This window comes from Pangasianodon hypophthalmus, chromosome 3, assembly GCF_027358585.1.
Source record: "Pangasianodon hypophthalmus isolate fPanHyp1 chromosome 3, fPanHyp1.pri, whole genome shotgun sequence".
Classification (NCBI taxonomy): Eukaryota; Metazoa; Chordata; class Actinopteri; order Siluriformes; family Pangasiidae; genus Pangasianodon; species Pangasianodon hypophthalmus.
Window position 1 is genome coordinate 12,907,440 of NC_069712.1, and position 119,549 is coordinate 13,026,988.

General features: G+C 37.8%; 8 protein-coding genes, 6 non-coding genes and 1 pseudogene across 17 annotated transcripts; 7 read left to right on the forward strand and 8 right to left on the reverse strand.

Moving 5' to 3' along the window:
- The first annotated feature begins 7,826 nt into the window (after positions 1-7,826).
- On the forward strand, positions 7,827-28,016 carry frmd6 (FERM domain containing 6). The gene is made up of 14 exons (XM_026943052.3): positions 7,827-8,068; positions 18,255-18,551; positions 19,717-19,807; positions 19,928-20,007; positions 20,204-20,280; positions 20,393-20,579; positions 20,739-20,894; positions 21,383-21,448; positions 21,787-21,855; positions 22,117-22,291; positions 23,749-24,057; positions 24,309-24,440; positions 24,903-24,994; positions 25,109-28,016. Exons 2-14 carry the CDS (start codon positions 18,453-18,455, stop codon positions 25,391-25,393), a joined length of 1,818 nt encoding a protein of 605 aa, XP_026798853.1. The 5' UTR covers positions 7,827-8,068; positions 18,255-18,452; the 3' UTR covers positions 25,394-28,016.
- A 2,416-nt stretch (positions 28,017-30,432) lies between these two features.
- LOC117596426 (uncharacterized) lies at positions 30,433-34,752 on the forward strand (annotated as a pseudogene).
- Positions 34,753-34,958: 206 nt separating this feature from the next.
- LOC113545271 (galactose-specific lectin nattectin) lies at positions 34,959-37,645 on the forward strand. The gene is made up of 9 exons (XM_026944537.3): positions 34,959-35,028; positions 35,894-35,974; positions 36,075-36,119; positions 36,383-36,424; positions 36,528-36,572; positions 36,697-36,788; positions 36,981-37,106; positions 37,285-37,384; positions 37,517-37,645. The coding sequence occupies exons 1-9, from the start codon at positions 34,959-34,961 to the stop codon at positions 37,585-37,587; spliced, it is 672 nt and encodes a 223-aa protein (XP_026800338.3). The 3' UTR covers positions 37,588-37,645.
- A 2,749-nt stretch (positions 37,646-40,394) lies between these two features.
- LOC113545096 (ladderlectin-like) lies at positions 40,395-43,748 on the forward strand. Its single transcript, XM_026944249.3, has 10 exons — positions 40,395-40,401; positions 41,492-41,503; positions 41,934-42,014; positions 42,115-42,159; positions 42,403-42,444; positions 42,552-42,596; positions 42,733-42,824; positions 42,998-43,123; positions 43,315-43,414; positions 43,571-43,748. The coding sequence occupies exons 1-10, from the start codon at positions 40,395-40,397 to the stop codon at positions 43,648-43,650; spliced, it is 630 nt and encodes a 209-aa protein (XP_026800050.3). The 3' UTR covers positions 43,651-43,748.
- Positions 43,749-45,890: 2,142 nt separating this feature from the next.
- LOC117596891 (ladderlectin) lies at positions 45,891-49,887 on the forward strand. Its single transcript, XM_034303040.2, has 10 exons — positions 45,891-45,897; positions 46,968-46,979; positions 47,213-47,293; positions 47,394-47,438; positions 47,761-47,802; positions 47,910-47,954; positions 48,090-48,181; positions 48,375-48,500; positions 48,719-48,818; positions 48,974-49,887. The coding sequence occupies exons 1-10, from the start codon at positions 45,891-45,893 to the stop codon at positions 49,051-49,053; spliced, it is 630 nt and encodes a 209-aa protein (XP_034158931.2). The 3' UTR covers positions 49,054-49,887.
- An 11,095-nt stretch (positions 49,888-60,982) lies between these two features.
- Positions 60,983-63,145, reverse strand: LOC117596888 (ladderlectin-like). 2 transcript variants are annotated; one of them, XM_053232825.1, is made up of 9 exons: positions 63,004-63,145; positions 62,690-62,767; positions 62,512-62,556; positions 62,288-62,329; positions 62,139-62,180; positions 61,928-62,019; positions 61,577-61,702; positions 61,289-61,388; positions 60,983-61,199 (listed from the first exon to the last, which is right to left on the reverse strand). In XM_053232825.1, the coding sequence occupies exons 2-9, from the start codon at positions 62,748-62,750 to the stop codon at positions 61,129-61,131; spliced, it is 579 nt and encodes a 192-aa protein (XP_053088800.1). In that variant the 5' UTR covers positions 62,751-62,767; positions 63,004-63,145; the 3' UTR covers positions 60,983-61,128. The 2 variants fall into 2 exon arrangements, with proteins under 2 accessions (XP_053088800.1, XP_053088801.1); XM_053232826.1 differs by having other exon boundaries at positions 62,690-62,758; positions 62,988-63,093.
- Positions 63,146-65,148: 2,003 nt separating this feature from the next.
- LOC113539135 (ladderlectin-like) lies at positions 65,149-67,346 on the reverse strand. Of its 2 annotated transcripts, none has more exons than XM_026934693.2 (9): positions 67,168-67,346; positions 66,854-66,931; positions 66,677-66,721; positions 66,453-66,494; positions 66,304-66,345; positions 66,094-66,185; positions 65,743-65,868; positions 65,455-65,554; positions 65,149-65,365 (listed from the first exon to the last, which is right to left on the reverse strand). In XM_026934693.2, exons 2-9 carry the CDS (start codon positions 66,912-66,914, stop codon positions 65,295-65,297), a joined length of 579 nt encoding a protein of 192 aa, XP_026790494.1. In that variant the 5' UTR covers positions 66,915-66,931; positions 67,168-67,346; the 3' UTR covers positions 65,149-65,294. The 2 variants fall into 2 exon arrangements, with proteins under 2 accessions (XP_026790494.1, XP_053088798.1); XM_053232823.1 differs by having other exon boundaries at positions 66,854-66,922; positions 67,152-67,257.
- A 2,886-nt stretch (positions 67,347-70,232) lies between these two features.
- On the forward strand, positions 70,233-70,319 carry trnay-gua (transfer RNA tyrosine (anticodon GUA)). Its single transcript is given in 2 exon segments — positions 70,233-70,269; positions 70,284-70,319. It is a non-coding gene; the product is annotated as a tRNA-Tyr (tRNA).
- A 2,843-nt stretch (positions 70,320-73,162) lies between these two features.
- On the reverse strand, positions 73,163-73,234 carry trnae-cuc (transfer RNA glutamic acid (anticodon CUC)). The gene has a single exon. It is a non-coding gene; the product is annotated as a tRNA-Glu (tRNA).
- Positions 73,235-73,440: 206 nt separating this feature from the next.
- On the reverse strand, positions 73,441-73,513 carry trnak-cuu (transfer RNA lysine (anticodon CUU)). Its single transcript has one exon. It is a non-coding gene; the product is annotated as a tRNA-Lys (tRNA).
- A 5,080-nt stretch (positions 73,514-78,593) lies between these two features.
- Positions 78,594-97,670, reverse strand: dtx4b (deltex 4, E3 ubiquitin ligase b). Of its 2 annotated transcripts, XM_053232713.1 has the most exons (9): positions 97,301-97,440; positions 96,858-97,072; positions 88,528-89,602; positions 83,563-83,624; positions 82,947-83,108; positions 82,668-82,729; positions 82,032-82,352; positions 81,842-81,931; positions 78,594-81,606 (listed from the first exon to the last, which is right to left on the reverse strand). In XM_053232713.1, coding segments are annotated over exons 1-9 (2,217 nt in total). In that variant the 5' UTR covers positions 97,303-97,440; the 3' UTR covers positions 78,594-81,378. The 2 variants fall into 2 exon arrangements, with proteins under 2 accessions (XP_053088688.1, XP_053088689.1); XM_053232714.1 differs by lacking the exon at positions 96,858-97,072 and having other exon boundaries at positions 97,301-97,670.
- A 4,328-nt stretch (positions 97,671-101,998) lies between these two features.
- Positions 101,999-102,071, forward strand: trnat-ugu (transfer RNA threonine (anticodon UGU)). The gene has a single exon. It is a non-coding gene; the product is annotated as a tRNA-Thr (tRNA).
- A 739-nt stretch (positions 102,072-102,810) lies between these two features.
- On the reverse strand, positions 102,811-102,883 carry trnak-cuu (transfer RNA lysine (anticodon CUU)). The gene has a single exon. It is a non-coding gene; the product is annotated as a tRNA-Lys (tRNA).
- Positions 102,884-103,137: 254 nt separating this feature from the next.
- On the reverse strand, positions 103,138-103,209 carry trnae-cuc (transfer RNA glutamic acid (anticodon CUC)). The gene has a single exon. It is a non-coding gene; the product is annotated as a tRNA-Glu (tRNA).
- Positions 103,210-109,416: 6,207 nt separating this feature from the next.
- Positions 109,417-118,117, reverse strand: zgc:66472 (uncharacterized protein LOC327494 homolog). Its single transcript, XM_026945490.3, has 7 exons — positions 117,978-118,117; positions 117,045-117,350; positions 115,432-115,534; positions 111,568-112,872; positions 111,357-111,424; positions 111,034-111,077; positions 109,417-110,859 (listed from the first exon to the last, which is right to left on the reverse strand). The coding sequence occupies exons 2-7, from the start codon at positions 117,339-117,341 to the stop codon at positions 110,760-110,762; spliced, it is 1,917 nt and encodes a 638-aa protein (XP_026801291.3). The 5' UTR covers positions 117,342-117,350; positions 117,978-118,117; the 3' UTR covers positions 109,417-110,759.
- Positions 118,118-119,549: the final 1,432 nt, after the last annotated feature.

Genomic DNA, 119,549 nt, shown 5'->3' on the forward strand with positions numbered 1-119,549 from the left:
GGGTCAGATCATCTCCAAAACAGCAGGTCTTGTGGGGTGGTCTTGATATGCAGTGGTTAGTACCTACCAAATGTGGTCCAAGTAAGGATGACCGGTAAAACAGCGGCTTGAGGAGCATGGGAAGTGAAGCCTAGCCCATCTGGTCTGATCCCTACTGTAGCACAAATTACTGAAAAAATTAATGCTGGCTATGTTACAATGGTGTCAGAACACGCAGTGCATCACAGCTTGCTGCATATGGAGCTGCGTAGCCACAGACTGGTCAGAGTGCCCATGCTGACCCCTGTCCACTGCCCAAAGTGCCTACAATGGGCCCGTGAACATCAGAACTGGACCATAAAGCAATTTTCCCTAAAATGTTTCTGATTGTTTTTCACTTCATTTTTATATTTTGTAATTTCACATTGATGGTGGAAAAAGTTCTGACATGATTTATCTTGGTTTCATTTTTTTACTTCACAAAAACCTCCCATTTTAACAGGTCTACACAGCAGAGAGTATAGCCCTATACACCTCAGAATTCATCTTGCTACTTCTGTCAGCAGTCACATCATCAATAAACACCAGTGAGCCCATTCCACTGGCAGCCATACATGCCCATGCCATAACACTTCCTCCACCATGTTTGACATGATGTGGTATACTTTGGATCATGAGCAGTTCCTTTCTTTCGCCATACTTTTCTCTTCCCATCATTCTGGTACAAGTTAATCTTGGTTTCATCAGTCCAAAGAATCTTATTCCAGAACATGGGAGGCTTTTTTAGATGTTTTGTGGCAAAGTCTAATCTGGCTTTCCTGTTGTAAACCCTCTGTATTTACATTCATGAAGGCATCTCTTGTAGAGTTTGACAATGATACGCCTACCTTCTCCAGAGTATTCTTGACTTCTGTTGATGTTGTGAAGGGGTTTTTCTTCACCAAGGAAAGGATTCTGTGATCCACCACTTTAGTTGTCTTCCATGGTCTTCCAGGCCTTTTGATGTCGTTGAACTCACCAGTGCTTTCTTTCTTTTTAAGAATGTTGATTTGGCCACACCTAAGGTTTTTGCTATCTCTCTTATAGATTTATGTTGTTTTTTCAGCCTAATGATGGCCTCCTTCACTTGCACTTGGACTTCATATTGGTAGCTAAAGTCAAACAGCTGCCAAATGCCATCTCAATACCTGATATCAACTCCAGACTTTTTATCTGCTTCATTTGTCTTGAAGTAACAAGGGAATGGACCCCACCTGGTCAATTAACTTCTTGTCAGTCAATTGTCCAAATACCTTTGAGTACCTGAAAATGGAAGTACTTTGCTTAAAATGGCTATAATTCCTAAATGGGAAATGCCATATTTTTGTGGAACCTCTTAATATAAAGCTGAAAGTCTACACTTCTATTACATCTTGATTGTTTTATTTCAAATCCATTGTGGTGGTGTATAAAGGCAAAATCACAAAAACTCTGTCATTGTCCAAATACTTCTGGATCTGACTGTATATATATATATATATATATATATATATGGGGAATTTGGAGGCCAAGTCAACACCTTGAACTCTTTGTCATGTTCCTCTAACCATTCTTGAACAATTTTTGCAGGGTGGCAGGGTGCATTATCCTGCTGAAAGAGACCACTGCCATTAGGGAATACCACTGCCATGAAGGGGTGTACTAGGTCTGCAACATTGTTTAAATAGGTTGTATGTGTCAGAGTAACATCCATATAAATGCCAGGACCCAAGGTTCCCAGGCAGAACATTGCCCAGAGCATCACGCTGCACCCACTGGCTTGCCTTCTTACCATAGTGCATGGTACCTGGTGCCATCTCTTCTCCAGGTAAGCGATGCACACACACCTGGACTTCCACATGATATAAAAGAAAACGTGATTCATCAGACCAGGCCAGTTTCTGCCATTGCTCCATGGTCCAGTTCTGATGCTCACGTGTCCACCGTAGGCACTTTCAGCAGTGGACGGGGTCAGCGTGGGCACTATGACTGGTCGGCAGCTACACAGCCTCATACGCAGCAGGCTGCAGTGCATTGTGTGTTCTGACGCCTTTCTATCATAGCCAGCATTAACTGTTTCAGCAATTTGTGCTACAGTAGCTCTTCTGTGGGATTGGATCAGATGGGCTAGCCTTCGCTCCCCATGTGCATCAGTGAGCCTTGGGCGCCCATGACCCTGTCACCGGTTCACTGGTTGTCCTTCCTTGGACCACTTTTGGTAGGTATTAACCAATGCATACCAGCAACACCCCACAAGACCTGCCGTTATGCTCTGACCCAGTCGTCTAGCCATCACAACTAGCCCTTGTCAAAGTCGCTCAGATATATATATATATATATATATATATATATATATACATATATAAATAAAATGACATGATTACTGAAAAATATTACATATTTACATATGTAAATAATTTGTTACATTGTTATATTTGATGTGGAATATTTCAAATATTGTGGCATATAATGCAAATTCTTTAATTTATACTTAAAGAATACCTCTCTCTCATATAGACACACACATATACTGTTCATACATATGCACACTTACAAACACTGAAATGAAGGATGTCATAAGACCTTTTTGTTTTGATGCTCATGCCTCACAGAATATATCATATGTGTGTCTGTCTTTGTGTTTGTACATGCAATACATTTTACATCTAGTTTTTAAAGCACAAATGCTTTTTGATTTGGGACCCACTGTCCCAGTGAGTAGGATATTTTACTTACTTGAATCCTATTTTCATTCTCTGCCCTCCCGTGCATTTTATAAATGCACATTGTATCACTCGGACTGGTAGTGCATTCATGTTGTGTACTCCTTTTCTCACACTTGTACACATGCATGCACACTGATACTCATGCTCCTGGCTGAAGTCTGGAATGAATGAAGGCTGTGCTTTAGTCATGCATCACTCACATAACAAAAAACATACTGCTGGAATCTAGATTGCACACACCATGTAATATGATCTATTAACCAGAAGTCTTCTAAGCAAACAGGAGTCTTCTAAGCTCTTTGCCTTTTCCTCTCTCTTTCTCCTTGTTTTGTATCTTTCTAGACAGTTACAGCACATATCACCTGTTTTTTTAAAAATGGGGTTTTATGTCCAGAGGATGCGTCAAGTGAGTCTATCTTTTACTCTCTGAACTCTGAACAACTGCATGTAGAAACTCAAACACAAATCCAACTGGGTCAAATATTTACTTTAGTTTTTTTTTTTTTTTTTTTTTTCACCTTTTTTACCCCATCATGTTTACATGATGACATCATACTCAATGATGATCCCACTGAAAAACTTCTCATTTTTAATTGTCTTCTTACTTTTACATATAACTTCTGTGCTGAATTTACCAATAACTGCAAAAGAATGAATTTTTGTTGATTCGTTAAGAGATTTCAGAATTTCTTTTTTCAGCTGTTTTCTTCTGGCCGATTCAATTTGGATGGTATTATATTAAGTATCTATCAGAATGATCCATCAGGTCTGCTCCCCCATACATTCCAGATGCAGAAATTAAAAGTGAAATGCATATAAACTTCAATCTTACATAATTTTGCCTCTTTCCATGAGCACTGTGATGATAGAAATAAGTATAAAATACACCTACTCATGCATGCAAAAACAAAACCACTGTGTAAGCTCCGCTCAGTCATTTCTACATGCTTTTCTAGCACTAGGACTTCACAAGTTGCTTACACTTCCATGGAGACATCAGTCATTCGGACCTGCCCACACAGTTCTTATAAGGCAGAAAAGAGTTTTTGTAGCTTTGTTATAATAGCTATAAATTGTAGTTAGGGATATAGTTCTTGAATGTACCATTGGAAAACAGCAGTATTTAGTATCACAATTTAGTTTTTAACATTTGAAATCATGTTGACAGGGGCTTCAATGATTGTCCTGCACAAGTCTGCCAAAGACTGGCAAATACTCACACTGGACTGAAGAAAACCGAAAGAATCTCACTGTTTATACGGATACTGTACATACACTATATAGCCAAAAGTTGGACACCTACAGTCCTCTCCAAATTTATTGTTTTCCAAAAAAAATCTTTTGTTTTTGCTATGCACTGAAGACATTTGGGTTTGAGATCAAAAGATGAATGTGAGACGATAGATCATAATTTCTGAATGAATGACTAAGTAATCACATTACTATACTGGCTTCATAGCTGCATAATTCCTACTTAGCAGCAATACAATGATGATATACTGTAATGTATAGTACATTGCTGGCTTCTCTGTATATCAGAGCTCTATGGATTAGTGTTTACTCTGTGTGGCTCTGTGGAGTCTCAGGCCTCTATCTGGCTGGCCTTACTGATAATTGCCATTGCTGATAACTGATGGAAGTTTTAAAAGCAGGAAGATCTAAACAGCAGCTGCATAACCCTGAGTCATGTGGCAAACAATTTTTTCTGTCTAGAAAGCTAATAGACATGTTCAGTGGCTGAATCCATTGTGTATGTTGTGTTTATCAGTTTTTCCTGTCTTTGCTGGTGCATGACAGGTTTATAATGCTGCTGCACAATACAGTGGAGGTCAAGCCAAATAAACACATGTGATGAGTGAGCTCAGTAAGCCCTGGGAATAGCTGCAGGGTTTGGCAAACAAGCAGCAGCCCTTGTTTTATTCGTCATGTCCCTCTACTCAAACCACATACACTGGTTGTAATAATTTGCATGCTTCTCTCTCAGTTCTCGAAGGTGTGCAAGTACTCCTCTTGCTACTGTGCAAAACAGACATGTGTACTTTCACAGGGTTGTGACCTGGAATTGTCTCATTTAGTTTGTTTATTTTTCATTAGTTCTTGTTTCCACCCCTCCTCCAACCTTCTACCTTTCCACCCCTCTACCCCTCTCTTCCCTCAGGGTGTAGGCTTAATCTTTCACCATCTGTCCTGCAGAAATGTCTGAGGACAACAGCAGAGCAGCAGACCCTGTGGCTGGGTGCAGTAGAGCCATGTTTAGTGATGTGTGCATGTGTGTTTGGGTACAGTGTATTTGCCAAGGTGTGAATTAGCACTATGAGGTTTGTGTGAATGAAGTTTTCTGGTGCCTCATATCTCTTCTGTGGTTACCTCCCTATGACCTTGCTGTTATTTGCACAGAGACTCTGATAGGCATTAGCAGATGTTCTACTACTGTACTAATGATGGTACCAGTTCTCTGACCTGGATCTGCAATATGGAGTTCAATATTGAGTGTCAGATTTAAAATAATCTATTTGTACCTGTAATACTGCATTTGTGTCTTACATAATTGATTGTGCTATGAATTTCCCTAATCTGTTACTGTATAGAGTATACAAAAGACTTTTAGCTTGAGATATAAATTGTTATTGATCAGATAATTTTTTTCCATTGTAAATTTTATGTTCTTGACAATAAAAAATTACAAAGAATTTTTGTACCTGTGTATGCTTACAGTCTAATACATTTATACAATTTTAAATTTAAGGTTGCATTCAATTTAGTCAACATTGTTAATGGCCTTCATCCATTTACATGTTCTCCTTCTAATGGTGGAGGCTGTGACCTCTAGGCTCCCTGAGCCTCAACACAGTTCTATACGTCATCACCAACACACAATTGATCAGATGTCCCCTGGTCTGCACGTCACACTCATTTGCTTTGCTTTGAAATGTGATCCACAATTTTAGCGGGTTCCCTTTGAACAACTAAAGTAACTACTACAGGGAAATATGCTTCATGCTATGTTACTAAAGCTTTTAGCTCTACACTTAAATAGAACTGCTCTCTAGGGTGTTTTCAAAGACTGAGGGATGGAGAGAGCAACCTCAGCAAGATCAGCAAGCACAGACTTCAGCAAAATTATTGAAGATTAACTTTCATGTACTGTATTGATGTTTTAGACCACATTCACATGCGTTCCACAACATAGGCTGGGGTAAGCCTCTGTTGGTCACAGGACAGTGATCTGCTTATTTATCTAAGGGAAATATAATATCCTCCACTAGGCATCAGTTGGTCACTATTCTGCCAATGGGGCAAATGTTTTTTGTAAAAAAATGGCTGCGTATCAACCAAATCCAGAGACAAAAGGATGTCAGCACAATGAATTTGTTGATCCCACTAAAACAACATGGTGTCACATTTTGAAATTTGCAATAATTTGCACAACAGAATTCATATAAAGTTAAGAAAGTTAAGGTTATCGGTTGGTATTAAGGTTCATATACAGGGTTTCTTTCAACTTCATGCAAAGTGAACTCCAACCACTTGGAGATTTCACACTCAAATCTGAGATAGGATCGCTCACACTTGCAAATTAATGAGAATTTACAAAAGTATTTGGGTTAGGTCTAGTATACTACATAATAAGTATACTAATATGCCTGTTTTAATTGGAAATTTGTTGCATGTAAACACCTTATTCAGAAAATCCACTGAAAGGAGATATATGCACATGCTCAGTCTGCTAGGAATTGTGGGTGCTAACAGATGCATACCTGTAGGCTAGGTATTTACGAATGGCAACTCTGGCATACTTACAACAACCATGTATACAGGAATATTCTGATGCCTGTATGCATATAAATATTGTATTCGGAATATGGCAGCAACCCAAATATAGATAAACGGAATTTGATGTGCATGTAAACATAGCCAATGATGCAAAAGTTGGAAACATTTTGTTGATGAGTGAGGTCAGAGGACAATGGCCAGACTGGTTTGAACTGACAGGAATGCTACAGTAACTCAAATAACTCTTACTCTGTGGTGAGCCATAGAGAATAGCATCTTAGAACACACAACATGCCAAACCTTGAGACAGATTGGCTACAAGAACAGAAGACCACACTGGGTTCCACACCCGTCAGCCAAGAACAGGAGTCTGAAGCTACAGTGGGCACAGGATTACAGAAATTGATCAGTTAAAGATTGGAAAAAGGCCAGGCGATGTTTTTCCAATCTTCGGCTGTTCAGTTTCAACTGTCTCCTCTTTCATCAAGAAGGCGGTTTTGCCCACAGGACTGCGGCTGATTGGATGTTTTTTATTTTACGCACCATTCTCAGTGTGTGAGCTCAAGAGACTGTTGTGTGTGAAAATCCCAGCAGTTTCTAAAACCCAACCTGTCTGGCACCAGCCACCATGCCACAGTCAAAGTCACTGAGATCACATTTTCCCCCTTTATTTTGTGAACATTAAGGGAAGCTCTTCACCTGTATATGAATAATTTTATAGATAGCTCTTCTTTCTCATAACTGGCTGATTAGACAACTGCATGAATAAGCAGGGGGGGGTATATGTGTTCCTATTAAAGTGGCCGATGAGTGTATACATTAGTGCATTATACTTAGATACTTGGTGCAACCTGACCCCATGAGACACTGGTATGAAACTGAACGAAATCCAAACACATAATCCTCACTAGGTTGCACTAAGAATATTGTTTAACGTCAGCAGTGTTTGGCGTTGAGAACTCCCCGAGAATCCAAGCCAACAGAACACAGGCTACTATTATGATGGCGACCTAAAAATATCAAAACTTTGCTTCTGTTTTTAAACAAACGGTCAAACGAAATCAACTGATCAATCCGTCTCTTTTTTCGCAGTTTTCCGAGCTTACACTGCTCCTGCACGGAGGGCGCCATGTCTCCCCAAAATCCGCGCTGCGCTGCTCCATTCGGGACGAATGGAATGACAAGCAGCCGTGGACTCTACCACACTGCGCTATTTGGGGGAGGATTGACGAGTACTCACATGATGTTGTTACCTTTTAACATGCTTAACGAAAGCAAAAACAAAACAGTCCCGCTGTTTGAAGACCACAAGTCGAAACATGGTCTAAGATTCCGTGCCGGTATTTCCGTCTGTATTTTGTCACCCTTCCCAGCGGAGTTGGCACATTCCGCTCAGCAGCTCCACATGTATCGTAACTTGTTACCTCTCCAGAGCTCACTGTGCCCTTCCTCACTCCGATGTGTTACTATTCTGCGTAAAGAAGAAGAGACAGAGTGTTTGGGCTCGCTTTGGATTATAGCGGATAAATCACTGTTACGGAATTGGTTAGCGCGTAGTAACAGAAAAAAGGGTGAGTTTTAACACTGCTGAATGTCTTTATATCTTTTATACTATCTGCTTCCACACTGTGCTGTTGCAGTATGTGTAATGGGGGGAGGGGGGGAACAGCCTGAGCGACGCTGGAACAGTTGTTTCCCCGCATCTGAGCATTCAACGTGGCAATGTTTAGACTTCACTGCGTACACGTTTATTAAAAGAGAAAAGGTTTGTTTGTTTGTTTGTTTGGCAGCGATGAACTGTTTAGTTGAGTCAGTCTGAGCATCATTCATGATGCAGTACCAAACCCAAGGCCAACTCTGCCTTGACGCCAGTCCGCGAGTGGGTTTGGACTGGATCAGTTAACCGACACTTTCCAGGCAAATGTTTCGCCACACAAATGTGGTCTTTAGAGCTGGCAGACTTGTGGGTTTCTCGTGAAACCGAGTACACTGGTTTTCACCGTGTACTCGAAAGTTGCATTGTTTGTGCCTGTTTAAGAAAACCAGTCTGTCTTCTCTTGGAAACGTGAGACGCGTCGTGTGCTATTGGCTCTCTACACCTGCGCGGCTCTTCTCCACATCCGCTATCAAACTCTCAGCTAATTCCTACCTGGATAAAATCAGAACATTCTCCAGCTCGCGCGCTCTCTGTGTGGGTCATTGATTGAATTTATTTATTTATTTTGGTATAGTAACCGGTTCAGATTTTGACCTTTACATTGTAGTTGTTATTATTATGTTAATTTCCTGTTAAAGCACAATTTCCTGGGCCTCCCAGCCAAAGAGGTTTAGTTCTTATTTGTTCTCTGATGATCAGATTTTAAAAGACTGTTCTACTACAACACTGGCACAAAACATCATTTCACCTTATCTCATTCTGGGTGTTTACGGTTCATAATTCAGCTTTAGATCTAATCTCTTGCCTGTGTCTCGTCCTGTGCAGCCGAATGGCTTCAGGATTCAGGAATGTTCACCACTTCCTCCTGAAATCCCAACACCAACACTTAACAAACAGCAAATCTCAACACTGCTCTCTGTAGGCCCTCATGTGAGTCATCCTAGTCATCTTTTTAAGGGTTTTAACTATAAACACATCACCATTTACATGTGGGCGAGTTTCTAAGAATGCCATAAAAGCTTTTTTTGAACAGATTCTTGGTTGCCTGGGACCAGCCCTTGCAGCTGTTTAATGATTACGTTTATTAGAATTAAACAGTCACATCCTCATCGTGTCAACATCCTCGATTTCCTGATTTTTTTTCCCTTCAAAGCTGGGACTGTCCTGTTGAACACTTGATTGGCTTTGCTGGATTGAAAATGTTATTCTCAACATTAACTGGAGATATCCTGAATTTAAGTTTGCAATTTGATTGCATAATGTAGTAATGATTTTATCTTGTTGGTCATCACAGCCTGATGGGGTTAGTGCTGATTGGGATTGGACATGCATTTGTTGTGCCTTAAGTAGCCTGAGACCACTGAGATCTTAGCTATAGCATGTGGAGGATCTGTCTGTTTCAGGGAGTCTTTGAGTGTGTTGTCTTTTTAGGAAACATTGGAGAAGTAGTGTGTAATTTTAGATTAACTGTGTAGACTAAAGAAGCAGTGTTATGTCTGTCATGGGAGAAATAGCATGAACCTTTGCTCAGTGATTTAACCTTGATATTACATTGCTGTGTGAGTGTAGTGCCCTCTGACATGGTTTTGAGAGGGAAAAAAAGGTTGATTGTATGTATGTTAGTTTGCAAGTGAATTGAAGTTGTTAGTATGGCTTCAATTCAGTACATGGCTATAGGTATAGTATATCCTGTGTATGTTTGTGTTCTCAAGTGGACGTGGTATCATACTTTGCCACCACGTTCAAGTGAAGTGAAGCTGGAATACCATATCTGTTATACTGTGTGAAAGTTTCAGTAATGCTAGACTGCCTCTGTGTGTGTGTGTGTGTGTGTGTGTGTGTGTGTGTGTGTGTGTGTGTGTGTGTGCATGCTATGATATCCACCTGTGTAAGAAACTATGCAGGAAGCGGGTCATTCCCTGTCCCTCCTCCTGTTTTCCTTTTTTTTTTCTCTGTTCCATTTTTTCAGCCACAGGATGTTTTTCTTTGTTGCACAGGCCTTCTTTTGTGTTTGAAAAAGCCTTGTGTGTATGTATGTGTGAGTAGGTATGTGTGCACATGGACGCATCATGTGTATTATATGTTTGGTCATTATGTCTCATCTGACAAGGCATCTTAAGCCCACCAGTGTTTAAAAGAAAACACATACAGATTTGGACCAATCAGGTGGCTTGTATGGGGTGATGGGGGATTTAAACCAACACAGGCTGTGTTTAGCTCAAATGGAGCGTAACAAAAGTGTTTTGTGACTGGTGTTTCAGAATGTGGCATTGGGGTGTGATTCACTATGATTTTCTAGATGTTGGAGTTCACTATGTAGATCCAAGTATTTTTCAAAGTTTTATCATACATAATCCTTTTAGGGGTCCTAATGGTTGTTAGTGTATGTATAATAAGATGAATTATTTTCACCTTTAGAATGGGATTTATCGTTGTTAAACAGTGTAACAGGATTTATATTTTCATACTGTTTAAATGAGTGGCAATAAATATGAACATATTATATAGCACTATTATTGCACTTTGGGCTTTAACTAAGCAGCCTCATTAGTAAGCACACAAAACACCTTTCATCTTTGTAAGTTGGATTATGAAGTTAAATCTCACTGTGGTCACTGATATTGTTTCTCAGCATCCATAAAATAATCAGTGTATATGAATGGCTAAATGATGCTGTTTAAAACAATACATTTAAGTTATGGCAGGATTCCTTCATCAAATAATCAATTTTGAGAAGAAGAAATAAGCATCTTTAGTGCCCTCTCATGAGCGCAGTTTAATGCTATTCCTGCCATAACTCACCTCTGTTTTCTAGTCATGCAGAGTCACCTGGGTTGAATTAAGTCTTACATTAGACATTGACTGTAACAAATTAATTCTCACTGTGTGATTGGTTAAGAGAGTCGTTTTGGTTGGTGGACTTAAGACTGGTGCCTAAGTTGCCACATTTGTTATTGCTAATTGCAATATCTGAATTGAATTGCATGTCTGAACTGAAAGCCAAACAGGAAGTCTTATGATCGCTTAACAAAAAAAGGAAGGCATGGCTGTTACTGCTATCCTGTTATCCTGCTGCATGACTGGAGAAACAACTCTATATCTTCCGAGTTGACTAAAGCTTATTTAACTAAATTAAAACCATGAGGAAAATAGTGCAAAGATATACAATACAAGCACAACCACTGCTTATTTCTCCAGCACTTTCTTGGTGTATTTATTAATATATTTATTTTTTACCTGCAGTTCCACACTTCATGACAGAAGTCTAGTGTACTGGCAAGGGTTTAGTACAATTACAGGTATATCTACTGTTTAACAGTAACTTGGGATGGGCCATATTATGATGTGTAATTGATGTAACGATAAACTATGCCACAATAGAAACAATGCTTTTCTTAGAATATTGCGGGTATCCTGACTCAGCCACACTGTTACTCATAGTAATGAGTAACAGTTTGGGTATTAAAGTCTGTTTTTATACAAATTATGAAATTTTCCTCAAATCCACTATTAAATAATTTGTTTTTTTAAATACATTTGTGTATCCTGTTTATGCATTTTGGTAGCACTTTTAAGGCTAATAGCCGTATCAGGGTGTAATTTACCAGGAAAAAAAGAAGTGCAGCTTGAAGCTGGTCTGTCTTGTTTCTTTTTAATCACAGGGTATTTACGGTTGTATCTTTTTATTGTTGATAACCTAAGTGCTGTAGTGTGAATGGCCAAAACAGTGTGTGTACATTTGTGGATTTTGGTGAGGGGGAAAAACTCCTCGGCTGCTTGGGAGGGGAACCACAGGGTGTCATTTATGGCTTGCTCGTTTTATCGAAGCATGTTGGGACGTGTTGATTCAACTTGCACGTTATTTCCATTTTTTTCCTCCTCCCTCTTTTTCTCTCACCCTCTCTCTCTTTGCTATCTACGCCACATGGTTGCCAGATGTCTTGGTATTAAGTCACATGTTCATACTTGGCTGCTTTATTGTTAGCAGAAGAGCAGAGAGAGCTGTGACTAAAATGTCCCAAATAGGCAGTCTCGTCTGTGGCACTGGTTTCCCTGTGTGTTCACTGTGGTTTGTTTTCTGTAACACATTTTAATCTAGCTTCTAACTGAAGAGGTAATATTCTTAAGTAAATAAGCAGAAAGTTAACTACGATGACAAAATTCACATTGCTGAATGCATATTCAGTATTGTGGGTATATACAGACCTGCAGTGAGTAAATGTTGTGTTCATTTGTGGATTTTTAGGCAAGAGTTTAAAATAAAGTCATCAGCGCTAAATTATGTTTTATTGAATCCATGTTGACACAACCTATGCGGTCTTTATGTAATGCACTGAACAATGCCTAACTACCCATTTTAAGGTGATTGTTCACATCATATGTTTGTCTGAATTTGCATTTTGCTCGCAGCCAATATGAGTCAGTCAGAAGTTTCCGCTTGAGATTTCATGGCTCCTGTCAGAGCTGAGACATAAACCTCACAAGTATTTGTCAGTGTGTAGTCACGAAAAAGCCAGCAAGGAATAGAGATGTGAACGTTTGTCCACTGATGTGACATTGGATACAAGGACAGGGACAAATATAATAGCTTTGTACATTATACATACAGTGCATTATAGGAAACCAGTGGAAGCTAAATGATTAGTTAATGCATGTTTTATTTTATTAATTCATTCATGTTCAGTAATTGTTTCATCCTGGTCAGGGTCATGGTGGATCCAAAGCCTATCCTCTGATCACTGGGCATGAGGTGGGAATACACCCTTGATGGGATGCCTGTCCACATTTATAGCCTAATTTTGTAACAGGAGTGAGATACGAAAGAGGCTCCCACACCATGCACATCAGAGATGGAAAGATTGAAAGATCGTATAGTTGCAGTGTAGTGGGAAGCTAAGCCAGCGGTAAACAGAGAATATACTGTGAGTGGGACATAAATCTGAGAAATACAGCCACGTCAGTAGCAGAATAAATATTAATAAAAGGTAAAACCTCAGTAACATGAAGAACTCCAGGAACCAGATGAAAAGAATACAGCTAGTTCTGAGTATTGGTTAAACCTAGTCTTATACTGACTTCCTTACAGTCACCAAGCCCCAAGTCACCAAGCAAGTTCAACTTATATATATATATTATATATATATATATATATATATATATATATATATATATATAGCAGCAAGTTTTAAGAAAATGTTTAGTGTAAGATTCATGTGTCTGCAAATCTCAGACCAAATACTGATCGGTGTCAGATTGGTGCATTCCTTGATAGTTCTTTATACAGATATAGTATCTCTTCTGGTGTCAAATCGCTCACTTTTCCACTGCAGAAGTGTTGATACTTGGCTCGCAACATTGGTTCAAAAGCTGTTGATCCAAAACTGAGGAACCAGTGATGGAACTAGGGAGTGAGGTCATTTCATTCGCAAGGCAGCTTAACACTACAGCTTTAAAGATGAGAGCAAGGTGGGGGTTTCAATATTTTCATTGGAAACCGTTAAATATTATTTTTGGGGAGAAAAATCACAATCTGGAATCAATAGCCTGCAGGGGTGGCTGGCCATCAGGAAGTTCAAGAATTTTCCCAGTGGGCCTCTCCAGTTTCCTCCATATAGGCCAGCCAGTTTTTGCTTGGTTTCATTTATTTTGATTGAGATAATGTGGAAAGGTGATGCAGAAAATTTGTGAGAAAAGAAGAAAAGCTTTATTAGCAGATTCTGCAAAATATTATTTTTTTTAAAATTTCACTTTTCAGTTCCAAATCGGGGAGAGCAGCATTGAGAAAGCAGGTTTTTTTTTTTTTTTTTTTTTTTTTAACATAAACAGCTTAAAAAGGTCAACAGATCCTACAATTTCCATTTTTTGTCTCTAATCATTGTTTTGGTGAGATGGTCCTTTCATACTACAAGTTTCTATAAATAAATATCCAAGTTTCTAATTAGCTAGACAAGCTTTTTTTTTAAATTTTAAATAAACCTTCACCTCCATGTGGTCACTCTGTGGCCCTCATATTGCCTACAGCACATGCATACTCTATATTGATGCCACACTTTTGTTAGTTCTGGTGTTAGTAATGGGAGCACTAGTGCCCCCTGATGAAATCTAATTTTGAACTCTGCATTAAATATAAAATAATTTATCGAAAGAACATTTCTTTACCAATCAGCCAAGTATATGTTTTATTAAAGAAGCTATTACACAAGTACACAAAAATGTTCTGAATACTTTATCTTTAGCATGTTGTTTGCTGGATTTCTGTCACCCTGTCTGAACACTTGATGCATTTGGTGCACATTCATTTATATTATTTAGGACACATATAGAAGCTCAGTCTAAAGCAAATTCCCATGCTGCTTTCTGTTCCCAGTCCATCTCAGGTCTGAGGAAGAAAATCACTTTACTGGAAATAGCAACAAACCAGGGGCTACATTCCTAATGCTTACAAAGCTTTCTTTATCCAGCTACATGTTCAAAATAAATAAAAACAATAAACGCATGTGGCTACCCATAATCTTGTGCATAATTATTAAACAATGTCTTTATGGTGGTATAGATGAAGAATTTGAATTTGAATTCACACTTGTGGACACAAAAATATGCTCTCAAAGCCAAAAGTAACACTTGTAATATTCTTTACAATTATTTTTACTTTTATGCTGAGTGGTACAAAACCCTTAGTTCTGATTATGTAATGATTAGGCCGTCAAACTGGTGGAAGCCTGGAACAATTCTTAAAGGTCGGTGGTTCCCAAAACCATCACTTTGGTACCAGCAGCAATGTTTGTGGAAAGGGCATAAAGCATAGCACACAGCCCAGAAATGTGAGTCAGTGATGGAATCACTTGGGCCATAGAGCAACAGAGGAAAAGACGAGATGAATGAGGCCAGTAGGAGGTGGAAGGAAACATAGTGAACCACAGGTCTGTAGATTGCTTACATAACCAAGTTGTGTGTCAGCTGCTTGGCTCTAAGAGCCTCTTTCCACTGCACAAAGTAGTGGATCCTTTTTCTGCAACAAATTGTATGGTCCAATTTTGATTTTGGTACCCATTTTTGAATGTGCAGTGGAAAAAATCTGAAGCCTATATGTGGTAGGCATGATCTGATAATGTAATAACACAACTGCTATCATGGATGCTTTAACCCATTGTTTCTAGCCCTTTGCTAGAAGGCTACCTAGCATCAGGACAGGTTTCTAGTAGGGTTCCTCATTTTGGACAAACTGAATGCAGCATTGCATGTCTCCATTCCGAATTAGATGCTGCCAAAGCTTCTCTTTTGGTAAAAATGTTGAGCCACGAGAACATGTAGCCTAGTGAAGTTACCGAGCGGAAGTGTGACAGTGTTTTGGAAAAGTGCTTTGTCTGTTTACTCAGTAAAATATCATACATTTGGGAGATTTACCTACATTAGGTGTATGTTCAGATCAGACAAACAGGTCGACTCTTTTAACCAATAGTTTTAGGTGAACAGTGGGATCTGACTCACACTTCTAAAGAGTTTTTGTTGGAAATGAGTAAAAAATAGATCCCTCAGTATTCTCTATTCATGAATCTTCATTGCCGTTAATCAGATAAAATGGAACCATGATTGAAAAGCATCCAGTGAAACTTATCTACATCTGTGTTACTGGCATAGCATCATGATTCAGTGTCAGTTCTAGTGACAGTTTTAAAAACCTGTGTTTGACTCTCATCTCAGACTGAGTGTCTGCCTGCCCCACTACTTGTTATAACATGTAGGGCATTGGCGAGGTTGACAGTTATCAGGACGAAGGTACGGGTATCTTCTTCAAATTGTGCAGACACAACAGGAGCAATATTATTAATGATGGAATGCTTACTGTATATGTTAATGCAAATACATGGCTGTTTTTATATTTCTTTTAACATTGCACAATGCTACATGAATGCTATTGTGTAAGTCAGATAGTAGAAGAAAATTTAACTGCACAATTTAGGCAACAGACAAAGATCAACAGATTTGGCTGGTTTAAAAAAAAAAAAACCTGGCAATGTTTGGGAGTTGAAAGAGCTGGCTCTTTTTGTGTTCTCTGACTCATTGAAAAAAGCTGCATTTCCCATTGCTAGAACACGCCCGGAATATCTGTGATTTATTAAGCTGCTTATTTTGGAGTAACAGAGATGGTCAGTGGTCAGAGTGCTTGTGGGAAACAACAGAAGCTTCACTGATCTGTCTGGCAACATACATTAGTTTGTTCTGGTTTAGCCAATTTGCATTGTGTATATGTCCTTGTACAACTGTGGCTGCTGAGTTTTGTTTTTTTTTTGACAGTAGTAAGTATTTCATTAAGCATTCATTATATTATTCTATGTATTATATGACAATTAACTTGTTAATTTTTTCGTATATGGCGAACGCGAACTTGGCTATTTGTTGGTCTTTAGTATTCAATGACAACTTGTTGTTCTTGTGTTCATACAATGAAATACAATGCAATCAAATTGTTCTCTGTCAATAAAGTTGCCAGCATGGTGGCGCAGCATATAGCATTGCCACCTTACAGCTCCAGGGTCCCCATTTTGATTCTGAACTTGGGTTACTGTCCATGTGGAGATCTGAATGGTCTCCTTGTGTCCATGTGAGTCTGTGTTACTAGTTTGCTTCCACCTCCTGAAAATATGCCAGTAGGTGGATGAGTCTGTAAATGTGAGAGTGCATGGTGCTCTGTGATGGACCAGTGTCTCATCCAGGGTGTATTCGTGCTTCATGTCACCAGGGTAGGCACTGGAACCACAGTGACCCTGAACAAGATAACGCTGTTCATACAAACATTTTCAATAACTGCTTTATCATAGCTGCATCTTACAATTTGTACTAATTTGCTGAGTGTATGAACAAATGTGGTGAACTAAGAAGACCCAGATGATGTACTATATTTGTGAACAAAGAAATTGTGCAGTGATTGGTGCTTTTTGTGTCAACCTGTGCTAAAACCATTAAGGAAGGAGAGGGCCTGTAGCAGACATAAACAACATGGCTGACGATCGCTAACAATGCAAGACACACTGCAAAAACTACAGGTGGCAGTTGGCTTAGTTTGTCGGCAGCCTTAAAAGTGTGAACATGTATTGCATTCAGTGAACAGAGAGAAATGAACCACTGGTACTATCTGTACATGCTGTCTGAGCAATACTGCCCAGATAAAACATAGTTAATTATTATTTCATAAGTTGATGTAAGCTAGCACAGTCACATGAAGCTACAGCATGTATTTGTATATGCATGTTGTGTGTTCAGAATCAAAGGCACACATTGTTGGAATGAGAAGCAGATGTGGGGTTGGAATTCTCCTGACTGCAGCAGTTCTCTCTCTCATTCACTCTCTTCCTCGCTTTCTCTCACGCAGCCTTCCCCACAATGACACTCATCTCAGTCATTTCTTCCATCTTTTATTTTCCTATTTTTTTACTGTTAACTGAAAAATAGGAGCTGTTACTGTTAACTATCAGTCATAGCTTTCCCAATATTCCAGCTTACCCGAAGCATCTAATTTGATTACGTATTATTCACACCTACTTAGTTTTTCAAGTAATACATCCTAGCTATGATGTCACGCAGATGTCGTGAACTTGTGAGAATATGTGTGTGTAATTTTCCTATTGAAGCTAAATGGGAAGAAGTAAAAGGACCATCTATGTATGTGTTTTGCCACGTTGTCAGAATGGCTGAATAGTAGGAAGTGGCTCAGGCTCAGTCCATTTCAGAACTGCGGCCCCTCTTTTTCTCAGTCTCTCTTTCACAATTTTTCTTTCATGCAGTGTGATGTCTTTTCCAAGAAAGTCATCTGCAATCAATTAAATAACATAGAACTTGCAGAATATCTTTTTTTGATGTGTATATAAATATGAAACTGTCTCTTACTGTGTATGTCAGTGAGGTTGGTGTCTGGGAAGGCAGATGTTCAGATTCTCCTAGCAAAACATTCTTTGCTGATGAGATCAGAGCAGTGGGACAAAAAGTGTGTGTCTGTGATGTTTGTAACAACAGTAATTTGGGCTGCATTTTTTTAAAAAAAAAATGGAAGTCACTTTATTTGTTTAATCTCTCTGTCTCTCTTTCTTTCTCTCTTTCTCTAGGGAGTGGACGTGTCGTGAAGCAATTGAGTGTGTGTGTGTGTGTGTGTGTGTGTGAGAGAGAGAGAGAGAGAGAGAGACTGTCTGTCTGTGTATGTGTGAATTTACCAGACCCAGTACAGTGAGAGTATAAGCGTGAGGGCGCTCTTGGGGGCGGAGCTCCACAAAGGGGCAGAGTTTCCAGGAGGAAGCCAGACAAACATGAGCAAATTGACGTTCCACAACAACAAGACCATGCAGGATCGCCGTTGTGTGTGTGTGTTTCTCCCAAACGATGAAACACTCAACGTCATTGTCAGTGTAAGTTAACCACAATTCCAAAGCACTCACTCATACAGTGATTTGCCACTTCCTGATGTTTTTCTGCTGGAATATTCCAGTTTTCCCCATTTCTAGCCATTATGATTATACTTGGGCAGGCTGCAATTTGCAGAGGAATCTGAACTGAACAAGAGTCAATGTTGATCTATAACTAAAATGAGTGGATAGTTCATATGACTTTACTGAAACGTAATAATTTATAAAATGATAAATGATATCATGGTAGAGGAACCAAAAGGGATGTATATAGCCCTTTTTCATTACGAGAATATCAAAGCTCTGAGTACTGCCTGATACTTACCACCTCTTAAAGCAACCTTGTACTTTAAATGACAAAATAACTAAACAAAATAGTATCACCTCAGAAAGCACAGTACTCCCAAAAGCTGTACTCCCTTGTTGAAACAGCTGTGAGCTGAACCAGTATCATGGCATCAAACGGAGATTGCAGCAGTGGCAATGGAGGTGTATGTTATTTGGATGTACTGCAGACAGGGCAGGTCTCAGCACAAAAGACGGGTTTAGGAATTCGCACACACCTCAGCATACAAACTCAAAGCACTGTGTCTTTTTTTTTTGTTTTTGCTTCATAGTGTTTTTTGTTTGATGTATGCTGCCAGCTTTATTAGCTGAACATCATCACTGTTAACATCTGTTGCTAAGTTATAGGACAAGTCATGGGTGTGATGGTGATGACACTTTAAGACAACCTGTGTCCGTTGTTCATCGAATACATTAGTTAATCCGGAATATATAATCTCAGATACCAAATACTCAGTATTGGATTGGTGCTTCCCCTATTGCTGGATTGTTGGTTGATTAAAAACCTCAATAACCATTAAGTTAATTACATTTCCAGTTAATCTGTCAGATTACATATTAATGGGAAATATGGTTTTGCAAAACATTTTGGATATTATGATTCAACTGTAACCAGCTCATTATGTAAAATCAGCACTGGGCTTTCCTATGTCACTGTTTCATGTTTTCAACCGTTTGTCAAAATCTTTGTTAAACAATGTCTGGACAGCCCTGATACAAAACTTGTAGCTTCCATATGGGTCATCACTTATTAACATGTGCTGCTTATACCCTAAGATGTTTTCCTGCACTGATTAATGGATGGTTTTCCTCTCTCCATCAGGTGAAGACTTTGTGTCAGGAATTGTTGGAGCAGGTGTGTGATCTGCTCCGACTGAAGGACTGTCACTTATTCGGCCTAAGCGTTGTTCAGAGTAAGACTTTCACATGTTCAGGCACTTCTCTGTGTGTATTTGAGTATTTTATTTGTACAAGTCTGTGTGTATGTGGGTAAGTTTAAAATTTATTTAACATATGATGTCCTCTTTTTTCAGATAATGAGCACATCTATATGGAACTGGGACAGAAGCTGTCCAAATACTGCCCGAAGGAGTGGAAACGAGAAGCCAGCAAGGTAATACGCAGAGCACACTTGCATAACACTCGCATGTGCCCTAAGGCTATATTCAGGTATCACTTTAGTAAAAGGCATATGGATTCACATTAACTGGTGCTTAAATAAGCGAAATCACTTTAGGGCACTTTGGAAAGTACCTTTAATTCTAAATATTGAGTAAAAGCTGATTCATGTCAATGTATGTTTAACTTAGGGAATCGATCAATTTGGGCCTCCGATGATTGTGCACTTCAGAGCTCAGTACTATGTGGAGAATGGCAGACTAATCAGGTATATTTTTACATATTTTTACCTATTAGTAATTTGTTTATAAATATGTTGTTTTATTTGTCTTCAACAATGCACACATCTTACACTAGCATTTAAATTCTATATTGCTCAGTGATCGCATGGCAAGGTATTATTATTACTGGCATTTGAGGAAGCAAGTGCTGCAGTCCCAATGTGTCCAGCGGGAAGAGGCCTATTTCTTGCTCGCTGCATTTGCTCTTCAGGCCGACCTGGGAAACTACAAACGGAACAAACACTTTAGCTCCTACTTCCAGCCTGAGTCCTACTTTCCTTCCTGGGTGAGCACTGAAGCCTTCCTTTACCCTAATGATAGGACTGCCTAGCGCTGCATGATGTGAACTAATTGAGAGGACCTCTCTCTCTCTCGCTCTCTCTCTCTCTCTCTCTCTCTCTCTGTCTATCTATCCATCTGTCTATCTCTCTCTCCTTCTCTCCAGGTGATCACTAAGAGGGGGAGAGACTACATTCTGCGGCATATTCCCAACATGCATAAGGAACAATTTGCTCTCACAGCATCAGAGGCTCAGTTGAAATACATCAAGCAAGCAGCACTCCTGGATGACGTCACTGTCCACTACTACCGCCTCTATAAGGTCAGGGCAAAAGTGTTAATGTGTGCATGTACATGTTTGTAGGTGAGTACAAGGTTTAAAAAAAAGTTTGAAGGGTCTCCAAATGGTTCAACAGAAAAGCACTGGCTATATCGTTGAGAGAGCCAGAGTTTGAATCCTGACACAGCTATCTGGGGCCTGGAGTCTGCAAGAGCATTTCTTTCCCTGCCCTCTCGGATGGTGTTTTTCTCTCCCCTGTCAGTCAGAGCGACACTAACCAATCGTGGGTGTCTATGAGCTCATGTTTATGGAATATAGAAGTTAGTGCCTTTCTCTGAGCAGTTTAGAAAGATGCAATGGCTGCCTTCATGTGTCTAGGAGGAAGCATGTGCTAGCATTCGCCCTCACTGGTTGTAGTCGTTTGATGGGGAGCGCTAGCCAGGAGGTGGGAATTGGCAAATGATCAGAATTGGGAGAAAATGGGATAAAATCCTAAAAAGTCAATAACTTGCTGAAAAATTCTTTTTCAGGATAAAAAAGAAGTGGAGGCATCTTTAACTCTGGGGCTTACACTGCGTGGCATCCAGGTCTTTCAGGTGTGTGTGTGTGTTTTGTTTACTGTCTCTTTGACCCCTGAAATGTGATGGATATAAAACGCAGAATCTTTTTAAATTAATTTTTATTACTAGCCCTTCTTGTTGCATTAAAGCCAAGCAGGCAGCACCAAGCAGTGCTCGTTGTAAATGAAGGCTTTACATTTCTGTCAATAACAGATATTTAGGCAGCCTAATTTACATGCAAATAGCAACTGTTCACATTTTGTTAATTGCATTTTTACTTTATTAAAAAGATGTTTGTGGAATAAACTGCATTGTTTCAAAGTTGAGAAAATGTATTAATTTGCTGACAGCCTGATCATTTTGTTGTTCTTCAGAATGTGGGCACTGTTCGGCAGCTTCTATATGATTTTCCCTGGACCAACGTGGGCAAACTTGTATTTGTGGTCAGTACTATAATAACAGCAGAACAATCCACAAAGTCTCTTAATTTGATATGGTATTTAACAAATAATTAAGCTTTATTTTATTTATTTATTTAACATTAAAACACACATAAGCTTCACAACCATTGCTACATGGTCTACTTCATACATAGTTATGCAAAATAACATACAGAAAATGGGGTTTGACATTAATCCTGCATTATATCATTGTATAAAATTCTATTGATGTGCTTTTTTTCTCTCTCACTCTCTTTCTCTCAGGGGAAGAGGTTTGAGATCCTGCCCGATGGCTTGCCCTCTGCCAGAAAGCTAACCTACTATACTGGCTGTCCGCTGCGTTCCCGCCATCTCCTACAGTTGCTTAGCAACAGCCACCGCCTATACATGAACCTTCAGCCTGTGCTTAAGCAAGTCCGACGCCTGGAGGAGAACGAAGGTATTTCTGTGTTTGTATATGTGTTAATGATTTTACAACACCATACCACATTATGTACTGTGATATTACACCTAAAACAATACTGTTGTAGGAAAAAAATTTATGATAAATAAAATACACTACAAAGCATAAAGCATTTATTTATAATATAAATAAAAACAATACAGAACATAAAACATGAATGTCTTCTGAATTTTTGTTTACAGTCAAATTATTTTGAATGGATTCAGATTTTTACATATATAACATCTAGTACATTATACCGTTTAACCAATTTATTGTGTGTGTCTTTAGACTATCTGTGGTATGTTTGTAGTCTTTACTGAATTTACTGAATCTAATTTTCATATTGGTAATGGCTGGTTTTCTTGGCTTTAACTAGGCTAACAATCATGTTGCTTCTGCATGCAGGTTTTTCTAACATACTAGCACAAAAACAAAACTACCATGTTTGTGCTGTTTCTAACTTAGGGCTAAGCTTAGTTTAGATAAGTTACAACCCTCACACCACTAAATGTCAGTGTTGCACTACAGAATAGAGTTACAGTATATAGTTCTCAGATCAAAGTGAACAGTGATTTATGGTACAAGGACAAATCAAATTTAACCAAAGTGAACTGTTTAGTTAAAGCACTAAGTTAAGCGCTTTTAATTAGCTTTTAGAGTGGTGGTCTCTATCTTTTATTCCATATAAAAGTCTATTTAGTCCAACATTGCCTTTTTTTTTTTTTTTTTTGCCTCAAAAGTTAAGGGAAGCATTAAAACTTGTGACTCATTTCTAGATTATATACAGTACTGTGCAAAAGTCTTAGGCACCCTATTTTTTTTAGTACAAATTTGTTATAGATTTATATTTTATGACATCTGCATTATTGATTCAGTACAAAAACTTTTTAGATTTCCAAACATTAGTTTTCCAGCACAAAATTAAATGTTACAGAAAAATGTTTGTATGTCAGTAAAGAAAGCAGCATATTACATAAAAGACACTTTTCAGACAAAAAAACATAATGAAGGCTGCTGGGTTTTGCTGCAAAAATAAGAAGCAAGTGCGATAGTCAAAGTCTCCAGAAGAGCTGTGGCTGGTTCTGCAAGATGCTCAGTAAAACTTACAGCTAATTTCCTTATAAAACTGCACAAATTGTACGTGAGACTAGTATTTTTTCACACCAAATATTGACTTTTCATTTATTACTGTTTACTGCTCTTTATAGTATTTTTTTTTAATGTAGAAACATTTAATTTCATTATTTTTGAAGGCATCTTTGCTCTCCAGCATTTCTTTGCATGTCCCTAAGACTTTAGCACAGTACTGTATATATCATTATGTATGTCACTACACTTTAATATAACTAAACTACTACTAACTACAACTAAATGACTCATATTATCCATAGCAAGTCTATCAAATTTCATGATCCTGAAAATTAGGATATGTTTATGTGCATGTTTTGTAGAGAAAAAGCAGTATCGGGAGTCATATATAAGTGATGCGCTGGAGTTGGACATGGAGCAGCTGGAGCAGCGATCTCGTGCTAGTGGCAGCAGCATGGGCAGTGTTTCACGCCAAAAACGTTTCTCGCGTCACTCCACCACCAGCCACAGCAGCTCACACACATCAGGCATTGAAACCGACAGCTTCCGAACTCCAGCACACACACCGCACCGGCCACTCCGCTCACACTCCTCCTCCAACACCAGCCACGCCAGCACACACACCTCCGGCATTGAGAGCAGTGGCAAGGAGCGAGGCCTGGATGATGATGGTATGAATCACACACCCACAGACTCAGTTTTCCTAGCTATTTATTATCCTATTCGTTTGTCCATCTTCCTATTTAAAAAAAAATCAATTAGTTCCTTGAATAGTGGTGTGTAAAGAAGAAAGATGACTGTCTGCCATCTGGCAGCCAAGTGGATATATATGTGGAGCACCACTGAATATTTAAAGCCACAGCTGTGTAATCTGCATGGTCGATGTAGTTTGTATATATGTTTACCATTTGTGTTTCTGCAGAGATTGAGATGTTGGTCGATGACCCTAAAGACTATGAAGAACTAACTGATTTAGCATTGGAGCTCAGTCAAGACCTCTGCATTCACATCACCGAGGACATGCTAACGTCTGCACAAAGCAATGGCTACTCAGGTACCAATAAACACATGCACAAGCCTGATTTCAAAAATTAAAATTGTGTTAAGATCTGAAACATTAGCTTTTAATTTAAGTGATGCTTGTGTGAATTTTCATGTTGTGGTGGCAGAGAAAACTGACACCTGGCACTAACATGCAGCAGACTGTCCACCCAGGCTGAATGTCTTAAAACACATTGTAATTATACTTTGGGTTAAGTTGCATCTTGAAATTGTGATTATTAAAAACACATCACACTAGTCTTGGAAATATAAAAACATAAGAGTCAAACTAAGGTGCCCCTGCAGCTGTTTGGCTGTTATTGTGATCTTAACCAGGTTAAAGATGGTAAAAGTAACCAAATTCATTATTCAAGTAAAGTACAGTGTATTATAGTCTTTATTTCTAAACAGAATTGTTTAGAAATAAACAATTGACTTGTACTTAATAATGTTGGTGGTGTTGATGTACACCCAGGCTTAGTTGTGAAGGAAGTAAGCTCATCAACATCGAGTTCATCTGAGACCGTGGTGAAGATGAAAGGCCAAAGCATTGAATCGCTCCCTCAGGTCACACTCACATTTACACTCTGACACACTTTTAGCATCTTGAAATATAGCACACTTTATTCTTTTTAACTAGATTCTTATTTGTTGTGCTTTTGTTGTGTATTTGCTATTCAGATGGTGTCTGGCAGAAAGTCTCAGAACTCCACAGACCGGCATAGCCAATCACTAGATGATGTCCGTCTATACCAGAGGAACTCCCTGGAGTGGGTGGAGCCCTGTCAGGACTCTGCCCACAGTTACACATTTGGTTGTGTGGAGGAGCTTAGCAACGGTTACCAGGGAGTTGCAGAACAGCGGGCTGGTATCTGTGATGACCAACACCCTTTTCCCATCAAAAGAACCAACAAGTACTTCTCCCTGGACCTGACCGCAGAGGAGGTGCCCGAGTTTGTGGTGTGAAGGGGGGAGGATGATCAGAACAAAGAAAAAAGATTAAAGACATGACTGAGGACATTTATTTGTGTGCGCACACTCGCTCGCGCATGTGTGTGTGTGTATGAGAGAGAGTGTGTAAGGATCATAATGTAATGAGGCTGCTGAATTTCGGAAGAGAAAGGGAAACTGCAGTCTGTCTCAGCTGCTTTAGCAAAACGTGAACTTCTCCACGTGTGTGTGTGTGTGTGTGTGTGTGTGTGTGTGAGTGTGTGTTTGAATACTATATGAGCTATTAACCAAAGATGAGCAGTCCTCAGTGTTCAATAAGCAACCGAACATACAAGCCATATCATAATACTTAATGGACAGGAATGGTACTAGTGTGTATTTTACATTACCAGGCAAAGTTTGGACACACTAGATGTATATTTTTCATTGTCTTAAAGATATTTTGATTAATGCTTATGGTTGAACCTGGTTTCTAAGACAAATGTAAATAGTGATGTTAATGCCCTTGCATAAATCTATTTCTGAATCAGAATATATTTTTAATAAGTATTTTTTGTTTGGAGTAAATTGCTTCCCCAAACAAGTAGTTTTCATTAAGAACATTGCAGAAGCAACCAACAAGTGCTTGGCTTATCTGGGAACTTTAAGAAACGCCTCCTGGGTGAGGCTTATACACAATGAAGCTGGTTGAGAAGATGCCAAGTGTGTGCAAAACATGATCAGGAATACAGTTAAGAATTATAAATATTTTGTTTCTTGGCCACTGCATAATTCCATATGTGTTATTTGTTAATGGTAACGTCATTTTTATTGCAAAATAGAACATATGAAGAAAACTCTCCTATGAGCAGGTGTGTCCAAACTGTTGACTGGTTGTTTGTATGATGTGTGGGTGATGTGTGTGTAATGTGTGCATTGTGGTGCTGGCTGCTCTAATTGAACCGCCTGTGCCTTTGTTACACTATGCAAGTTTGAGACCCTATTACTGGGAGTCTCCCAAGTCTTTCATCTGTGCACCAAGTACATTTTACCCCTATACCAAGGAAACAAGCAGAGACGGTTACTGTCTGGTCACACAGCTTTCAGTAACACTTGAGCAGTTTCTGCTCTAATGTTCAACCAAACCAAGTTGTGGTGAGTTGCACAGATGCAATCATAATTTTGTCTTCTTTAATCCTCTCCAGAATAACCAAACCACAGGTTTCTTGTGTTTTAAGCCTGAGATGGCAGAATATTGATGTCATACCCATAGAATAATGGACTGGTGAAGTCCTCGAAAAACAAACATGGCACACAAAGGTTGTTTTGACAATTACCATATTTTGGTGTTTATACTTGATCAGCTGTCAGGCAAAGCTGTAAAGTGGAAAAATATGGGGATAGAAAAATGGCCAGAGCTGGAGTTCTAGCTGCAGTGGTGTTAGAGTGGGAAGGATCATTAAAAAAGCCAAACTGGGGTTTTCCAAGACATTGCAGCCCATGTAGAAACCCACCAACCAGACCTTTCCTGCCAATCTATATTTACCATAAGACCATATGCTTTATGTTTGTCTTTTTTGCTAAGTTTTGGTGATGTTACTTTAATTATTTTTGCAAACTGGAACTTTTTATTTTATAAGTATTTTTGTTAAACTGTTGTTGACATAAAGGTGGGAGCCATGTCTTTTTTTACGTTTTTGTTTGCCACATTGTCAGTATTACTGGAGGTCAGTATTAGAAATACCCGTTCTCCCACTTTAACCAGTGTGCTTGTGTGTATGTGTTTATTCTTAATAAGGAATTATTCAGTAACCTATAATCAATAACATATCAATAACTAATGAAGATTTTTATATACTACAGGTGAATCATGTGAGATATCAAATGATAATGTCATAATTAAAGCTGCATTGTGCTCCCACCTGTGTGCTCAGAAAAAAATAACCTAGATTTCTTTCACAGTTTCTCTTTTTTTTGGGTCATCACCAGCACTTTTAAATTCTCTCATGCATGTGGGTAGCTATTCAGGTCCATCTGCAGTCTTTTCCATCATATTGCACCATGGTGATTTCCCTCAGACTTGTAATCGCATTAATACTTCACATTACTAAAGAGTAATTATACATGTCTCCCTCTTTGTATTTCTGACAACTAATAGTTGTTGACACAGCAATCAATATTGTAAATGTTTTGATAATATATATTGTCATATTATTTAGTTATTAGAACTGCAGTTCACAAGTTAATGACATATAAATGAAATGGAACAAAAACATCTCAAACTCAGTAGTGATTTTACAGGCAAACATCATTGGACTGAAACAGGCCTACCAATAATGTCCATCTTTATTCCAAACCTTTTTTAATTTGTCTGTCTGCAGTTATTAAAGTCCTTTCTATGAAAGGAAATGCCCTAAAAATATTATTTTTCATCTTCTTTTTGTAAACCCTTTTAATTGATGCTTCTGTTCCCATAATGAAGTGTGGTGCGTGTCTTGCAGGTACTGATGTCCTCTAATGTACGCAATAAAAGGTACCTTTGCAAGAAAATGTGGAGTTGTTTTATGTTTTGGTATTTCTTCTGGTTTAGCTATATTGTCATGTTTGTCAATTAATTTTCACCCTGACCTCAAATAAATGTCTTCTTACAGAAACTTTAGATCTTGGTACCAACAGTGAGGTATTCTCTCTTTAACATAACATTAAGTTTGTTGGGTCTACATATGAACTTTTGTCTAGTTCAAGAGGGCACAGTAAAGTAATTATATATATAATATATCATTTATTACAGTTGAGGTCAAAAGTTTACATATCCCTTTCAACATGTCCCTTAAAACTTTTTGAATTTGAAGATCAGGGTAAATTTAACTTATTTTGTCTTCTGGGAAACATTTAACTATCTTCTGTAGCCTCTGAAGGGCAGTACTAAATGAAAAAATACGATATTTAGGCAAAATAAGAAAAATCCCATTCTGTTCAAAAGTTTTCACCCCCTCGGCTCTTAATGCATGTTTTTTCCTTCTGGAGCATCTGTGAGCGTTTGAACCTTCTGTATTAGTTGCCTATGAGTCCCTCAGTTGTCCTCAGTGTGAAAAGATGGATCTCAAAATCATCATAAGAATCAAGGGGATGTAAACTTTTGAACAGGGTCATTTTTATAAATTCAACTATTATTTTCTCTTGTGGACTATATGTAAACATCTTTAATGTGAAATATCTTATTCGGGTCAGCACTAAATAAACAATAACATGCATTTTGTATGATCCCTCTTATTTTGGTAAAATAATAAACATTTTGCAGATTCTGAAAGGGATATGTAAACTTTTGACCTCAACTGTGTGTATATATATATATATATATATGTATATGTGTGGGTTTGAAACCCTTTCTAACAGTTTCAAATGCTTATTCAAAGATGGTTAAAATAACATACAGATAATGTACAGGTCAAATATCATTGTTCTGTGCAGTAATGATGCTGATAAAAGGTCAACAATGTCATTATGATTGGTATTGCCAACCTTTTTCTAAGTAAAGTAGCTACAGCACACTCAGAAAGTTGCTATATGGCATCATGGATTAATCTGCATATTGATTTATACATCAAATTTCAAATTTGAGTAAAATAATAGATAATAGTAGATTAGAATTTATTTCTTACAGAAACAAGTCATCTTTGGTCATGGCACCACAAACTAAACTAAATGCATGTACACAATACTATACTTTTTATCAAGAATGCAGACAAAAAGATGTGACAATGAGTATTCATAAAAGATGAATAGTAGGGAAACTTTTATTACTATAAATTAAAGAAGAAAGTTTAAAACGAAGAACACATAAGTGTGAGGGTGGGACAGAGAGTTGTGATCAGTGATAGGTCGTTGGGAGAGGGTGGTAATCAGTGACTGGTCATGGGGAATAACTGTGATCAGTGATTGGTTGCAAGCAGAGTACAGTTAGCTTTACACACAGATGGTGGGTCAGTCAAGCTGCACTTCACGTGCCCCATTTGGCATTTTTATTCATTCATTTTCAGTAACCACTTTATCCTTGTCAGAGTCATGGTGGATCTGGAGCCTATCCCTGGAACACTGGGCGTAAGGCGGAATATACATAAGATGCTTTAACATTTGCTTGGGTCAATAGGATGCATAAGGATCCACATCCATTTGCACAGTTAGTGTTAGACCAGCTAACTGGAAAAAAAAAAAGAAAACACAAACATTAGAATCACATTTAATCTGAATGAAAGTAGGCAACAATGTAAATCTGTAGAAGATTAATTTTACCAGTGTTCCTCATGAAAGAACATGGGTCTTGAAGAAAATGATTTTCACTCTATCTGACATCTGTTTACTGTACATTAGTAAACATTCAATACACAAATATATTTTTCCTCAAGTCTTGAGGAAAACAATTGGGATTGTGGTTGCATTGCAGGCTAAATAGCCTATGCTTTGTGCATTTATAATTGCATAAACAATTAATTACTACACATCACATAACATACTGCACGTGCTACACACACACTACAAAGGATCACTGTTTTGCACACTTGGATCCTTGTAACATTGTTCCACACATCTTCATGCTATAAACGTTTCATCTCTTTTCAGAACATATACATATGCATGCACATATCTGTTCTTACTGACATGCATATTACCAGACAGTTACAGAACATTCCTGTCTGTGCGGTAGATCTAATTGATAAATGTATCATACCCAAACACACAGGTAGGTTAAAGCTCATGCTACTGATCTTGAATAAAGGACTAAAAAAACTTTCACAGTATGCTCCAGTTTTTAGTGACTGTAAGTTGATTTCAGTGTGTGTTCATGTCTCTTTGGTTAGTCACAAAAAAAATTATATATATATAAATCCCAGAGTTTCAATGTGACTCCACTGTGTGTGTGTATATATATATATATATATATATATATATATATATATATATATATATATATATATATATATATATATATATATGTATATATATATATATACACACACACACACAGTGGAGTCACATTGAAACTCTGGGATTTTTTTTATATAAAACTGTAAATAAATAGACCATGTTAACTACTTTGTACAGAAGGTCAGATTTTTCATAAGTCTTATCACTTCCACTGAAGCACATGTTCAGATGACACACTGATTAATTTGATCTAACAATGATCATCAGGTTTTACACAAAAAAGAGGACATGCCAAATACTAAGAAATTCTGAATATTTTTAAGATTCTACTTTTGAGTCAACTGTTGCTGATAATATCATTTGTATTGAAATGCTTCATGTTAAATTGAAAAGAATGCCAAACAGAAGCGTTGTCACTAGTGGTCTCAGACTTTTGGACCCCACTGTATTTATAACACACATATTATATACACCAATCAACCATAACATTAAGACCACCTGCCTAATATTGTGTGGGTCCCCCTTGTGCCACCAAAACAGCTCCTCTGACCTGTGGAGGCATGGACTCCACAAGACCTCTGAAGGTGTGCTGTGGTATCTGGCACCAAGACTTTAGCAGCAGATCCTTTAAGTCCTGTAAGTTGCGATGTGGGGCCTCCTTGGATTGGTCTTGTTTGTTCAGCACATCCCACAGATGCTTGATCTGGCTGGAAAAAGGGATATTCACTGGTACCATGTCAGTGATTCTCTTTGCCTTGGCCGTGAACAGGCTGGTCACGTCAGCTGAGGTGGAATGCAGAGGCCCTTGACCAAGTCTGTAATTCAGCAGCCATCCATCAGAGCCTTTATGGACGACCTGATGTTAACAACAACTACAGTGCTCAGGAGCAGATGGAATCTCCGGGGCTTGGAGAGGCTCATCACATGGAATCGGATTAGATTCAATCCAGAGAAATCCAGGTCCTTGGTGCTGAAGAGAGGGTAGGTGACTGACCAGTTCCACTTTTGTCTGGGAGGCACCAAGATATTATCAGTCACTGAGAAGCTTATCCAGAGCTTCAGGAAGACCATTGACAGCACTCTGAATGATGCTGTGTCCATTAAGGCCACAAACCAGGAGTTGGAGGTGTGGTTGGTGGCAGTGGACAGTTCAGGGGTACCAAGAAATTTCAAGGGCTGGATTTATCAACACAGCATACTTCCCAGGATTTTGTGGCCACTACTGGTCCACGACATCTCCTTATTAACTGTCGAGGGATTTGAGAAGAGGATCAGTCATCACATCTGCAGGTGGCTGGGCCTGCCACAAAGCCTGAGTAGAATCATTCTGTAAGGGAACAACAAACTGAAGCTCCCCATGAGCAGTCTAACTGAGGAGTTCATTGTCACTCGTGCAAGATAGGTGCTGCAGTACAGGGAGTTAACTGACCCAAAAGTCTCTCAGACTGGCATCGAAGTTCTACCTGGGAGGAAATGGAAGGCACAGGACACAGTGGACCAGGTAGAGCTTTAAAACAACCTGGTACAACCGAGCCCAGGGCAAGGACAACTGGTCCAAGAGGAGGTGAGAGCGGGGTTGAGGAGCTACGTGGAAGCCAGATAGTGGGTATGTGTTAACATGGTGCATGGACAAGATGAGAACAGCCACTAGATCTCCTGGTCTGAGTTGTTGCATGCTGAGTCTTTCTGTTTCAACTTCTAATCCAGCCCATCTATGACATCCTATGAAGTCCATCCAACCTCTTCAGCTGAGAAAAAGTTGAATCACCAGCACGTCCTTTGATGAATACTGAAGCACACACTCAGCTGCTGCCCCAAGCACTGGGTGAATGTCACTACTGTTGGAGGCATGACCAGGTGCTGAAGGCAGTTGCTGACACCATCTGCAGTGCAAGTGCCTCCAACCAGAAAGGCAGGTAGTTGCCTTTGTCAGAGCAGGAAAGAAGCCCCAGCCCCAGGCGAAGGCAGCAGTAGGGCTCTTTGGAAAAGCACATGACTGGCACATGACTGTGGACCTGGAGAAGCAGCTCCAATTCCTTGAAAACATCAAAGAGAACACCATGAGGCCAGATATAGTGCTGGTTTCAGAAATATCAAAGCAGGTAGTCATGCTGGAGCTTATAGTGCCATGAGAGGAGAGGATGGATGAGGCTAATGGATGGAAGCCAAGTATGCAGACATGGCAGAAGAGTGCTGATTTCTGCAGTCAGGGGTGGACAGTGCGAGCCTATAGAGTTGGGCTAGAGAGGCTTTGCAGCTTAGTCCTTGTGTAAGGCTGACAGCCTCCTGGGCATTACGTGCGAAAGAGGAAGGCGATCAGAACCACCGCAGAGGGAGCAGAGAAGGCCTCTAGATGGCTGCGGATCAAAAGGACCAATTCTTGTATGCATGCTACTTATGGTCATCCTCCTTCAATTCTATGGTTTTATATCAGCAGCACACATCCCCTTCTCTTTGACATCTCTCTTTCACAAATATTTCTAAAAATGTATAAATTAACTCACATTGACTGTACAGGCAATATCTCAGGAAACCTATATAGAGAAATCCAGTCAGAGTTTGGCAAGAGAAAGTAGGCCAATCAGATTACTTGTTGGATGGTACAAATCCATCAAAATACACATATACATTCTACTGGAAAATTATTATTATTGTTGTTATAATTATTATTATAATAACTATTATTACTATTATAACTATTATAGCAGTATTTTTTATTATTTCTTTTTTTGTACACAAACCCATTAAAAACATGGAAAAATGCAAATATATTTAGTAATAAAGTATGCATGCATTCCTTCTAGCTAAAATAACACTGCACTCACAGGAACAGCGGAGAAAAACACTATTACACAATGTACAGTTTAGTCCAAAATGATCTGTTACTACATTGTATAGATTTAATCTGGATTAATGCACATTTTGCTTGTAAATACAATTATTTTAAGTTCATTTAATGTCCTGTGATACTCAACCTAACCGTTTTCTTACAGAAAAGTACCACATTAATAGGATATTATAGGCAATGCTGGTAACTATGACTACTGTGATACTGTTATGGATTAATTAAATAATCAAAACTTATAATTAGAAAAAATCTTAGCAATTATTCTTTTATTGTATAAATATGCCAAATTGCTATTATGGAATATCATGATAATTAAGTGAATTATGAATCATTAAATATATTTGTCTCAACTGAATTGCACTAAAGTAACATATAAACAGCATAAATAATAAGAATTATGAAAGCATATTCAGTAAATTGGTCTTGTTGGTGGATTATGTTGCATTTATTATTAAGTTGAAATAATGAGATAGTAAATCAAAAATAACAAGATACTAAGTCAAAATAATGAGATACTAAATTGAAATAATGACATAGCAATTGAAAAATAAATTTCACACCTTCTGAGCTCCGCTTCGCCCAGTCCTGCTTCGCATCCCCTGTGGCTCACAGACAGAGCGTCTGACTCTCACACCGCTGACCTAAGGTTGAGTCTTCCCCACACATCTCTACCCTCATTGTCCTTCAATAAAACCCATTTATCTTTCTGTCCTTGACTCTTTGTTCTGCTTCTGGGCCCAAAACTCTCGTCTGCTATAACAGAATGATCTGGCCAACATGGACCCAGTAGAACCAGATCCCCTGCACTCAGCTCTGTTGAGCCAAGGTGTTGTCCTCGGCCAGCGTGACCAACAGCTCTGAGACCTCACCGAGGACAGTCACACCATGGCAAGCCAGATCACGCTCATCAGCCTGCACCAGCACCTAACCCGTATCTCCTCCCAACTCACTCAGATGTCCCCCAGTCCCCAGCCCAGTGAGCCTGTACCTGTGGCTTCCTGTCCTTTGGTCCCCCATCGCCTGAAGCTCATTTTCCTGAACCTGAACCTTATGCAGGCGACCTAGGAAAATGTAAGTCTTTCCTACTTCAGTGTTCCCTCATGTTTGGCCAGCACCCACTGACGTATGCCACTGACGAGGCCAAAGTCTCCCATCTAATGGGGCTGCTAAGGGGAAATTCTTTGGCTTGGGCTACAGCCATCTGGGACAGGCAACAAGCTCTGTGGTCCTCCTTTTCCTCCTTCAGCGCCGAGTTACAGAGGGTTTTCAATCACCAGTCCAATGGAAGGAGGCCACCAAACACCTGTTCTCCCTGTGCACAAAGTTCAGACGGAGGTCTGCTCCACCCTGCTCCATTCAGCTGACCACAATCGCCACCTTGCTGATCACCATAGAACTCCTATACCCAACTACCAGCCAGGTCAGAAAATTCGGCTCTCTTCTAAGGATATTCCTTTGAAGATTAGTTCTTAAATACTCTCTCTTCCCTATCTGGATCCCTTTGTCATTGAGAGGTTTAAAACCTGCTTACGTCAGGAGGCTGCTGGATGTGCACTGTAGAGGACAGGGCCTGCAATACTTGGTGGACTGTGAGGGAAACGGACTGGAGGAGTGGACCTAGGTGCCCCAATCTTTCATCCTGGACCCCTTTCTTATCCGAGATTTTGAGAAGGGGGCACTGTCATGGTCTGTGGTTGTGTGTGTGTCTGTATGTCTCTGGGTGTGGCGCTCCATTTCACATCTCTTCCTAATTGATCAGCGAACGCACCTGTTTCCCATCTCTTCATCAGTCGGCAGCGCATATAAACCCCGGTTCTTCCAGTATAGATGTTAAGGCCTCTTTTGCGTTTATGCCCTGCCTTTTGTTTCCTTGTGGCTCATGTAACCACTCTTGGAGGTAAATGAATTAAAAATTCAACTAATTAATTATTTAATACACATAAAGATAAATAAGTTTATTTAAATATATAAATGTCTGTTTATTTGGAAAATGTATTTGTGTATTGAATGTTTAAGAATGAACAGCAAACAGATTTTGTACTGGAACCATAAAGATAGAGTGAGGATCATTAACGACAATATTAAACAACTTACAGGAATCTGATTAATGTTATTATAAAGGTGCCACAGCTTCCTGTAGGTGATTTACATTTAAACTCTGGCCAATTTCAGGCCAGTGTTATTGCACTTTAATAGCATGAAGCAATTCTTACCATTTTAGTGTGGGTGTTTTGGTGGCTTACTATAAATCATACTGTATCCTGGTGTACAGATGTCAATGTAGAAAATCTATCACTCTCATTATCTACACTATCACTTTCAAGCAGAAGCAGCAATCTATGATCAGGTTTTATAATAGAGATTACTGTAAACCATAAATAAGTCACAGGAACATGTTCCTGGAGTGACGTTTCCTAGTGAACTGTATGCAACTTATGGGATGGACTGGTATAAATGGCACACTGGGAACCTCATTTAACAGATTACTCACAACTTCTGCCAGACAGATACAACCTGAGACCTAAAAATCTGGTACATTCTCTCTTTCTTATTGACATTGAAATGCATTTTCATCCTAGCCTAATCCTAACAGAGAACTTAAAACACTATATTGTGAAGGTTCTATCTGGATTGAGAATGAATAGGAGGTATAACCTTATAATACTAAGATCTCAAGGAGAAACAGAGGATGGACATGTTGAACTGAAATTGTTTGATTTGGATCACATTTAGAATAATTTTATTTATTTTTCTTTTTGTAGTTACAGTCAACAACATCATCATGAAGGTTTGGACTGTGTGTTTGCTGGTGTGTGCTGCTTTTACTCTGAGGACTGCCACAGGTGAGCAGCAAGAAATACTAAATATAGTGTGATGATTTTTATTAATCATTGTGACTTGTGTAATGTTGTTTGTAATGTGACATTCATGTTGTTTCTGCAGCTGCAGCAAATGTGACTGAACCTGAGCAGGATCAGAAACTTCCAGGTTAGTGACCACCAACAGTGAGCAGTCTGGGATGTAATGAAACACTCTAATAAGTATTTCTTACATTTGGTTGTTGTTATTATTATTATAACAATGACAGGGGAAGCTCCTGCTATTACCTTGAATAATAAAGAATAAATAAATGTGTTTTCAAAAATATATTTATTTATTCATTTATACTTTTTTAAACATATGATATAATATGTTTAGCAAGATAATAATTTGTGGCTATGGTTATTTGGTAATTTGGTTAATTCCTCTAGGGGAAGCTACTGAACTGGCTGTTGAGGAGTTGACTGATGCAGGTCAGTATATTGGTATATTGGTTCTTCTTGCTGTAAGCACACCTGTGATATTGTGGGAGCCATAAACTAGAATGTAGTAATACATTGTCACTTGTGTATTCAGTTCAGGATAAGGAGGAAGCTCTCAAGACAGATGCTGTTGCTGAAGGTAATTTTATTAACCAAGTAAATTTAAAGGTCCGATCAAATAGAAAGGCTTTTTTACAGTAGATTCTATTAAACCATTAGAAATAGAGAATGCATGGAACAGAGATGTGTATTATTATCCACAGTTAAGTCAGGCTACTGTCCACATGGATGGATTCAATATGGATCACGCTGCTTTCGACTCATAAGGTCAAGTCAGACCTGGCTCAATGCTGAGGTAAATATCAGAATCATAAAACAAAAGATGGCAGGATAAAGAAAAGGAATTTTAAGATGCACTGGAAGTAGAGTAAGGAAGGAACTGACAAAGAAGGTTAAAATGTTTTATCAGGACAATCTCTGATTATTTATAGGGCTTTCTTTCTTTCTTTCTACCTCCTTCCTTCTTTCTTCCTAACTATGTCTTTAGGCACAGTGTGCAGCTGAACATGCAAGACTGGCATCTGTACGTAACCTTGGGGAACATAAATTCCTGCAGAGTTTGCTTGAAATGGCTGGTTTATCACAGGCTTGGATTGGTGCTTACTACTTCCAGGTAATACACTTATATATTACAATGGCCTCTGAATGGCATCTGAATTGATCTAGAAAGTGTACACATCTGAAACTATGTCATGGTCCATTAATAAAATTATATAAATCAAAAAAATTATTAAGCCATTTATGTTATTGATATTATTAGTCTGTAAGACACATGATTGTGTATTGTGTAGGGAGCATGGCTATGGGTTGACACAGCTCGGTTCTACTACACCAACTGGTACTCTCTGAGTGGTGTGTCCAGCTGCCCATGCGCCTTCATGAGGAACAATGGTAATGTTTAATTTCTTAGCATTTACATGCCTGCTTTCATTCAGATATACTGATATATGTCTTTCAGATAATCTGTCTGCTTTCATTCAAATTAAATGTGTTCCTAAAGTTTGTATTTTCACCTTTTTTCAGTTGGCTGGTCTAACGCTCACTGTGAAAGTGGATATGCATTCTTCTGTGCTATTGACCTTAATACATGTTAGAGGACATGAATGAGTATTTGTTTATCATTTTGAAGCTGATATCATTATGAGCAAAATAAATTGTCATTTGTTTTCAGAACAGTTCAATTCGTTTACATTCAATTCAATTTTTAACAACGGACATTCTCACAAAGCAGCTTTACAGAAATTAATACATTCTGGATATAAATTTTTAAATGTCTGAATTTATCCCTAATGAGCAAGTCAGAGGCGATGGTGGCAGAACATTTGACTAATGAACACTGTTTATGTCACCTAATTTAAAAAAAATCAAAAGAAGAAAAGAATGATCTTTTTTGCAATACTCAATACTAGTTTTTTTTGTAAAATGCAAAGAGCTCTTAATGATCCCTGTATTCCCACATTGGAACCATATTTAGCCTGAACCAGTTAGGAGGGAAAGTGGGCAAAGCTGGAAGTGCAAGCTAGAATTAGACACTGTTAGGAAACTATCACAGGTTATAGATGACTACCACAAGTTATTTATTTATCCTGATTATTGGCACCTCTGCCCCAGCATGAGATTTGGTATACCTTTATAGAGTCAACAGCAACACTCAAAGAACATATAAACTCAATAAAGAATATGTTTACTGTAGCCTGTATACTATGCTAATTGTGATCTTTTTAAATCCTGTAGTTCCGCACCCTAAATATACATATTTTAAGCATATTAGTGAAAGTACAATAATTAGAAGTAAGACAGGAAGTTGGCTACACATAAGAAAACAAAGAAAGGACAACCATAATACGAGACTGGTCACAAATGACAGGAAAAGTGTCTTAGAAAGGTGCTGGGCCACCATGAGCCACCAGAACCACTTTGATTAGCCTTGGCATAGATTTTATATGTCTCTGGAACTGTGCTGAAGGGATGATCACCATTCTTACAAAAGTTATTCTTCCACTGGTGTTTTGATGATGGTGGTGCTGAGCACTGTCTAACACAATATTAAATCTTCTATATGCATTCAAATGGTTTGAGATTTGGTGACTGTGTACATTTTTATCTCCAAACCATTCAGTGAGCCCTCATAACCCATGGATCAGGACACTGTAATCCAAGTTAAACTATAATGGCAGAGATAATCTGTTCTATTACCTTCTCTTTGGCTACAAGAGGTTTGATGTAAAGCAAGTTTTTCTGTAGGCCAAAAAATTTAGGAATTTAATTTATTTTATTATTAACCAAAGAGACATGAACACATCATGAAATCAGTTTACACTCACTAAAAACTGAAGCCTAGTGTGAATGTTATGTTTCATTCCTTATTTAAGTGTGAACGTCATTAGCATGATCTTTAGCGTAATTGTGTCTGTGGGTATGATATTTACATGTATAAGCAGCTCAACCACATAGAAAGGAATGTTGTGTAACTTTCTGGTAATGTGCATGTCTGTAAGTTAATACAACAATTTTCATTACATGTTATATTATTGACAACAACCTGAGTGAAAAGTAGAATCTGTGAAATGTATACAGAAATTTCAGAGTTTCTTAGTATTTCGTATGTCCCCTTTCACTTTAATGACAGTGTGACAATGACAGTCCACAAGGTCATGCAAAGCCTTATGATCTATGTTAGATCGAATTGATCGAAGTGTTGTCTCAACACATGCTTCAGTAGAAGAGATTAGGCATGAGGAAAATCTTGCCTTTTGTACAAAGCAGTTAATATGGTTAATATCACAAATTTGTTTACATTTAAATAGGAACCTAGAAATAATGCGGAAGCTTGAATATTAAATATTCCAATTTTAAATGAAAATGCATGTGTCCGTGCATGCGTGTTTGTGTGTGTGTGTGTGTGTGTGTGCACAATGTTATGATGTGCAGTAATTTATTGTTTATACATTTATAAATCCACAAAGCATAGGTTATGTAGCCTGTAATGCAAACACAATCAGATATGTTTTTGATCATGTTCCCTCTAAAGTTTAGATGGAAAAAAGCTTGAGAAAAATGTATTTGTGTAGGCCTACTGAATGTATAGCAGTGTGCAGGAAACAGATTTTAGTAGTAGATTTAGTAGTTAATGAAGATGTGGAACAGTGAAGTGAAACACATGGAAACTCATTACTAATGACTGGGGTGATACTGTGTTGTTCTTTAGTTGCTAATAGTGATGTGCAAGAGAATTACACATGGTAATTCATTGCTAATTTTTTTATTAATTTGTTTAAAAACAAAAGGATGTTAATGGAGAATATTTGTTACTCATTGCTACATTACAGCCTTGTACTTTTGTAGGTTGTTGTTGTCCATTTCTTTCTTCAGACCTTGACTGGCTAAATCAGGGTTCTCCAAGCTGTTTTCATCTGAGAGCTACTTTGAAAATATGAAAGTGGCCAAGAGCTACTTATGTCAAATATTATGTCCATTTTATTCACATATTGTATCAAAAAACTCATCCGTGAACCTTAAACAGATACTAGCTAAATAAAGAAAATTGTATGTATATAACTCCCATATATATATTTTTAAAACAACTTAAATTCACATCAAAAGCATGTCACATGTAGGCCTATTCAAATTTCAGTGTATTAAGCTCACATCAACCCAGCTTAGTTTTCTGAGTCTACCAAGCTCCAGAAACATTGTGAATGTTGTTAGAATTAAGTTGGACATCATTTTGGAGATTTATTTATCTCCCTGAAGGGGTAGGCAATGAATAGCACACAGGGCTCTAGCTTATCAAAATCATTAAACCTGTCCTCAAATTCCTGCCCAAGCTTACACAGCAGAACATAATACTTCTGTACATTCAATACACCAGCTGCCTCTGTATGGATTTTTATGGATTATCATGATAGGTACTATAAGAACACTGGTACATTTCACTATTTGTATCTTGCCACTTGTCTGCATCCGCTACATAAAATTCCAATTCTACTAATAGTATGTTACATATCCAGCTGTGGTTTCTTTGAGAACTTTTTCTGCTGATATAGAGAAAAATTATAAACAAAATATTTTGCTATATTGTGTTTAAAATGTCAGTGATTCATTATTAGATTCTTGTTTAAAGAACTGTTGTATAAAAGCAATTTTGCACTAGGCAATTGTGCTGTTGTAGTGAATATCAGCAAGGCTGTGATTACCTGCAGCCTCATGCCTACAGGCATGCTGATATTCACTACAACAGCACTCTTGCTTGTGTGACATTGCTTAAATAACAGCAGGGTCCATCATGTGTTATTCCTTACATAACAATTAATGGCTACAAGAGGATTGCAAAACATATTTTAAGTCACATCAGCATAATTTCAATGAAATCATCCATGAGAATTTAAATATTATGAAGTGTTATGGAAATTATGAATGAATAAAAACATGTAACAATTAAATTAATTAATTATTTAATGTACATGAATATAAATTAGTTTATTTAAATATATAAATGTTTGTTCATTTGGAAAAGGTATTTGTGTATTGAATGTTTAACAATGTGCAGTAAACAGATTTTGTACTGGAACCATAAAGATATAGTTAAGATCATTAAAGACAACATTATGCAGCTTACAGGAATCTGTTTATTGTTATTGTAAAGGTGCCGCAGCTTCCTGTAAGTGATTTACATTTAAACTCTAGCCAATTTCAGGCAAGTGTTGTTGCACATTAATAGCATGAACCAGTTCTTACTATTAGAGTGTGGGTGTTTTGGTGGCTTACTATAATTCATACTGTATCCTGGTGTTCAGAGGTCAACAGAAGCAGCAATCTGTGATAAGGATTTATAAATGACATTACTGTAAACCATAAATGAGTAGTAGGAACATGTTCCTGGAGTGATGTTTCCTGTTGTACTGAATGCAACTTATGGGATGGACTGGTATAAATGGCAGGCTGGGAGCCTCATTCAACAGATTACTCACAACTTCTGCCAGACAGATACAACCTGAGACCTAAAATCTGGTACAATCTCTCTTTCTTATTGACATTGAAATGCATTTTCATCCTAGCCTAATCCTAACAGAGAACTTAAAACACTATATCGTGAAGGTTCTATCTGGATTGAGAATGAATAGGAGGTAGAACCTTATAATACTAAGATCTCAAGGAGAGACAGAGGATGGACATGTTGAACTGAAATTGTTTGATTTGGATCACGTTTATCTTCACACTCACATGTGCCGTGAATGTCTGTAGTGTACATATTGTATTTTATTTATTTTATTGTATTTTTTTTATTACTTGTCTTGTTATGTTGGTTTCTCACACCATGGGTCTGGGGGAAACGAAATTTCAATCCTCTGTGTGTCCTGTACATATAGCAGTATTGACAATAAAGTTGACTTTGACTTTGACTTTAGAATAATTTTATTTATTTTTCTTTTCCATGTAGTTACAGTCATCAACATCATCATGAAGGTTTGGACTGTGTGTTTGCTGGTGTGTGCTGCTTTTACTCTGAGGACTGCCACAGGTGAGCAGCAAGAAATACTAAATATAGTGTGATGATTTTTATTAATCATTGTGACTTGTGTAATGTTGTTTGTAATGTGACATTCATGTTGTTTCTGCAGCTGCAGCAAATGTGACTGAACCTGAGCAGGATCAGAAACTTCCAGGTTAGTGACCACCAACAGTGAGCAGTCTGGGATGTAATGAAACACTCTAATAAGTATTTCTTACATTTGGTTATTATTATTATTATTATTATTATTATTATTATTATAGCAATGCCAATGGAAGATCATATTAATTCCTTCAAGAATAAAGAAGAAATAAATTATGTAAACATACGATATAATATTTTTAACACATAATGATTTGTGGCTATGTTTATTTGGTAACTTGGTTAATTCCTCTAGGGCAAGCTACTGAACTGGCTGGTGAGGAGTTGATTGATGCAGGTCAGTATATTGGTATATTGGTTCTTCTTGCTATAAGCATGTCTGTACTTGTGATGCTGTGGGAGCCATGTAGTAATGTAGTAATACATTGTCACTTGTGTTTTCAGCTGAGGATAAGGAGGAAGCTCTCAAAGCAGATGCTGCTGCTCAAGGTAAATTTATTATCCAACAAAAATTAAAAGGTCTGATAAAATAGAACGTTTTTGTTTGTTTTTTTTTACATAAAATTCTATTAAACCATTAGAAATAGAGAATGCATGGAACAGAGATGTGTATTGCTTTCCACAGTTAAGTCAGGCTACTGTCCATCTGGGTGGGTTAAATATGGATCACGCTGCTTTCGGCTCATAAGGTCAAGTCAGACCTGGCTCAATGCTGAGGTAAATATCAGAATCATAAAAGGAGAGATGACAGGATAAACAAAAGGAATTTTAAGATGCACTGGAAGTAAAGTAAGGAAAGAAGTGACAAAAAAAGTTTTAAAAGGAAATGTTTTCTCAGGACAGTCTCTGTTCATTTATATGGCTTTCTTTCTTTCTAATTATGTCTTTAGGCACAGTGTGCAGCTGAACAGGCAAGACTGGCATCTGTACACAGCTCTGGGGAATATAAATTCCTGCAGAGTTTGCTTGAAATGGCTGGTTTATCACAGGCTTGGATTGGTGCTTACTACTTCCAGGTAATACACTTATATATTACAATGGCCTCTGAATGGCATCTGAATTGATCTAGAAAGTGTACACATCTGAAACTATCTCAGTGTCCATTAATAAAATTATATAAATACAAATATATATATTAAAAAATTATTAAGCCATTTATGTTATTGATATTATTAGTCTGTAAGACACATGATTGTGTATTGTGTAGGGAGCATGGCTGTGGGTTGACACAGCTCGGTTCTACTACGCTAACTGGTATTCTCTGAGCAGTGTGGCCAGCTACCCATGTGCCTTCATGAGGAGCAATGGTAATGTTTATTTTCTGCTTATTTATATGTCTGATTTTATTTAAATATACTGATATACTTTATTCAGATCTACTCATATGCTTCTTTCAGATATAATATCTGCTTTCATTCAGATTAAATGTGCTTCTAAACTTTGTATTTTCACATTTTTTTCAGTTGGCTGGTCTAATGCTAACTGTGCAAGTGGATATGCATATTTCTGTGCTATTGACCTAAATACGTGTTATAGGACATAGATGAGTAATTGCCCATCATTTTGAAGTTGATATGATTATGTGCAAAATAAAGTCATTTGTTTTGAGAAAACTTGACTAATGAACACTGTTTATGTTGCTTAATAAAGAAAATCAAAAGAATAAAAGAATGATCTTTTTTGCAATACTCTTTTAATACTGATTTTACATAAAATGCAAAGACCTCTTAATGATCCTTGTATTCCCACACTGAAAAAATATGTAGCCTAAATCTACAGACATTTAGCCTGAACCTATTAGGAGGGAAAGTGGGCAAAGCTGGAAATGCAAGCTAGAATTAGACACTGTTAGGAAACTATCACAGGTTACAGGTTACTACCATGGGTTATTTAGTATTGTTTTACCAGGCAATAAGTCAGAAACAATTGACAGATTAATACAAAATCATTTCAGGTTGTCTACATTTTATATATTCCCACAATCTGTTTATTGCCACCACTGCCCTAGCTTGAGATTTAGTATACTTGTAAAGAGTCAACAGCAACACTCACAGAATACAATTTACACAAAAATCAATTTTCACTCCCTAAAAACTGAAACATAGTGTGAATGTTTTGTTTAGTTCCTTATTTAAGTGTGGATGTCATTAGCATGATCTTTAGCGTAACTGTGTGGGGATATGATGCTTGCATGCATCAACCAGCTCTACCACATAGAAAGGAATGTTGTGTAACTCTCTGGTAATGTGCATGTCTGTAAGTACAGATAAAGTGGGGTCCAAAAGTCTGAGACCACTAGTGAAAATGCTTCTATTTTGCATTCTTTTCTAAGTTAATACAACACTTTTCCTGACATATTATATCATTGACAATAACTTGAGTGAAAAGTTGAATTTTTTTAAAATCTCCACATGAATTTCAGAGTTTCTTATTATTTGGTATGTCCCCTTTCGCTTTAATGACAGTATGCACTCGAGCTGGAATAGACTCCACGAGTTTGTGCAAAACCTTGTGATCCATTTTAGATCAATTCCCTCAGAATGGCATCTCAACACATGCTTCAGTAGAAGAGATTAGGCATGAGGAAACTCTGACCTTTTGTACAAAACAGTTAGCATGGTAAATATCACAAATTTGCTTACATTTAAATAGGGAACTAGAAATAGTGCAAAATTTTGAATATTAAATATTCAAGATATTGAACATTTACTTTCTTTGTTTTAAATATTTCAAAAGTCTAAAACATTCTCTTTATTTCCAATTTTAAATGAAACCAGGTGCGTGTGTGTGCGTGCAATGTTATTATGATGTGCAGTGATTTATTGTTTATACATTTATAAATGCACAAAGCATAGGTTATGTAGCCTGTAATGCAAACATAATCAGATTCGTTTTTGATCATGTTCCCTCTAAAGTTTAGATGGAAAAAAGCTTGAGAAAAATGTATTTGTGTAGGCCTACTGAATGTATAGCAGTGTGCAGGAAACAGATTTTAGTAGTAGATTTAGTAATTAATGAAGATGTGGAACAGTGAAGTGAAACACATGGAAACTCATTACTAATGACTGGGGTGTTACTGTGTTGTTCTTTAGTTGCTAATGGTGATGTGGAATAGAATTACACATGGTAATTCATTGCTAATTTTTTTTATTAATTTGTTTAAAAACAAAAGGATGTTAATGGAGAATATTTGTTACTCATTGCTACATTACAGCCTTGTACTTTTGTAGGTTGTTGTTGTCCATTTCTTTCTTCAGACCTTGACTGGCTAAATCAGGGTTCTCCAAGCTGTTTTCATCTGAGAGCTACTTTGAAAATATGAAAGTGGCCAAGAGCTACTTATGTCAAATATTATGTCCACTTATTCACATATTGTATCAAAACACTTATCAGTGAACCTTAAACAGATACTAGCTGAATACAGCAAATGTTATGTATCTAACTCCCACATTTTTTTTTAAAACAACTTAAATTCACATCAAAAGCATGTCACATGTAGGCCTATTCAAATTTCAGTGTGTCAAGCTCACATCAACCCAGCTTAGTTTTCTGAGTCTACCAAGCTCCAGAAACATTGTGAATGTTGTTAGAATTTAGTTGGACATCATTTTGGAGATTTATTTATCTCCATGAAGGGGTTGGCAATGAATAGCACACAGGGCTCTAGCTTATCAAAATCATTAAACCTGTCCTCAAATTCCTGCCCAAGCTTACACAGCAGAACATAATACTTCTGTACATTCAATACACCAGCTGCCTCTGTATGGATTTTTATGGATTATCATGATAGGTACTATAAGAACACTGGTACATTTCACTATTTGTATCATGCCGCTTGTTCCAATTCTACTAATAATATGTTACATATCCAGCTGTGGTTTCTTTGGGAACTTTTTCTGCTGGTATAGAGAAAAATTATAAACAAAATATTTTGCTATATTGTGTTTAAAATGTCAGTGATTCATTATTAGATTCTTGTTTAAAGAACTGTTGTATAAAAGCAATTTTGCACTAGGCAATTGTGCTGTTGTAGTGAATATCAGCAAGGCTGTGATTACCTGCAGCCTCATGCCTACAGGCATGCTGATATTCACTACAACAGCACTCTTGCTTGTATGATGTTGCTTAAATAACAGCAGGGTCCATCATGTGTTATTCCTTACATAACAATTAATGGCTACAAGTGGATTGCAAAACAAATTTTAAGTCATATCAGCATAAGTTCAATGAAATCATCCATGAGAATTTAAATATTATGAAGTGTTATGGAAATTATGAATGAATAAAAAAATGTAACGATTAAATTAATTAATTAATTAATGTACATGAATATAAATTAGTTTATTTAAATATATAAATGTTTGTTCATTTGGAAAAGGTATTTGTGTATTGAATGTTTAACAATGTGCAGTAAACAGATTTTGTACTGGAACCATAAAGATATTGTTAAGATCATTAAAGACAACATTATGCAGCTTACAGGAATCTGTTTATTGTTATTGTAAAGGTGCCGCAGCTTCCTGTAAGTGATTTACATTTAAACTCTAGCCAATTTCAGGCAAGTGTTGTTGCACATTAATAGCATGAACCAGTTCTTACTATTTGAGTGTGGGTGTTTTGGTGGCTTACTATAATTCATACTGTATCCTGGTGTTCAGAGGTCAACAGAAGCAGCAATCTGTGATAAGGATTTATAAATGACATTACTGTAAACCATAAATGAGTAGTAGGAACATGTTCCTGGAGTGACGTTTCCTAGTGAACTGTATGCAACTTATGGGATGGACTGGTATAAATGGCAGGCTGGGAGCCTCATTCAACAGATTACTCACAACTTCTGCCAGACAGATACAACCTGAGACCTAAAATCTGGTACATTCTCTCTTTCTTACTGACATTGAAATGCATTTTCATCCTAGCCTAATCCTAACAGAGAACTTAAAACACTATATTGTGAAGGTTCTATCTGGATTGAGAATGAATAGGAGGTAGAACCTTATAATACTAAGATCTCAAGGAGAAACAGAGGATGGACATGTTGAACTGAAATTGTTTGATTTGGATCACATTTAGAATAATTTTATTTTATTTTTTTTTCCATGTAGTTACAGTCAACAACATCATCATGAAGGTTTGGACTGTGTGTTTGCTGGTGTGTGCTGCTTTTACTCTGAGGACTGCTACAGGTGAGCAGCAAGAAATACTAAATATAGTGTGATGATTTTTATTAATCATTGTGACTTGTGTAATGTTGTGTGTAATGTGACATTCATGTTGTTTCTGCAGCTGCAGCAAATGTGACTGAACCTGAGCAGGATCAGAATCTTCCAGGTTAGTGACCACCAACAGTGAGCAGTCTGGGATGTAATGAAACACTCTAATAAGTATTTCTTACATTTGGTTATTATTATTATTATTATTATTATTATTATTATTATTATTATTATTATTGTTATTATTATTATTATTATTATTAAAGCAATGCCAATGGAAGATCATATTAATTCCTTCAAGAATAAAGAAGAAATAAATAAGTTTTTCAAATTTTATTTATTTATTTATTTATTTATTTATGTAAACATCTGATATAATATTTTTTAACACATAATGATTTGTGGTTATGTTTATTTGGTAACTTGGTTAATTCCTCTAGGGGAAGCTACTGAACTGGCTGGTGAGGAGTTGATTGATGCAGGTCAGTATATTGGTATATTGGTTCTTCTTGCTATAAGCATGTCTGTACTTGTGATGCTGTGGGAGCCATGTAGTAATGTAGTAATACATTGTCACTTGTGTTTTCAGCTGAGGATAAGGAGGAAGTTCTCAAAGCAGATGCTGCTGCTCAAGGTAAATTTATTATCCAACAAAAATTAAAAGGTCTGATAAAATAGAACGTTTTTGTTGTTTTTTTTTACATAAAATTCTATTAAACCATTAGAAATAGAGAATGCATGGAACAGAGATGTGTATTGCTTTCCACAGTTAAGTCAGGCTACTGTCCATCTGGGTGGGTTAAATATGGATCACGCTGCTTTCGACTCATAAGGTCAAGTCAGACCTGGCTCAATGCTGAGGTAAATATCAGAATCATAAAAGGAGAGATGACAGGATAAAGAAAAGGAATTTTAAGATGCACTGGAAGTAAAGTAAGGAAAGAAGTGACAAAAAAAGTTTTAAAAGGAAATGTTTTCTCAGGACAGTCTCTGTTCATTTATATGGCTTTCTTTCTTTCTTTCTTTTTTTCTTTCTTTCTAACTATGTCTTTAGGCACAGTGTGTAGCTGAACATGCAAGACTGGCATCTGTACACAGCTCTGGGGAATATAAATTCCTGCAGAGTTTGCTTGAAATGGCTGGTTTATCACAGGCTTGGATTGGTGCTTACTACTTCCAGGTAATACACTTATATATTACAATGGCCTCTGAATGGCATCTGAATTGATCTAGAAAGTGTACACATCTGAAACTATCTCAGTGTCCATTAATAAAATTATATAAATACAAATATATATATATATATATATATTATATTATATATATAACATAAATTATTAAGCCATTTATGTTATTGATATTATTAGTCTGTAAGACACATGATTGTGTATTGTGTAGGGAGCATGGCTGTGGGTTGACACAGCTCGGTTCTACTACGCTAACTGGTACTCTCTGAGCAGTGCGTCCAGCTACCCATGTGCCTTTATGAGGAGCAATGGTAATGTTTATTTTCTGCTTATTTATATTTCTGATTTTATTTAAATATACTGATATACTTTTTCAGATCTACTCATATACTTCTTTCAGATATACTGTCTGTTTTCATTCAGATTAAATGTGCTTCTAAACTTTGTATTTTCACATTTTTTTCAGTTGGCTGGTCTAACACTAACTGCGGAAGTGGATATGCATACTTCTGTGCTATTGACCTAAATACGTGTTATAGTACATAGATGAGTAATTGCCCATCATTTTGAAGTTGATATGATTATGAGCAAAATAAATTGTCATTTGTTTTGAGAACACTTGACTAATGAACACTGTTTGTCATTTAATAAAAAAAATCAAAAGAATAAAAGAACAATCTTTTCTGCAATACCCATATAATACTAATTTATGTAAAATGCAAAGAGCTCTTAATGATCCTTGTATTCCCACACTGAAACAATATGTAGCCTAAATCTACAGACATTTAGCCTGAACCTATTAGGAGGGAAAGTGGGCAAAGCTGGAAATGCAAGCTAGAATTAGACACTGTTAGGAAACTATCACAGGTTACAGGTTACTACCATGGGTTATTTAGTATTGTTTTACCAGGCAATAAGTCAGAAACAATTGACAGATTAATACAAAATCATTTCAGGTTGTCTACATTTTATATATTCCCACAATCTGTTTATTGCCACCACTGCCCTAGCTTGAGATTTAGTATACTTGTAAAGAGTCAACAGCAACACTCACAGAATACAATTTACACAAAAATCAATTTTCACTCCCTAAAAACTGAAACATAGTGTGAATGTTTTGTTTAGTTCCTTATTTAAGTGTGGATGTCATTAGCATGATCTTTAGCGTAACTGTGTGGGGATATGATGCTTGCATGCATCAACCAGCTCTACCACATAGAAAGGAATGTTGTGTAACTCTCTGGTAATGTGCATGTCTGTAAGTACAGATAAAGTGGGGTCCAAAAGTCTGAGACCACTAGTGAAAATGCTTCTATTTTGCATTCTTTTCTAAGTTAATACAACAATTTTCCTGACATATTATATCATTGACAAGGTATGTGGAGCCAAATAAAGCAGATATTTTCAGGGCTACCTGGCAATGATTTTTGTAGTTTTCTGAGTCTACCAAGCTCCAGAAACATTGTGAATGTTGTTAGAATTTAGTTGGACATCACTTTGGAGATTTATTTATCTCCCTGAAGGGGTTGGCAATGAATAGCACACAGGGCTCTAGCTTATCAAAATCATTAAACCTGTCCTCAAATCCCTGCCCAAGCTTACACAGCAGAACATAATACTTCTGTACATTCACTACACCAGCTGCCTCTGTATGGATTTTTGTGGATTTTCATGATAGGTACTATAAGAACACTGGTACATTTCACTATTTGTATCTTGCCACTTGTCTGCGTCCGCTGCATAAAATTCCAATTCTACTAATAGTATGTTACATATCCAGCTGTGGTTTCTTTTGGAACTTTTTCTGCTGGTATAGAGAAAAATTATAAACAAAATATTTTGCTATAAAGCAATTTTGCACTAGGCAATTGTGCTGTTGTAGTGAATATCAGCAAGGCTGTAATTACCTGCAGCCTCATGCCTACAGGCATGCTGATATTCACTAAAACAGCACTCTTGCTTGTATGATGTTGCTTAAATAACAGCAGAGGCCATCATGCGTTACTCCTTACATAACAATTAATGGCTACTAGTGGATTGCAAAACAAATTTTAAGTCATATCAGCATAATTTCAATGAAATCATCCATGAGAATTTAAACATTAGAATCAAAATCAGAATCAGAATCACCTTTATTGCCAAGTACCATTGGTTTACATGTACAAGGAAGGGAGTGCCTCAAAACATTTGTTCCAGGGTGAGAGGGGTCAGCCACAATCTTAACTGCCTGGTTCAGGTTCCTGGAAGTGTACAGGTCCTGAAGAGGTGGCAGATTGCAGACAATCACCTTCTCAGCAGAGCAAATGACATGCTGCAATCTGCTTTTGTCCACAGTGGCAGCAGCGTACCAAACGGTGATGGAGGAGGTGAGTATGGACTCAGTAATGGAGGTGGAGAAGTGTACCATCATTGTCTTTGGTAGGTTGAACTTCTTTAGCTGCTGCAGGAAGTACATCCACTGGTGTGCTTTTTTGATCAGAGAGTTAAAGTTCAGCACCCACTTGAGGTGCTGGGTGATGATGGTTCCCAGGAAGTGGAAGGAGTCCACAGTATTAACTGCGGAGTCACACAGAAAGAATAAAAGAATGATTCTACTTGCAATACTCATAATACAGTAACACTCATTTTCTGTAAAATGCAAAGACCTCTTAATGATCCTAGCATTTACACCCTGGAACCAAATTTAGCTTAAATCTACAGACATTTAGTCTGAACATTTAGCCAGGAAAGTGGGCAAAGCTGGAAATGCAAGTTAGAATTAGACACTGTTAGGAAAGTACCACAGGTTACCGGTTACTACCATGGGATAATTAGTATTGTTTTACCAGGCAATAAATCAAAAACAATTGACAGATTAAATCAAAATTCAATTCAATTTTATTTGTATAGCACTTTTAATAACGGACATTGTCACAAAGCAGTTTAAGGAAATAAATACATTCAAAGTAAATTAAATCAAAATAAATTGTCCATATGTGAATTTATCCCTAACGAGCAAGCCAGAGGCAACAGTGGCAAGGAAGAACTCCCTGAGATGAAATGAGGAAGAAACCTTGAGAGGAACCAGACTCAAAAGGGAACCCATCTTCATCTGGGTGATAACTGAGAGTGAAATTATAAATAAATCCCTTCTATAACTGTGTACTACATGGACAAATAGTGCAATTGTGCAACCAGTAAATTCATTACAGTTTTCACATGAAGTCTGATTTGTTGAACCTATCCACTGTCCACAGACATGAGGGCACCTTGGCACATAAAGCAGCCAGCCCCTCCACCGTCAATAAAACTGAGTGAACGCATGAGAGTGGGGGGCAACAGTACCCAAATATCCCAGTTCACCACGACACTCTATGCTTGTGAACCCTCCAGATCTGCTCCTTTACCTAAGAAAAAAACTATTCACAAAAGGCTTAACTAAACAAATATGTTTTCAGTCTAGACTTAAACACTAAGTCTGTGTCTGAGCCCCGAACACTAATTGGAAGGCTGTTCCATAACTGTGGGGCTTTGTAAGAGAAAGCTCTACCTCCTGCTGTAGCCTTCATTATTCGAGGTACCAACAAATAGCCTGCACCTTTTGCTTGAAGTAAGTGTGGCGGATCACAAAAAACCAAAAGTTTGTTCAGGTACTGCGGCGCGAGACCATTCAGTGCTTTACAGGTCAATAGTAGTGTTTCATAATCAATAGAAAATTTGATTGGGAGCCAATGCAGTGTGGATAAGATAGGGGTGATGTGGTCATATCTTCTGGTTCTAGTAAGGACTCTCGCTGCTGCATTCTGGACTAACTGTAGCTTGTTTATTCACCTACTGGAATATCCAGCGAGCAAGACATTACAGTAATCCAACCTAGATGTAGCGCTAGTAGTCCTGGACCAGTAAAATAAAGCACTAAACATCTACCTAGGCTCAGGAGAGAGGTATGCTTATGAGTAGTGAGAATGAGTTGAACAGTTGACAAATTTATTGCTTTGCAACCGTCATGAACATATACAGCATTCGAATTCGTATAAAAAATGAAACAAAAAGAAAAAGCTCTTCAAAAAAAATAAACATGTGAATTAGTGAAAACCCCCTTTTCAGCTCCTTAGACATGTAAGTGCTTATTGATCCCAAAAATTCAGTTCCTTGAGAGTGTGTGCATATTGTTTCCAAACAAATTCAGTTCCTTGAACATGTGTGCACTAGATGTACTACTATTAATATATCCATCTGTGTAGAAGAACGATGTGGAAGCTCTTATCTGGTGTTTCGATGAATGAATCAAGCAAAGCAGGTTTCTTCTGGGACAGATCTCGCGGCTGGCCACATCACTTTCACGATCGTCCGCAGTCTCACTGGGCTGGGCTCACCATCTCAAGTCCAGATTCCTTTCTGGTAATTCAAAAAACCAATCAGAGTTATTAAACTCGACAAAACCGTCTCTGTTCCAGATTGAAAGTTCAGATTTTGACAGGAGGTAAGCTTAGTAGTATAGCTAGATGAAGATATTCAATATTTCAAGACTGTTCTGTACTATTTCACAACAAAAATCGGGAGCTCATTCAACCTCACTTTTCCAGTAAAAGTCTTGGGTAGAAAAGAAAAAATGCTTGCTTATTCTATGCTCCACTCTACTGAGACGCACACTGGGATGCACACCCTCTGTAGGAATTTACATGCTACTACATCTGTATTAGTAACCCTATTTTCATAGGGATTACATAGAGGTACCAAAAGCATGAACTGCTTTTTCTGCATCGTGTAGTAGCATTATGTTTCTTATCTTAGCAATATTTCTGAGATGAACGAAAGCTATCCTAGTAATATTATTTACATGAGCTTCAAATGAAAGACTGGAGTCAGTAAGACTTGGAGTCACACCAAGGTTTTTACTGCTGAACATGATGAAACAGAAAAGACATCCAGAGTTATTATGTAATCAGAAAGCTTACTTTTAGCTGCATGTGGTCCTAGTACAAGTACTTCTGTCTTGTCAGAATTAAGTAAAAGAAATAAGCATCCAGTTTCTAAAGTCTTTTACACATTCCTCAACTTTATTAAGCTGGTGTCTGTCATCTGGCTTTGCTGAAACATACAACTGTGTGTCATCAGCATAACAGTGGAAGCTAATATCATGTTTATGAATAATTTTGCCCAGAGGTAGCATATATAAAGAAAAGAGCAGTGGGCCTAAAACAGAGCCTTGCGGAACACCAAACTTTACCTTAGTATGCGTAGAGAAGTCACCATTTACATCTACAAACTGATAACAATTAGTCAAATAAGATCTGAGCCAGGAGAGGGTCATTCCCTTAATGCCTACTACATTTTCTAGTCTATCAAGGAGAATAGCATGATCAATGGTATCAAAAGCTGTACTAAGGTCAAGCAACACAAGGAAAGAGACACAAGCCTCATCAGAGGCCAGTAGTAGGTCATTTACCACTTTAACCAGCACTGTCTCTGTGCTATGATGAGGCCTAAATTCTGACTGATACATTTCATGAATGTTATTCATATTTAGGTGTGAGTATAAATGCTGTGCTACAATCTTTTCTAGGATCTTGGAGATAAAGGGGAAGTTTGCTATTGGCCTATAGTTAGACAGTTAACAGAGGTTGAGGTTAGGTTTTTTTAACCAGGGGTTTGATAACTCCTAGTTTAAAAGATTTAGGTACATAGCCAGTGCTATAAGATTTGATTATTTTTAGAAGTGGTTTGATTGTTTCTGGAATTATCTGTTTGAAGAAACATGTACATAATGAATCTAGTACATGTACATGTTGATGATTTTGATGAAGAAATTAGTGAAATTAGTTTGGTCTCTTGAAGGGGAGTAAAACATTCTAATCCTTGATCTGATATCATTATAATATTATCTACAGGTTCAGTTATAAAACTGGTTTTAAATTTATAGTCTGAATTTTTTCCTGATGTTTTCAATTTTACCACTGAGGAAATTCATGAAGTCATCACTGCTATAATTACTGCTAATGATTGTTTCCATGTTTCTATTGGGGTTTTAACCTTAGTTAATTTTGCTACAGTATTAAATAAGAATCTAGGATCATTTTTTATCTTCAATTAGGGTGGAGAGATACATTGATCTAGCAGCACTAAGGGCTTTTCTATAGCTCAGAATGCTCTCCTTCCATGCTATATGAAATACTACCAATTTAGTTTGACACCATTTACATTCTAATTTTCAAGTGGTCTCTTTTAAGGTGCGTGTGTGATTGTTATACCAGGGTGCTAGATTTTTCTCTCTAATTATTTTTCTTTAAGTGGAGCTACCTTATCTAGCGTGTAGCGGAACGTTGATTCTAAGCATTCAGTTCCCTGGTCAAGGTCCTAGGGATCAGACGGTGATCTATTTATGGTTGGTAACTCTGGAAGATTACTGATAAAACTCTGTGCAGTTACTGACATGAATGTACGTTTGATGCGGTAGCCTGGCAAGGTGCATATATTATGATTAAGACACATTTCTGAGATAGAAATGTGACTATATTTTCTATATTAAATCCAAATGTTAGTATTAAATCAAGAGTGTGACCACCACTATGAGTGGGTCCTATTACATTCTGATTAACCCCTACTGAATCTAGAATGGACACAACCGGTGTTCTCAGAGGGTCTTCTGGGGTATCAAAATGAATATTAAAGTCTACAACAATTAATGCTTTGTCTAAATAAACAACCAGGATAGCGATGAAATCCACAAATTCACAAAGGAATTCAGAATATGACCCTGGGAGTCTGTAAATAATAATTAGTGGAATCGTCTGGGTAGACTTATTTTTTGTGGTTATGTATATTATGTTGGTATAAAGAACTTCAAACGCATTGAATTTATGACTAGGTTTTTGTGATACCTAGATTATCATTATAAATAACTGAGACACCTCCTCCTCTGCCAGTTAGACGGGGCTGATGTATATAACTGTATCCCGAAGGACTAGCTTCATTAAATGCTATATACTCATTTGGTTTAATCTACGTTTCTGTTAAACACAGTACATTAAACTCCTGTTCAGTAATAGTTTCATTAACAATAAGTGCTTTGGATGTAAGAGCTCTAATATTTAATAGTCCTAGCTTCAGATCAAAGGTGCTGGCTGTGCATTCAGTATGATTTAATTTTATGTTAAATAGGTTACTAAAATAAACTTTCTGAGTATTTCTACATTTTTGTTTAGCTCAGGGAACAGACACAGCCTCAATATGTTGGAACCTGAGTGAAGACTCAGTGTAGCTAGCAGACGGTCAGTTTAGCCTTCTTGTCTGCTCCCTGGCCTTGGCTCTGGATTGTCACTGATTAACTAGACCTGTTTTGAGACTATGTGCTATGCTACAAGAAATGAGAGCATCACCATCCCGAGTGGAATGGACACCCTCCCGCCCAACAGGCTAGCCTTGCCCTCAAAACTACTCCAATTATCTATAAAGCCCCCATTGTTTTTGAAGCACCACTTGGACTTCCAGCAGTTCAGCGACCATAACCTGCTGTAAGCTACATCGCCACACAGCATTGGGATGGGGCCAGAGCATACTACAGCATCGGACATCACATTCGCTAATTTACACACCTTTAGTAACCTCTGACTGATGAACAAGTATATCATTAGCTCATACATGAAAGTCTATCTTTGAAAACCTATTCTTGCCTAAGACCCTAAGATTACCTGCTATTTCCGGCGGCCTGGCTCCCGGTATACACCTAACTAGTGCTGCTGGTGCCCCTAAAGGCCTAGATTATTTCATGTGCCCTAGGTTAGAGTTTCCTATAACCAGAGCTCTTTCACTTTTCTCAGTGGGTGCTTCACTGAGGAGAGCAAACCTGTTGGACACGTGAAGCAGAGAGGAGTGGTGCTCCTGTGGGTGAGCCTTAGCGTTAGCTTTGGCTTTGTGATTATGCCACCGAGTCATCACCCATTCGCCCGCTGTGAAGGCTCTAATGCCAGAGTTGGGGGATTGCTAACTCTGCCTAAGGCATCCAGAATTTCCCCTACAGAAACTACACTGCTCTTACTCTCACTAACCTTCTCTAGAGTCTGGATGCACACCTCTAAAGCTGCAATCTTCTCCATAAGAGAGTTAACTAATATACAGCTAGCACAAATAAAGTTATTACTAACAACAGAGGAAGAATGACAAAAGATCCTACACTCAACACACTGAACAAGCTGAATGTTGGTTAGGGTACCTCAGTCGAAGATTAGTTGATATTATTTTAGATGGCATAGATCCAGTGTGAATGGCCTCTGCTCACTGTCTTTAGACAAAAAAACAAAAACGTTCTTCAAAAAAAAGGAAAATACGGCAGAAAGGCAACTGAAAGTTAAGTGTGGCCAAGTATGGTGACCCATACTCGGAATTTGTGCTCTGCATTTAACTCATCCAAGTGCACACACACAGTAATGAACATTTTTTGATGATGGCTCCAGGACACACGCACCTGGAGCAGTGGGCAGCCTTTTTTGCTGCGGCGCCCGGGGAGCAGTTGGGGGTTCGGTGCCTCGCTCAAGGGTCTCACCTCAGTCGTGGTATTGAGGGTGGGAGAGAGCGCTGGTCATTCACTCCCCCCACCTACAATCCCTGCCAGACCTGAGACTCGAACCCACGACCTTCAGGTTCACCTTTGGGTTACAAAATTATCGATAAAAAAGAAAGAAACAGTATAGTTTAAATGCCGACACAGGAAAGAAACTCCCTGCAAATGATTTGAAACCAGGCAAATCATTTCAGTTTGTCTACTTTCTATACATACTCACAACCTGATTATTGCCACCACTGCCCCCACTTGAGATTTAGTATACTTGTAAAGATTCAACAGCAACACTCACAGACTACATAAACTCAATAAAGAAGTTTACTGTACACTGTATACTATACTAATTGTGAGCTTTATTAATACTGTGGTTCCACACACTAACTATACACGTTTTAATTATATTAATGAAATTACAATAATTAGAAGAAAGACAGGAATTTGGCTACACACAAGAAAACAAATGAAGGACAACCATAATACAAGACTGGTCACAAATGACAGGGAAAGTGTCTTAGTAAATTGTTGGGCCACCATGAGCCAGTAGAACCGCTTTGATTAGCCTTGGCATAGATTCTACAAGTGTCTGGAACTGTGCTGGGATGATCACCATTCTTACAAAAGTTATTCTTCCACTGGTGTTTTGATGATGGTGGTGCTGAGTGCTGTCTAACACAATATTAAATCTTCTATATGCATTCAAATGGCTTGAGATTTGGTGTCTGTGTACATTATTTAAACCATTTTTATCTCCAAACCATTCAGTGAGCCCTCATAACCCATGGATCGGGACACTGTAATCCAAGTTAAACTATAATGGTAGGCATCTAGTTCCTTACCTTCTCTTTGGCTACAAGAGATTGGATGTAAGGCAAGTTTATCTGTAGGCCAAAAATTTAGCAATTTAATTTTTTTTGTTATTAACCAAAGAGATATGCATACACCCTGAAATCTCTTTTGAAACTACTCTTTTGTCATAAATTCATCAAACACCATCTAAATCAACACAGCCAACCGGGCAGTGTCACTTGAGTCCACTCACATTCGAGTCAAATCATCACATTGGCTTGAAAACCATTTGCACCTAGCCAGGTCCCATTCCAACTGTCTCGTTGTGTCTGCAGACTGCTCAGACACTCTCCTTGCCACAGTGTTAGCACAAAGCTGTATATTTGCAATGGCCGACATAATTTCTGTCTTATTTTTGTGGTCCTTTTCAGTTCAGTTTAGTGAAAAGAGATTGCTGTCTTGTATATGTTGCACAAGAAAGTCTCATGCAAAGTTGGTGCAAACTTTAGGAAAATTTGGCTCCACATAACATTTTTTCCATGTGAGATACTAGTACCACAGATGAAGCACATGCACTTGTCACTGACATTGCACTGAAAAAAAATAATTTTCTCATTATTTATGGAAATGTTTTCTGCCTTTTCTTGATCTATCTGTTTTCTTTGTTCATGCAGATTTTATTTGCTATATTTGCTATGCTCGTTACTACCACCATCGCTTTACATTACCTCAGGTTCTGTAATTCAGCGTAACTGACATGCATATGTATTTGACAAATTTGATGGTAACCTATTTCATTTGACTGAAAGCTGAAGTGACAAATAATAATTTTGTTTTAAAGAGGAGGTGGCGTGGGAATGGGAAGGGGTTTCCAGGGTGAGTTTGTTTAATTAATTGATTGTTGGATTTTTTTTTCTCCATCACCTTTTGGTGACTTACTCAAATACAGGCAGGGAGCTACTGGTAGCTCATGAGCATCTTCTTGGAGATGCCTGAGATAAACAAGAACACTCAACCTGGTGCTGCTCTGAGGAGACCTATAATAACTAATATAAGCATTTGCATTTTAGACACTGCAGTATTGGAATAGTTTGAGGTATATTAAGGTAGTAGGTCTCGAGGAGGAAGGTGAGACCTAGCTGCTGGGAATTAATGGCGGTGTGATCAGTAATTAATCAGTAGTTATTATAAAGAGCCTTATTTAGCTAGGAGTTCTGCAGAAGAAATGTAAGGCTCAGTAATTACTGCTTAATACTCAGAAATTACTGCATAGTTAATAGTGAACTTCTACTAACATACTTACTGAGGAATTAACTAGTAGTTCTTAGTAGTTAACATAAATAAGATATGGTATGGATTAAGGAAGGTCTACTCATTTGTTCCTGAATAGTTCCCTATGAGTTATTGAACAGTATTGTAAAGAGTTACCAGAAAAAATAAGTTTAAAAAATTACATAGTGCTTTATAATATTTAAAACTTCAAAGATGAGATCATTAAAATGATGCTAATGGGACTGATACAAAAAAAAATTTTATTATTCACTAATAGCCATTTATTATTATGGGAAAATAATCAGTGACAAGGGGGTGTGATTTACAGAGAACCACAAAGTTGATTATTAGAGTAGAACCAAAGTATTTTATTCCCCTTACCACAGCTATGATTAAAAGTTTTTTTTATTTATTAAAGAACAACGTCATATATTTTATCCATTTATAGTTACACTTAATGTTATGGAACCTCGATGAGAGTTATGTTTTATGTTTACAGCAGTTTTTATGTTTAAAGCATGTTTAGATTTATATCATGCTGCTTGTGTTTTGTTTTTTTTATATATTTTAAATTAATGGACATTGTTTGTGATAGCAGTAAAGTTGTATTTCATCAATTCTGTGCACAGGTTTCTGCTTGTTTTAAAATAACATAAAGTGCCAAGATTTGCATGATTCTTCTTGTTCTTTTTAACAGATTAAAGCATTAGCCTACCCACCTTGTTCAAGATAGAAATGTTATTGATCTTTATCAGTTTACACTATTTTGATTGAGTAGTTTACATGAAGGTTTTTTATTATTAATGAACTATTAGTGAGATACAGTCCACTCTGAAAGTACTGATCTCAAACCCAAATGCCTTAAGTAAAAGAAAAAAAGCAAAAGAATTGGCCTTGCCATTCCAATACTTTTGGAGGGGACTGTAATTAGGATTATTAGGCAGCATGTCAACAGTGACACTTTTTCTCTTTCTTGAAGAGCAAAAAATGTTTTATATGTAAATCAATTACAGGAAGTTGCAGCACATTTACTTTAACCATAAATAGATTCCTGTAAACTGTATAGTATTGTCAATAATGATCTACACTCAATATTTTCGGTTAGATAGAGTATGATAGACAGTGATCTCCATCATCATCATGAAGACACACATTGAGGGAATATCTTTTGGATGAACGGTGTTCATCTCTCCAATACAGTTCCAGAGACTTGTAGAATCTAAGCCAAGGCACACTGAAGCTGTTCTGGCGGCTCATGCTGGCCCAACACCTTACTAAGACACTTTATGTTGTTTTTTTATTTTACTTTCTCATCATTTTTGCATTATTGTTGTCATTTATTTGTTTTCTTAGGTGCCATCAACTCCCCACTTTCTTCTAATTCTTCTGATTTAATTCATGTATTTCAAATGTTTATGTTTACTGTATGGAAACACAGCATCTAGAAAGATCACAATCAGCATAGAATCCATTTTTCATATCAGTAAACATTCTTTGTTGAGTTTCTGTGAATGCTTCTGTTAACTACTTTCTAGAATACTAAATCTCAAGCAGGGCCAGTGGTGGAAGTGATCGGGTTGCAGGTACAATACGTGCAGAAAGTAGTAAAATGAAACGATTCTGAAGTAATCTGTCAAGTGTTTCTGATTTATTGCTAGGTACAATCAATACCAGGTAACCTGTGTAGTTAGTTTTAACCTGTGGTAGTTTCCTAAGTGTGTAATTCTATTTTGCATGTCTAGCGTTGTCCACTTTTCTAACTAACTTTTTCATGCTGAATATGATTTTAGGCTAAATATGCTTCTAATGCAAAAACACAAGGATCATTAAGAGCCCTTTCCATTTCACACAAAATGAGCATTACACAATTATTTCAAGTAGGAAAATGGTTGTTTTATTTATTAAGCAACATAAAAACAATGTTCATCAATCAAGGGCTCCCAAAACAAATAAGAATTTGTGTTTCACATAATGATATCAAATGATCTTTGATTTACCTATATACATTTACTCATTTATGTACATTAGCATATGCTTGGGTCAATAGAACAGAAGTATGCATATCCATTTGCACAGTTAGTGTTAGACCAGCCAACTGAAACAAGAGAAAACACAAACATTAGAATCACTTTTAATGTGAATGAAAGCATGCAACAACGTGAATCAGTAGAAGATGAACTTTACCATTGCTCCTCATGAAACCACATGGGTAGCTGGTCACACTGCTCACTGTGTACCAGTTAGTGTAGGAGAACCGAGCTCTGTCAATCCACCACCATGTTCCCTACACAATACACAATCTTATGTATTACATACTCATAACATCAATTTACAGCAACATAAATGGCTTAATTATTTCCTTATTTGGTCATTTTTAGACCATTGTAGTCATTCAACATTTTATAATTTCAGCTGTGTAAATTCTCTAGATTAATTCAGATGCCATTCAGAGGCCATTACAATGTTTATTACCTGGAAGTTGTACGCGCCAATCCAAGCCTGTGATATGCCAGCAATTTGAAGCAAACTCTGCAGGAACTTATATTCATCAGCGTTGTGTACAGATGCCAAACTTGCCTGTTCAGCTACACACCGTGCCTAATGACATAAATGGAAAAATACAAAAATAAAATCAACACAGCCCTGAAACTAATCAGACATTGTCATACACAAATGCTTCATTTATAAAACTTTCTTCATTCATCAGTTCCTTCTTTCCTTTAATCCTCCTGTATCTTAAGCTTCCTGTTCTTCACACACCATCTTTCGAAGGTGTAACCTTCTGCATTTTAAGATTCTGGCTATAATTGATCAAATATTTACCTCAGCATTTTGCCAGGACAGAGTTGACCTCACAAGCAGAAAGCAGCGTGTTCTGTGTCTAAACCAGCCAGTTGGACAGTAGCCTGACTTATCTGTGAACAATAATATACATCTCTGTTCCATGCATACTGTATTTCTATCAGAATTTACTGTAAAAAAAAAAAAAATTCAATTTGTTTAAACAATTGTGTCATTTGGTCATTAAAATTACCTTCAACAGCATTTTGTCTGAGAGCTTCCTCCTTATCTTCAGCTGAAAAGAAACGTGTTAACTTATTACTACAGTCTTATTTAGGGTTTTTAAAGCATCACAAGCAAGTGTGTCTATAGCAAGAAGAACTAATATACCAATATACTGACCTGCATCAATCAACTTCTCAACAACCAGCTCAGTAGCTTCCTCTGGAGAAATTAACCAGTTTAAGAATTTAAGAGTGAAAGAATGAATAAATAAATATATTTATTTGTTAGAAACTACCAGGAACTGCCTTTGTCATTAACATGATGATAATAACACAATCTAAGAAATATTCATTAGAGTGTTTCATTATATCCCAAACTGTTCACTCTTGATGGTCACTAACCTGGAAGTTTCTGATTCTGCTCAGGCTCAATCTCAATTGCTGCAGCTACAGAAACAACATATATGTTAGTAACATTGCAAACAACACTTAACAAGTCACAATAAAAAAAAAATCACCTCATCACTGGTCCATAACAGGTGAAGTGTGTTACTATATTTAGTAATTCTTGTTGTCTCACCTGCAGCGGTCCTCAGTGTAAAGGCAGCACACAGCAGCACACACACAATCCAAACTTTCATGATGATGATGACTGCAGCTATGGTGAAAAAGAAAAATAAATAAAATTGTTCCAAATGTGATTCAAATCAAACACTTTCAGTTCAACACGTCCATCCTCTTTCTCTCCTTGTGATCGTAGTATTATAAGGTTCTACCTCCCATTCATTCTCGATCCAGATAGAAACTTCACAATATAGTGTTTTATGTTCCCTGTCAAGCTTAGACTAGGATAAAAATGCACATCAATTTCAATAAGAAAAAGAGAGAAAGTACCAATTTGTAGGTCTCAGGACGTATCTCTCTGGCAGGTTCAGGGTAATCTGTTGAATGAAGGTCCCAGGGTGCCATTTATACCAGTCCATCCCATAAGTTGAACTCAGTCCAACAGGAAACATCGCTGAGCATCCAGGAACATGTTCCCCCAATTCATTTATGGTTCACAGTAATCTCAATTCTAAAAAAGTGACCACAGATCACTGCTGCTGCTCAAAAGTGATATCTACCCTGTTTTCCTGCATTCACCTCTGTACACCAGCATACAGAGTAATTTAGATTAGGCCACCAAAACAAAAACACTCCAGTGATAAGAAATTGTTTGTGCTAAAGGTTTGCAATAACACTGCCCTAAAATTGGCTAGCGTTTAAATATGAATTGCCAACAGGAAGGTGTGGCACTTTTGCAAAAACAATTATCCTGTACGCTGTATAATATTGTCATTATTTATAACAAGGAAAAGCGTTTGAGTCCGGACCACATATTTAGTATTTTAATCAAGCCGATTGTGTTTTTTCACATGTTTAAAATTACGTCTGTCTCAGCAAAACATCATGCAAGTGTGATTTTTAAACAGACAGCAAGAAGAAGAGTTTGTGACAGCAGTAAAGTTGCTCAGCATTTCATGATTTCTGTGAACATGTTACTGCTTGTTGAAAATAACATGAAATGCACACATTATCCATTGGTAAAACAGATATATAATGTCTTTACTTGTCTTCTAATGTTAAACGTATTAAAGGTTATTGTTTAGGAATAAACCATAAAATAAAGCTTTTGGCAAAGTTTTACCTCAATTTTTATTGTATGATCTGCATCCTCACCGAATTTCTCAACTTTAATGAAGTAAGTTCACATCCTGCATCTGCCTCATAATGTTACTTTAATGTCAGCCCAACCTCACAATTATTTTCAGTAGCTTTAAATGTGTAACCTGAACTGTGTTTTCTTTCCACACTGCAGATTCCCTAAGTGGAAGTAATCATAAGTTTATTGTTCTTGTCGTTAATGGATTATTAAAGCATTAGCCTACGCACCTTGTTCAATCAGATAGCAATTTCATTGGCCTCATTCAGTGTACTCTATTCTGACTGAGTTGTTTACGTGAATGTTTTATTCGGTTTGAACTATCAGCGAGACAATTACAATTATTAGGCTGCATGTCAACAGCGTCAAATTTTTCGCTCGCTTGAAGAGCAAAAAAGATTTTATACATAAATCAGCTTCAGGAAGATGCGGCACCTTTAAAATAACCAAAAACAGATTCCTGTAAGCTGTAAAACATTGTCAATAATGATCGTCAATCTATACTTATGGTTAGATAGAGTGATATCTAAACAGTCACCAGATCTCAGCCCAGTTGAACACCTAGACTGTGTTAGACAGTGATCTCCATCATCATCATCATGAAGACACAAATTGAGGGAATATCTTTTGGATGAATGGTGTTCATCTCTCCAGTACAGTTCCAGAGACTTGTAGAATCTAAGCCAAGGCACACTGAAGCTGTTCTGGCGGCTCATGCTGGCCCAACACCTTACTAAGACACTTTATGTTGTTTTTTTATTTTACTTTCTCATCATTTTTGCATTATTGTTGTCATTTATTTGTTTTCTTAGGTGCCATCAACTCCCCACTTTCTTCTAATTCTTCTGATTTAATTCATGTATTTCAAATGTTTATGTTTACTGTATGGAAACACAGCATCTAGAAAGATCACAATCAGCATAGAATCCATTTTTCATATCAGTAAACATTCTTTGTTGAGTTTCTGTGAATGCTTCTGTTAACTACTTTCTAGAATACTAAATCTCAAGCAGGGCCAGTGGTGGAAGTGATCGGGTTGCAGGTACAATACGTGCAGAAAGTAGTAAAATGAAACGATTCTGAAGTAATCTGTCAAGTGTTTCTGATTTATTGCTTGGTACAATCAATACCAGGTAACCTGTGTAGTTAGTTTTAACCTGTGGTAGTTTCCTAAGTGTGTAATTCTATTTTGCATGTCTAGCGTTGTCCACTTTTCTAACTAACTTTTTCATGCTGAATATGATTTTAGGCTAAATATGCTTCTAATGCAAAAACACAAGGATCATTAAGAGCCCTTTCCATTTCACACAAAATGAGCATTACACAATTATTTCAAGTAGGAAAATGGTTGTTTTATTTATTAAGCAACATAAAAACAATGTTCATCAATCAAGGGCTCCCAAAACAAATAAGAATTTGTGTTTCACATAATGATATCAAATGATCTTTGATTTACCTATATACATTTACTCATTTATGTACATTAGCATATGCTTGGGTCAATAGAACAGAAGTATGCATATCCATTTGCACAGTTAGTGTTAGACCAGCCAACTGAAACAAGAGAAAACACAAACATTAGAATCACTTTTAATGTGAATGAAAGCATGCAACAACGTGAATCAGTAGAAGATGAACTTTACCATTGCTCCTCATGAAACCACATGGGTAGCTGGTCACACTGCTCACTGTGTACCAGTTAGTGTAGGAGAACCGAGCTCTGTCAATCCACCACCATGTTCCCTACACAATACACAATCTTATGTATTACATACTCATAACATCAATTTACAGCAACATAAATGGCTTAATTATTTCCTTATTTGGTCATTTTTAGACCATTGTAGTCATTCAACATTTTATAATTTCAGCTGTGTAAATTCTCTAGATTAATTCAGATGCCATTCAGAGGCCATTACAATGTTTATTACCTGGAAGTTGTACGCGCCAATCCAAGCCTGTGATATGCCAGCAATTTGAAGCAAACTCTGCAGGAACTTATATTCATCAGCGTTGTGTACAGATGCCAAACTTGCCTGTTCAGCTACACACCGTGCCTAATGACATAAATGGAAAAATACAAAAATAAAATCAACACAGCCCTGAAACTAATCAGACATTGTCATACACAAATGCTTCATTTATAAAACTTTCTTCATTCATCAGTTCCTTCTTTCCTTTAATCCTCCTGTATCTTAAGCTTCCTGTTCTTCACACACCATCTTTCGAAGGTGTAACCTTCTGCATTTTAAGATTCTGGCTATAATTGATCAAATATTTACCTCAGCATTTTGCCAGGACAGAGTTGACCTCACAAGCAGAAAGCAGCGTGTTCTGTGTCTAAACCAGCCAGTTGGACAGTAGCCTGACTTATCTGTGAACAATAATATACATCTCTGTTCCATGCATACTGTATTTCTATCAGAATTTACTGTAAAAAAAAAAAAATTCAATTTGTTTAAACAATTGTGTCATTTGGTCATTAAAATTACCTTCAACAGCATTTTGTCTGAGAGCTTCCTCCTTATCTTCAGCTGAAAAGAAACGTGTTAACTTATTACTACAGTCTTATTTAGGGTTTTTAAAGCATCACAAGCAAGTGTGTCTATAGCAAGAAGAACTAATATACCAATATACTGACCTGCATCAATCAACTTCTCAACAACCAGCTCAGTAGCTTCCTCTGGAGAAATTAACCAGTTTAAGAATTTAAGAGTGAAAGAATGAATAAATAAATATATTTATTTGTTAGAAACTACCAGGAACTGCCTTTGTCATTAACATGATGATAATAACACAATCTAAGAAATATTCATTAGAGTGTTTCATTATATCCCAAACTGTTCACTCTTGATGGTCACTAACCTGGAAGTTTCTGATTCTGCTCAGGCTCAATCTCAATTGCTGCAGCTACAGAAACAACATATATGTTAGTAACATTGCAAACAACACTTAACAAGTCACAATAAAAAAAAATCACCTCATCCCTGGTCCATAGCAGGTGAAGTGTGTTACTATATTTAGTAATTCTTGTTGTCTCACCTGCAGCGGTCCTCAGTGTAAAGGCAGCACACAGCAGCACACACACAATCCAAACTTTCATGATGATGATGACTGCAGCTATAGTGGAAAAGAAAAATAAATAAAATTGTTCCAAATGTGATTCAAATCAAACACTTTCAGTTCAACACGTCCATCCTCTTTCTCTCCTTGTGATCGTAGTATTATAAGGTTCTACCTCCCATTCATTCTCGATCCAGATAGAAACTTCACAATATAGTGTTTTATGTTCCCTGTCAAGCTTAGACTAGGATAAAAATGCACATCAATTTCAATAAGAAAAAGAGAGAAAGTACCAATTTGTAGGTCTCAGGACGTATCTCTCTGGCAGGTTCAGGGTAATCTGTTGAATGAAGGTCCCAGGGTGCCATTTATACCAGTCCATCCCATAAGTTGAACTCAGACCAACAGGAAACATCGCTGAGCATCCAGGAACATGTTCCCCCAATTCATTTATGGTTCACAGTAATCTCAATTCTAAAAAAGTGACCACAGATCACTGCTGCTGCTCAAAAGTGATATCTACCCTGTTTTCCTGCATTCACCTCTGTACACCAGCATACAGAGTAATTTAGATTAGGCCACCAAAACAAAAACACTCCAGTGATAAGAAATTGTTTGTGCTAAAGGTTTGCAATAACACTGCCCTAAAATTGGCTAGCGTTTAAATATGAATTGCCAACAGGAAGGTGTGGCACTTTTGCAAAAACAATTATCCTGTAAGCTGTATAATATTGTCATTATTTATAACAAGGAAAAGCGTTTGAGTCCGGACCACATATTTAGTATTTTAATCAAGCTGATTGTGTTTTTTCACATGTTTAAAATTACGTCTGTCTCAGCAAAACATCATGCAAGTGTGATTTTTAAACAGACAGCAAGAAGAAGAGTTTGTGACAGCAGTAAAGTTGCTCAGCATTTCATGATTTCTGTGAACATGTTACTGCTTGTTGAAAATAACATGAAATGCACACATTATCCATTGGTAAAACAGATATATAATGTCTTTACTTGTCTTCTAATGTTAAACGTATTAAAGGTTATTGTTTAGGAATAAACCATAAAATAAAGCTTTTGGCAAAGTTTTACCTCAATTTTTATTGTATGATCTGCATCCTCACCGAATTTCTCAACTTTAATGAGGTAAGTTCACATCCTGCATCTGCCTCATAATGTTACTTTAATGTCAGCCCAACCTCACAATTATTTTCAGTAGCTTTAAATGTGTAACCTGAACTGTGTTTTCTTTCCACACTGCAGATTCCCTAAGTGGAAGTAATCATAAGTCTGTTGTTCTTGTCGTTAATGGATTATTAAAGCATTAGCCTACGCACCTTGTTCAATCAGATAGCAATTTCATTGGCCTCATTCAGTGTACTCTATTTTGACTGAGTTGTTTACTCCAACACTCCAATGACTGTCTCCAAGCTAAGAAGCTGTATCCATCTCTTAAAACCTTTAAGAGCCAATCAAAAACATGGTCTCTGGATTCATCATCCTCCAATGATGATCCAGATGACCCTGGCTTAGATCCAGCAACTATTGTGTAGCGCCAATGATAATTTAAAAACACGAAGTCAAAAAAGCACAAGGAGGCAAAAGTAACAATAAAATATCAGCCACTAAGTCCAAAGCAAGTAGATTGCATGGCAAATGATTTTAAACATCCTAGAGAAATGTGCATGGGTCCATTCCTGACTCAGATGACATGTAAAATTCACTTGTACAACTTGCATCCTTTGGATGTCACTGCCATATGCTTATCCTGTATAAGCTGTGTAATACTGTCGTTAATTATCTTCACTCTATCTTTATGATTCTACTAGAAAATTTGTTTACTGTACATTATTATTCATGCAGTACATAAATCACTTCCAAATAAACAAACATTTATTTATATTTATATGCATTACATTTTTTAATTGTTAAATGATTAATTAATTTATTTCCAAAGGATAAAATGTGTTAAATATTTTACATGGTGTTCATAATATCTAAATTGTCAAAAGTCATTTCATTAACACTGAGCTGATATTACTGATAGAAAAAAAAAATTATAATCCACCAGTAAGTACAAAGAGGAAAAAATCAACGACAGTGTGGTGTGATTTTCAGAGGACCATTACCACCCCAAAGCTGATTGTTATTCTATAAGAGCAGTCCACAAGTATTTTATTCCTCTATGATTTCAATTTTTAGTGGAGGCGCTCGTGCTTTTTTCCCACTTCCCACGTCGAACGTGCCGTGGTGGGGAATGAAGTCATTACAACAGCACGTGCGCTTAAGGGCGGCGCTATGTCCTGTAATTCCCCCTTCAGCGCGTGCTGTGGTTTTCAGCGCGAATCAGCTCTTCCGTGTTTTTGTTTGGGTTTTGATCACTGTCCAGGTGCGTTTTATTTTGATCAGAGTCTTGTCTCCTTTGCCCTGTCATTGGTTTAGTGCTCTATTGTATGTTGATTGGTCTCATGTGTTCTCACTCTTATCGTGCTTTATGATCATTAATTCTGACCCTTTTTCCTGTTGTTTTCCGCGCTTCCTGGTTTTCACTACATGATCATGGATATGTCCTTAATAAAAAAAAAAAAAAAAAGTCAGGAACAGAAGAAAAAAATGCTAGAAAGAGGAGGCATGAGCAAACTATCCTTTGTACAGTGAGGAGGTTGGTGAGGAAAACAAAAAAGAGAGAAAGAGAATAGGTCAGAGTCAGAATAGCTTGATTTTTGGGGCTGTCAAGTTCAAGATCAACACCACCTCCATGACAGTCAGTGTTTCACAATGGATCTGTTTTATATATTCATTTTTATTTTATTTATTTATTTTCATGAAGGGTGTGTATATTATGATATTAATTCGGGAGCTGAGCATATTTATTCTATGGATCTGATAATGCCCGATTAGTAATTATAATGGAAGGAAAGAATAAAAAATAATTCAAAAATATTTCTTTAAGTTATAAACTTCATGCTGCTGTTGTTGTTGATGATGATTGCGGTCTGTATTGAACAGCTGCCGGTGGGTTACACATTTGTCTCCCTCTGTTTTAATGTATGTCTTTATCCGCTAGAGGGCGCAAAGACCATAGTTTATAGAGTTCAAACCAATATCCCCCTTTCGACCACTAGTCGGCTAAATATTCTAACTAGCCAAATTTCTTATGGCATGATTCTGTCTCCACAAAATAAGACAGTGCTGCTTCGTGCTGATAATTTGCTGTTCTTTGCTGTGCTTAACTGATAGGCATATTCAACTGGGTGAACTCTAATCAGGGTGGGTTTGTACACAACGATCTATAAACATTTGAATAGACATAGTTTGTACATTATTATCTTCATGTGTCCTTCCAGTGGGACCGTGCCAGAGCCCTTCGATAGCTCAGTTGGTAGAGCGGAGGACTGTAGCGGATAACACGGAGATCCTTAGGTCGCTGGTTCGAATCCGGCTCGAAGGAGGCTGATTCTTTTCAAATACGGAGAAATGAAATGAAACCCGGACATTGAAATATTTGCTCGGTGAAAAAATTCAAAATCTACGCTCACAAAGATCTTTTTTTTTGTATCCGTCAAAAAACGCATCACTACCATTGATTTTCACCGAGAACATCAAAGGCAGATCTAACGCATGCCCATGAGTAAAAAGTACGCTCCGTCGTCGGCTAAAACAGTTCACCAGTTTTGAACTTTTGACGGAACACCTGACGTGTGCACGTGCGACAGCCAATGGGAGACGGAGAACTGTGGCACGTCTTCGGTGAGATGATACCCTTCACTGAGTTCATATAGTTAAATAATCTGTGCTACAAAATTATATTAGCTTAATAATTATTTTCCTAATCATGAAACAGTGACATTTAACAGTTCGTTTAATTTATAAATTTTAAATTTATATCCGGATTTATATATTTCTGTAAAGCTGCTTTGTGACAATGTCCATTGTTAAAAGCGCTACACAAATAAAACTTAACTGAACTGAATTTACCCTTGGTTTTAATTAAGGAGCCCAAGAACACACAAGAAACCCTATCACAACACCACACTACTCAATACAATTCTAAATAATTAAAATGATTAATCAAGCATAGTAACACAATAAAAAGGTCAAAGATCAAGCTCTCTGCAGCAGCCTTCCAGTGGTATTATTGTAACTGGCGGCCATGGTGACGACATTGTTCTGGCAGAGTGTGACACGTGCTCTGACACGCTTCTACAATGATACAGATACAGATACAGTAGTGACTGTGGCCAGTATCATGTGAGATTTTAAAAGGACACTGATGTCAGTTGTTCATTCTGTGACGTATACACCTCCGAGTGATACACGTCACTCTCACGTCGCACCTCGTGGTTGCAAAAACATAGTGGGAGCTTAGAGTGATTTTTAAGACTATACCAGAATTTGTTTTCTAAAACGTTATGGTGTTCTGTTAAGTGTCAAAATCAGAAAAGTGTTCATAAACACATTCATTTTTAGCACATACACTCGAATCAGACACCCTTCCAAGCCAACAGAAGTGCGGCTGTGGTTACAGGCCATTAGGAGGAAGAACTGGTCTGAGAAGCTCTGTCTTTGCAGTGCCCACTTCCTGTCAGCTAAGTAACTAGCAATCATATCAGTGAAGCTGGCGTGCTAACTAAGAATTTAACAGGCTTAGTTAGCTAACATGTTTAATTTATATGGTTTTAACAATCGCATGTAGCTTGCCTAAACTCTACATCAAGAAACTAGCTAGATAGCTAGGTCACAGTCTTACTGAGGAGATGCCTGTAATGTTTATCTAGCTAACTTTGTTCAGCTTACAAATGAATTTATGGCACCTGGCTGGACAACACCTTGGTTGTCAGTGCCACGATGTTCTCGATGTTGTAATCGTAAAACATTACATCTTAAACATGCCCACAAACAACAAAGTTGTAAGTATCAAAAGACTTTTAGACCTTCAATTTCTCTCTAGTACAGAGAGCTAGACCACCACTTACAGGATAGCATGTAGCCAGTGACAGGTCGCCAAGCCATAAGCCATGTGTTACTTAAGAACTGTTTATTATCATCCTGATGTAAAGTGATCTTGGGTTTGAGAAAAACTCTTTATAAATAAAGATTATTATTATTATTATTATTATTATTATTATTATTAGCCTATTCCTAAATAAAAGGAACGCAGTCAGATCAGTACCAAGTAGCGTCAGGTTTCTAGGCTACTCGGGTCTTTTTACAACCAGCAGGTTATTCCATGAAACATTTACATTTACATTTATGGCATTTGGCAGACGCCCTTATCCAGAGCGACTTACATTTAATCTCATTTTTTATACATCCGAGCAGTTGAGGGTTAGGGGCCTTGCTCAAGGGCCCAGCAGTGGTAGCTTGGCGGTGCTGGGGATTGAAACAAGCTGATAAAACCATGGTTTATTGAAAATAATACCTACTTTGAAGACCAAAGGGGTCTATACAGTGTATGACTTATTTTGAAATGTCACAAATGTCGTGAAATGACACACATGCCTGAAACAGATCAGGCGGAGTCATAGAGACTAAAAATGTGTGCGCATGTGCGCGCAAATCGGGCAGGGGACGCAGATCTGCAAACCCCGTGAGAGTGGCGAAACACTGGCTGGATGCGTAGAAGGCAAAGTAATGTTTATTTCTATGAAACAGGGACTAATATCGCTATTTCCTAAACCTGACAAAGATCTCGTTACTACATCATTGGTGCCCGATAACTTAAATGTGTATTAATAAGATTTTTGTTCCTTACATATGCCGATGGTTTAAAACAAAATACTTTTGGACTTTTTAAATTATTTTGATAATCTGAGGCTTTAATCTTGTTTCCAGATTTTTATGAGGTTTTCAACATAGTTTCTACTCAATGCTTTGAAAACTTTTGGCTTTGGAGAAAAAAATATATTAATAGGTATTAACAGGTCTGTGATTCTGTATCCAAAAGATTTCCCGTGAACAGAGGGATACGCCAAAGGATGTCCCATTTCTCCTTTTTTGTTTCTCATTGTAGTGGAATTGCTTTTATAAGATGTCATGAATTGCTAGGATATAAAAGGTTTAACAATTTATAGATTATATAGTTATAGGTTTTGGACAGGATCTTATTAGACTTTAATAATATTTAAAGACTGATGAAATTATGGCTTTACTAGAAAAACACAGGTCAGTATTTGAATCCCATAAATGTGTGGCATTTTTTCGCTTGTAACAAAATGGAAAGTACAAATATTCCTGGGTTTTCCAGAACTGAAATTTCATTTCAGTTTCTTTTCCAGGGCAGTAAAAGCGTCGTTCCCTGACCGGGAATCGAACCCGGGCCGCGGCGGTGAGAGCGCCGAATCCTAACCACTAGACCACCAGGGATCTGTAATCGTGGGATCACACTGTACACATGGCGATAGTCACATAGGCGATAAGCCATAAAACAGTAAAAAATTGCTAATTGTTTAATAACAATGTCGATTTATATCGTGACCTAAGTAAGGCCTGGGGGAAAGTCCCACCAACTATTGTTTCGATTTAGATTTTTACATGCGCATCGTTCATGTCCTAGACCTGAAAAACATTTGCGCCCAACGTGGGGCTCGAACCCACGACCCTGAGATTAAGAGTCTCATGCTCTACCGACTGAGCTAGCCGGGCTGATGGTTGAGGATGCAAAAAAATGTATCTAAAAGCCTCCCCTACCTCGACCTACGAAGACGACTCAAAGGTGAGTGCCGCTACCTGGCGAATAACACAGAGTAGTAGAGCTAACTCGTGAGCAGCACTGTGAATGAAGCTAATAATGTTAGCAATGCTAACGAAGGAAACCAACTTGATGCTAGGGGGCGGAGGCCGGGGATTGTTTCGCTAAACGGCCCTAAACCGATTCCCATTCATTCCCAATGGTTGTGCTAAACCACTACGGATGCGATATACTTTTGGCCACTGACGCTCTGTGGCGCTGTTCCGAGCTTTTCCGCCGCCGGGAAATTAGAAATCGCCATTTTACTTCCGGCCGAGCAGGAGAGAGAGATCGCAGGCTGCCGAATTACTGTTGTTCAGCATTATCGTAATTATTATTCAACGCTTTTTAGCTCAGCGATCAAAGGTAAGTTACTTTACATCACATCAGCATGTGTTTTATCTCCATTAATGTTGAAATCAGGTTAGTTTCTCTGCCAACACGCCAGCACGAGAGACTTTTACTCAACTTTACCCTACCAGCTTTTCTCTCTAACGCATGTTTGGGTGATTTAAACGCTAAACTATGAATGAACATGACTGTAATTTTAGTTTTTGTGTAATGCTTTTTGTGTTAAATACAATACCCCTCCTATGAGAGAGTGTTTGTTTGTTCTCTTTAACATGTCGCTGGTTAATTACAAGCTGACCTGTGAATGAACATGACCATTATTTTAATTAATTTAATTTAATTATTTTAATTTACATCTATTACACTATTCTAAAATCGCATTAGTTTCAGTCCTGTTGGAGTGTTTACTCTCTAACACATAGTTGGATGGTTTAAAAGCTAAACTATGAATGACCGTGACTTTTGGGTATTTATTTATTGATTGATTGATTGATTGCATGACTGTTTTTATGTGTAATGTTTTTTGAATGTCAGAAAACAAAGTGTACAGTTGCATTCCAGAAAACACATTGAATTTGGTTATTCTAACTAACATCGAACAAATACTGCTTTTTCTGTCTTGCAGGTCATCATGCCCAAAAAAGCTGTGTTTTTTTCAGGAACAGTTAAGGTTGTGTTCCGTAAGGGGCCACTCTCCTTCAGGAGTCAACTGAGGAGGCCAGGCTGATCAATCATAACCTGTCTCTGCTGGACGAGTCGGCACCAGTGAAGGAGGAGTTTGTCAGACAAAATGCTCTGACTGTGGTCCGTCAGAGAGGAGGTGACTTTCTTTCTTTCTTTCTTTCTTTATAAAGCACTTCCACACAACTACCGGTTGATCCAAAGTGCTGTACAATACAGCTAAAAAACAAATAAGAAACCACAAAACATCAAGACACAATATAGCAATACAGTTGACATGGCTAGGTAAAAGCTATTGACAAAAGATGTTTTTTAAGCTGATATTTAAATACTGGCAAAGAGGGCGCAGCGCTAAAAGAAGCTGGTAATTTGTTCCATAGAATAGGACCAGCAACATCGAAGGCTCGATCACCTCTGCAATGGAACCTCGATCTAGGGACAGAGAGGAGATCAAGATTACTGGATCTTGGGGACCTATTTGGTTTATGAGTAGAGATTGCCTCAGAGAGATATGATGGGGCTTGATTATGCAGAGATTTAAAAACAAAAGTTAAAATTTTAAAAAATAATTCTAAATTTGACTGGCAACCAGTCCAAGGTGACATCTCGGACAGGAGTGAAGTTTTTGGTGAATACATCCTGCAGTTTGGCAAATACAAGGGGAAGTCCTTCCGGTGGCTCCTTGAAAATGATATGGGGTACACCATCTACCTGATGAAAAACCTTGAGCAGGAAGAGGCTGCAGGAGTCTTTATGGCAGAGGGGCACAGCAAGAACAGTCTGTTGTCCTTTGTCAATTATGCCCACAGCTTTGAGGAAATCCAGTCTCTTCTTGGCTGTGTCCAAAAATCCAGCTGCACCAACATCCTCATCAGAGGATGACCAGCTGCTTGGTTTTGGAGCTCGTGCAAAGAGTACATGGCGGGAGATTTGGAACAGCAGGGCTGATGGTTATGCTTCCTTCATAATGGGGTAGCCTGTGTCCCAGGGACACGGACGTACAAACTGCAGCAGTACCTGCGGAATCGGCAGCAGTCAGCCCGTCCGCCCGTGCTTGCCTCAACTGCCACATCTGAGCCCATGGGTCAGTTGTTTATTTTTTTGCGTTCGCTCTTCTCAAGGAAATGTTTGCCATTGTGTCAATTGGTATAAACAACAATCTAGCTTGCAGTTGTATTATTTTCCACATATGTTATGCTTCAGTTAACGCAGAGGTATATTTTAAGAAATCCAAGTACAGTGAAAATGCAACCCACTAATTCTTGTCTTTCACCAACACAGAGATGGATGAAGATGATGAGTTGGAGAGCGCAATGCTGAACATCTCCCCCTCCAAGCTACGGGTGCAGTGTAAGTATTTCTGTCTGTACTGACTGCAGGTAGGGAATTGATTGTGTTTCAAATCATTTTCTGTCATATGTTTTATAAATGTGTTATATATTTTAATGTTTTGTGTGTTACAGCTAGCTCCACTACCACCATCATCATCATCATCATCGCCATCATCCTCAGCTGCTGAACTGAGACAGTCTACGGAAAAGGTTTTTACACATTAAGCACAGCACTGGCGCACAGTTCTCTTGAATTGTGAGATGAAATGTTATGTTCACCTAAATTTACAATGTGCATCATAAATGTTTAGCATTTAAAATTACATTGAATATTTATATAATCCCTCACCTCTCACACAGATAATTGCTAATAGAGGAATGGTTCTCTGTTCAGGAGACGGCAGCATCACAGACAGCTCTCCAGCGTGCAGGACACTTACTTTTGAGAAATGTGGCAAAGATGGTAAGGGTGTATTGCACTTGACTGGAATAATGAAAGCATTATGTTGTGTTGAATCTGTTCTAATTTTATAATGGATTGTTTATCCATCTTTTTAGAAGATCTCTCATCTTCAGAGACCACTTCATACAGTGTCCCACGCACAGCTGAGGCATCACTTGGTAAGATTTGTTGTGCACTTATCTGTATCATGAATGTAGTTGTTTTTCTTTGTTTAATGTTTTTTCTTATCAAGACTTTAAAACGGCTTTTTAATTATTATTTGTCTGTGTATTTCCAGAGCCATTCTCCCCTTGGTTCTTCAGTGTGCAGCCCACCGCCTCTGCAACAGACAGGTCAAACTAAGAATGATTAATTTGTGGCTTTGTTACCAGGCAAGAGTGATGACCGTAGTCCATGTCTGTAGCTGTAATTAGAAAATCTTTATTCTTTTGTCTTTTTATTTCAGTCACAATCAGGCATATCAGCCCTTCCTAAGATGCCCTCCTCCACAACCTCCTGGCTACGATCATGATGTCCGCCAGTGGAAGTGTTCCCATTAGCAGAGGATCTGGATGAAGACAGAGCTGGAATCCATGAGTCTATGCCTAGGGTTGCCGCCTGTGAGATATATCTTTTGCTTATATCTTTCACTTGGGATGAATATTTAACTAATGTAGATATGTTTTTTTTGTTTTTTTTTTTACTTTATTTTACAGGGTAATTAAGTTTATATTAATATGTATATATGAGCAGACTTATGTGTGTGTATGTGTGTATGTGTTTCTTCACTATTATTGCTTTTGGTTTTCACTGTTCTACTGAAGTGTTTAAAATGCAAATAATAATAATAATAAAAAAAAGGTAAACACTAATTGCTTGGTGTAATGTGGCTCTGTTTGCAGGTTTCATTATTTACTCTGTTATATTGCACACATTTAAACTGGTATGTTAACTTAAGACTCCCATCGCTCAATAAACCATATGCATTCAACAGTGGAATTCATTATATTAGAGTAAAACCTTATTTAAATTTCTCATTCACATTGCAGATATAACATAATAGTTGTATACTATTATTACTTTAGTAAAAATAAAAATGTTTCATTTCACTTATTGACATTTTGTAAAAATTAAGAAGTAATAAGAGTATAAAACTGTTGTGATATTTGTAATGGGTCAATGTTGACGTAGTGGTCAGAGATTTATTCTGTGTTGCACATTTGATGAATAAATATTTGAACTCTATATGCATGTCAACATTAATCAATTAATAACAATACATTGGCCATCAAACACATAAAAAAAAAAACATTTTAAACCACACTGCAATACTAATGCATCGTGATTATTTCAGAATTGTGTGGTACATATCTGTCTTTGTGATTATAATGCAAAAACTTATGTGAAACAATATTTTAGAGTCGCACTGAGTGGGATTCGAACCCCGGTCCAGACAAATATTAAAATATAATGTGAAAAAATCTGATTGGCTATGACATCATTTCAGCACCTGGTACAGCATCTTAAAAGCTTCAATTTGATTGGCTGGCACTGTGTGCCAGCTATACACGACTGGCCTCCGCGGGGACTGCTACCACAGTGCCCCTGGAGAAAATACCGTTTTTTATGGTTTTGCTACTTTTCTTTTTTTTTTTTTTCATGAAATGCATCAGAGCAAGATAAAAGGAAGTGATACTTGCTAGTTCAATACCCTAAAAAGAATATATCCAACTTTAGGGAGTGGGTCCCGAAGCAGCACTCACGTCCTGAAATAAAACACAACTTTATAAATATTAATTATGACTAAGTAAATCGATCACTAAGTGGTTCATGAAACAGGTGGTCAATATCTGAAACGAGGCTTTGTCTGTACTTCAAACTACTTTTTTCTTCATTTTGATGTGTCAGTATGTTACTTTCAAATTGTTCATGATGTCAAACAACCTAACAACATAAATGCTAGCATGGCTGCTTAAATACCTGGAAACTGAACCAAAGTGGCATCCTATAGTACACTACATAGGTTGTAGCGAGTATTCACAGTAAATGTAGGGCACTAATGCAGGGAGTAGGGAGCCATTTGGAGGCCAGACAGTGTTTGTAATATTAATCATGCACAAGACAAAAACAGCATTGCAGCTTGCAAATGTAAGTATAATATAATAAACTAGAAGAACAAATAACCCACACTTCAATTGGGCACTATATTTATTACAAAAGAGTCATAATAGAACCCAAGCAACTATCACTCATTCTTTATTTTTTATCATTTAATAACATACCTCAAATTGTTGTATTTACACCCTCCCCCCATTACTATATACACATATTTTGTTGTTTTGATCCTGTATTTATCCAAACTTCCTGCAGTGCAGAAAATACAATAAAAAAAAAGCTAAATGTTATCCATTTCACACACGTCTCCCAAACATGACTGTGAATGACTTGAGATTTCGGCTGTTTAGGGGTTTACGGGAAGAGGGAGCTGACTCTGCTCAGAGAATAAGACATTTTACACACTCAGAGAATTCTACGTTTAGGTTCCTTTTCACAAAGAAAAGACAATAACAAATACAGAGAATTTCTGTACACTTCAGAAAGACTGGGGAGTTCTATAACCTAGTACCTTAAGGTGTGAAATATTTAACTTGGAATGGCAAGAAATAAAGAAATGCAGGCACTAACACACTAAATATGTACTGAAAAGAAAAGCATGCAGAAAATAAGAAAATAAGTGTACCTTAAATTAGGTCAGAAAGCACACCATACATATACACACACACACACACACACACACACACACAATCAAGCGCAAACGCATGCATACAGTTGACACCTGTGCTCACACATGCATGTTTTCACACTTACAGAGACACAATTATGGCACACACTGAGTCAAAGACAGAAAGACAGAACAGGTCAGTTACTGACTGAACACACAAACTGGATAACAGACAGGGAGAGTACGGAAGGCAGTGAAACACAGCTTGGAACACACAAAAAAAAATCCAAATTTGTCTTTTAAACTGAACCAACACTGAGGCCACACTTGCATTAAACTGCAAACAGATCCCAAAAATTCAGTGGTGTATCTAGAGAACAGGTTTAAATATGAAATTTAAGGGTATGTGATTTGCATCTTTAATACACCATATAGTCAAAAATATGTGGATGCCTGACCATCATATCCATATGTGCCCATTCAAAAACCATGGGCATTAAAACAGGCTGGCTGTGGGGTTTGTGCCAACTCATCCACAAGAGCATTAGGAAGGTCAGTCAGCATTCCAATTCATCCCAAAGGTGTTCAGTGGGGTCGAGGTCAGGGTTCTGCGCAGGCCACTTGAGTTCTTCCACACCAACCTTGGCAGACCATGTCTTTATGGACCTCGCTTTGAGCACAAGGGCATTGTCATGATGAAATAGCTTTGGGCCCTTTGGTTCCAGGGAAGGGGAATCTTAATACTACAGAATACAAAGACATTCTATACAACTGTGTGCTTCCAACTTTGTGGCAACAGTTGGGGGAAGAACCATATATGGGTGTGATGGTCAGGTGTCCACACACTTTTGGCCATGTAGTGTATTACTGTTTTGAACACCTATCTATTGATATTTAAATTCCAAACTGCTGCTTGACCTTCCATTCTTTCCTCATAACCTGTTCAATATTAACCTCTTTGTACTAGCACTCTTGTACTATACCAATACTAAACATATTAAAATCCTCCAGCTCCTCTTAAAATTGCAAGTGGCCTTTACTTCCATTAATCTGAATGTGCTGTACCATAATCAGATTTGTCCTTTAAAACTCTATCACTATGAAAAGTCAGGACATTTTAATCATACCCAACACCTCAATGAGGCACTAATATATATTTGATATGGAGAAATCAGGGCTACAAAGAGTACATGTAAACCTGGACTGAAAAGGACATTTGATTTTGTTTAAACTAAACACCAACAGAAATCTTTTCAGTCACTTTTCAGTCCACACTAAGCATTCTCTTATTCTACAGAAACTACACCGTAGGTGTTTACAACTCTGTGACAGGGTAGTTCAACAGACTCAGCACTCTGAACCACACCCACATATCATCATCCATGACTCTTACAAAAATAATGCAATAAAAATTATAGGAAATAAATCTAACACATGGAATGGTATTACATAATAACAGCAATCATGATACAAGTTAAGCACTCAGGTCTCTGATTATATAACTCAATCATATGAAATGGTCATAAGGAATGTTTTTAAGGAAAAGATAATTATTTGAGGGCACAAGGCTTTCCTCTCACCTTCACACAAGCACACACAGACACACACACAAACCTTCACTACAGCTCTAACAAAACGGATACCTAATTTATGAGATTAAAACTACATTCTTTGGCCTTTCTTATTCTCATTCTTCTGCTTAGGCTCCCCACCACAAGTTTACCTTCCCCTCCATTTCCAATCTCTCTATTCAGTATACTTTCTTTTCCTTCTGTTGCTGAACCTTTATCATTTCCTTTCTTTCAGCGCTCCCTTTTCTTAGCTATCGGTATTAGTGCTGCCTATTTATTAATCAATGTCGATCAGAAATTAGAGGGCCAGGAACACCTGATTTAGTCAAAACACAGCTCTCATTCATTTTTGTATAACATTTGGTGCATAATTGAGCAAATGTCACTTCAGATGTGTTCTTTCCCCCCCCCCTCTTTCAGTCATTAATTCAAACACACAGTCACTCTTGGATGCACATACGTGCACTCATCCACACACACACACACACACGCACACACACACACACACACACACACACACACACTTTGTGCCTCAAAAGCAACTTTTCCCAAAACATACTATTTCCCAAAACCCAACAAAAAAGCCTAATTGTCCATTTATCCCCCTCTCGGTTTAAATCCACTTCTCATAGCTCCAGCCTTTGTTTGAACTCTATACTCTTTCCCTGCTCTTTCCTGTTCCTCACAGCTGCTGTCCATCCTCCTCTGTCATGCCTTGGGCCTTCAGCTCCTCCAACACATTATCCAGGTAGCCGGGGTCAGGGTAGCCATGGCCTGTAAGGTTGGAGCCAAACTCGGTTTTATGGTGGATCTCATTCCAGATGACTGTGTCTGACTCGCCCGTGGTGCTAGACGTACCCACTGAGAAGATCAGCCTCCTGTCCCATGCTACCAATAAAAGTCTCAACACCTATGAATTCAAATGCATAACTTTAGTCATAATGTACTATTACAGAATTCAGAAGAGTGAGTCAAACTGTCTTGCTGTTAATGGGAAATTTACAAAAACCAAGTAGCAAAACATACAGTACACATACATACAGTACATATACATATTATACTCTAGTACATATAGTAACATATAGTAGTAAGAAATGATGACACACTGCGATTGTTAACATACATGTTAAGGAGAGTCAACATACCTTCCGTCCTTTCTCACTGTCTGGAAGATAGCAGTGGCGCGGAAATCCTCTTGCAGTGAAAGGTTTTCCTGGGTTTGGGTGCTCAGAGCCCTTCAACAAAAAAAAAAAAAATTACATATATAGCATAAAGGTTTTATTATTTTTTTTTTAAAGATTATTTTTAGCCAAGCAATACATGAATATATGTCACCTGTATGCCAGGGGGTATGTTGTATATTATGCGAATAGTTTTGCAGTCAGGGTGTCCTGGGAGTGAGTGAGGAATGACGTGGTACTCCATCTTCCCAGGTGGTTGGTTGCCCGTCTTCACACCATAGATCGTCTTGCATGTGGGACACTGCAAGCTGCCGTCTTTGTTGCCATTGTTGTACATGGCTACAAGGCACTGCAGATGGTACTGATGGCCGCACTGTGTCAGTCGACCCACTGACTCTGCGCGGGACACAGCACCCACACCTGGGCCTTTATAACCAGAGGGGCCAGCCAAAGGCTCCATACAGATAGTGCAGTCCTGATCAGAATCAGTGATATTATTTTATTAAAAAGTATATATAATTGCATTTACACACTCCTGACACTCTATTCACATTTAAGAGGTTAAAAGAACACAAACCTTTACACAAGGTTAATAGCAATATTTGTATCCTTCCTACTGAGTGATATTGGTGTTCATATTAAGTGAAATCATAAGACCAAATTTTATCAGCTCAACATTAAGCTTAAGGGTTTATGCGATTTCTTCAAAAGTTCAGGTCAATGTTCATACATGAGCCAACACCAGAGCACCAGAAGAGCAAAGAAAGGGTGAGAGAATGATGTGTCATACCTCTTCAGGAGGATTCCTGACTTTCTGTAGGTACCTCTTCACTACCTCCTCTGGAGTCTTGCCTAGAAAGGAGAAAATTTGTGTTTTTTTTTTTTTTTTTTTTTTTTTTTTTTAAAAAAAGAACCATTTATGTTTATGTATGATATCCTTTGGAATTATCTGCTAGAAAGGCTTATAAATTGTGATACGAGTCTCAGCAAACAAATAATAGTAGTTTGTAATTGAACACACAAAGTTGTAATCTGTATGTATTTGGAACTTATTTGTGTGTAGCCATACCTTTGCGAGCCTGTTTTTTGGTGGTTTTCCGGCAACAGTGTCCAAGACCAGGGATGGGTTTGATGTCACTCTTGCTGACAGGAGGAGGGTGCAGCACCAGTTTAGGAGGACGAGTCAAACACACAGGCAGCCCTGCTGCACTCATCAGAATACCTGTGATTCCTGGAACACATATACATACACAAGGGCTGTAACAATAAATGGTGACACAGTGCATCACAATGCAAAAATATGATGTGCATCATGGAAATATGTAATACATGTTGTGGAAATCAGTATTCTATTAATTTTGTGTGTACTGCATTTGCACCAGAGGTCCCAATCTGTGCAACCCATAGGGTTAAAAATATATAGAGTGCACGTAAGATCTGCAGTTGTGAAGTTCAATAGCCCCGGACTGCAACGGCCAACAGACATACATTATATGTTTATAAAAACACGTTATAATGGTCAAAACAATCTCTTTGGTAGCCTTCAAACAACACCAGAGGCCATGGATATCGGACACTTTAGCTGACTTTGGAGCTCTATTTCTGCTACAGAGCTCATTATGTTTCAGTCGATCGTTTTCAAAGTCCCCAGGTCAGACACTTGGTTTATATTTTTACAGCCTTACCTGCTAAAGCTGGATGGATGGGACTGGAACCATTGAGGTTCTTCACTGGCACTGTTGGAACTCTATGAGCAACAACAAAAAAACATATGTCAATTCTGAGATATATAGAATACTTTAAACCTTAACACACTAAACAAATGTAACTAATGTACATACACAAACAATAAGTTAAATAATGTTTTTAACAAACTGGCAAGGTGTCAAGAGATACATTTGCCATAGCTGAAATTCGATGTTAGCTGTACTAGCAGACCTGGCTTTGAACAATTAAACTTACTAATAGAGCATTCCAATTGCTGTCTGTCTGTTGACCTAGATCACTAAAGCTAGTAAGAATATTAAAACCTTTAAATAATAACAGCTTTTTTCCGAGTGTGGCTGCTCTGTAATACTATCCACATACAGTACTGGTACAGTTGTAATACTGTCCACATATACATTCTTGTATTGTCACGAAACAGCACAGTTCCAAATTACTCAGTTAAATAAACAAAATAGCCCTGTACACATAAAAAAAAAAAGAAATACAAAAAAATGTAAAATGTGAAACACACTTCGCATATCTAAAAGTCTTGTGGTTTTCTCCTGCTCTCCTACAGCCCTAATCCATTACTTTCCATCTGGTGACTGACCTGACAACACACAAACACCACATCTGCAACAGATTGTATGTACGTCACAAGCTAATGCAATAACAGCTCATATAAACACTCTCCTACATTTAGACACACACACACACACACACACAAGCATACAGACATATTCTAAAACATCAGCGCCAACAGCCTATCATGGCTCAGACCTACTCCTTTAGAGGGAGACATTTTTTGGATATGCATTACTTTAAAAAAAATAGGGAGGTGTTAAAATGAGATTACAGAACAGAGTGAAGGGCAGCAGGATGGACCTTGCTGTTCATTTGTGTGGCTTTTTAATATGGACCTTGTGACCAATCAGAGAATTCAGATTTTGCTACTTAAAGCTGGTTCACTTGTTATTTTGTAAAATTGCAAATGAATACTGGTCAGTATGTGGTGTTGACAAAGTGAACATAAGCCAATTATGATGACCACAATTAGCCTTTTTTTAAATCAGCAGCAGCTTTACAACCATTGGATTAATCATGCTACAATGGATTACAACAGGTCAATGGATCAGGAACTGCGTACATTTGTGTACACATTTCAGATCTTTCCCTTCCTCACATGTGTATAGTGATATGGAGGAAGGTTGGGAAAAATGGTTCAGTATCATCTTACTGATACCAATTTAATAACGAAAAGTTAATATAATGTGTTTTGGATGCAAAACTTTGTCTTTGTTCCCCACCAGCTATTAATTTGTTTTGTAATATATTATCTATTATTATCTATTATCTGTTTAGTAATACAACCTAGTGTTTTAGCAAAGTGCTTAAACTACATTTTGAATAAATGGTCAGGTGCAATATGAGACAGATAGGTGCTGGGGAATGTTTAGTCACATTTGATCCTTCGTTAATCTAAGAAACATTAGCTCACTGTCTCAGCTGACCCACTGATACACAGATGCAAACAAAAGAGTGGGCTCCTTCCACCCCACCCACTGTTTGAGGAGACATAACAGGAACAATGATGAGTAGATACAAGGATTTGTGATATATGTGGTAAGAATAAATGAGTAGATTGAAACAGGGATATAATGTATAAGATTAACAACAGGAGGGGAGGTAATAAGTAAGGAATAGCAACATGTGATTAACAAGTATGGTTGCCTGCTGTTAACAAGTGTTTGTGTTATCTGACAAGTGTTATCTGATACCTCCCTTTACTACTCACACCTTTTGTGTAAATTGCAGATAATTGAATCATTAGTTCAGAACTGAATAAAGGCTTAAGCGACAAGAGTTTTCACAATTTTTGCAGAAAGCCATCTGCTAAAATGTGAATTAAATCAATTTACACTTAATAACAAAATTATAATAATTTGACAAGTATGAGTGGTCCCAGATTGTTACTGAAAAGAAATACTGTTAATGGAAAAGAAAACTGTATTTAGATCCATGTCTATACAAGAAAGGTTTGAGATTAAAATTCAGTGTTAATGATAAGGCCCAAGTTCTCAGACTATTATCTAATCTAATTAGATGATAAATATAACCACCAGCAATCAAATGCTTCAATCTCTGTACTGCTAATTTCATTTCAGATATTAATATATAAAAATGGTCCAATTTTACAAAGATGTAGCTCTACAAATAGAGCATTGTTCACATTGCTCACATGTAACATCTAAAGCACTAACCAATCAAAGCTTTGCGGTTTGTTGGCATTCAGAGTCAGCGTCAGAACGAATCTAACACAAGGTCATAAGACTTCCCACAGAGGGGCAAACCCAGCCATTTAAAAATTGAATCAGGGAAACAAAACTGTATTGAGAAACAAGCAAGCATCTCAATATGACCAGATACACTCTCGTTCTACCTTTCTTTCTCACACACACACACACACACACACACACACACACACACACACACACACACAGAGCTATGCCACTTCGTGATAATATGCTACAACACGCAGTCATATGAATGGAGCCTTCACCATTATCATAATCTCCATTGACCAAATCACATAAATACTCCCTTTATTTCAGTTTAGATTTGTTAAGACGGTGGCAGTTTTAGCCTTCGTCTGCGAGGGTCTAGTTAAGCCTTATTGTTTGGAGAGGTGGGGGAGGAGAGAGCACTTTACAGAGTCCAATGTTTCAGTGCACACACATGGACACACCCACACAATTCATTTTCTATTGGTTTAGACCAAATATCAGAAAAAATCCTGCCTCAAATTTCTTGGAAGATACTAAGATAAGACATTTTTGTTCATGTTTTAAAACAGATTACAGTTTCAGTACGTTGACATAAGAAGAGGAAAATCGGGATTATTCAACTCTACATGTACGAACCTATTGAATGATGATAAATCTATCACAGCAGGCTGTGTTTGCTAGGTTAGATTTTGCTTTCTAGTTTGCTCAGATCTGAAGTGACTATTCATGCATGAATCCACAGATTTGATCAAAGCTTTGTCGGCAGGATTTGCAAAGTAGTTCAGACTATAAGGTGAAAAATTCTGGTGTAGTAAATGAAGACGCTGGAAAGTCACCAAATACTTATACTTTGTACATTGTATGTTGGGTGATTACGGTTTCTTAGACCTATAAAGAGAATTTATTTCTTATATTAATTTTCCTCTGTTCTTCTCAGCAGGTATTTAACCAATGTTTACTTTTCTGCATGTTTTATAATGAGCAGTGGAAGGTGTGTATATGTGTGTGTTATAACCTAAAGAACAGTTAACTGTAACCATTTCTGTTCATTTCCATTTGTTTTAAAATGAGTCAATAAAACCACTTCCTGATGATAATTTCTGGCCCTTAATTCCCTGTTCCCTACGGTGCTCAAACATCAGTTTCTATGCAACATTCCTTGTTGGCTTTGGCCATTATATTATTTCCACAGATTCTATATAATCATGTTTTACCAGCCTTCCTTTAGTAGCCAGTCAGTCCTTGCATCTTTCCTCCCTAAACGTGTGTAATGTTATCAAAGCTCGCAAAACTCATAACTCAAGATAGCCGTATATAGTACAATGCAATAATGATTGTACTTTCATCCCTTCACATACACATGCACACACTTGATGGAAGCAGCATTGTGTTGCTAATGCTGACTAGGCTTTGCCATGCCAACAAAAGGTTACCATAGAAACTCTAGAAGAACAGACAATGAGGGTGGGGGGTGGGGTAAAAGCCTGGGAAGTGGGTGGAGATGAGAAAGAGAGACAGAAATGTGGGAGGTGGGCAGACTGAGGGAGGTTCAGTCCCCCGCCCAGACTCCCCTCACAATCCTCTTTTCAATGTTTTTCCCCCTCGCTTACTTCAGCTTCATTCCTTCACTGTTCAAATGCTCAGTTCTGTCCCCAGATGGTCATCAAGCCGAGACGGGCTGGATGATTTAGCAGTGTGAGAAACACACTCCCCCACACTGCACTGCATCAATGTGCACATAAACATGCAGCCTACAAACACTCCCCCAATAAATTTTGCCGCGCACACACACATGCGCACACACACACACACACAGGAGTATAGATATTAACATGCAACAAGTCTGTACACAGACATTCACAAATGTGCAACGTGTGAAAGGTAGCCATATTAACTGCACACACACTGTTCAATGCAACAGTACAAAAACCAACAGGTGACACCTGAACAACCTAGGAAATGGAAATGAGACCATTATAATCTCTTGGTTCTCTAAACTCTAACCAGAGATGTATGACAGAACAACATTCATACAAGTAACAGTGTTGCTGTTTAAAATTTTACAGCATGATAGCCTAGTCTAAAAACATCACAGTTATAATGCTTTCACGTTATTAAGGATTACTGTGAGGTAATCATGAGATCATACACCATGACTATACATGAAACCGTGACAACCGTGACCACAACTCATCTAATCATAATGAAAGGACACTAAGAGCAGGGGCTAGATTTAAAATCATGCAGGGAATTTAATCAAACAACAGAACTTTATTCTTCTTCAGGGAGAAACTGCAGAGCTCGTCTAATTCCTATTTTCCGTCTTTTCAGTCTTTAAAACATGCTGTTATAAAGCAAATTAAACATATTACAATCTCTTTAAAGAAATGTACTGATGCCCTCACACTGAATGAATGACTTCTACTGCAGAGGAACCCAATTAACAAGAGGTGATTGTCTCAAACTACACAAACCGGCCTGCTACACATTAGTAATTAGGTTGACACTTTCAAAACTGTAAACAGGTGATGCTATTGCACCCTGGCAACCAGGACAAGAAAGTGAAAAAAGTGACCTAACTAGTACATAAATATGATGTTATTTTGTATCATGGGAAATACTGTGCAGTGTAACAAGACAATAGTAGGCATTTCTCACCCAGACGCGATGAGTGCCCGGGATTGTGCCATAGCAATTCTTTGTAGCGCTGGCCGGCTCAGCCCTGCCAGACTGGCACGAGGAGGCAAAGGAGCGGCACAGGCTGCAGAACGCTGAGGTGGAACGGCTGTTGATGCTGATGATGTGGATGAACATGACGTGCTGCTTGTAGCCACAGTGATGAGTGTTGCAGTTGGCACTGATGGAGATGATGTTGTTGAGGTGCAGTTTGGCATGGATAAAGACTGCTGATGGGATGCTGGTGGAGGTGGCGGAGGGGGCAAAGATGGAGGAGGGGGGCGATTGGAGGACAGTGAAAGAGTGGCAGTGTTTGAGGTGAGCATGGACAAAGACTGAGCAAAAGCAGCAGCATTCTTGGGCTCTTGTGAGAGAGAGCGGTTCAAGGACAGCCCATGAGGAAGTGTTTGTGAGTATGAATTTGATATGGATGAGGTTGTAGAGGAGTATGGAAGTGTCCCTCGGCTGGATTTAGGACTGAGTGCTTTTGTGGGTGGCAGTCTTCGTCCTAGGGTTTGTGATGCCATGCTATTTGCTTTCACACTCAAGACAAGCATGCACTGTTGGCAGGCACACGGCTGTCCAGGAGGGGAAAGAGATGACATTGAAAGTGTTCCACTAGGGTAGAGTGGACCACCATTTCCACTTGAGCTAGATCCAGAAACTCCAACTCCCAGAAGTGCTCCAGTTGAACCTCCACCTGAAGTGCCTCCACCACCAGCTGCCCCTCCAGGCCCAGCACCCCAACCTTGGGAGGCTTTCGGCAATGGCCCAGAGACGAGTGGATAGGCCATGTCTGAGCGTCTCTGGATGCGGCGGCGCCTCTGTGTTTGCTGATTGATCTGAGTCATACTTTGAAAGTCCACGAGGTAGCAGAAGCCAAGCGGTGCCAGATCCAACCATGGCTGTTGGCGATCCCGTGCCGCCTGCAGGGCGATGCACACCTCCATGTCATATGGTGTCCAAGAACCCGCATCATTCTCCCACTCCCACAGCCAACCCTGACCTGGTGCTGAAGTGGGGTCATAGAAACTTCTACGTACTGGCCTTAAAGTACCTGTAAGAAGGAGAAAGAGACGTCAGATGGTATTAATTTAACTGTTCCAGAAACTATTTACCAGTAGAGCATTCATTGCTTTGTTGTATTTGTTAAGGTAAACACCACTGGAGATACTAGCTAAATGCCAGAATCTACACAGTGTGCTGGGTGCCTATGCAATTTAACAAATATTTCATAATGATTCAAGATACATTTTTTATTTCATTTTTTATGTTTTATTTTTTAGTTTTAATTAGTGAATGCTATAACTATATATAATGCTATAACTGCCCAGAGTCCTTAAATATCTCTGTGTATGGTTATCAAATGAAGTTTTTTTAAATGCTGAATTTCTTAAAGACTGAACAGGCATGCATGTAATTTTTAATCTATGGTAAGAGGCAAGTAAATGTTCTAGAACTGACGTACTAAAGGTTATAAAGGAACATATTACAGAAGACACGAAATTATTGTAAATTCTTGACCTTTTTGAGCACAAGCATTTCACAATTGCACTTTTATATGTATACATTGTCATATAATACTGAATTTTAGCACGATATAAATTTATGGCTAAAGCCCTGAGCCATATCTCACATCAGCTTCTTACAGGACAAACAAGGAAAACCATTACATAAGCTATTATCAGGACATTATTGCTATAGTTATTATAGTACTGTAGTTTAAAAAGGCCTCAAATTATTGAATTATTCTAACATATTATTACAGTTAAATTACTGAACTACAGAATAGTGTTTCTATCTCAACAAGAAAAGATAAAAAAAAAAAACAGGTTCTGGTCTACGGTCATGCAAAATCTCAATAACTGGTTGTACGTGAGTATGCACAATAGATCAAACTAGTTCCTGTTTGTATATGGGCATAGCCAGATCAAACATGCGCAAACAGTGGTTTAGTTACTATTCAACAGACAGAATAGTGAGATTAGTGACCTACAGAGACACAATTTAAAAAAAAAAAAAAAAAAAAAAAAAAAAAAAAACATGATGTGTTACTTAATGTATTTTTTTTACTTGTACCACTTTACCTGATCAGAATGAAACTCCAAGTTAAGATCAAGACTGCAACCTGGTATGATTTGATTCTGTCCAAGTGTTTCCATATTACATTTACAGCATTTGGCAGACGACCCAGAGCGACTTACATTTATCTCTTTTTTTTTTTTTTTAATACAACTAAGCAGTTGATGGTTAAGGGCCTTGCTCAAGGGCCCAGCAGGGGCAGCTCGGTGGTGCTGGGGATTGAACTCATAACCTTCTGATCAGTAGCCCAACATCTTAACCACTGAGCGACCACTGCCCATATTCATCTCATTAGCTACTAGTCTAGACCATAATCACTTCCTCCCTTCCCCTTTGTGCCCTACTCCGCAGTGATCTTTGTGTTTGGTAAAATAACCTTGTTTTCTTTCATTACCAGATGAATGGAACGGCATTCCCTTGATCATTATGTTCTTATTTCTCTTCCTCCCCAAGAGTTAGTACCACTGGAGAAAGGGTGAAACTTAAGAGTGAATGAAAGACCTAGGGGCCTCCAGCAGCAGCTTGCTGTGATAGTAAACAAAGCTTTCACACCTGTCTGTAAGCACTGCTCATGCTCAAAAGCCAGGATATTTGAAATATTCATTTCACATATTTCAAAACAGTACCGCTTCACCAGACAATTAAACTGATTATTAACTGATTTTTCAGAGTATATAAGTATTTTCCTGTTTGAAAATATACTTAACTGGAGATCCAAAAAGCAAAAAATGCCCATGAATATAGTTTTATGAAAAAGGAACTCAGTTACATCTGAAATATCTACAAATATTGTGTTACTTACCCTTGGTGGACTTCCTGTTCATGTTCTGATTTATACAGTATTTCACTTTGGATATTCATCCAGAAGAAAGAAAAACAATATCCTAGCAATATAAAACACTTCTGAAGACATGAACTTCTAAAGAGGGTAATAAGTCCAGCTTAAGTTCTCTTTAAATTCACAAATTCAATTTATTTTTAATTAACCTAATTGTTTATCAATGATTGCTAAATAAGATATTCACAATACACAACTTTTTTTTAAATCAGATTTAAAAAATATAGCAAAAAATGTGTTTTTTTAACCATCGAGTGGTTAGTTTTTTTAGGTTAGTTAGGTTAGTTTTTTTAACCAATATTCCTATTTTAAATATATTTGTTACTGTACCTTTTCTCAAAAAATAAGCCAAATAAACTGGACGTGCAAAAAGTACACAGCAGTCACAGTGGTAAAGTACAGTGGACAGCAGATTTTGACACCAAAAAGAATTAAACAATTATATCAACAGATGGTCATGTCTGCTTTCACATGCCAATCAATGTGCCCTCAGTGATAATGGGAGAAAAACTGCATCTGTATATGGATGTCTGTATTAAATGTATGTGTGTGTGTGTGTGTGTGTGTGTGTGTGTGTGTGAATGTGTGTATGTGTAGAAGGTCAATGTCTTAGTATATCATATAGTGTGACATTAGGTTCAGGATCCCAGGACCTCTGAGGCGAGACAAAGCCTGAAAGCAGGTGTACAGAGACGTCCATCTGTTCAACTGTGAAGAGCGCCTTGCTTCTGTGACCTCCTGTTTCTCTAAGCCACTTCTCACATGCTGACTATGTGAACTCCTTATCTCGCTTTATTGCAATTCAAGCAGTAAAACTTTTTTAAAAACTTAAACAGTAAAAGTAAGTAAAACTTATGATTTATAAATTTTCATAGCATTAGAAACTATACTGTGCTGGAGAAAAACATGCAGAGAGACCTTCCCTTTTCTAGTGTGACTGAAAATCCGTTCAAACACAAAGATACACTCTTCAGTAGAGGGAATCAAATACCTGTAATAAAGTGACTAATACTCATGGCAAGCAAACAAATTGAACTATTTTGCCCAAAATATTGCCCAAAATATAGCTCAAAATAGCCTTTGGGTGATATTTGATTGCCACAGTAGAATTCCTTCAATTTACTTATGTTAGTTCTATAAAGAATGAGTGATAATATTTGTATTGTCACTCGTTCAACTTTCATGAGATTTTTACTACTAACTGCTTCACACAAAACTTTTGACAGGATTCTGTAAATGTTTTTCAGTCCAGTGACTATATTTCACTCTAAAAATCTCACTCTGTCATCAGAAGTACAAAAGTCCTGCTGAAAGTGAGAGGAACCAGTAAGACTGTGGCCTTCAAGATCTTAGAGGTTGTGAACAGAAAAGTGTGCAAAATGGATCCCACAGGATATGGAGCCTCTGACACTGAGACTAGCTTTGCATTAGTTTTGAAAAATTCCTAATTACCAGAGAGATGCTGGAGCCAGCCAACGAGCAGATAAAGCACAGATAAGACATTATTAGTGATGACAATAATCCTATGAACAGCTAAAGTATACCATCTCATGATTTAAGATATTTTGGCCTGATTTTGGCCTGAACAAGCATACTGAGTGCCTTTATTCAGATATCCTTAGTCAGTAGAATAAGGGCAAAATGTCAGCAGCTCTCAGCACAGGCCACCAAGGTATTATAAAAAAAAAACATGTTATGCCTCAAATAAGTAATACTGTGCCATGGGAAAAAGAGAAATACTACTTTCTGAGAAGCAGGAACAAATCTGTGGTGTCGCCACTAATTTAAGTTGAATAACACAGCTCAACATACCGTAAAGTCTATAATATACAATGTAAGCCTTATAAACAATGCTGTGTGGTTTGTGGCTCAATTCTAGCCCAAGTGTTTTCAAAAAAGGCATTCACAGCATGACATGTTTCATACAGCCCATACCACAACCATTTCATTGGTCACATTTACATTTGTAAAATAAATATATATTTCTGCAATTAAATGCAAAAGTATTTTATTTATATATATATATATATATATATATATATATATATATATATATATATATATATATATATATATATATATATATATATATATATGCATTGAAAATAATATGAACCCTAATCACAGCAGCTCCCCTCCTCCCTTAATTCATTACTCTTTCTTCACAGTCTGATTCTCTCTTCTATTATTTTCTTTTTTTTTCTCTTTTCTATTTGACAATGACTTGTGTGAAACAGTATATGTCAAGGAAACAGCAAACAAAGGCTCTTCTGAGAATAAACAGGGGTGGAGGATTTAGTAGAGAAAGATACAGAGAGGAAATAAACAGACTAACCCAGTTCACAAAATAAAATGTGTTAGCAGAAAACCAAATTCTAACTCTGTGCTCTCCTCAAAGCAATCACATGAAAGTGATTAGCAAAAAGGAAACCTAACCCAGCTTTGAGTGTGTCAGTGTGCACGTATTCATGCATGAATTTGTCTGTGTGCACGCATGATTAATCTCTGGCTTTCATTGGAAAACACACGGGGCCCAGGGCTGTTGAAACGCTATACAGCCTGTTGCGCAATCAGAAGGAGAAACTTAAAGCCCCTCTGTTTTCTTCTTCTGTCCCCATTTCCAAATTATTCCCCTAACCCCCCTCTCAGTCAGTCCCTGCATAGCACTTCTCCCCCTTCTGTGTCTTTGTCCTGCATTTTTCAACTTGAAAGTGGCCCATCTCCCAGGCCCATGTGTGCAGTAGAAACTCTCCTAGATTAAACCTCAGCATTTGTGTGTGCGTTTGGTCTGGTTTTCTAATTTTTTTTTAAATTTGGCATGAATCTTGCTGGTTCAGACCAGCTGGGTATTATGGAGGCTCTAGCACAGTTGGATCACATCTTTAACCCCTTTGCCAAATAGAGTTAGAGAGCTATGTTCTTTCTCTTTCAAAACGATTGGGGTATGTGTGCATGCACATGTCTGTCTCTGTGTGTTTCAGCACAAGGTGTTTAAATTTTTTGTTCTTTTTCGTTTCTATTACTCCTGGAAGTAATGCTGAAAAAAAGAATTCCTTAAATATCCTATTTTTAATGAAATTGGTGTAACTGGTTTCCACTGTCACTGACTCTTTTATGAAAATCTCTCATAAGGCACTTAACTCCCTATGATTAAAAATGCTAGCATGACACAAATGGGTGGAAATGCTTATTAATCACTGGCGACAGGCAGAAGCTGTTATCCCATGGCCTAATGAATTTTGAATTGCCTGCTTACAGTGTCACTAACTCCTTGATAACATTATCAGATAAGGCATTTCATTCTCTGTGATAAAAATGCTATTCATGACATTTTTTCTTGTTGTTTTTTTTGTACTTTTTTAGTTTAGAAAACACATTATTACTTGATAAACAACTGTGAATGAACTGGGGCACTGTACTCTTTGTGCACCCTGTACCATTGGTTAAAAGATTATAGGTTAGTTTAATTACCTATCTGTAAAATGACTTAACAGCCAAGATCCTGTGAGGATATTATAGTAATAGAGAAGAAATTTTAGATTATTACTTCCTACAAAGACTAACCTGTGACAACTTAAAGACTTAATAAGCCAGAAAAATGTCTTCACTCTCTGGATTGGGTCACTTCAGCAATTACACATAATGGTGTTCAAATGGGAATGATCGGGGGAATGATCGGGGCCATACTACACTTTCTTTCATCAGGGACAGGTATATCTCTCTTTTGTCTTTAAACAATGTTGTCCTCTGATCACATAATTAGCAGGCTCGGTATGGCTAATCTTTCTGTCTTGGTAAATTTCTCCCCTCCTGTTTGCTCTGCGGATTCTGTCCCACGCTCTCCACTCACATCTGTTCCTCCGATTCAACAAAGAGAGTGGGTGATGGTTTCTTTTCCAACCACCCCTCACTCGCAAATGTTTGTAGCCCCCCAACCCCCACTCAAAAACTGACTTGTGTTCCCTTTCTCAGCCTCTGTGCCTTTCTGTCTCTCGCACAACAAATCCCAACTCAAGCCAAAATTCCCACAAGATGCCCTGTCATGCATAAAGAAAGCAATTAAAAGGCAAACAATATATAGACCACTGATGATTATGATGCTTCTGAATTAAAAACGCTCTGTGCTCACACTGTTCGAAATATTTTCTCACTTTTCTTCTGCTCTCTCCACTCTACTTATTGTAACTCATTTCATCTCGTCAGATTTCCCTCCAGAGCAACAGCTGCATAAGTAAGACTCGTTCTAATAGGACAAAAATGTGGCTTGAAGAAAAACAGCTGTTTTATGGTGTCACATTTTTCGTTCTCTCTAACTTGATAGACCAGGGGTCATCAACTGGTGGACTGTGGTTTGGATATGGACCCAGCCAAATATTATAACATGTCTAACCAAGTACTTGAAAAAAATACTGTAGCAGAGTCAATATATGTATGAAAAAAAAAAAACTGGCCCTGGTTCAGCAAGCCAACTTTTCTACATATGAACCAGTTCATCTTCTATAGCAGATCCTCTGTTGTGGCTTATTCAATTATATAATATTTAAATAAATTATTTAGCTGAAGGCAGCTCATCAGGCCAGAGATTAGCTACAGGGCTAGAGACTTTAGTTCAGAAAGGGGAGAGTTTTCACTCAACGTTCATAGATTTTTCATTTTATTCACCCTCTCTGGTCTGGTTAGCAAATGACAACATGACCCAGTTAAGCAAAAAGCTGGCGAAGAAGTATGTTTTTTCTCCCCACGACAAATTCAAACCAGTCATGTTTCCAGAGTCCATGGCGCTAGTCAACAATTGTAACGTGTAGCACCATTACAAAACAAAACAAAACATAAGCACTTCAATAGTCTTATGTATCGTCATAAACTAATCGCAGTGGTTTATGGTTAATCATTAGGAGATTACTGTTGTCGCCACTCAACCATGTTAGTTTCTTATGTGGTCCTAAGCAAGATATTTTGATGTAATGTATTTTATGTTATGTACTGCAAAAAACCGCAAGTTCACTGCAACTTCTCTGTTAACAATCAACTTGTCACGGTTGTCACAGCTTACTGGAAAGGGTGTGAACTACAACTCTATTGAACTGTTGCAACACATGACCGCTCATGACAAAAGCAACCGACAAAAACAGCGTCTTGCTAAGACCTGTGAGGAGTGCTTCTTGTGCTATATGTCTTGTATATGAAAGTCTAGGCGACGAGACTTGTGTTGAAGTGCATGAGTGGAGAGGTAGCTCCAAGACTAAAACCTAACACAAGAACACAGCTTCATGGCTTTGACTCTACGAGAATTTCTGAAAACGTTCAGAGACATACAACATGTTTCAAATTCTCTAATTAGACCCGAGCCACCGTTAAAAAAAAGCCTTCATTCAGAGATCCCTTATCTTACCTGTGTCCTGTCTGAACTGATGCATTGACTGTAAGTCGATGATGTAGGGCGAGAGGCGGCTGTCGGCTTGGCCTAGCACGACGCTCCCTCCCCGGGATTCGCTTCGGATCACCGCCTCGATGTGATGAGACACAGCCGGGCTGTAGGGCCTCCAGCGGCCGTGCTCGTTCAGCCATTCCCATACCACCGCGGCCGAGGCCAGTAACATTGTGTCCCTGAAAGCCCCAAATGTATCGTAAAACACACTCTTCTCATTTCAGGCCACCGCACTAACAGCTACATATTCCCGAGACTTGACAGGCAAAGATAAACAAATTAACGTTAAGCTCACCGAAATCACTGCAACACACTTCAAAATGTACCCCGTATACTATGAAAAGCTTATAGAAATCCTGTGAAACACATACTACCGCCATACAACATGACTGAATTTGTTCACTCACATTTACTTAGCTTATAGCAGACTAGGGAGAGAAAGAGCAGCATCTGGGTAAAAATCTCCGTCTCATTTTCATGGTGGCAGCGCCGGTTAAGAGGTGTCAGTAATAAGCGATTGAAACAAGCATCAGGTAAACCATTCATCCGACTCATTCGTGTATATCCACATTTACACCGACTCAGGTTTCCCGTCCGTCCATCACAGCCGACGAGTCGGTAGCGCAGTGGCTCGTATCTCGTCAGTGCGCTGACATGTAGCTCAGCCCACTCCGCGCGTCGCTGCTCCGAACAGGAGGAAACGCACCCAGATCAACCTCCAACGCCTTTACATTACTGCCACTGGCGCATGCACACCACCGAGTCCAAACATGTCACCAAACACCAACGGCTCTACACACATCTGCATAAATCTTGCCCTCGTTCACTCTTTCAAACACGTAGGACCGGTTTAGCTGGTCTTGTTTGTTGTTGTTTTTTTTTTTTTTCCAGGAGCGAAGTCGTTGAAATGGGACTTTCAGACTATAGAGCTTTTACTCTCGAAGTGTAGGAGAACAAACAACAGAAGAGATGATACTGCTTTAGCCATGGGCACCTGTATCTCAGATTTCACCATTTAGAAAACACAACCAGTTTTGGTATTCAATCAGCCTGGCAGTAACCAGCCTAACAATTTTTTTTTATTTTTTTATTTTTTTTTTTTAGTAACTACTGGTCAGGGTCATGGTTGATCCAGATCCTATCCCGTGAACACTGGGGGTAAGGCGGGAATACATCCTAGATGGGATGCCAGACCATTGCAGGGCACTATGCACACACATATTCACACAGTCATTCACGAATAGGGGCAATGTAGCACAGCCAATTCACCTACCAGGGAGGTTGGAAGAAACCAGAGAACCTGGAGGAAATCCACACAGATAGAGAAACTCAGACAGTAACGTGAGCTCAGAATTTAAGTGGGTGGCCATGCAACTCGCAGCACCTCTATGCCACCCATTACACTACTTACACTTAGTTAATACTTTTACACTTATTGTACACTCTTTTGCCATTTTAAGAGGCAAACCTACCATAAAGGTACAATTTGTAAACATACAGTTACTGACTGTAGCCATCTGTATTGTACACCATTAGTCTGTCAACCTCCACCCTATCCATCATTGTAAAGGAACCACCACATGGCCAGATATTGTGTGAGTGGTTGACCATTCTCAGCAGAACAGTGATACAGTCATGGTAGTGTGTGTTGTGACGGAACACATACATCAGGTGCAACACCTTTGCTGGACTTCCTTAAATAGTGTATAATGACCATTTTATTAGACACAACTACCTTGTTAGTTCACCCTGTGTATTTTTTGTCTATGCACAGTTTGTGTTAATCATCCCCTAGCCCAGTGTCTGCTTCTGACAACAGAATTGCTGTTAGTTGGATATTTTTTTTTTGTTTTCGAACTGCTCTCAACCCAGCAATGAAAAAAAAATACCCTTGAATTTAAAAAAAGTGCTTTTTTAATGGTTAAATCCACTTGGAATGCTGACCCTCATTGTATAGATTGGTGTCTGGGTCAGATTTGTTAACAACACACTAAATTAACATTTTCCATTTAAAATAGAGCCCAGTTTGTAGTGTTAGTAAGCAATCGCCACAAGATTAGAGGATGAATTAGTACCCGCAAACTCTGACAAATCTGAGAGGACAGGAAAACAACTTCTGATTCATGTTCATACACAGCCTAGCTAAAAAAAATGAGAGTTGTAGTTTTTATCCAACATTAGCATGTAGCTGTGTTTATGTTAAACTTTAGCACATCTCTACTAATCTTTAATAAAACTATAGTGGGAGGTGCATTTTATCAATTGTAATTCTAAAATAAAAACTAAAATAATGTAAAATGTAAATTAAAGTAAAATGTATGTTTTATGACTATATTTCCTAGAATGCACAGCATGTTATGTGGATAACGGTTAATTAATAATGAATTAAAATTGGTAATAATCGAATTAACGATTGTTGCATTGATTCATTTCAATTGTTGCCTTTTAAACTGATGCATCAATCTAAATCATCAGATCGTTACACCTCTAGTTAACAGGGTTGTTCATATACACTCACTGAGCACTTTATTAGGAACATACCTACTCATTCATGCAATTATCTAACCAGCCAATCAGGTGGCAGCAGTGCAATGCATAAAATAATGCAGATACGGGCCAGCAGCTTCGGGTATTGTTCACATCAACCATCAGAATGTGGACAAAATGTGATCTCTGTGATTTTCACCATGGCATGATTGTTGGTACCAGACTGGCTGGTTTGAGTATTTCTATAATTGCTGATGTCCTGTGATTTTCACGCACAACAGTCTTTATAGTTTACTCAGAAAGGTGCAATAAAGAAAAACATCCAGTGAGGGGCAGTTCTGCAGACAGAAACGCCTTGTTGATGAGAGATCAGTGGAGAAAAGCCAGACTGCTTCGAGCTGACAGAAAGGCTACAGTTACTCACATAACCACTCTGTACAATTGTGGTGAGCAGAAAAGCATCTCAGAATGCACAACACCTCGATCAAACCTTGAAGCAGATGGGCTCCAACAGCAGAAGACCACATCGGGTTCCACTTCTGTCAGCCATGAACAGAAAGCGGAGGCTGCAGTGGGCACAGGCTCTCCAAAACTGGACACTTGGAGACTGAAAAAATGTAGCCTGCCCTGATAAATCTTGATTTCTGCTGAGGCACACAGATGGTAGGGTCAGAACTTGGCACCAACAGCATGAATCCATGGACCCAACCGGCCTTGTGTCAACAGTTCAGGCTGGTGGAGGTGGTGTAATGGTGTGAGGAATGTTTCCTTGGCACACTTTGGGCCCATTAATACCAATCAGTCATCACCTGAATGCCATAGCCTATTTGAGTATTGTTGCTGACCATGTGCATCCCTCCATTGTCACAATTTGCCCATCCTCTAATAGCTATTTCCAGCATGCACCATGTCACAAAGAAAAAGTCATCTCAAACTGGTTTCGTGAACATGACAATGAGTTCAGTGTTCTTCAGTGGCCTTCCCAGTCTCGGGATCTGAATCCTGTAGAACACCTTTGGGCTATAGTAGAATGGGAGAATTGCACCATGAAAGTGCACCTGAAAAATCTGCAGGAATTGTGTGATGCAATCATGTCAGCACGGACCAGAATCTCAAAGGAATGTTCCCAAAATCTTGTGGAATCCATGCCACAAAGAATTGAAGCTGTTTTGAGAGCAAAGCGAGGCCTTTTTTTGATGAGGGGTGTAGTGAGTTGCATTACGGCTTCAAAACTCCAGGAAGCTCCCCAGTTCGATCCCTAGTTCAATCCTGAGTTGCTGTCTGTGTGGAGTTTCTGTGCGTATTCTTCTCATGTCAGCGTGGGTTCTCCGGTTTCCTCCCACCTCCCAACTCTAAACTGCCCTATGTGTGAATGCTTATGTGCGTGGTGCCCTGTGATAGACTGGCGTCCCTTCCAGGGTATATTCTCACCTTGTGGCCAGTGTTCTGGCTATAGGCTACAGATCCAGAATCCACTGTGATTCTGACCACGATAAAGCAGTTGCTGAAGATGAACGAATGACATTAAGCCCACGGTTATTTACACGGTTCATGTTTTTGCAGGGGGCCCACTTGTGTTCTGCGACTTAGCTAAAATAGTTAGTAGGCCCACTAACTATGTTAGTAATTCATTCATATGCAGTAAATGCTTTATCCTGGTCAGGGACACGGTGAAGCCGTAGCCAATCGCAGGTGCAAGATGGAGAAAAAATCTACCTACTGGCATGTTTTTGGGAGCTGGGAGGAAACCGAAGAACCCACCGGAAACCCACACGGATACAAGGAAACTCTGGAGCTGTGAAGAGGCAATGTGCCATCAATGCTATGTTAGTGATGGACAAAATAGTTTTGATTAATATTTTTACAGGTTTTACTGTGGTTAATTTATTTTCTTGGAAAAAACAAACTCGTGTTAACATCCAATAAATACAGTCTAATTTATTAGTAGTTGGACCACGGTGAGGAACTATGTGAAAATGTATGTACATGTATGTACGTGTTTCTGATAAAATGGTAAAATGGTCAAAAATGGTGCATGCAAGGCAGCTGTACTTAGTTAACTGACCACTAAGCGTATGGCGCCATCTAGCAGTGTACTATATATCTGCCATACCTGGAGTACAGACAGAAGGTTTTGTAGGGCACTACAGAATAGTGTGCTTCAGTAAGTGGGAAGGAGATATTTTTTGTTCCATCAGTGAAATGTTTAATCCGTACATTTACAAACTCACTAGTGTTAGATTAAACCTGTTCATTCTAGAGGTGATTTCCTAAACAGACGTCAAGCGATTGTTTTGTTGACAGAGAGGTGATTCCCTGTTAATGTTACATAAATGGTGATTAAATGGCCAGTAGGTAACGTTGGAACTATAAACTATAATCACCACTAGATGGCGCCAGTGGCCTAAAAACAACCTCCTTGTTAGCGCGATTACAGTAATGTAAAATGTTTTGGCGTGAATTAGAATTCTGTTGAATTAATTAATGAAACTGGTGACACTTTGTACATCGTGAGATACATCGTGAGATGTACAAAGATTTTAACTTATTATGCACCATTTCGTCTAAATTCGTCTAATGTTACTGTCATTAGGGCTTACTGTCGCCGGCGACATCACGGCTCCATAGCTCAGGGGTTAGAGCACTGGTCTTGTAAACCAGGGGTCGCGAGTTCAAATCTCGCTGGGGCCTGACTTCGCTTTTCGTTATGTATCATATATCTGATCACGAAAATAGAAAAATGTGTTTCACATATTGGTATCCAAATATCTTGGATGCTTTGGTTGTTTTACGGGAACGTCTTTAACACACCTAATGCAACATATTGCAGCAAATGTAAATTAGTTTTTTTTTAAGTGTTTTTGCATGAAAGAAGGTTCACCCAGCATTATCACTGAATACTCTGAATTAAATGTCTGAAAACAAGGATGACTATGTATGCATATTTAAAACCTCATACCACAGCTCTGTTGAATTGTCGACTGGCTCTGACAGTAGGTTTATAATCTATTACGTCTATCGTAATGAATCTGGTGGACGTTCACATAATTAAAGTCTAACAATAAACAGATGTTTTCCTTTGTAACAAAGAAAAAATGCACGTGAATATAGTAACGCTATTTGTAAGAACGACTGACTAGTTTTGTCCACATTCCACAGCATTAAATATCGTGTTATTCGACAATAATCAATTCTATTACGGCCCGCCTCGTCGCCTTATTCCCTACCAATTCAACAACACGCTCGAGACGACGTCCACACTGCTTCTAAAACTCACCCAAAACATGTACTTTTCATCCTTTATAAATAGAGTCATGCTAAGATAGACGGAGACAATCTCTCAACAGCAGTGTCTTAGGCTTGCACGTCTAAATTGGCGATTCTTGAATTGCACTACATTCGCATACGGAAAGGATTAAGAAAACGCTATCGCCCAACGTGGGGCTCGAACCCACGACCCTGAGATTAAGAGTCTCATGCTCTACCGACTGAGCTAGCCGGGCTGGGACAAGCGCACGATGTGTGCGTATAAGCGCATTACACTTGTACTCTACACAAGACGCGAGACGGAAGATGGCGCGGTAATGTAATGGAAAGAACTGAAATGTGTAAGCGGATTTATTGCTCGAGTCAGCACAACTTGCACGCCGAGAATAAGTACAATCTACCTGATTGTAGAGACATTTTTATCTTTAAATAGGCAACGAAATAGCACTTATACCACAGTCATGTTTGAGTGCAACATAAAAATGCGCTGTTCCCTGACCGGGAATCGAACCCGGGCCGCGGCGGTGAGAGCGCCGAATCCTAACCACTAGACCACCAGGGACACAATTCGTACTAAACCACTACAAAACAACAATTACTACTACATAAGTCGCAATTACAAATTGGAGCAGTAAAGATATGTGATAGAAGTACAATTTCCAACACAAACTCACCCTCCACAAACATGGGTGTTAGATGAATGTAGTGTGCAGTTAGCTGAACTATACTTGCTTTTAACTTTGTATACGCAAGATAAATGCCGCACGTATCATGTTTGGAGCGACCCCTTTGCATGTTCTCAGAAATTAACGGTACGCATCGGTTGCTATAAAGTGTCACTCTGCGTTTATCCAAAGTGATATAAATGTATTCAGTAGTATTGCAATAGGGTGACACTACTGCACAGTTCCTATTCTGCTAGACCCTTCATTGGTATAAGCATCGTTTCCCGCTGCTAAGCGTTAATGCAGGGCTCGGGTTAGTTTTGGCCTTGTAGCACTGATGCTCGCTTTTCAGAAAGTTAAGTGCACCAGCTCTGAAAACATGAAGCACTCATCAACATTCTCGGGGCCCTGTGCAGCCTACAGGCCGCAGGGAGGGACATGGCGGCTGTTCACTGTACTGTTAAATAACCGTCATACCAAGACTAGCTAGTCATACTTTCGCTAGCTAGTCATCCTTCACCAGCCAGACAAAACAACGGAAATTGGGATTTTAGCACAAAAAGTTCTAAATAAAGACCGATATAAAAGAACGCCTGTGATTAGTTGGCTTTATTTAGCTATCCTAGCTAGGCTATCTGCTTTCTCAACGCTGCTCTCTCCATCACGATTTAAAAGTGAAAAGTTAATGTATTTTTTGCTGCTTCTGGCAGTAAAGTTCTTTTTTATTCTTCCTGACGGTTTCTCAGCACCACTTTTCCACTTTCTTCATCGCTGTATGCTTGCACAAACACGGAAAATCAGTAAACCAGAACCTAACCAACTGAACCAATCACTAGCAGGTTCAGTGTCTCCACAAACAGTCGCCGGCCACTTTTTCAGGAACACCTATACACTTGCACATTCATTCATTTATTCAGTTATCTAATCAACCAGAATGCATAAAATCAGTTCAAGAGCTTCAGTTAAGGTTCACATCAAACATCAGAATTGGGGGGAAATGTGATCTTAGTGGCTTTGACGAGGCGTGAAAAACAAAAAACATTCAGTTCTATGGGTCAAAACACCTTTTTGATGAGAGAGTCCAGAGGAGAATGGCCAGACTGTTTCAAGCTGAAAAGAAGACTATGGTACCTTAAATAACAACTATTTACAACCGTCGTGAGCAGAAAAGCATCTCAGAATGCACAATATGTCAAACCTTGAGGGCGCATGGGCTACAACAGCAGAAGACCACATCAGGTTCCACTCCTGTAAGCCAAGAACAGGAATCTGAGGCTACAGTGGGCACAGGCTCACCAAAACTGAACAGTTGCCCAGGCACTGTTTTTCCAGTCTTCAGCTGTCCAGTTTTCAGTGACTCTGTGCCCATTGTAGCCTCAGATTCCTGTTCTTGGGAGTAGACCCCAATTTCCGCCCACAGAACTGCCACTCAACTTTTTTTTGTCATTAAAACATGCCTATTAAGTAGTATCTAGGAATACTGTATGGAGTACCAAAAAGGTGAAAATGCCTTGTTTTTGTTTATCATTTGTCTTAGTGTAAATAGACTTGGCTTGCCTTGGATGCTTGGATTCTTGGCTGACAGGAGTAGACCCCAATTTCCAGCCACAGAACTGCTGCTCACTGGATGTTTTTGTAACTCAAGCTCTTGACTTGTATGTACATGATTTCATGCACTGTGCTGCTGCTACTTGTTTGGCTGACTGGAAGATTGTATGAATTAGCAGGGGTACAGGTGTTCCTAATAAATTGGCCACTAAATATATATGCAGTGGCATGCCAGAAACATTCTTCTTCTGAAGTCTTATAGTTATATGATCCCTTCAAGACAAGCTGGTATGGATTCTTTAGTTTACAGATACAAATATAGTTTCAAAAATTGTCATGTAAATCATGTAAAGGGTCACTTGTGTCTATGACAATTTGTCTCTATGGTGCCCATTGGTCTACACCACAGATTACCAACCCTGGTTCTGGAGTACTCCTGTCCTGCACTTTTAGTGTTTTCCGCTCTAATACACCTACTTCAATTAATCAGATAATTACCAGCCCTAACTGAGTTGAAGTGGATGTGTTAGAACAGACAAAACATTAAAATGTGCAGGACAGGGCTTACTGCAGGACCTGGGTAGAGAACCTGTGGTCTACACTGACATAGTCCAAACAATCAATGTCTCTCTTTTGCCAAACAGCAATAAACTGAAGTTGAACCTGCCTTCTTAGAGGTTTAATTTAAACACTCATTTAGTCCTGGATTGACATAAATCTTTGACTTGTTGGATCAGTTAAATCCACTGTGCTAAATCTAAGCCTGTTTCTATTCCTGACTTAGAAAGCGATTTAGAATTAGTTCAGTTTAAAAGGGCATTTAATCTAATACTAGGCTTAATCCCTGTCTGGGAAACTGACACTTTGTGTTGTTGTTCCTCTTTCATCTGAACAGTAATCTGGCCTTCATCTTGCCATTCCTACATTGTAGTTTAGATAAAGCTGCTGTTTTAAACATGAACTGGGGTCCAGCATCCTTGAATAAACATATTGACTCATTTCTCTTAGTGCCAATGCTAATGTATAGCTTTACCTTATGTCCAAGTTAGCACAATTGCAAAGATTGCTCATTTGTTGCCCTGTATAATATTTAGCCTACATGAATTCAGCTCTGCCAAACTTTCAGTGCTAAATGACATCTGTTCCACCAAAATAATTTGTATTAAGCATTAACTGTAGTGCAAATATTGGTGAATCATGGTAACTACCACTTTAACATTTTTTTTTAAAACTTCAGTTTGTTCACTTGGTGTTTTCTCTGATAGGTACAGCAGGTAAATGAGAATAAAGTATAAAAAAGACAACATTTTAACCACTGTTGTCATATTAAAGCTTATTTTGCAATGCATCTGCAAAGCAGTATTTCAGAAATTAAATCAGTAATTGGATGGCTCAGAGGCGAGAGTTGAAAGTCATCAGCATTTTTTTGTCATTAAAACATGCCTATTAAGTAGTATCTAGGAATATTGTATGGAGTACCAGAAAGGAGAAAATGGCTTGGTCTTTTTTTAATCATTTGTCTTGTTGCAAATAGATTTAGCTTGCCTTGGATGCTCACTCCAAGACTGAAATAATGAATCAATTCATTAATCTTTGAAGAAAGTTTCCTAAGTTTGTTATAACTTTGACTTAACATTACTAATCATGACCACAATAGGATTTAAGACAGTACACAAATGGAGGTTCTTTGTACTGAAATGTCACAGCTTTTTAATAACATTTCCTTCTTGTAATTGAATAATAAATGAAAAGTCTTACAATTGTCAGATCTCCAATAAGACCTGTGAGGCAATATAAGCAGGAACATATCAAGCTTTAATTCCAGCCACTGCTATGTTATAGTGAAAAACAATAAATATTACATTTTGTAGGTGAGTCAGAAATAGATCATGCAACACAAACACAGGAAAAAGGCAGGAAATGAATAAAAAAGCAAGTTGTTCATCATCAGTTCAAATGGATCTGTAACCACAGCTTTAATTTTATAAAATTTATTTTTAATTTAGTAATACTGGCCAAATAATTTATGTGGTTTACTCACCAAGCATATAACAATGACTTATAATGTGTGACTCTGTGTTTTCAGAAATATTCTTTTTGTACGCTCTCTTCAGTGCATTTTCCGGTAGGCCATCATATGTACGATAAAAACCACCAGAAGCATTACTAGCAGTCCAACACCCAGAGCTGCTGCAAACATTGGGTATAAGAGCTGTCTTTCTCCAGCCACTGGAGGAAGAGGGGGAAAGGCTGTGAAAAATTAAAATGAGGTCATTACTAAGTCTGTGTATCAAAACTGGCACAAGAGGTTTTCCTAAATAACAGATGTTTGATAAATTATTTGTTGTTGTTGTGGATCAACTTGGCAAAGAAATTTCCTGATGCAGTTCTTCGTGTTCAAAATATGTTTCTATAGTAGAACTTATTTTTAACCACTAAAAGTAAAAATGTTTTTACATCCATTGTCAACATGGCTTGCTGATGGTAACTTCATTGGCCTGGTTCAGCTTAACAAAGGCTCTTCATGTCATAGTATTACATGTGTACACTATGAATTTAGCTAATTTATATAGTATACTGTATAATAATAGTGTTGTTACCTTCTTTACAATTTGAGACACTTTCATTTCTTATGTCTCCTGAAAAGATAAAGATAAAAGATGACACAAAAAATAGATATTAAATAAAATAGAAACCATGCCACTTTTCTAAAGTTATATTACCATATATGTGCACTCCATCTTCAAACTCCATGTGTTTTCCTTCTACAATTCCACAGTAGTATGAGCCAAGATCGTTGTTCAAGACACTGAAAATTCTCAGTCCAAAAAACTTGTCCACCAGGCAACCCTCAAAATGAGTGCTGTTGTAATTCAGAACTTCTGTTAAGCCTCCATCATTTTTTAGGCGTGCAACCATCAGTAGCCTTGGTTTTTCCATAATGCTCACTCTCAGCCAGAAAATTTCATGATGCAAAGAAATGTTACACTTCAAGACGACTGGTTCTCCAAGTTTAACCCATTTTCGTTCTATTGTGCCCAAAGCCTTCAATGGCAATACAAGGGCCACTAGTGAAAAAAATATATATTTGAGTCCATGTTTATACTCCAATTTGTATTATTTACTACCACATCATTTATGTTTACAGTCAACCTGATTACCAATAGACTTTAATGGTTTTAATGTATTAAACTTACCTGTTAATGTCAGTACCCAAGACAAAAGCATTGTGTTTGCAAGTTGTCATCACTTGTTTCATTTCTGAGAAATTTCCAGACTGCTTCGTATAAACGGAAGTGCTTTAGCGACTACCCGCCCCCTCAGTCCTTTACCTGCATTTTTTTAAACCTCTGATGCTTAGACAACTATTTGTACATGTTCACAAACACAGAAAAAAAACTGATTAAACTAGCAGTTATAATAAATTGACTTTAATGGTACCTTCCTTCATCTTTCTAAGAAAATGTTAAAAATCAAGTGGGTTTCCGACATGAAGTGACAAATCAGTGTTTTCTTACTGCCTTAAGGCATTAAAAATAATGCCTTAAGGCAGTAAGTTGTGCCAAACCAAGTTACAGAATTTTGAATTTCAGGCAGTAGTATTGGGTTTACCAATAGCCCAGAGAAGAAGAGAGAAATTTTTTACTCGCCCACAGGAAAGTGTGGTAAAAAAAAATAGGACACACGGTCAGATGATGATTACATATATGTTATTTTCACATTTATAAAGTGTCCCTTGCTGGAAATTCACTCAACAGAATTGTTCAGAGTTTTTTTGTGGTAAGCACAACACATGATTCTCACCGTCATATCTCCAACTAAACAGGAAGCCAAGACATAACAAACTAAACCAGACCATAGACAATCCAGATTACATAGTCCACATGAATGAAATGTGCTTTTCTTACAATTTGCTTTTTTATTGGTGCTTCAGCTTTCAGTTTTAAATATTTCAAAATCAGTGGCTGTTTATTAATATTATTAATGAATCCGTTCCTTGTAATGAAACCGCATGTAGGAGATGGGTATTTATGAAACCATTTATATATTTTGGGAGAAAAAAAAAAAAAAAAAAAAAAAAAAAAAGAACTGAAACTGGGAAAAAAAAAAAAAAAAAAAAGAACTAACACCGATCCTTAAAAAAAAAAAAAAAAAACTTGGTCGAGAACATGTATCTGGCAGTCTTCTTCATCGAAACATTGAACCTCAGAAGCAATGGGAGACAGGCTTCCAATTTGAATTTGGAACTTTATTTTAATCATGCATTCTCCCACACTAGTGCCCTATAAACATGGCAATTTGTTAACATTTTGCCAAGCATCAACTGAAGTACCACAGGCAGTAATGAAGACATAGCTACAAAGACATACGCAACCACTTCACAAAATTCAGAGCAAAATTTACATCACAGAAGAGAGGCACTATTTTCCATAAAATGAAGAGTGAAGATACATTTTATAGTTTCCATAACATGAACATGTGCTACAGGATATGCTTGCTCAGTTTCACAAAGTCGAAGATATTGAACAATAACATATTAGACTAGACCACAGAGCAACTTTCAAACTGACATTCCATTTATTTTTGCAGCAACCTGGAGTCATCAGCAAAGATTTTTTAGATAATATGCTAAAAATAAAAAAAAATAAAAATTAAAAACCAAGCAATTAAAAAAAGGATACACATTTTAAAAAATTGACGTGAAAAAAAAAAAAACAAACAGCTGAACAGTCAGAAATGTATATAAATATATTTTTATATTTTTCACTAAGGTGGAGCTACACATAAGCACTGCCATTAGCTCGATCAGCTGATCAAAATGCTCTTAAAATTTAAAAGGACAAAACAGGATGTTTCTACACGTGAATTTTGGGAATACTGATCACTTACTATTCAACATTTTAAAACACAAACATGTATTACTCTGAATTCATAGAGGATATCAAGTACCTTATGATGAACAGTAATAGCATTAAATATTTAATACTAAACCAGTCACCCAAAGCAATGTACACAATAAAACCATGTAATGCAATGCTTTCCCAAGTACCACAAAAATAACAAATTCATAATCTCAAACAAAGTCAATGCTGAGGACATCATTGACTGTACAACCATGTTTAATATTGCTATCTTTATAGTTGAATTCAGAAATGCTCTTAAACACAAAAGCCTTTTATTAGGTGATGCAGCCTATAGTTTATCAAGCAATAAAAAATGATGATTAACAAAACTAGATTCTTACCACAAAGGAACCAAACCAACTTTCATGTGCTGCAGTAAACCAACAAATGAACTGAAAGGAACAGAACATGTGGATCTCGTGGCCTGTATGCTTGCAATTAATCAAAATCTTTACTTAAGGGTGTTGCACATTAGATTATAAAACTTCTACGTGAGTAGAAAAGCACAGATTATTAAATATGCAGTATAGTTCCAGGATTCTGTGCAGCAATTCAAAATGTCTTAAGACCTGACTCATTTGCTGTTTGCTTTGTATACAATTTCATTTAATATGCCAGAATCCCTAAAATAATTTAATCTTAATCATGTATTCTATCTTTAATTAATTACTGTTTTACATACATGTCGGACAAGCTGTTCTCACAGCATCATATATCTGTTTACAGAAATTAGCAAACATAAGACCAGTGATTTTGCTAAAAAGTACTGGAAAGGGTTTCAACACCAGAGCATGCGGTAGCATTCATGCAGTACCATGTCAGTAGAATAATACACCCCATGGTACTACTACTCTAGAATCCAGTTCTTGCCTTTTGTGTGCCCAAACACAAAGCACAGAACTCAATCTAAAATCAGTAAATCGACCAACATTCTCAGTTCCTAAGCCATATGCCATTTGTACAGTGAGCCCAAACATTAAATGTCACCACACTTTTTAATTCTGTTTGTATATGTTTCCAGTTTCTTCATTTTTGCCATCTTTATAAGAGATAAAGCTTTCTGCTGGCTCCCATGTGTTTTTCCATTTTGCCCCACTGAAAGACAAAAAAAAAAAAAAAAACAAACAACAAAAAAAAACTAGGCTAATTAGCTGATAAGATGGTGGAAACAGATTTTATGCAACATAGTACTGGTTCATCAAGTCAACTAACTTGATATGTACAGCTTAGTCTTTAATAGCATTACAGATCATATACAGATCATCTTACCATAATGAGCAAGGCATCCACTTGATTCTGACTTCATTTCGACCCTTTTTATTTTAAAGAACAGAAAAGGGAACCATGAAAACAAGCCCACATTATTTCACATAAACTACAGTTTACGGTTTGCTGTGAGAAATGCTTTATGGAGAGACAAACAGAAAACTATTTCCATAAAAATGTGTAACTCGGAGTATATTCAATGCTCTGTCATATTCAGTTTTAGGATCATTACTTTAACCAACAAAAACAGTGCCTTATAAAAATATTGTGCAATATGGATTTTTAGGATTGAATTATCTCCATTAATTTTCTTTAATGTGACTCACCTTTGTATTTCTCCATCTAAGAATTTTCTCAACAGGAAACACACCATTGTACATGTCATGATTGCAATCTGGAAAAAAAGATGATACTGAGAACTTTCTAACCATTAAAACTTTGAGAATTACAGCTTTACAAAGATTAGCTCATATTTTGTAATGCCAGGTCAATATTGAACCACTCAGTCTAAATCTATTTAAAATGCAAAAAGTTTACCTGACATCTTCCGTTTACGTGAAAGTGAATTTAATCCTTTTGGTAAGTCTTCACTTGCACTGGATGAACCTTCATCACACTCCACACTATCAACTCTACGTGCAATCAATGACTTTGACTGGGTCCACTTTTCTGCTGGCTGGTTTTTGCTAGCGGCAGTTGGAAAAACTGAATCTTCTGTCCCATCATCTGACTGCCTAAAACTTTCACTTGATTCAGTCCCTGAACTGGAAGCCTGGCATTCCATGACAAGTTCTGTATAGCTGTTAGATACAGATTCCTTATTTAACATGGATGCATTCCTGGTTGTGCCTGTAGATGGTTTATTAGAGCTCCCTGTAAATGGTGTGGGTTCCACGACTGAGGACAGGTTCTTGGATGGCCCCACAGAGCTCACACTGTTTTTATCATCTAGCAACAACGAACCTTTAGGAAATAATGCAGCTTCCAGCTGAGCCTCTGAAATTCTCTCCAAGCGAACCTCCACCTTGGCCTTTAGTTCTTTAGGCACTGGAAATGAATGGGAGGGGCTGGGGATATCTTGCTGACCAATCTCAGAAACATGACCATGGGCATGGATCCGCTTGTGTATGTTCCAGCCACACCGAGTAGCAAACATGTGATCACAGAGGTAGCATTTATATGGGAATGGCTTCTTCAATGCAGGGGGTACACGCCGATTGTGACTGGCCAGGGTCCTCAGACTGGTGAACGTCTGTCCACACCTGTTGCACTTAGGCTTGCTGAAGCACTTGTGGCTCTTAAACTCTGTCCTTTCCTGAAACTTTGTCCCACAGTCAGTGCAGGTGTACCCACATGAAGCCACTGGTGAATTCTTTTTCAGCTTGTGTTGTTGCTCTGGGCATTGGCCTGAAGTGCAGCACAGACAAGGTTTCTGGCTACTCAGGAGGTGCCTGTCACGGAGTGTGTGTGTTACACTGTTGCTTTGTGTGGCAGTATTTCTTTTTTGCATGTATTTTTTCTTTGACACCACTGCCCTCTTTCCCTGTGACCTATTACTCAGAATTAGACTGTCTGTGCTAGAGGATGGTTTCTGGGGGCTGGCCACTGAAAGGGCTTGGATTGGAGAGTTTGGCAGCACTTTGGTCTCTCTGGCAGAGGTTTGATGCGCTGAGACTGTATGAGATGTAGATGGACGACCTCTTTTATGTCTACCCTCTAACTGAGTCACCTGGGCCTCTGGGACAGATGTTTGATGCTTTGAGACTGTATGGGATGTAGATGGACGACCTCTTTTATGTCTAACTTCTAACTGAGTCACCTGAGCCTCTGGGACAGATGTTTCTGTAAAAAAAAAAAAAAAAAATGCAAAGAAAAAAACAGCTGTATTATCCAATAGACAAACAAATTTTTTAGGCAATATCTAGTCAGATATTTTATACAAACAGTGGATATAAGAAGTCTACACACCCTTGTTAAAATGGCAAGGTTTTGTGATGAAAAAAAATTTAAGAAGATAAATCATGTCAGAACTTTTCTCACCCTCAATATGAAATTACAACATATAAAAATTAAGTGAAAAACAACCAGAAATATTTTAGGGAAAAATAAAAAAAAAGATACAATAAGCTTGTTGCATAAATGTGCACCCCCTTTTATATTTTCAATATAATTATATAATTATCATAGTAATCATCATACAGCTGTCATCAATTAAATTATTCTGATTAATCCCGAATAAAAGGTCAGCTGTTTCTGTAAGATTTTCTTTTCTTATCTTCTTGGATTCATCTGACTGCTGAAGCCATGGTCTACAAAGAGCTATAAAAAATCCTGTACAGGGTCTCACTGTCGAAAGGAATTGATCAGAACAGGGATACAAAAAAATTTCCAATACATTAGATGTACCATGGAACACCGTGAAGGCCATCATCAACAAGTGGAGAAAATGGAGCACCACAGTGACATCATCAAGAACGGGACGTCCCTCCAAATTTTACAAAAGGACAAGACAAAAACTTATAAGGGAGGCTGCCAAGAGACCTACAGCAACATTAAAGGAGCTGCAGGAATACCTGACAAGTACTGACTACTCTCTGCATGTGACAACAATCTCTCGTATTCTTCCCATGTCTGGGCTATGGGTAGGGTTTCTAGACGGAAGCCCTTTCTCACAAAAAACATCCAAGCCCAACTAAATCACCCCAAACCATGTGGCAAAATGTGTTATGGTCTGACAGGACCAATTCCAAAAGGTAAAATAATTCAATAATTCCAAAAGGTGTGTTTGGTGCAAAAAAAAAAAACAACAAAAAAAAACACACCAACAAAAGAACACCATACCCACTGTGAAGAATGGTGGTGGCAGCATCATGCTTTAGGGCTGCTTTTCTTCAGCCAGAACTGAAGGTTTATCAAGGTGGAGGGAATCATGAATAGCTACAAATACCAGCCAATTTTAGTGTAATACATTCCGTTGTCTGCTTGTAAGCTAAAGGAATTCCACCTTTCAGTATGACGACGACCCAAAGCATACATCCAATTCAACAAAGGAATGGCTTAACCAAAAGAAGTTGAATGTTTCTGAATGACCTAGCCAGAGCCCAGACATGAATCCAACTAAAAATCTGTGGGGTGACCTGAAGTGGTCTGTGCACAGGAAACGCCCTTACAATTTGACAGATCTAGAATGTTTTTTGAAGAAAGAATGGGAAAATATTGCCCCATTGCCTCACTGTGTGGATTTGGATGCATGTATTGGATCACTGTCCTGCTGGAAGATCCAACAATGACCCAGTTGAAGCTTCTTGTCAGAGTCACCCAGATTCTCCTTTAAAATCTACTGCTACTTCACTGAATCCATAATTCTGTTTTTCTTAACAGGGTTCACAGGGCAACTGAAGGAAAAGTAACTCCACAAGAGCACAGATCCTCTGTCATAATTAACAATGGGAGTGTTTGCTGCCAAAACATTCTATTTTTGTCTCCTCTGGTCAAAGAACCCAGTTCCAGTTGTAGTGTCTAGCAGTTATGTTTGTGGCTATAGATGAACTAAAAGGCTTCCTGGCATGGCTTCAAATTACTTTACTGGCATGGATGTGGCATCTTATAAATAAAGAGCCACCTTCTGCAACTCTTCATTTGTTATCCTTGGAGAAATGTTTTCCTCTCTAACCATCCTCCTCACTGTGCATGGGGGCAAAATACACTTACATTCTCTTCCAGGCAGGTTCATTACAGCTCCGCTTGCTAAACTTCTTAATTATTGACCTAACAGTTGATATGGATATTTTTACGTGTAGCTATATACGAACACACTTTTATCTCATTTCATTTGTGTATTCTCTAATCTTCCTCATTTTGAAGAATGACCAATTTGGTCTCTTTGCCACCTCAAATTTATACTCCTGTTAAACAAGAAGGCATCAATGACCACTTAATACTTCCTAAATACTCAGCTGAACTTAAAGTAAATATAAATGGAAAAATGCCAATAAGAATAAATTTCTTAGAATAAATTTGCTTCAATTAAAAGGTTTTCAGTGTAATATTAAGCTATTTAACCACAAAGACATTTGTGCCCACAACTTTTTTTTAAAACCCATCTTTAATGTGTACATGTTTTGACACCTCCACTCAAGCAAATGGAAACAGTCCTAGACATATTGGATACTGAATTGTAAAATACCTATGATACAGTAAATATGGATATTTATATATACAGAGAGAGATTACAGATATGTAGTGGTGCATGACCACAATGAAAAGTTAGTACACATTCTTTTCACTTTGTGTATGTACAAGATGACATTTTCACATCAGTTTCAGAAACAATCCAATTTGTACATCACAGATCTAATCTGATTGTACAATTTTAATGTAGCAAGGAAACTAAAGCTTTACCCCGTGTTGTAATTTCTGGAGCTGCTTGTTCAAGACCTGATACGCTGTTCTGTCCGGTGTCCGTTTCCTCAACTGTGGCATCTTCAGATATTTGCACTTCACCCTACAACAATACAAAGTACTTTAACAGAAAGTTTAGGGCACATGACGCATATTGGTTGTTATGGTTAAAACCTAATTAGAACTGCAACACAATGTCAAGATTTAATAATTGAAAAAATATAAAGATTCCAAACATCCCTACTAAATAATGCAATAAATACACACGAGTACCTTTCCGTCTGCTAATGTAGCACGAAAACTAAAAGCAAGTGCTGTGCTGTTTCATTAATGCCCAACTGTGTAATCACTAAAATTATCTAACAAATAAAATTAAAACGTCCAAGTACATTCAGAGTGAAAAATGATATAATTGTTTTGTATCTATGAGAAATTAGCTATGAGAAATTAGCACATCAATTACTACATTACAATTAATATAGCTAATTTCCAAGTCAGCCACTAGGTTAAAGAAAACCTCCAGCAGGCTGCAGCTAAACCAAAGCGTAACACATTTAAGACAATTTCCCAGGTTATTTTCTCACCTTGTTTCTATTTTAACGTTATTTGTGAACATGATTCAGCTCAAAACAGTCTGGACCAGAGAGCATATCAAAAGACATATGGGGAAATCTCAAACACAGATCTGCTACAAACTAGAGACAGCCTGTTTCATTTTAAAACATTTGTGCAAGCTTTGCTACTCCAAGTAAAATGTATGATTCTATGAGTGTGACAGGTGTAATGCAGCTGTGAAGTCAGCATCACACCTATTTTGAGCTTAAATCGCAAGTGGCTTATTTTTTGTGCGACATATTTAGTGGCTTTCAAAATTACTGAATGTAAAAATCTGGCATGTGAAAGTTACACCAACAGCATGGCCTATTTACACACTCCATCTTTCAAGAAAAGAGCCGAGCAAAAATGTTCTTCATACAAAAGGAACAAGCACACCATAAGTAACCTACATCACAAAACTCATTCTTTCCTGAAATATGTGAAAAGGCTTTAAATTCACCATCCCAAATATTCACAATTTCTCAACTTATGAAACCCTCCAAGAAAAGGCTAGTTAGGCAACTGAGGCTTTGACAAAGAACCAGTAACTAACTGTGTAATTTTAATGCAACATGTGAGAACTGCATGAGATGCAAGAATAAGTATCAGTGTGTTTTACTTACACTCATACATCTCAGAAATTGTCCTGACAACCACCTCTGATGTGTAGCTTTGCTCTGGCCTTGTCTTGTGGAAAAGACTGTGCAACACCTACAGTAGGTGAAGGTTCTTTAAGGGGCTCTGAGTACAGATATGAGTTCTTAGCTGAAAACGGTTCTAGTCTGAAAGCCTTTCTGACAGGGAAACAAGCTGCTGTATACACAGAGCCCTCAAGGTTTTCCCCAGAGGGACTGCCAAAGAGCCTTTAAGGGTTATAGATTTGGCCTTTTATAACTCTCTGAAATAACATGACAATATATGAAAAAGATATAAGCCCTGTATAGTTTAACCAATATACCCTTAAAATTAAAGTTGAATACTTTAACCTCACAGATTCAATTCAGTGTGTAGCTCACCCTGCTTTCTGTACTTTCAAGAATCACAGGACTCTGCTGGGACACCACCACGTCATCCTCTTCGGTTTTGAAAGTCACTTGAGTCATTTGACTTCTGAAATTGGACTCTGCTCGCTGCTTTTCTCTCTGTTCCAACTCCTGCTTCAGGTCATCAATTTCCCTCCAGCTACGAGAGATCTCCATTCTCGTCTCCAACATGACGTCAGCAAAAACCTTCACAATCTCTGACGTTGTCTTTATCATGAGTGCCTCAACGATAGTCCGAAATTTGGCAGATATAGGGTCTTCCACCTCCATGATAACTTCCTGTGGAAAAAAGAAAACAACAGACATATATTGCAATATACAATATACAGTATATACAAGCAATATACAGTATATACACTGTGACACTGAGGAGTTGACTTGTACCAATGCAACACAAAATGTGTGTAACCATATCAGTGTCACTGATGTGCTGAGAATTATCCACTACTCAAATATCATCCAGTCAGTGGTGGTCCCTTTGCATTAATGGATGGAGCAGAAAGTGACAAATTGTGCATAGCAAGTGTTTGTTGGGTTGCTTCATTTGCAAAGAAAGTGCCAGAGTTACTCATGTTAGGTTACTAAAAGCCATCTCATTATTTTTCCACAACGATTTACAAGCTAGCTGTCCGAATCCTCTCCATTTTCCGATATATATATATATATGCACTGCCGAGGGACATAAACAAGAACGTCTGCGCCCATTGTAGTGAGCCATATGTCCCAAAGGGAGCTATTTAAAAGCCAGCCACTGGAGGGAAAACAGAGGCTGCTAATTTTGCTACGAAACAGATGCTTCTCTAATCAGGAAAAACAGCCAACATCTAACATCTATTGTTATCTACTTAAGAGAGAAGTCCTCGTATTGCACATACGGAAACACAAAATATTTTGCAAATAACTCACCCCAAATACACAAATAAACTACAAGCGCCGTTTATTGATCGATCCCGTCGTGGTTTTCCTGGCCCGCTAAAGAATTTTTCAAGCGTATTGTGTGCAACTCGTGAAGGATCCGGATAGAAACACACACTACATACTTGGTTCCGTGTAGAGAAATATTGCAGTCCAAGAGAGAGTATTAACGATTATTATTATTTAATAATTATTATTAAAGTATTAATAATATATTATTTATTAATAATTATTAATAAAAAGTTATTTCTACTAAGAAGAACGTGTGATATTTTGTCTCTTTTACTTTACGGGGGTCAAATTTGACCAAGCAGAGCTGAAGAAAAAAATGTGATCGTGCAACACAGAACAGTAGAGCTAAATGTATAACGTGGAAGTTAGAAATAATGCAGCAGTTAGCGACGTTGAATGTATAAAGTCTTTCGTCAATGCCACTGAATGTTATTCATGTACATATAATAGGGCAAAATGAATGGAAACTCAGGAAGTACGAGCCCCTACACCGCAACTTCCAGCATTTCACAAACACAGAAATGGCATTAAATCACTTCAAATTAAAAACATTACATACTGCTACTTCTACTTTAATTTTAATTAATAAAAACATTAGGCCTCAGCTGGCCAAAGTGGTCAGGATGGGATATGCTGCTTCAAGAGGTCAATCAGATATGCTAAATGCTAAACTATTTGGAGCTTTAAATGTCATGAACAGGAATTTGAAGTCAATGCTGAACTCAAACTACACTGCTACAAGTGTAGTTTGCGTATGACTGCTCTAAAATTTATTTCCTGCTCAGCTTGTAGGTTATTGCCTTCTGAATTAGCTGAATCTTACTTAGAGCAAGGTTATTAAGGTTATTAAAGAAGTTTCATGTATGGCTAGCATGTGTTTAATTTTGTATATGCTTTTAATGTTATTATTCAAGGTTATATTGACACCCTTAAATGTAGCTTTTCGTGGTATTGTAGGTATCAAATTGTAGGGGTTTAAATCCACAACCTTATTTTGAAAAGACATAGTACCCAAAATCAGTGCTATTATCAATTTCTATTAATCCAAGCTTATGTCTTCAGCGCACTCTATATCTGGCAGATTTTTTTCATAAATATAATTGGATTTTATAAGTGCAAAGGTGAAAGCCAACCATGTGTTTGCCAATTGGAGCTGGATTTAAAGGAAGAACAATAAGGAGTCTAGAACAGAACCTTGTGGGATAATATATTGCACCTTTTTAGGCTCAGAAGAACCTCCATTAACAAAAAAAACTGGTAATTGCCCATCATGTAAGATCTAAAACACACCCCATCAACCTTGTCTTTAATTCTTGCGTTTATGTCAGTTAAACATAATGGTATATAGTGTTAAACCAATCAAAATATTCCTAGATTATGACATTTGCATTTATGGCAGATCGCATTTTGCAGATGCACTTATCCAGATTGACTTACAAAAACAAAAGACCTCAGGGCAGACAAGGTCAAGAGTACCATCAGTCTACAAAAGTCTCCTGAAGCCTTATGAAGGCTCCTGACTACTATATCTTCTCATCAGAAGATGTAATA

Coding starts and splice junctions, on each gene's coding strand:
- LOC117596891 (XM_034303040.2), top strand. Junction 48,501..48,718: donor TTGGTGCTTACTACTTCCAG/GTAATACACTTA, acceptor TGTATTGTGTAG/GGAGCATGGCTGTGGGTTGA. Junction 48,819..48,973: donor TGCCTTTATGAGGAGCAATG/GTAATGTTTATT, acceptor CATTTTTTTCAG/TTGGCTGGTCTAACACTAAC.
- LOC113539135 (XM_053232823.1), bottom strand. CDS start 67,242: ATGGCACCCTGGGACCTTCATTCAACAGATTACCCTGAACCTGCCAGA. Junction 66,722..66,853: donor TACACTGAGGACCGCTGCAG/GTGAGACAACAA, acceptor TTGTTTCTGTAG/CTGCAGCAATTGAGATTGAG. Junction 66,186..66,303: donor CAGACAAAATGCTGTTGAAG/GTAATTTTAATG, acceptor TATTGTTCACAG/ATAAGTCAGGCTACTGTCCA.
- zgc:66472 (XM_026945490.3), bottom strand. CDS start 117,341: ATGGAGGTGGAAGACCCTATATCTGCCAAATTTCGGACTATCGTTGAG. Junction 111,425..111,567: donor ACGTAAACGGAAGATGTCAG/GTAAACTTTTTG, acceptor CTTTTTTTCCAG/ATTGCAATCATGACATGTAC. Junction 111,078..111,356: donor TTAGATGGAGAAATACAAAG/GTGAGTCACATT, acceptor TAAAATAAAAAG/GGTCGAAATGAAGTCAGAAT.
- LOC117596888 (XM_053232826.1), bottom strand. CDS start 63,078: ATGGCACCCTGGGACCTTCATTCAACAGATTACCCTGAACCTGCCAGA. Junction 61,703..61,927: donor TGTCCTGGCAAAATGCTGAG/GTAAATATTTGA, acceptor TTATGTCATTAG/GCACGGTGTGTAGCTGAACA. Junction 61,389..61,576: donor TTGGCGCGTACAACTTCCAG/GTAATAAACATT, acceptor TGTATTGTGTAG/GGAACATGGTGGTGGATTGA.
- dtx4b (XM_053232713.1), bottom strand. Junction 82,730..82,946: donor CAAAAAACAGGCTCGCAAAG/GTATGGCTACAC, acceptor TCTCCTTTCTAG/GCAAGACTCCAGAGGAGGTA. Junction 82,353..82,667: donor TCAGGAATCCTCCTGAAGAG/GTATGACACATC, acceptor GATTCTGATCAG/GACTGCACTATCTGTATGGA.
- LOC113545271 (XM_026944537.3), top strand. CDS start 34,959: ATGTTAAGGCCTCTTTTGCGTTTATGCCCTGCCTTTTGTTTCCTTGTG. Junction 36,573..36,696: donor GACAGATGCTGTTGCTGAAG/GTAATTTTATTA, acceptor TATTATCCACAG/TTAAGTCAGGCTACTGTCCA. Junction 37,385..37,516: donor CGCCTTCATGAGGAACAATG/GTAATGTTTAAT, acceptor ACCTTTTTTCAG/TTGGCTGGTCTAACGCTCAC.
- LOC113545096 (XM_026944249.3), top strand. Junction 42,597..42,732: donor AGCAGATGCTGCTGCTCAAG/GTAAATTTATTA, acceptor TGCTTTCCACAG/TTAAGTCAGGCTACTGTCCA. Junction 42,825..42,997: donor AGACCTGGCTCAATGCTGAG/GTAAATATCAGA, acceptor TTATGTCTTTAG/GCACAGTGTGCAGCTGAACA.
- frmd6 (XM_026943052.3), top strand. CDS start 18,453: ATGAGCAAATTGACGTTCCACAACAACAAGACCATGCAGGATCGCCGT. Junction 20,580..20,738: donor AGTCCTACTTTCCTTCCTGG/GTGAGCACTGAA, acceptor CCTTCTCTCCAG/GTGATCACTAAGAGGGGGAG. Junction 24,441..24,902: donor ACAAAGCAATGGCTACTCAG/GTACCAATAAAC, acceptor ATGTACACCCAG/GCTTAGTTGTGAAGGAAGTA.